Source organism: Nelumbo nucifera, chromosome 2, assembly GCF_055504915.1.
Source record: "Nelumbo nucifera cultivar China Antique chromosome 2, China Antique-T2T, whole genome shotgun sequence".
Taxonomy (NCBI): domain Eukaryota; kingdom Viridiplantae; phylum Streptophyta; class Magnoliopsida; order Proteales; family Nelumbonaceae; genus Nelumbo; species Nelumbo nucifera.
In genome coordinates this window covers 25,410,412-25,554,590 of record NC_142650.1, presented here as the reverse complement: position 1 = coordinate 25,554,590, position 144,179 = coordinate 25,410,412, and the positions used below count along the sequence as shown (strand labels likewise).

Below are 144,179 nucleotides of genomic sequence, written 5' to 3'. Positions count from 1 at the left end.
AATTTATGAGTAGGGGTGAGTATTTGGTTTATTCAATTCAAAATTGAATTAAAAAAACCAAAATTTTTATAACTGATCTATCATATGCTAAAATCAAATCGAATCAAAATCTGTTGAAACTGATTAAACCGAACCAAAATTTTATTCGGCTATTTCGGTTTTAACTGAAATAGAAATCCACCCCAATTAAAAGAAGAAGATATATAGACAACAGTGTGTGAATGGTAAGGTTACAATTTATAAGCTAACATAGAAGAAGAAGAAGAAGAATCCAAGTCTCATGAGATAAGACTTGAGAGTATGAGACGTTGATTTCTACCTCTCCCTCTTTTGTTCTTTGTCTACAGTCTGCACTCTAGGCCGATTGGGAGACTTGGATTCTTTGAAATTTGGAGGAACTTGACAAAGAGGGTTAGAGACTTAGAGGTGCTCACAAAGGAAAAGGAAGGACTGTAAAGGGCTTTTCTTACTTTTTTAGTCTTAGATGTGCTCACTAAGCAAAAGGAAGGACTGAAAAGTTTCCTCCTAATTCGGCTTGATAGTTTCCACTTTCTATTAAGTCCCCATGCATCGAGCGAGGTAAAAACTAGAAAGTATCAATAACATTAAAAATTTATATAGCTTTAAAAATAAATCGATTTTTTTGATTAACCGATTTGTGAATCATGACAACAAAAACCGAAAACCAGTTAAACCAAATCAATTGAACCAAAATTTCAGTTTTAACTAAATTATGCTCACCCCTAACTGGTAGGAAGATTGACTCGTAGGAGTGGAGACCTAACATCAAATCCCAATGCTAGTAGGGTTGGGGATTAAAGGGAGGGGGATGGGCTACCCCCTTTGTGTAGCTATGGGGTGCAATTCAGGCAAATAGGGTTGGGTTGAGTTCAACCAAAGCCCACTCTAAAGATACAAACCTTGAACTCAGGCTTAGCCCAACCTGAGATTAAACCCAAGCTTATCAACCCATGCCCAACCCAAACTTAACCTAAGACAATCCAGGTTCGACTCAAGGTTGGGCTAGGTTGGGTAAATAGAGCATGGATAGGTTGGTCAAGTGTAAAAGAATTTATGTATGTATTTTTACATAGCCATCTTTTATTGGGTTTTATGGCCTAATTTAAGAGTAGAATTGATTCAAAATATGTACAAATTTTATTTATATATATATGCATTTTCTTTTTTGGCAAGCTTGGATTGGGTTGGGCCGGGCTCAACTGAATCAAGGCCTCAACCCAAGCCCATCCCGTAGCCCAAAAAATCAATTTCAACCCATACAAAAACTCAGGTTGGGTCGGGTTAGACCCGCCCAAGTTGCACCCATATGTATAGCCCAGTAAGAAAAAATTGGGGTAAATTACAAAGACCCCCCTTACTATAGGGTCAGTGACAAAGACCTCCTGTACTTTGTTTTGCGACAAAAATCTCCTTGTATTGTGAGACAAAGACCAATTCCATTAGTTTCCATTAAAATTCACCGTTACAATAATTTTTAATCCCCATACTACCCTCATATTAATTATTCCAACAACCGGAACAAAAACACCGTTCATCTTCCTGACCTTGCAATACACGAACAGCACCCCTCAGATTCCTTCACATTTCTCTTTCTCTCACTCTCTATCTCCCCAGATTTCTCTTCTTCCCCGACCTCCAGGGCAGAAAACGAAGAAGCGCCGGACACCCTCGACGAATTCTTTCCGAAAAGAAGCTCAAATTCACCAGATGAATTGGAATTGTTGGTTATGTTCCCCGAAGATGGCTTTTTCGCACTTTCCATACGCTCAGGGACTGGGTTCCGGATTCGGCTGTTTTGACCGGAGATGATGTATTCGTACTAGTAGCTCTGGTACAAGGACCGAAGATGGCTTTCTTCTTTATGCTCTGTCTAGCTGCATCTGAGACAATCGACATGATCTGTTGGAGACGGTCAGCTTTGCCCACGAAGATTATTGGAATAACTTGGAGGACGGCCTTGTAGGTTCCAGTCGAACGGGCGATCTCAAATTCCGATCTGAAATCTACGTTGATCAGCAATCGTTCACCATCAACAATCACTTCTACGTATTCTTATTCTCCTGTGTCAAAATGGGGAAAATACCATAAGTTTCTCAGAAAATGTAATATCTCCTGTAAAAATACCATATTATAGATGTAACTTGGATCAAATGAATTGGATTAGAAAAATCTAGGGAGCAAGAGAAAAGTACCGCCCGGATAAGATTGGAGATTTCTCCCAACATGATTTACAGATTGAGGCATCGTAGCCGAGAGCCACAAGACCATCAGCTACGACCTTTCTGCAATCGTCTTTACGCTTGCAGCTCTTGTTCTTCTCTAAGACTTTTGTAGTGTCAGTTAAAAGATTTCTCTCGGAAACACTCGCACCAGGGACCAAACTCTGTACAAGAAAGGGACGACTCAGCAAAAACATTGGAGACGTCAAATTCATCATCTGAACTATCACTACAATGTCCGTTGAAACAATTGCATCGATTCCGTTCGCATTTGGCCGCCGACAAATGTTTCTCGTTGTTCTCTTCGATGAAGTTCCGATCCATTTTGTCCAAAGCACACAAAGCTTGTCTCCCAATCGTTGTTATTAGCATCTTTGCTTTTCTGCTGTTCACCGGCGCCGGGCTTCTCAGTTAACGAAATCCTCAAGACACTCGGGAACTGCCGCTCAAAGAACCTCTTGAGGCGTGATTTCACTATAGGTTTAACTGGATCGCTCCGAATCGATTCTTCAACTAAGTGAGAATCTATTGGCTAGATTTTGAAAGGAGGCATAATTAAGAAGACCAGAATCAAAGCAACACCCTCTAAGAGCTGCTCTCCATTTTCGGAAATTCCGAAATCAAGGTCAAATCAAGAGCTTCTCTATCCTACCACTCAATCCTAAAAGCTTAGAGCTTAGACTAATCTGAACTACAAAGTGGAGGAGCAAGAAAAAAGATCACAATTGACGAGTAGAACACAAAATCAGGTACTCTATTCCTAACATCTACCTCCTTGTTTGAGCTAAGAAGAGATTGGATTAAAGAAGGTCGCAAAAAGGTTTTGTCATTAACCAACACATCTGATACACCGCAACAACGACAAGACCTTCGTTAATGTCGCCTACAATCATCCCGTCTTTGGGCACCTTATCGGACCAAAAGTCATAACCGAGCAATGCGATCACCACCGAAAAGAAAACGATAAAATTTCGATATGCACGAAAGAAATTGTCAAATCTACCAGAATCCGAAGCTCCAAACTAAATCAATACCTTTCTCCGCCAATTATTATATAGGCTTTGTTCGAGTTTGCAAAACAAGCATGGAATAACTTGAAAGCTTTGCTAAAGATAGTCGTTTTTTTTCTTTTCTTGATTATTGTTTCCAGGAACGGTCCGAGCAGGGTTCGTGAAAGACGTGACGACGAGGAACGGAGAGACGGACATTCCGGTGAAGTATAGAAGGATCAACGGCCGGAGTTCTCATTTCTCCGGCAAAATGACGAACGTTCGTGTACGTGAGGTCGGGGAAAATGAACAGTATTTTTTCCTAATTGTTCGAAAAGGGGTAGTATAGGGATTAAAAAATATTGCAACGTAGATTTTAACGACAATTAACGGAAGGGGGTTTTGTCTCACAGTCATAATATAAGGGTCATTGTCGCAAAACAAAATACAGGGTCTTTGTCACTGACCCCATAATACGGGGGGGTCTTTCTGATTTACCGAAAAAATTATTTATACCATACATTAAATTATCATTTATTCCTTTTTAATTCACTTTTTTTTTTACGATTTAGGATGCATTTGATAATACTTTCCACCATGCGTTCCAAACCATTTATAATCTGGTAACGAGTATTTGAAGAAACTCCAAGGAAAACACCTGGTTGTTGGAGAGGGACCGATTAGTCCAACAAAATACATGGACATCAGGCAAAACTTCTCAAATACATCCATTAGATATAAAATAAGGAAGAAAGTTGAGCAACCTAGTGGGGGTTTGCCAATATGCATGGTTTTATTCTATAACACAAACAACTGTCATGTCAACAGAAAAAACAAATACATTGCTGAACACCCCCTACAAAGTCCTACCGTCCAATTAGTCTTTGCAATGTAGTTTATAAAGTCATTGCAAAGATATTGACAAGCAGAATGAAACAATTTTTAGATAGCCTTATCTCCCCCATGTTGAGTGTGTTTGTTCCTAATAGGCAGGTCAATGACAATATTCTCATTGCACATGAGGTCTTTCATGCTATGAGAAAAAAAGAAAGGCAAATCTGGAATCTTGGTTTGTAAAGTTGATATGGGAAAAGCTTATGATAGATTGGAGTGGAAGTTTGGGTTCCATACTAGATGGATCTCTTGGGTTATGGAATGTATTACTTCTGTCTCTTATCAGATTTTAATTAATGGAATCCCGACATAAGAATTCAAGCCTTCTAGAGGAATAAGATAAGGGGACCCTCTCTCCCCCTATATTTTTGTCCTATGTAACGAGGCTCTTACGAAGACATTAATTGGAGAGGCCAATGATCCAGGTACTTCGATTGGTTGCAAAATAAAAAAAAAATGGCCTTACAATATCCCAATTCTTCAATTTGCAGATGTTTGTCTCATCTCCTCAATAATTACCTAGTTGAGATCCTTCTTGCCTTCTCTCTTTTTCAGTTCACTTATTTGTTTACCAGCATTCCAGCTGGCAATGAGTTGGCTGATCATCTAGTGATTCAGATTATACGAAATTATTTTGTTGAAGGACATGAGGAGAATGCTTCTGTATCCATATGTGGATATCCATTACTTTGTTTCTTTCAGATTGTTCCTTGTAATTTTGGTTTATATTTACGAGCTTATGTCTATGTTTTAAATTTTCACCATATACTTGAGTGGTGCATCTATGGTGGGATATCTTTTCTCTATAACAAATGACAGACATTGGTTGTATTACTCCTCTGATATAAATTGTTGCTCTCCTTCAATCTAAATGAAGGATGTAAAACAAAATCTAGTCATTGATGTTCAGTTGGTGAAAAACTGAGTAGACCGACAATTTGCAAGTTTGAGATCTTATTGTATTATGAAGGTCTAAGAAAAGAGGCAACCCCGTGTCTTCTTTCACCTTCTTTCTCATACCATCTCATCTAATATCTCTCCCTCTCTTTATTCATTTTCTTTTCAGCTAAAGAACTTCTGATATTTTTTATTTTTAAATGATATTTTTTTGTAACTTTTTTGCATTTTATTATTTTGGATGGCTCAAATTGTCCAATCCAATGATCTGGATCATTGTTCAGAGATCCCATGGACTGTGACAGCCTTGGTTGTGTAAGGCAGTATCCTTTGATGTAATAATTGCTTCTCTGTCCAAAAATCTGGTGCCTCATGCATGAGAGAAATATTAGTTAAGGATTGTTATTAGATATGGTCTACAGATTAAGACACTAGGAGAAGTCTTGCTGTCAAAAGCAAACCATATAAAAAATAATTACAGCTTTTAAGTTACCTAAATCCTTCAGTATGGAGTATCTTTCTACCCCCAGTGATTGCACATTCCTTCCCATCTACTTCATATAGATCATCTCCACTTGATGGCAACTCAGCCCTCCATTTCTTTGTTGCTGCAACAACCACTTGGCAGAACCTAGAGTGAGGGTTTCCCCTTGGCTTGAATTGCCTATACCCCAGAGTCCCAACAAGAAACAAAACCAGAGCTACAAAGGCAAAGCCAGTTGAAACCCAAAACCCCAAGGCCCACATTCCTTCATCCTCAAGATACCACAGAATGGTATTTCAGAAAATGGAGCCAAGGTTCAAGGCCAAGTAAAAATAAATAAAGAATGTAACGTTACTCAGCAATTGATGAGTTCCACTAGTCAATTGGCCATTTCTGATGCCTTACAAAGGTGGCTCCCATCAAATGAACGAGTTTATCTTCATATTGAGACAGTCATCAGCAGCCAGACCTTGCCTCTTGTTCTGTCTATTTTATTTATTTTCTGAAGCTTTTTTTTTTCTTCATTGATATAGACATAACAATCCTTATTTTCGAGTAACACATTTTTCTATTTGATTCATTAGTACAGGAAGCCATCTCCCCTTAAGAATCTGAATTCTAGAGATTTGTAGTCAAATAGGAATAAGTGCTACTCCAAAATAAGGGCTGTTAACAGAGCTGAAAGAGCTTGATCACAACTTTCTGTTGCTGATCCAAAAGTAAAAATAAAAACCTTGATCACAACTATAACATTACTTGCTGGGCTGGAACCACATAACCAGAAGCTTGATCACTGTTTCCACTAGGGCTGCAACTTGGGCACACCTAAACTGAGCCTAGATTAACCTAATCTGAAATTTCACATTGGAATGTCTCGGATTTTCAGTCCTTGAGTTGGGCCTAGGCCCAAAATCCCAGTTTTATTTTTTATTTTTATTTTTCAGGCTAGGGATGGACTTAGCCCTTAGGTAGCCTGATCTCAGCTTGATCTTAGCCCAACCCTAGCATAGCTCAAACCCGACCTGGCTGTATATGCATATACAAAATGGAAAAATCTATGCTGCTGGAAAGACATGATACTGGAAAGGCTTTGACCAATCAAACCCCTCTAGTGAATTTTGATAGGTACCACCTGATTGGTTACCATTTTTATGATACTAGTTGATTGGTTATGAGTTTTTCTAGTACCATAGTCAAACCCATACAAAATTTGTTTAAGGGCAAATTTCTTAAAGTACCCCTATGGTTTAGGAAACTGAATAATTCTATCCTTACTATTTACATATTGTCTTAAAGTATCCATAAGTTTTCTGACAATTGTCTAAAACCTCCCTTGCCGTTAACTTTCTGTCACACTCCATTCACATCTGACATCACGTGATTGATATATTTTTCATAAATTCCTAAAATACCCTTTTGAAAACCATCACACTCCGTTCATAATGAAAACCCACTTCTACTCTGTGTTTGTCTCCAACTCCGATTCAAACTCCATCTCCATCTCTGTCTCCGATTTCGACTTCGACTCTATGTCCGTCTCGGACTCTGTGTTCTTCATGGCGGTCAGCGTATAATTTTTTTGATAAGTGAAGTGGAAAAACAAATTTGCAGAGATATATCTAGACACGCAGAAAACTTAAAAATTATACAGTCAGAAAACTGGCAAACGAAGACACATAGTAGACTTCATAGACGCTCCCCAATTTATTTATAGGCACACACTAGAACCAGAAAGGTGAGATGATGTAAAATATGCTAATTAGTTGCCAATCGACAACTGACGTTTGTGAAGAAATCTCATGTGCTAACAATGTTTAGTGCAAAAGCATCGGTGTCGCGCAAAAGCCTCGGCAGTACCCTCCGTGAAATCCCTCTGTTTGGCAAACAGCAACACAATTGCTCTTCCTTACGGATATCCCTTTCAAGCAATGGCTCTGTGACTCGCAAGTCCTTACCTCAGCCACATTTGGCCCCATCCCTACAGGTACAAAGTTTGAACACCAAATACTTGTCGGTGCTAGTTCATTAAATTCAAGACATAAAGCATAAGTAGCACACTAGGGAGCACTACTGATTTAGGCACATCTTCTTCTACAGACATCCTAATCGAGATGGAATGATCATTTTGCCCAAATAACTTTCCATCTGAAGTCTTCTCAGACATTTTCTAGCGCAGCTGGGCCATGATCAGGCTCAGAAACTCCTTAGAACCGGGCAAAATGAGTGCTCATCTCGGCTTATTTAGCCTACCCATTACTAGTCTGACATAAATCAGAAACTAATGGTTGATGGCTCTCGTGAAGAAGAGCAAGAAGATTTTAGAGAAAGGTAGGGAGATAAGAATCGATGGAAGTGAGTAATTACAGAATGACAAAGAGTGGAAGCGATATAAACAAAGGGAGAAGAATCATAAAACACATTGGTCGGTCCTCCTCTTAGTTATTGAAAATTTTCATCAATAAGGATTTATTTTGAAAATTTGAGGAATAGTGGGGGGCAAATTTGACATTTCATTTTTTCCATTAGTGCTTAATGGCAATGTCAATTGTCAAAAAACATGAGGGTACTTTAAGACAATATATAAACAATAAGGGTAGAGTTAGTCAATTTCCTCAACCATAGGAGTACTTTAAGAAATTTGCTTTAAACTATTGATGCTAAATAGGTTTAAGGCAACTTTTTGGTATATTGGGCTTAAATAAGCCCAATTAACCAACCTAAGCCCGGACTAGGCCCAAGCACAATCTGGTGTGTCAAATTTCAATTTGGGCTAGGTTTGGGTTTAGATCTTAGGCCCAAGTCTTAGGGTTGAGCTTGTGTTCACCTTAAACCTAGCCTAGGCTGCCCAAGTTGCACCCCGGGTTGGCACATAATGATTGGAATTTAGAATTTGCACATATATTAACTAAACACTAACATGAATAATAGAGATGCATTTGTCATTGTTGCAGCACAAAAACATTCACTTGAACCTACAAAACTAATCAAGTTTGGACGTTGCACTGCCTATGCACCATAGCCCTCTTGTGCCAAAGTTGCTAAGCCCAGGAGCAACTCCCTTGAAGAGGCATGCACATGGTGTGCCTTGTGCCTGAGCCAAGTTGTGCGACTTTTCAATCATAGTGGCTGGGCTAGGGGCTCCACCCTTGGATTTTTTACGAAGCCCCTTTGAGGCAATTTTGAACAAGTTCATGTGAGAGTCCTAAATTCTTGGCATGTATACAAAGTGATTTTAGTTGCAACTCATTATACAAACAAAAGCCCCATTTTGCTATTGTTGTTTTCTCATCCCTCTTAATGCATGACAATTTTCATTAAACCACATTTAATTCCTAATCCTAAAATGTAATGAACTGCAACTAAAATCCCACAACCTATCTCATTATCTATGGGCCAAAATTTAAGAACCTAGCATGAACTTGTTTAGGCTTGGTAGAGAGGCAGGGGTCTAATCTCGTAGAAATAGGAATGCAAGATGTTTAACATCACATTATCTATTTCAAGTAATGCAATTGGTAGAGAACATTTTTAAAATGTTTAGTTTCTTTTATAATTTAAGTTCGTATTTTTTAATTAATATTGTTTCCAATTTTGTTTTGATTTTTTTATTTTGCACCTTGCTTCAAAAAGGTGCATGCCTCGCCTTGCACCTTGCACTTTTAAAATAGTATGAAGCACTTCTCAGAGTCACCATCAAATCTAATTGTTGTGATGGACTTTTAAAGCACTATGATGCACTCTTCATAGCCTTCACATTTTCAACACAACCAAATATCATATCAGAAAGGAAGTCTTGTTGATCTTTATTCAAATCCCTATGCAAAGTGTAGTAGTCATCATGGACTCTCGTTCATAGATGGTGGAGTCTACGAAGAACCCGAGGGGATGGCCGTGGAGAGAGAAGAAGGGAGAGAAGGAAGGCTGTTGAGGATGGTGGGAGAAGAGCATAGGAGAAAGAGACAAAATGAGAGAAAGAAGGGGAGAGAGAGAGAGAGAGAGAGAGAGTCCCTCTGAGAAACCCTAGGTCAAGGTTATATGATCTTGTCCCCCCCCCCCCCCCCCCCCGTGGGGATATTCCCCTTTATATACCTCAAGGCTATAAAGAGGAGACCTTTCCTCTTAGGAAAGGAAATCTTTACGTCATCTATTAAGGGAGCACCATTGGGGTTTCGCCACGTGTCTAGCGAAATCCTCCAAAGATAAAGTTTCCTCTTGTCTGAGGATTCTCATAATACACGTTCTACTTTCTTTTGTGGGTCTCCTATGCTAACGTGGTGCGGATGATGTCAGTCTTAGTCTCTGAGCGTTCTGTCACCATTGACATCGGCTAATCGTTATATTTTTTTCATTCATCGCTGATTTGCGATGGCTCTGAGTTCATCGTAGGCTCGCGATGTCTTTGATCTCATCTCAGGTTCGTAGCGATCTCGAATTCATTGTCGGTATTATGTCTTTGAGTTCATCGCAGGTCTGTGGCGACCTTGGGCTCATCACGAGCTTGTGTAGGCTTTGAGCTCATCACAAGTCTGTGCAGGCTCTGAGATCATTGCAAATCTATGCCGAGTTGTGAACTCGTCGCGGGTGTCTCTGTAACATTGATTTAGCACCTTCTATGTTATTGCGATTGTGATGATCAACATATACCTACACAAAGGACTAACCAAACGGTGATCATCCTTATACCTCCTCTTATATACCCTTTTAATTTTTTTATGAGGACCTGCCCCACAAAGATAACTTTTCATTTTAGGAATTAAAAAACTTCAGTAATATGGATCAGGATCATCCAGCAATACTTAGAATCCCCAACTTTCTGAGTGACATTAAGACTCTATATGGCCAGTATTTTCTTTATTATGCTTCATGGGAAAGGAAGATGGCGGTGGAAGCTTAATAACCCTTTTCTCGGGGCCAAATGGAGCGGGAGATTCACTAAGAGCTGAGATGTTGGCACTCCTCCATGGACTAAGATTAGCCTAAAGATTGGGCATCCATCAAATTGAGGCAGAAGTGGATTCAAAACTATTAATCGGTTGGATGCAGGAAGGTAGTTTGGGGATCTGGAATTACAGACAGATTATGAGAGAAACCTGGGTGCAGTCAAGGGACTTCGATGTACAATTTAATTGGGATAGAAGGTCAACTAATGCCATGGCTTATGGACCTAGCTAAATAAGGGTCAACAAAGGCTGATTTCTTTTGGGAAACTTTGTAATTTTTTTCGGAGCTGTATTCTATTTTCTATTTGTTGGCATGTTTGGAATGAGAGGAATAGATGGACTTTTGAACAACCTCATAAAAACAACAAAAAACCGTGTTTGGAGATTGGAAACGTGATTATTGATTGGGTCAAAGTTCATCCAGATTTTTCTATTGCTCAAAGAAACGAATTTGGGAATTCCTTCTGAGCAACACTTAAGATGTCTTGTGTCAGTTGGATGTGGTGAAGAGCTTAATGCTGTCTATTGCTTCTTTTCCATGTTTTTAATGTGTCTTTGGGAGTCTAATTCCCTTTCCGATCCTTGTTTTTTTGGCATATGGGGTGTTACTTTGCCATCCTTGCAGTATCTTGTAATTATTATTTTCCTTTTTAATAGGATTTCTTTTATTTTATGTTAAAAGCATTAAGATTCTTATTCTTTAGTATAGAATCTTCATGCTCCAGCACAAAGGTTCCAGCCCTACAATCTTCTGTTGTAAAACCCTCCACCCCAGATCTCCCTATAAAAGCCTTAAAGTGACCTGCTATCCTAGACTTTACTTCAATGTCAACATCTTTTCCTGACAGTACTATATTGTACCTAGTAGAACACTTGAAGAAGAAACTAGTGTGGTGGAGGGTTGGCTCAAAGATGATGATCTAGCACCATGGCATTACAAATGGTAACAAGCTGAAGGAGATCTTTTTTTATTTGGTTTGATGGGGCTACACAACAGGGGGTAGCCCATCCCACATGACCACACCCATAACCCCCAACTTTGGTGGCAACAGGATTTGATCCCAAGTCCCCAATACTTCTAGCTAGAGGACTTACCAATTGAGCCACCACCATCAGTTGGTCAAACTGAGGGAGATCAAAAGCCTAAAAAGGGAGATTGTTGGAGATGTGCCATAAATGTAAATTAGATTTATAGATCTGTCAATGGGTTTGCAGAAGCAAGGCACACTATCTGATGTAAGCAAAAGAGAAGTTGTTGGAGAGGGTAGGGTGGGTGGCCATGGTCAGACCAAGCAACATAATTTGGTTTGGCTGTAAATTACATAAATAACCCTGATTAAGTAGAGGGTAGGAAGAGACATAATGAAAAGATAATAATGCCCTTAATAACATTCTAAAGCATCTTTCAACATACCTTTATCCCATCCCTCAGGTGTTTGATTTAATTAAAATTCTTCAAGGTGTTCCTGGATCCCTCTAATTCTGATAGCTAAATTTGGACCCTCTCCTCTTCTTGATTCTTCTCTTGTGCTTCTTTCTTCAAGGCCCTAGCTTATCCCTTGCTCCTAATGCAGCCTTTTCTAGTGAAAGAGTTCTGGGGGAGACCTATCCCTCCTAGAGTAGGTGCTTTTATTGGAGAGGTTTACCATGAGAAGATTAATACTTGTGACTTGCTACAAAAAAGGAGACCTTACTCCTATCTTTCTCCTCATTGGTATGTTCTTTGCAAAGTGAATGGGGGGTCTTGCTTTCACCTACTAATCTCCTGCACATTTGCTAAAGGCATTTGGAATTGGTTCCTTTCTTTATTTGGTTGCAGGTGGACTCCTCCATTTGACATGGCAAGCCTTTTTGCACCCACTTCATTTGTGTGGCTGAAGAAGAGAGGTAGAATCATCTGGAGGTCCCTAAAAGCTGCAGTTTCATGGACACTCTGGGAGGAGAGGAATGCAAGAATTTTTAAAGAGGAGAGAAGCAAGGAGGCTATATTTGAATGCATAACTTTTAGGGTGGATCATTGGCTAAAATCATTGGAGTTTTTCTTGGGACAGTGGATGATTTGATGAGGAAGTGTCACTTACCTCGATTTTGAAGTATATGATTGGCTGTGTGTGGGCACCACCAGCAGATGGGTACATTAAACCTAATTTTGATGGAAGTAGCAGAGAGAACCCAGGCCCTTCAGGTGTTGGAGGTACTTTAAGGAATGAATTAGGGCATGTGTTGGTAATTTATTCAGGACCAATAGGCACCAGTGATTCTTTGAGAACTGAAAATATGGAAGTTGTGGGAGGGGTAAGAAGAGCAAGGGAGCTGAATGTGAGAAAACTGAATGTTGAAGGAGATTTACAAGCGGTGATTATTGGTTGCTAAACAAGGGGAATGAGTTGTTGATATACAAAAATGAATTAAAAAGGTTTAAATGGATAACCCGAGGCATGGGCATAAATTCAATGGGTGCAAAGGAATGCTAGCATTATGGCTGATTCTTTGGCAAAACAGGGGTTGGGAGGAATCAAATGTTTTGGGCTCAGTTGTTATGCTTTTGGCTTGGAGATAAAATGTTTTATCTCCAGTTGCCTTATGCACACATTGTAATTCTCTCTTAATATTTTTATGGAATTTACGGTTATTAACACTCCCATATTCTCAATTTTTTTATGTACCTCCAAAGGCATGCTACCCTGATTCTAAAAAGAAACACAAGCAATTAATTCAATGCTTCCAGCAATATAGCAATCTGATTTTCTTTCACTCAGTCGTCATCAATGACTCCACAAATTCGACTAGTCTTTTGGTAAATCTGGTGAATTCCAGAAATTTTGTAGGAATCAAGCAACTTGTCAGCGTTCATGTGTCATGTTCTGTAAACCCCTTGTGGTTTAGCAATGAGAACAAGAGAAAGCCCAAGTATTTTGAATCCATAATAGGCTTGTTTGGAACTGAAGAGAAATAGCAAGATAGATTATGCAAGTGGTCCAATTTTGCTGTCAGAATTGACCTCAATATTAACAATATCAGCCATGACAAGGATGTTGGTGGGTGGGTAATTTCCTTTCCTGACCTATCTTGGACTCTTATCAACCCCAGTAATAAGATTGGGCATGCCACACACATGTTTGGGCAATCTGGTGATGTGTCTCATTTGTAGTTGGTTGCTTTCTTGCCTTCCAGAAGCAAGAAGGCAAAAGCTTTCTTGGAGCTGTATTCCTTTTGTTTGTGTTGGGGCATTTGGAAAGAAAGAACTAGAAGAATTTTCTATTGGAAGCAAAAGGATCTGGAAAGATTGTGTGCTGAGGTGGGCAATATGATCTTGGATTGGCTCTTTGTGCATCCGAGATTTCTGAATGTTCATATTCTTTAGTAATAAATAAAAAAGGAAATTTTATTAATAAAAGAGAAAAGAGTACGCCAAGCCCTGTGATGAGAGATCACCAAAGTACAAAATAGCTCCAACACAAGAAAGAAAAAAAAATACAAAATAGCTCCACACGAAAGAAAAAAAAAAAAAAAAAACAAATACATACAAAGAAAATAGACAGCAAATACATTCAAAAAATTTCTTAATGTTCATAGATCTTCATTCAGTTCAAGTTGTTGGTCTACTTTGAATTTGATCTCAGATGGTGAAGTCACAAGAGTTTGATTTGTATTTTCTGTTTTGTTCTTCTTAGTATATGTTGTTATCTGGAGTGTTACCTCATCACCCATTGCTTATAATGTATTACTATTATGTTTTAACGAGTGCCTTTAACAAAGGGATTGTTTTGGTCATGTGGCATGGGATTGTTTTGTTCTTCTCAGTATATGTTGTCATGTGGCATGTATTTCTATTATTTCTACTAGGTTTGCAACTTGGTCAGGCTCAGGTTTAGCACTTACCATATTTTGAATGGGCCCAAGCCCAACGCTCTGTAAATTTTTCAACTTGGGTACCCGATTTGCACCCCTAAGTGGAAAGTGATGAGACAAAATATGATTCCTAAGATGTATTAGGTAAAATTCTGAGAAGTGTTGATATTACTTGTACTACTTTTGGCCTGTGCACTTATTTTCCTATCTTCTTCCTACTATGCTTCTGTTGTATTTGTACTTTCTTTGACCTGTGCAGAGGAACTGTTGTAAGTTTGCCCACCTGCTTTGGTTCTGAGCAGTGTGGTTTCTTTTATTATTTAATGAAATTCAAAATTCACCCTGTTGCTTATCCAAGAAAAAATAAAACATTACTTGTACTAAATTAATATTCCTGCTTGTGTCTGGAAAGAAACAACAAAACAAATAACAGGCAATTGAACCTAGCAAGTTATTGTTTGCAGGGTAACATCTAGAATCTGCAGGAAAAAAATGCATCCTCCTTTAACATTACACAGGCATCCAATGTGCGCAGAAGTAAGTCCAGCCTTCTTCCATGATCTTTTGCATTTTAACAAATTTTCTTGTAGTACTCGTTATTTTGTATCTTTTCTTAACTAAAAAAAATAAAAATAAAATGCCCCATGCTCTACAAATACGTACGTGGGCCAATTTTATCTGCCTATTGCCAAATCAAGGGAAAAAAGAGGAAGAAAGATCTGAGCTCAGATGAATGCCATGTGTGTAGAGTTTTTGCTTGCAGAAGACCAGAGCTCAGATATTTACAAGTTACGACCCAGTTGCTCTGCCTTTGGTGTTTGCAGATCATTGAAGAATTTCGGAAGTGTCATGCGGACCACCCTGTCAAAAAATTCCTTGGCGAGTGCACAGATCTTAAGATAAAGCTTGATCACTGTTTCCGGCAAGAGGTGAGTTCCTCTTTTTATGGGATTTCCCCGTCTTCACAAAGGGTCTTCTAAAGTATGTTTCTTCTATTGGATCTTATGTTAATATATTCCATTCATTGCACAGAAAGCTTTAAAGAGGAAGGCAAACTTTGAACAGAGTAAAAAGTTGAGGGAGAGACTACAAGCTTACAGGAAGGAGAATGCTGAGAAAACCTCGTAACAGTAATCTGGACGAAAGCTTTCTGCATTGAAATAAGAATCACTGTAGATGATTGTAACAGAAATTATGGTCTGTAACCTTGTTCAATAAATAATCTGGGATTTTGACCATTTCATGCTGTATTTTAAAAATTTAATACACTTAGACAAGATAAAATTAGAGAAAACAATTTCTTTTGGCCATCACGAGCATGAGCACCTTGCGTTTGATTTATGGAAGTCGGCAGTGGAGCTAATATGTTTAAATTGCAACGCACATTTTACATGTACAGTTTTTTAATGAAAACAACTTTCAGTGGGTCTATTTTTTCCCATGTTTTTTAAATCATGGTTCAAGTTCAGGTCTTAATACGTTTCTTGACCTTTCGGGCTTGATAAAAATATTCTGCACATTGGATCTCTGGAATTGTTATTGCATAAAGATGAGTGGTATTTTAGGCAGCTTCTCTCTAGGCTACATTCACTTGGCAATTTGGCATCCACATGGAAAATCTTGTTGGCCCTTCTAACTTCTGAGGGATAAATATTTAAAAAAAAAACAAAAAAAAGAGTGGTTGGAGGAGAAATATCAACTTCTCAAAAACTCCATACTTGTTGCTTCGGTACTCATTAACTAACTTTCACTAGCAATTGTTGTGATTAAATTCGGAGGGTTTTCCCTTTTTCCATCAACAGAGTCGGTTCAGGTATAAACTCTTCTCATGGAGAAAGAGCAACCAACGGAGGATCTGCGTGAACGACCGAAGGGTAGGCAAATCTCATGGAGAAGCAGATTGCAAAACTAGGGCATGACCTAGCGCAACATGCAAAAATCATGGGTTCATATATTGAAATATCTACCGAACCAGTCGCTGGAGCAGAGGAACTCCTACAAAGAACTTTGAGAGGAAGGAGTTTCCCCCGCATTCAGGTGAGAAAAGAAAATGTCAAAACTTGTTAACAATGCGTGGGAAGTGGGAACCAAAGGAAGTTGTTCAGTGGTGGCTGGATCCAAATGCATAACATCCCCAGAAGGTAGAGGTGTACCATCCAGTCCAATGTGAGTCCACTTACAAATGGATTGGACCCAATCCAGTCCAAATCCAATTCAATCCATTAAAATATAAATGGACTGGATTGGATCCAATCCAAACCAAATGAAATATCAAATATTATATAAAAAACAGAACATATGAAAAATTACAAAAATATATTAAAATAAAGAAAATCTGAATATTATAAAAATATAAGTACTTTTGTATAAGTGATTTTGTAAAAGTACTTTCATAGAAGTGCTTTTATAAAAGTGTCTTCATAAAAGTGCTTTTGTAAAAATGTTTTTGTAAAAGTGCTTTTATAAAAGTGTTTTCATAAAAGTGCTTTCTTGTAAAAGTACTTCTATAAAAAAGTGCTTTCATAAAATTACTTTTATAAAAGTGATTTTATAAAAGTATTTTCATAAAAGTGCTTTCGTAAAAGTATTTTCGTAAAAGTACTTTCATAAAAGTTATTTTATGCTGGATTCAATTTTGATTGGTTTCGAATTGAACAAGGGCTTGGGCTCATGGATGATTGGAAATTTGGTTTAGGTCCAATTCAGATCAATAAGAACATGAACCAATTTATTTTGAATTGGCCCAATCCAATAATTATAATGGACCGTCTAAATCCAATCTGATAAGGTTTGGATTTGATTGGATCCAATCCAAAACCAATCAATTGACACCCCTACCAAAAGGCACATTTCGGATCAAAACTATAAGCTTTTTATTTATGCAGCAGATAGAGTTCTCTCAAAGAACGGTGAAATCAAAAATGGAACCCCTAACAAGGGTAAAGCGATTCAATTAAGAATAGAAGTGGCCTTACGAAAATCTCTTTTTTGGGGGTTTTGCTTTAAACAACAACAACAATCCCACCTAGATTTGCGTCACCTATGAAGGTTTGACCAAACTATGTATCTATTATGGGCTAGTTGGTCACTCCTAGAGAAAATGCAGGCAACTTCCCACTGAAGCCTCACTTGATGCAATTCAAAGGGAGCTAGACGATGGGAAAGTTGACTCGATGGGAGAATGGTCGAGGGTAGACTTTAAGTTGGACCAACTGTTAAAATGTCCAGATCTTAGAAAGGAAGCCTCTCCCTGCCGACAACTCCAGATAGTCAGGAGGGAATGGAGCTCAGATGAAGACTCTGGAGATGAAAATGGCATGAACAAATGATAAACAACAGCTAAAAATGCTCTTCAGTCACTCCAGTCACCATCCAACAACAAAGGAAAAACCTACATACAACTTGGAGGAGGTGAACAAGGTGAGTCTTCAACCAAGAGAGAGCAAAGCAAGAGTCAAGCTATAGTGCAACCATGAAGAGACAATGAAACCCAAGGAAGGGAACTGATCCTCAAAATATTAAATCATTGTCGGTGTCAGATAAAGAGAATGAAGAGAATATGCAAGTATGCTCCACTATTTTAGGAGGCATTGGCCTAATAAATCTAACAACTATGGAAAAGCGAAGAGGTAGGCCCTTCAAATTCTAGACTTCTCTAAAAGACCATCTCAAAGGGAAAATGAAAGCTACAAAATTAGTAGCACCCTTGGAAAACTATCTCCAACAGAAGCGAAAAAGTCCTAACAAAATTTGAAACTGGATTGCAAGCATCAGGGAGGATTGCATTCTCAACCCCATGATGGGGGTGGAGTCGGGAATAAACCATGACAATATATGCCTAATCTCCGAAGAAACTAATGCAAGCCTAAAGCAATTGGACCCTTACGTACACTTTGATGACTTTAATTGGTGGAAATAATGGGAAAACCTTCAAACTCTTGATTAGTAGTTGGCAACACTAGCCCCGTTCATTCTTTAGGTATTTGAGTGTCTTTACACAATGTATTTCACATTTGCGATATCAATATATTATTTATATTTCTTTTTTTACTTAGTTGTCTATTATACTTTATATTCGATGAGAATCCTTGCTTGGAACATTAAAGGGTTGGGAATAGAGAAACTCAAAGAACTATCAGGAAACTCTCCCACGCTTACAACCCAAATATCCTTTTCCTATCTAAAACAAAACTGAATAAAGAAGAAACCTCTAAACTTTGCAAAAGAGTGAAATATTACAAGTATGAAATTGTAGAAGCATCATGGTTTAGATGAGGCCTACTTTGTTGCTGGAATGATGAACTATAAATTGGAGTCACGGACTCAAACAATATACTACTTGAGCTCAAAATCTCCCAAGGACCTGAAAAACTAAATTGGTACATTCTATTCATCCATGGACATCCGAGTAGGGGAGATAGAGCTTCTTTCTAGGAGAATTTCTCCATCATGAAAAAACTTTATAATGTCCAAACCTTGGGTATTGATGGAATATCTCAATGATTTAATCTCCTAGCAAGATTATGAAGGGTCAAGCTCTACGATCCGAGCCTCTCGTCCCCTACAAGAAATCCTATATATTTTTTCTCTCTAAAGTTGAAAGTTCTTGTCCCTTCTTCACCTGGTCAAATAAATAGAAGGGTAGGAGACTTTTGAAGGAAAAAGGCTAGATAGGGCTCTAGCAAGTGGAGCTTAGTTGGAAACTTTTGTGGATGCAAAAATAGAGACTCTACCGGCTGTAAATTATGACCACATTCCTATTGTTCTTAACACTCTTCCTTCGACTCACTCAAGAAAGAAAGTATTCCACTTCCTCCCACTGTGGGCTTAGCATGAAGATTGTGAGAATATCATCTCAAAGAAAGAACTGGGATCAACCATTCTAAGGGTTAGAAGCCTACAAAATTACCCACAAACTCGAAGTCATTAAGAAAGAATTAAAACATTGGAATAAAGAAATCATTGGCATCATAAACAATAAATTAGAAGCCCTAGAAGAGGAGTTACTTGTGGAACAACAAAAAATCAATCAAGTCAATGGATCACAAGAGGTTGGAAAATCTGCAAGGCAATATAATCAATGGCTAACTTATGAGGAGAAACTGTGGCAACTCAAATCAAGAGAATTGTGGTTAAGGGAATGAGACAAAAACACTAGATTTTTCTACCTCCAAACCAAACAAAAAATGGGATGGAATTATATAGGGTGGCTACAAGACATAAATGGATATTGGGTCTCTAGTTGAGAGAAAATAGCCCAGCTTTTTAAAAACCATCTTCAAAATATAAGCAACCAAGAGGAAAATTTCAAACCCTCTTGGCTTGAAGACCTAATCTCACCAATTCTATCAGAAGATGACAGATCCACCATAGTTCTCTTACCTCAAGAAGATGAAATTAGAAGTTCTCTCTTTGAGATGAACGCTCACAAATCCCCAGGACCAAATGGTTTCACTCCATACTTCTTCCAAAAAATATTAGCATGTTTTGGGGATGAACATAAATAAAACGATCCAAAGCTTCTTAGGTAGTGGCAAATTACTAAGAGAACTAATCCACACCTACATTGTTATTATTCATAAAAAGAAAGGGGCAAATTATGTAGATCAATGCAAACCCAACAGCCTATGCAATGTCTTATATACACTTATAGCCAAAATTCTAGCAAACAGAATGAAGCCCCTTTTGCCAAAGATTATCAGGCAAAATCAAGTAGCCTACATTAAAGGAAGACATATCACAAACAATATAATTCTAGCAAAAGAGGTTATACACAATTTGAAAATCAAAAAGGAAAAAAAAAAAAAGATAGGCTACTCTGGAGATTGACATGGCCAACTGGGCATTTCAAACTAGTGATGCAAGTTAATTCAACAATGCATCACTACCACCCCCTCAATTAAATTGAATAGAAGCTTAGTTGAACACTTTTATACCAAAAAAGGCATGAGGCAAGGGGACCCTCTATCTCTATATCTCTTTGTAATCAAAATGCAAGTCTTATTTGCACTTTTGAATCAAGAGGAACAATCAAGGGGATTAAGAGGGTTAAAACTTTATGCAAGAGCAAACCCTATTTGTCGATGACTGCCTAATCATTTATGAAGCTTCACCAGATTCCTTCATAGCAATACAATATGTGCTGAAGAAATTTGAGAAAATAGCATGATAGAAAATAAACTACAACAAATCAGGTGTTATCTTTAGCAAAAACACTCATATAATTCACCAAAAATCCTATGTAGAGACATGGGAATGGAAATAATGAGCATGAAATCCAAATATTTGGGAGCATGAATAGAGGATGAAATAATTAAATCTCACATCTACAAGTAATTAACTTCCAAGGTGGAAAGTAAACTAGCTCACCGGAAAGCCAAAGTTCTCTCCTAAGTAAGAAGAACCACTATGTTGCAATTTGATGACTTGTGGAGGTGCTGATTGGCAAATGGCAGTGGCTAGTGGTTCATCTCATTAGCAGAGTGTTACTAACTTATTATAGAATGGGTTCATCTTCCTGATGGGACAACGGTAGCAATATTATATCTTTCTTCTTGAGTCCAGTGGGAAGTGGAGATTCTACCTGGGTAGAGTTGCTAGTAGCTTTACATGGAATTCAACTAGCAAATCAATTTGGTGCAGAAGATCTAATAATTGAAGGTGACCTAAGGTGGTTGTGACTTGGTTAATGGATCTGGACTCGACTATTTGGTGCTTCAAAGAACTCATAAAGAAAGTCAAGTGGTTAACAAGAAACCTAAATGTAAGATGCTTAGGTTCATAAGTTGGCAAACAAAGTGGCTAATTTTCTTGCAAAAAGAAGGGGTTAACAAGAATAACTTGTTTTGTAATTGTTGTATTAAAATATATTATGTGTTTTTTTTTCCTTTTTGGCTTAGTTTTAACATCTATCAAGAGTGAGGCCGCACCTCGCCCCTCCCTTAGGGATGCTTGGAATTGTTTTTATCTTCTACTTAATGAATTAATATTTCAATATAAAAAATGACATCTAGACAAATACAAAAATAAAAACAAAGTGAACTTACTATTTTCAATAAAAATTAATAAAAGAGGACAATAACATTGAAGGAGCTCACCTTTGAACCCTTAGAGTTTTGAAATGCCAACAAGTGTGTTAGAGCTTAGATGATTTTCAACTATCAATCAAAGCACTTGGGTAGAATGGCCTAACTAGATCAGATGGGCATTAGTTTTCAAAGAAGAATAAAGAAGGGAGAAATCTATTATAGATCAAAAAAAAATGCCTGGTACAACTTCCTCATAGTCAAAATTGTTCAAAATCGAGCAAAATGAAAAAAAAGGGAGAAATCTAAAAACATGGTAACATTTGATCAATAGGACGTAGCAACTTCTAATGGTTGACCAACAGTGACATTGGATTGAAGCAAGAAGAAGAAAAACTCAATTTAAAGCTTGTAAATCACAGCAAGGTGTATCAATTGGTTTTAGGCCACTTCTGATTTGAAAGATGAGTTCTTCCTCTTTCTTATGTGTTTCTCTCAAGGCAAATGACGATAAGAGGGGATTAAATAGGGGGGGGGGGACATAATCTAATGCGACAAAACCTATTGTAAGATGCTTGCACCAGATGCCATTGTAAGGTTGTACTTGAATCCAAAGCAAATATCACTTGAGAAGAGATACTTGTATTCAATCAAATGGATCACAAGACACTTGAACAACCTTGTTAGCACATGACTAAGGAAGTAAGAATGACCCAATTGGGTGAGTTGGGTTAGGTTGGGTAAGGGTTGAATACCAACTCACCCATATTGATTCACCAATCCACTATGATCCCTCATCAATCCTTGCTAAAAGGTCATAACCCACCCTAACCATGACCCATCCATATTGACCCTTAACCACCCTCACCCATACTTCCACTTACCCTCACCTACAAATACAAAAATGAGTCAAGACAACCCGTATATCTAAAATAATAAATTTTAAGATGAACATTTCTCTAAAGGTTGTCACATGGCAAAAATGGGTTGGGTTGACCTGTATACCGAAAATAACAAAATTTTGAGAGAATAATCTTGAAAATAACAATTTTGTAGAGAATAATCTCTCTTAAGGATGCTGCATGAAAGAATCAAGCCAGATTGACACGTATACCCAGGAAAAAAAACATTTTGAGAGAATCATCTCTCTTAAGAATGCCATGTGACAGAAACGGGTTGCTTGACTTATATATCCAAGAAAACATTTTTGAGAGAATCATTTATCTCAAGACTGTCGCGTGACAAAAAAAATGGGTCAGGTCAACCTGTATACCCGAAAATGCAAAAAATGTAGATAAAATGCATAAAATAACAAAGAATTCCAAAAAAAATGCAAAAAAGCAGAAGAATACTAGAAAATTGCAAGAAATGCATGAAGACACTAGAAAAATGCAGAAATTATGCACAAAAACACAAAAAATTGTAGAAAATGCAAAAAAAAACCAACAAATTTAAAAAAATGTAGGAAATTACCAAAAAATGCATAAAATAAAAAAAACAGGAAATGCAAAAATTGCACAACTTTTATAAAGTGCTTTTGTAAAAGTACTTCCGTAAAAGTGCTTTCATAAAAGTAATTTTATAAAAGTGTTTCATGTAAAAGTACTTTTATAAAAGTGCTTTTATGCTTTCATAAAAGTACTTTCATAAAGTGCTTTCGTGTAGAAGTGCTTTTTCTATAAAAGTGCTTTCGTGTAAAAGTACATTGCAAAAGTGTTTTCGTGTAAAATTGCATTTGAACATGAAAGTTAATAAAATCTATTTTATTTCATTTATAATCACAAAATGAAATGTGACATGGTGGTTTGGATTTGTAATGAGGTGTGTGCACTCTAAAAGACCTGAGTTTGAATCACTTCAACTGCTATATTTTTGAGATTTGGCAAGTATAGACCTAACCCATCTTGACCCGCGCAACACAACCCACCCTAACCCTTTTCCATTGGCCCTAATGGGTTACTCAACCCATCTTGACCCACCCATAGAATGGGTGGGTCAAATTGGCTGGGGTCAAGATTGCCAACCCTATTTATGATCAATTCACACATGAATTGAATCCAAAATGGGTCATTGTATTTATACTTTTTTGTGAACTATAACCAATGGGTTAGTTTTGGGTCCTGATATAGGGTCCCGATTACTATTGGTTTGGAACCTGTCCCATCTAGCCACGAACCGATTTAGACCCGACCCAATATATATAATGTATAATATATTAAATATATATAGAATATTTAATATATACCAAACAAAAATTTATTATAATCGGGTTAGTCGGGTCAAGCCTGATTGCCCCGAGACCGATCTATTCAGTTTTGAATCCAAAAATCATGGACCCAATTGGGTCTGTTCTGATTCTAATTCCAGTTTCAAATCATCAAAATTTCATGTTGGATCGGTTTCGATTCTAACTAATTCCGACTTAGACCTGACCCCGACTCGTTGATAGCCCTTTGCTTTAGCTCAACAATATAATCAATCTACTAGCGGGGACCCATGTGATGCACGAGATTTATTAAGCGAAAGTTAAATAATATAAATGGTCATTTACTAAAATACCTCTTATAGTTTCATGGATTTACTAAAATATACCCTATAGTTAGCATTTTACTAAAACACCACTTATAATTTGCAATGGATTTAATCAATCTTCCATTAGATGACAACGGAAAATGGTAGTGTTGACCCTAATGCTCATTTAAATAAATTTAATCAAAAGAAAAAAAATAAAAATACCATTTTTGCCTTTAATAAGACACGGGAAACCACTCTATTGGCTTTGAAGAAAAAATCATGGGTCTAATGGCAAAACAAACACTCCTTAGTGAAAGGTTGATTAAGTAAATAAGTTGTAAAATATATGGGATATTTTAGTAAAATGAAAACTAAAAGGTAGGTTTAAGTAAATATGTAAAGTTATAAGGTGTGTAGGAATGGCAATGGGGTATGTTTGGGGCAGAGATCATATTCCTCGTCCCCAACCCCGATTTTGAAATTAACCCCCATCCTCAATCCCCGGCGGGATGGGTTCCCTATAGGGACCCAAATCCCCAAAATGTTTTAGATAATAGTATTTTTTTAAATAAATTTATTTAAAATAAATAAAAATTTTAAATTATAAATAATGTTTTAAATATGTTTTGATATATATATATATAATAAATAATATAAATAACATTTAATGTATATATAATCAGGGTCGGGACCTCAATCCCCATCCCCGACCCTGACTGGGGATTCCTATTAATCCCTATCCCCGTCCTACTCCGCCAAAACAATCCCCACCCCAGCCCCCATTGGGTCGGGGAAATCGGGTCCCCGTCAGGGATGGGGAAAATTGCCATCCCTAAAGGTGTGTTCTAGTAAATGACCCTAATAGAAACACATAAGAGTATACAATTGTTTATATTTTAAACTTTTTAAATAATTAATAATTATCCATATTTTATATACTACTTTTAATAATTTTTTATAATACAAAATAACAATAATTAATTTCAGTTAGGTTTATTCATCAAACTGATGAAAACCAACCAACCCGATCAACTTGACTTGAGTTGCTCGGTTTTCTAGTATTTTAGGTCGGCTTTGGTTAAAAAATTTATAAATTCGACCAAATTGGATCAGTTTCACTTTGGCCATTTATAAATTGACCAAAATCAAATGACCTAACCATTGATATATATATTAACATTTTATATTTTAAATATAATTTTTAATATGGAAAAGTGGAAAATTTCCCATATTTTTTATTCCAAAATGTTTTATATCATAAATCTAATTTTTAAATTTATTTTAAAAAAATTGCACTATAATTTTTTAAATTAAATTAAATTTGTAAGTTTAAATCTTTTGAACCGACTGACCAAAGCAAAAATCGACCCAAATTGATACAACTTGAGTGGGTTGGATTTCACAAAAGGTCAATCGGTTTTAGCTGACCAACTCCCCAACCTAACCAAGTCAATTTAGTTGGCCAAATAGCCTACGACCGAATCAAACCAAGTCACGAACACTCAAAAATTCAGCTAAATTAATAGTCCCATCTCTGATAAATAATTAAGAATAGCTTAATCTCCAATAATTATTGAAAATTTATAGCGAAAATACATAATTATTGAAAATGTATTGATAATTAAAAATACAATAAGTACTAAAAATATATTAACTTAGTTAATAAATAGTATAATCTCAAATAATAATTTAATATCTAATAAAAATTAGTCAATAAGTTATAACAAAAATATAATAAATACAATAAGTATAATAAATTAAATTTAAGAAATTCAATAATAGTAGTTTAATCTCCAATAATTATTAAAAGTTTTCTGTTAAATAGCAAAACAAAATAAATTTATACATAATCATTGAAAATACATTTATCACAAAAACAATAAATAATTACTGAAATACAATAAATATTAATTTTAGTATATATAATTATATAATAAATACAGATTAAGAGCTTAGAATTATTATAAATAAATATTATTTTTTGAAAGTTATTTTCTTGAATTATTACTTGATATAATTGAAATTAGTTATTTATAATATTTTGTAAAAATATTAAATTATTATTAATTTCAATATTATGTTATAATTAATTTTCTAATTTTCAGGAATTTTTAAATTTATTACATAATTTCTTTATTTTAACTATTTAAAATCTAGTTTTTACATCTAGTTGTTACATATTTGTTATTTAAAATATTTATTTATTTAAATACTTAAATAATATGTAAATTATTTAAGTTTTAAAATATTAATTATTTATTGAATTTAGTTGTCCATAAAATCATAATTTATAATATTTTTACATAATTTCATTATTAATTTTGTAATGTATTAAATTATTATTAATTTCAATACTATGTTATAAATATTTTTATAGTTTGAAGAAATTTTTTAAATTTATTACATAATTTCGTTATTTTAACTATTTAAAATCTAGTTATAATAGATATTTAGTTACTTAAATATTTAAATAATCTATAAAATTTTTTGTTATTTGAATTTTATTTATTTAAATCTATTACATATTATTAAATATTTAGAAAAAATTTCAAATGATAGTCCAGAAAAACATAATTTAAATTGTTAGCACATAATTTCGTTATATATTTTGTAAAAATATATAATTAATTTTTATGTTTTTAATAAATATTTTAAAGTTATTATATAATTTTTTTATAATATTTAAATAATTTTTAATTTTTTTAATCTAAACTTTCTTTAGATAGATATAGATAAAAAGTAGGGGAGAGGATAAATAGGAATTAGAGATAATTTAGGAGAGAAACTCTCTACTAAATTAGAGATAACTTTGGAGATAAATAGGAATTAGAGATAATTTATAAGACAAATAAGAATTAGAGATAATTTTGGATAAAGTAGGGGATAGTGGGAGAGGTGGTTTAGGAGAAAATATTATTTAGGTTATTGGGAAAGTGCATAACATGGAGTAAAAAAAAAAATTTTAAAAAAGGAAAAATTTTTTTGACCGCTTTATTTTAATATATATATAAATTCCCTGAAGTTTTGGCCTTCTAAATTTCTTCCACTTGCTGGTTCGATGACATGTGTCCCACCCCACTTCGTGGGATATTAGATCTTGAAATTTTCAACCACCTACCCAGATCTTCATCCATATCAAGGTCATTCTTAATTGTCTTAGAGACTATCTATTTTAGCAATTAAAATTAAAATATATAGCACTAATACAAATAAAGAGATGTGCAAAGTCAATTTTATCCTTCGGTGTAGGTTGCTCCTTCGACCGTAGGATTTGGTCCCACACCCCGAGGTTTTTTCCATTGAGGGCCTCTAGTCACTCTTATCAACAACTAATTGAGTTGCACATAAAGTAGCCATGTTTGCTTTGTCTTATATTAGAACCTTCACCTGGTGCTGGTGCTGGTGCTTCACTCCCCAATTTATTTCTCCTGTGATTCTAAGGGAGATGCAAATGGGTTTTTTGTTGAATGAAATTGTCTTTTTACCTAAAGACAATTGAACTATTTGATTTGTCACCTAAAAGAGAAATTGGGTCCTTTTGTCTTCAAAATTGTCGACCTCAACAAACCACTTACCTAATCAGGAAATAATCAACCTCAATGGTCAGACCATTGGATCATTCAACTCGTTCATCACCACTAGTCCACCATTAAGTTGTTGCATGTTAGAACTCCTCTACTTTGTTATTTTGAAACCTCATTGATATTACAATAAATGAAAAACCTAAAAAAAAATGAAAATATGGTTTGGAGAGAGGGAGCCTATGAGGTCATGAAAAATGGATTTAGAGAGAGAGTCAAAGTAGAAGACTGATAAAGGTATTAGAGAAGGGAAAGAAGGTCAAGAAAGGTGGAAAGGAATAAAAAACAAGAGAGGGGGAGCCTAGGAGGGGATCAGGGAAAAGTTGCATAGAGGTGTACTTCATCAACCATTGGTGAAGCAGCACCACTGATTGTCCTCTATTTTTCTTATTCTTTTCCTTAAGGCTCCATTCACTTTTCGGTAAGTTACTTACTCGGCTATATGTAATTATCTGGGTAAGTTTTTTCTGTGAAATACTTATTTGGGTAAGTGCATTTACCCATATTCTTTTGTTTTCTAGGTAAATAAGGTAATGCCCGTTTTATCCATAAAAATATATTATTAAAATGGGTTTTTTTTGTCTCATTCAAGTGTGGGGAAGTTATTTACCCACCTAAGAGACCAGGTAAGTGATACCCAAGAAAATATACTTTCCCAGATCCTCATATAAATCTGAAAAATGAACATGTGATTCTTGGTCAATGGGAACCAAAATCCCATTGACCAACTTTCCCACCCTCTCAAAATCCAAAAAAAGAATACCCCTTAAAGTGAAACAAATAGACAGATACAACAATGTTACATAAAGACATAGAGAAAATACAGAGAGCAGTTTGGTTGCATTGTCATATTAAATGCCAATTACATTTTTAAAACCATCAAAATTTATTGTAAATTTCCCCCAAAAAAACTAATAACTAACTAACCAATATCGTAAAAGTGGTAACCAATCAGTTGACATTCATCAAAATTCATGAGATTTGATTGGTCAAAGCACTTTCAATATCTTACTTATCCATCATCATACATTTACTCTACAATGTAACAATGGGCGAAGCCATTTAAAAATTCAAATGGTTGTGCTGCTAAACCATCACCGGAAGGAAATGTATGATGCCAAAGGGGAGCGTTTCTTGCTTTTCAAAGGTAAGGGCATTTGAGATTATGTTTATTTTTAACATTTAAAAAGAGAAAAGACGTTTGAAATGATAAGACCTTGTCTCATGTCTTGCTTGAATCATACACATTTCAAACGTGATAAAATGGCGTTAACACCCTCATTAATATCATATATTTAATAATAATAAATATTAATATTTATTTAAATAATATTATCAAATATTACATCATAATATAAAAATGTTACTTGATAATAGAAACAATGGCAAATTATTGATTCCCTCACCTCAAAAAATTGTCATTATTTGCAATACTAATAGGTGGGGGAATCTCACACAATTCAAGGGGGTAGGTGGGGGGTTTTGCAAAATAGAATAAAAATAAATAAATAGAAAATTGTGAGGTGGGGTAGACCATAATTTTCACTAATAGTAAATATTATTATTAATTAAATAATAGTAACTATTTAAATAAATTATAAAACATTATTTCATAATATAAAAATATAATTTAATAATAATAACAAAAAAACATTGCTATGAAGTAAATCATATTATTAAATATAAAATATTATTTTATAATATTAAAAATATCGTTTAATAATGATGATGATCATAATAATAATAATTTTATTTATTATTACTTAATAATAACAATAAATATTATTATTAATTAAATAATAAATAATTATTTATTTCAACAAATCATAATGTTTGTTTATTAATAAAATACTATTTTTAATATTTATAAAAGTATTAAACATTCTATTTCTAAGGATAAAATATTAATCTTCACAGTTTTGGAGAATTGCTCGTAACTGAAATGATCTTATCTTTTGAGAGGCTCCAACTTAGATAACAATGCAAAATTTGTTTCCACTTTAATTGAATCACGTGTAAAGATGGAGTTACATACAAACTGAGCCACCCCTAACCTCTCACTCTGAGACGGGATCTGTTCCTCACAAATGGGCGCCTCACATGCATATCCACCGTGCATTATGAACATCTTTTGTGAATAATAATTAATAAATACGGGAGATATTACCAATGCATGATAGGATATGCGTGTGAGGAGCATATCCGGTCTCCCTCCCTCATTCCTTCTCAATTGGCTACTTTATGGGTTGTAGTTCTAGACTTCAAATTGATTTTCCCGCTTTACTGACCTGTTTGGTTGTATATCAATTCCAATCTGGAGCGGGAGCGCACTCATCCACAAATGGTTTATCGTTTAAGACATCACCCGCGAGGTCGTTGGGCACTTGGGCCCGCCTAATTAGTTAGAAACCTAGGATGATGCAAAACACGTGCTTTTCGTTCATTCTACGATATACGCCGTATACGTATATACTTCGTATATGACGGTCTAAACAAACTCCCGCCCGGATTTAAGAGTTGGCGCTTCTCTCTCTCTCTCTCTCTCCATTCTTCTTATCTATCTTGAGAACAAAAGGAAAAAAGACGCCCCTTTTCTCAGCGACTTCAGTCGGTTTCAGGCGAGAAGAGAGAGAAAGATGCAGATAGAGAGTCCCAAGGGTAAGGCTAGGGTTTCGAATTATGGATTCGCCTGAAAGCAATCGGATCGTCACTACTTCATCCTCTCCCGCCGTTCAAGTATTCCTTTATTTTCCCCCTCCGCACTTAAGTTCTTTTAGTTCTACATTTTAGTTTTTTTTTTTTTTTTTCTTCCTTCTTTTTGCCCATTGATGTTTTGGATTAGTCTGTAGTAATTATGTAGTCTGGGTGCATATGAAGTAGATCGGGTCCTGCATTTGATGGTGACTATTTTCATTTTTCTTCTTCTTATTTTATTTGACCTGGTTGTTGTTTAATGGGGAATGGGCGTAGTGTTGGTTGCTTGACCATGTTCTGAACTTCTCTAGTGCACTCAGTTTACGCTTTTGTTATGGACCTTTTTGTTGGGATATGGTGTCTAGGGTTCTGATCCTTGTGACTCGTGATTGTTGGATCTACTGCTCCCTTTTTTGGGGCTGGGGTTGGTGAGTGAAGTGGATATGGATGACGGTTTTACTGATTTTAAAGGTGAAGTTCATAGGTGGGTACTGGGTAGTGGTGAGATCGAGTTCATACTAAATGATTTTGGTTGCAAGTGATAGATTGCTGCTTTTGATTTTGCATGAAGATGTTTTCCAATTTCTACGTGTTTCCTTTCCATTTAATCATGTAGAGGTTTTAGTCTTGTTTCTATTTGCACATATGCTCATATACTTCAGGTGATTAAATGAGGGTTTACAGACTTAGAGTTGTTCAGGAAGTGGCACAAGCATAGTCCAGTTCCTCTGAATGGCTAGACATTCCAAATAGTATCTCTTTCTAAAGTTTTGAGATGAATGCTAGGCTCCTTCTTTGAAAAATCTTGAACATTGAATTAGCTAGGCATCTTTTTTACACTCTTGAAGTTGACTGCACATACTTGAATAAGCTGTTTTAGTCAAGAACATTCTGAATTATTTTTGATGCAATGACCTTTTCCTTATAGGACTCCCCCTTCTTCAATTACCTTAGCAATCTGTCGCCTATAAAGCCAGTCAAGACTGTTCATGTTGCACAAGGATTTTCAGAGCTTAATTTTCCTGCTCCAGCACCTGTGTTTACCTCACCTCGTATCAATACTCAGCGAGATGTTAGTTTTCTTAAGAGGTATTCAATGTTTTTTTTTTTTTTTTTTTTTTGGAGGCATCTCATCATTGGAAGCATATGTTTTGAAGTTGGTTTGGTCATATCTCATGTGAAAAAAATTGTTATATTTCAGGCCCCAATATCCTCACCCATCAAAGATAGAGTTTTCTCAGCATGATGATAGAACGAAGATGCTTGCAGCAGGTTCACATACTTCTGAACCACCTGTTACCCAATCAATGGTTGATACAATTGACTGTACTCAGAATAAATGTGATAGTACCTACTCCCTGGAAGTCCATCCATGCAGTCCTTCAGAGTGCATTGATGAATATTTGGCCGATCCTGTGGATGTGGATTCTGCAAATTCTGCTGATTCAGTAGATTCATGTTTGAAGCAATCTAATGATGTGCCTCGAGAAATACAGAGCCATTGTACCAGCTCAAAAGAAACTATCTTAAAGTCTAACATTGAGATTGATGCAGGGAAAGATACAGATTCTAAAGTTTTGGCATCACACACCTCATTAGAGCAAGCTGGAGAAAACTTGCTAAGGAAGTCATTATTACCTCTTAAACTGGTTGCAGCTGAAGGAAAGCAAAAGGATGGTGAAAAGCTGTTTCATGAATCTCTATGTGTGATACCTGAGAAAGTAAATGGTTTTCTTCAGTCTGATTTGCCTACAGAACCTGTTTCTGCTACACAGAATGGTGAAAACTCATCAGCAGAGCTTGTGACAGATTATTCCTTGCTAGAATCAAAGAAAAAAGAGCAAGAAGTTGTGGGCATTGATAGGGAAAGGTCTGCTTTGTCTGCAAGTCTTTGTCACAATAGACCACAAGATGTTAAGTTGCAGAATGCAGAGGTGGGGCAGCAAGATGAATGGAACTGTACTCCTCAGTTGCTACATGAATCATTGCAGATTGTGCAGGCATGTGAAGGTCATGATGAGAACTCAGGAGCAATATCAAATGGATCTGAGAATAGGATATCCCATGATTTTGAGGTACAAATAATGTCTCTAAATGATCTATTATTTGCTTCTTTATTTTTTAAGATGGAAACCCATCATCATTGTTAGTATATGGTTTGGTCTAAGCTTATGCAACTATTCATCCGAGTATATTGGTAAAGGTTACAGAAGTCATTGCCTAGCTCTTTTGTTAATTTATCTTTGGGCAATGTTCAATATCTCTAGTAACATTGGAAAATGCATGAAGGTTTATTTTCAGTTTGAGTGATGTACCTTTGCTTGGTTTGTCAACTTGACAAACAAAGTTCTCGTACTGTACCTCTTTTTCAGTTTAATGAAAATTTTCTATTGACATTTCAAAAAAAAAAAATTGGAAAATGCATGTAAAACTAATGCATGACAAAGAGGATGAAGTCCTAGAACGTAGATATGTAATCGAAGAGAAATAGGCTAGTGAATGGTTGAAAATTAATTTTGGATGGTTTGTTTTAGGGAGGAGATTGGTGGGTTTAAGATAGTGAAAAAGTTAAATTTGGAACATGTTTATGTAGGGGAGAAATTAATAATGGGTGCAACCTCTAGTAGCATAAGGAAATTTGAAATAGCCTTATAAGATATGAGGGAGGGAGGGAGGTGTAGCAAGGAGAAGCACAAGGTGCTTGTGATCATAGCTAGGGGTGAGCATAATTTGATTAAAATCGAAAAACTGAACCGAAATTTTGGTTTTTCGGTTGGGTTTGGTTTTCTTTTTCGGTTTTTTTGAATTTTGGTTTTCGGTTTCGGTTATCAAACTTCATAAATCGGTTAATTGAAAAAACCGGTTTAATATTATAATTTATAATTTAATTTTATATTGATATTTAATAAATTAAGAATCATGACAAAGTTAAGCTGCAAAACGTCTTACACAAGAAAGTGAAAAAAAGTGAAAAGTTGATGTGCGGGCGTCTAAGAGTCAGAGACTAAAGACTCTAAGCGTCTTGCTGTCTTGGGACTCTCGTCTTCCTCTTCCACTCTTCCAGTTCTAGACTAGAGTTGAGAGTTTCGTCTCTTCGACTACCGCGGCTGCCGGATGTCACCGGCTCACCCAACACCAACAGGGACACCGAACACGAAGTCACGAACGACGTTGAATCGTTGCCGAGTGTCGCGACTTCTGATTGCCGCCGCTGGGCTGCATCTTCCCTAGTTTGTCTCTTTGATTGCCGTGGCTGCCGGATGTCAATTTAGTTAGTCTCTTCGACTGTCGCGGCTACCGGACGTCACCGACTCACCTAGCACCAGCAAGAACACCGAACACGAAGTCATGAACGCCGTTGACTCATTGCCGAGTGCCGCGACTGCCGACTGTCATTGCTGCTGCATCTTCCTTAGTTTAGTTCCTCTAGGCTCCGATCATCTTCTTTCTGCGCTCTAGGCTCTGAACATGAACGACATTGACTCGTTGACTCGTTGCCGAGTGTCATTGGCCACCTGCATCTTCCTACGCTGTGTTGCATTTTCAAGTTAAATAATTTCGATTTTAACCGAAATATCCAAAATAACCGAAAAAAAATTGGTTCGGTTTATTTGGTTTTTACATATTTCAGTTTTGATTCGGTCTTTCATATAGTTAAATCGGTTTTTAAAATTTCGTTTTTTTTGGTTCAGTTTTAAACCAAAAAAACCAAATGCTTACCCCTTAATCATAGCTAGGAGAGAGGGAACAATGATTTAACAGCCATTGCCTAGCCCATGCGCAACCTCTTTGAAAAGTTGTGCACCTCAGTTCAATTTTGTGCTTTTGTAAGCATGATGGCTGGGCTAGGGAATATGCCCCTGTATCCTTAACTAAGCCCCTTGAGGCAAGCCCAAACAAGTCCATGTTTGTTTTTTTGATGAATGAATATAATTTATTAAACCAGAAATATGAGGCAATACAGGAGACCCAAGAGGAGGCACGAGTTGTTACCTCTTGTAGCAAGTATTACATCAATTTAAAAACAGAAATAACCAGAAATAGAATTACAGAGCAGCCCAAAATAAACTTTCCCTTAAAGCCCCTTGCTTAGCTAACGCATCCGCTAAGGTATTTGTTGATCTTCCCACCCAAAGAGAGGTAACAGTCATGTTTCTTGTGGTGTTATAACAACGAGAAGAAAAAATTCAAATGGCTAAGTAGGGATATTGTGTTGCATTACAGCTGGGTGAAGAGGACTGCTAACTCAGTTGTTGATGGGTTAGCCAAGCAAGGGGTGAATAGGGAATCTATATTTTGGTTTAACTTTTGACTTTCTTCCAATGTATTTTGTTGGTGGGGAGTTAAGACATTTTACCTCCCCCCTTTGTACCTAAAGTTTTACATAGTTTCATATCATTAATAAAGTTTCTTGTTACTGATAAAAAAAATAGTCATGTCTTGTGAGCCAGTTGACTTTCCTTAACAGGTCTCTATGTTGCCACATAGCTGAAGCTGGGTCCATCAGCCATCCCACAACAATCTTAGAGTCCCCTTCAATGACCAAGTGCTGAACTTCTAATTGTTTTGCAATCTGAATACCTTCTATCGTCGCTAACATCTCAGCTCTATTAGAGTTTCCTATTCCCATGGGGCCTGAAAATAGTGCTAATATTTTGCTCTCCTTATCTGTCAGCACCCCTCCTATCCCCGATGGGCCTGGGTTTTCTTGGCTGCTTCCATCAAAGTTCAGCCTTGCCCATCCTTCAAGCGGAGGCATCCATGATTCCCTGTCCTTCCTTGTATGGCTGTTAGCCACCGCTATCCAGTTTCTCCAAAAATCATCAAAGGAGAACGTATGATTATGCTATCATCAGCAAACTGTAGGTGGGTTACCTGGATATTGTTCCTTCCTATCCTCCAGCCACTCACTTCCTCTTCCCTATCTGCCTTAGTGATTAATCTACTAAAGACATATGCAACTAAGGTGAAAAGAAATGGGGAGAGTGGGTCACCTTGTCTAAGGCCTCTACAAGCTGGAAAAAAAAAATCTTTGACCATCCCATTCACCAAGACTGAGTAATGACAGGAGCTAATATGTTATGGGCCCGGGAATAGGATCTCGTCACGGGTCGGTCCACGGGGAAAACCCTCTGTTTTCCCTTGTTCCTCCCTGCTCTTGATGGACCTATCTAGGCGCCCTAATGGTGATTTGTTCAAGAGATCACCTAACTCTCCTTTACTCTCTTTCTTGACTGAATATTCGATATCCTCATTCAATAATGGTGTCTCCTTAAATAGGAGATTACAAGAGTCCTAATCTTAGGAGGAATGTTATGGACGCATTCCTCGGAAAGACGTACCATCGCCGCCGGCAGCAATAGGAACCTGACCCACCGCCAGATTAGATTAGATCATCTTGCTTGTTCTTATCTTATTCTATTGCTCTTATCTTATCTTGTTAGTAAGTTATCAGATTAGGATTAGTTTATCTTATTATCAGATTAGGATTAGTTTATCTTATTATCATATTAGGATTAGTTTATCTTGTTATCAGATTAGGATTAGTTTATCTTATTATCAGATTAGGATTAGTTTATCTTATTATCATATTAGGATTAGTTTATCTTGTTATCAGATTATGATTAGTTTATCTTGTTATCAGATTAGGATTAGCTTATCTTATCCTTAGCAAGATAGAATTGGAAGTCTCCCTATTCAGCAAGGAGACTCCCTAAGATTAAGACTCTTGTAATCTCCTATTTAAGGAGACACCATTATTGAATGAGGATATCGAATATTCAGTCAAGAAAGAGAGTAAAGGAGAGTTAGGTGATCTCTTGAACAAATCACCATTAGGGCACCTAGATAGGTCCATCAAGAGCAGGGAGGAACAAGGGAAAACAGAGGGTTTTCCCCTTGGACCGACCCGTGACGAGATCCTATTCCCGGGCCCATAACATAATACAACCCTTTACCAAGTTGCACCATCTATCTCCAAAACCACAACATCCAAGGACCTCTAGTAAAAAACTCCAATCCATAAGATCAGAAGCCTTCTCTAAGTCTAACTTACATACAAAACCTTGATTCCTCGACTTTCTCATGTCCTCTACACACCCATTCGCTATTAGGATCTGATCTGTTATTTGCCTTCCTTGCACGAAAGCACCTTGTGATTGACTAATGATGGAGGGTAGTACTACTTGAATTCTTAAAGACAACACTTTGGCCGGGATTTTATAGATGCTTGTTACTAGACTAATCAGCTTGTACTCCTTAGGGTCCTTTGCAACCATCTTCTTTGGGATTAGGGCTAAGAAAGTGGCATCAACTCCAGGGCTTACCTTTTTCTTATCTTCAACTCCTGAAACACCCCAATAAGATCTTCTTTAACCACATCCCAATAGTCTTGTTAAAAAGCCATTGTGAATCCATTTGGATCGGATGCTTTGGATCTATCCATTGAAAATATCGCTTGTCTGATCTCTTCACTGAAATCCCTCTCTAACCAGTTTACTTGTTCTTCAGATAACCTAGTCCACTCCAAATCTTCCAATGTTGGCCTATTATTCAATGTTTTCCTATAGATTGATCTGAAATGATCCACAAACATTCTTGCTATCTCATCTTGTTTTGTGACTTCCTTCCCATTCACCTCTAACCTAGCCATGAAATTTTTTCTTTTCCTCCCATTAGCCAACGCATGGAAAATTTTTGTATTTCCATCCCCTTCTTTAATCCATTTATGTCTTGACTTTTGCCTCTAGGAAATTTCCTCTCTCAGAAGAACCTCTTCCAAATCCTTCTTTAAATTTCTTCTCAAAGTCCTTTCTTGTTCACTCATCATCCTTTGGGCTTCTTTGGAATCTAATTCCTTAATCCTAGACACCAAATTAATTTTTTGCTCCTCTATCCTTCCAAAATGTTCCCTGTTCCACTCCTTGATTTTGGATCTCAACTTTTTCATCTTTTTGTGGAATCTCACTCCCTTCCACTTCACCCCTCTTACATCTTCTCTCCACCAATCCCCAATCAGGTGGACAAAGTCTAGGTGAGTCAACCACATGTTCTCAAATCTAAATGGCCGTGGACCAGAGGCTATTGTTTCAGGGCTTAATTGGATAGGGCAGTGACTCTGGGTAAGGCTTTAGCCATCAGGTTCCTCCAATGGTTCTCCCACTCTTCATTGAAGAGGAACCTATCTAATTTCGAATGAAGGGGGTTTTCTTGGAAATTAGACCAAGTAAAATTGGCTTGAAAGTGGGGTAGCTCCTTTAGACCACAAGTATTAATGAATTCATTAAACTTTCTCATGTTGGTTGTAATTGTTTCTTTGGGGATTGTTAGATTCATTACAAAACCTAATTACATTGAAATCCCCCCCAGACACCAAGGGCCCTCCCAAACAAGTCCATGTTAGAGTATTAAATCATTAACCCATACATAAGAGATCACATAAACAATCTTTTATCTATGGGTTAAGAATTAAAGACCCTAGCATCTATAAAATTTTGGTCTCAAAGAAGAAAGAAGCCAAACACCCTAAAGATTTTAGATCAATCAGCTTGGTAACAAACATCTATAAAATTTTGGCTAAGGTCTTATCTTTGAGGATTAAAAAGGCACTCCCCCACCCATTAGTCAAGCTCAGGGTGCCTTCGTTCATGGTAGACAAATAGTTGATCAGATTCTAATAGCAAATGAAAGTGTGGAAGAGATGATAAGATTAGGTAAGCAAGGATTTGTTTGCAAATTAGATCTCGAAAAGACCTATGATTTAGTGGACTAGAATTTTTTTGCTAGAGGTTCTTAGGAAGTGTGGATTTGGGGAAAGATCGTGTAAGTGGAAAGGCAGTTGTCTTAAATCTTGCCACTACTCAATTCTAGTAAATGGGGTTGTAAAGGACTTCTTCATAGCTTCTGGGGGTTTGAGACAAGGTGACCTATTGTCCCATTTCCTTTTCACATTGGTTGCTGATGTGTTTAGTAGACTTTTGTCAAAAGCAGACATGGCTAGATTAATAAGAGGTTGGAGATTAGGAAGAAATCAAGTCCCGATAACCCACCTTCAGTTTGTAGATGATATCATAATTTTTTGTGAGGGATGTGATTTGTGGAGGGTAAGAAATATGAGGAATCTTATAGTTCTCTTTGAGAATGCCTCAAACTTGAAACTTAATTTCGAGAAGAGTTGTATGGTGGGGCTAAATGTGGAGGGAAGGGAGTTAGAGTCTATTGCTACTTGTTTAGAGTGTCATGTTTTTGCTTGACCCTCGACCTATTTAGGACTTCCCCTAGGTGCAAATCCAAAGGAAACTAGGTTTTGGAATCCAGTGGTGGAAAAGTTTGAAAAAAGGCTAGCGGCATGGAAAAATAACTATATCTCTCTAGGGGGTAGAATAACCTTGATTAGGGCCACACTTTCCAACCTACCCATTTACTTTGTCTGTTTTTAGGATACCTGCTAGGGAAGCCAAGAAGATAGAAAAGATGATGAGGGACTTCTTGTGGGAACCAGGTGAAGTAAAAAAGGATCATTTGATTAGATAGGAGGTGGTGAGTCGAAGTAAGGAACAAGGGGGCTTAGTGTTAGGGAACCTAGTTAATAGGAATGAAGCTCTTTTGGGCAAGTGGCTATGGAGGTGGCCTTTGGAAAGAGAGAACTGTGGCACAAGGTGGTGGCTAGTATCCATGGCTATTTTGAATTTGGGTGGGATGTTGGGATATCTCGACGGGCCTCACTCACAGCACCCTCGAAGGCAATTTTCGGCATCCTCCCAAAATTCCTCAAGTTTGTAAGGTATGATGTTTACCATGGTAATTTCGTGCTTTTTTGGGAAGACGTCTGGGTGGGTAACCAACCCCTAAAAGATCTCTACCACTCCCTCTTTTCTATTTCCCTCTATAAAAAGGAGCTTGTTCTAGGTTTCTTTCTTCCCCCATTCTCCTGTTGTCTCTTAATTGGGATTTTGGGTTTCACAGAGGTTTGAGGGATGAGGAATTGTCTCTGTCTTTGATCTCCTACTTCTACTCGATTTTGTTTGTCTAGACCCTCTTAAACCAGATAAGAGAATTTGGTCTTTGTCTTTGAGTGGTTCATTCTCTTGTTCTTCCTTCTTTAAGTCCCTTTGTTCTACTCCTTCCCCTTTGGTGTTCTAGTTAAAGAAGTCTGGTCAAGGCCTATTCCACCTAAAATTGTTGGGTTTTGTTGGGAAGTTTATTATGGTATAATTAATTACTGTGGATAACATGCAAAAGAAGAGACCTTATTTTTGCTTGTTCCCCAACTGGTGCATCTTATGTGAAGTGCAGAATGATGACTGTTTTCACCTATTGATCTCTTGCTCCTTTATTGAAGAGATATGGAATTGGGTTTTTATGCTATTTGGGTGCAGGTGGAACTTGCCATCTGAAGTAAATCTTCTCTTTGACTTGCCTACTTTTGGATGGCCAACCAAGAGAGGAAAGTTAATGTGGAAATGTATTAGGGAAGCTCTCTTATGGACCATTTGGGAGGAAAGAAATGTTAGAATTTTCTAGGAGGTGATAAGTATTGCTGAAATAAAGGAGTGTATACTGACAAGGGCAATCCTTTGGTTAAAAACTATTGATCTCTTTGTGGATTACTCTAGTGATGATCTTCGAAGGAGTTGGCCAGCAGTGGCCTTTACTTTATCCAAGGAAAATAAACCTCAAGTAAGGTAGATTCCACATTCGGAAGGGGTTGTAAAGTTGAACTTTGATGGGAGTAGTCAAAGCAATCCAGGACTAGTGTTTTAAAAGCACAAGGCGCAAAAAAAGCGCAAGGACCAATTTGCGCCTGAGGTGCAAGGCGAGGCGCACACCTTTTTAAGCAAGGCGCAAAATTACAAAAAAAAAAGCTAAAAAAATAAAAAAGTCAATTAAAAAAATGCAAAAAATATTAAATATAATGTTAATAAAAAATATAAACTTAAATTTTAAAATAAGTGTTTTAAAAAACTATTATCTAAAATTAAAATACATAAACATAACGTGTAAAGCGTATTCAAATGAAAATTTAAAAATAAAAGCAAACGTATAAAGCATTTTCAAGCATGCAAAACCCACAATCTCTTTTTTTTTTTCCCTTAATTGCATTGCTTCAAGTAGCTAATGTGATGTAAAACATATTGCATTCTTGATTCTATGAGTTGCCTTTGTACCATACCCCTCGAGGCAAGCTTGAACAAGTCTATGTTAGGGTCTGAAATTCTTATTTCTCACATAAAAAATAATGATTTTAACTTTCATTGCCTTTTATGAAGATATTTTATTGCAATGAATGAATGAACAACATTAGCAAATAGGGGGTTCTCGGAGCTTCGGTGAGCAAGCAAAGCGAGCGAAATGGAATGGAGCCCCTGACCCAGCTGTTAGAGTTAAAAAAAGCAAAAAGCACAAAATTTTAAAAAGGCACACGCCTGGGCTGAGGCGCACACCTAGGCGCACCAGGCGTGTGCCTTTTGAAAGGGGTGCGCCTAGGACCTGGGCAAGGTGCGTACCCCAAAATGTGCCTTGGCGCACCTTTTAAATCACTATCCAGGACCTTCAGGTCTAGGAGGGATGTAATATTTTCTCCTTATTCTCAGGACCAGTGGACTTTGGAGATTCAACAAGGGCTGAACTACTAGCTGAGGTACTAACTTGGAGTGACTAACTTGATAGTTGAGGGAGACTCTAAAGTGATAGTGGGATGGTTGTTGGACCCGAATATTGTTGCTTGGGGCTATAGGGACATCATCAAAAAAATCAAATGGCTCACAAGAACCATGGTGATTAGTTTTTAGTGGGTTAGCAAATCAGCCAATACTATGGCAGGCTCTAGCTAAATGAGGGGCTTCAAGGGATTTTTTGTTTTGGGCTACTTTGTAACTGTAATATGGAAAAAGAGTTGGGATTGATCCATCCTTCAGGGGAGGCAACACCTCGTGCCTCCTCTTAGGGTGTTTGTACCTTTTCTGTTTCTATTTAATAAAATTTACAGCCATTCATCAAAAATAAATAAAGACCCTAGCTTGGACTTGTTTGGGATTGCCTTAAGGGATAGAAAGTAGGGCTACAACTTGGGTAGGCCCAATCCGAGTTAAAACTGACCCAACCTAAGTTTTTACACTGCTTGGGTCTGAGTTTTTAAGCTGCGAGCTTGGCCTGGGGTAGAAAACTTGGGCCTAACCTAAACTTGGGTTGGGCTTGGGTTGAAGCCTTAGGTAGCCCAAGCCTGGCCTGAACAAATACATACTACATACATATATGCATGCATTTTATTTATATAAAAATATCCTTTTATATATGCATGTATATGTGTATAAAATATGTATATGTATATTTATAAATGAAATTTGTACATATGTTTTTTTATCAGCAAAAAAATTGTTTTTAATTAATAAAAGAGAAAAAGTTACAATCAGTTACAATAGTTATAGGTTGCAGAAATGCATTAACCTAATCTGCAACCACATACAATCAGCTACAGTTCTGCCCAGTACAAGGTAGATCTATTTGCCCCCTGTTTTGCTAGGGTATCCGCCATCCCATTTGCATTCTGTTTGACCCAACCAAACTGAGAGTTGAGCCTCCTTGCAAATATGCCAATTTCTCTGAAGATAAATTTTAGCTTCCAAGGTACTGATGTGATGTTTTTAGCCCAAGAAATGACCAGTAGTGAGTTTTCTTCTATTTCTAAATCTATTGTTCTTATCTGCTCAGCCATCTTTAGACCTTGAAGTAGGGCTAGAGATTCAGCCTGTATTGAGTCACCAATACCTATTGGTCTTGAGAAGAGTGCCACCACCACACCTAGATGATTTCTAATCACACCCCTTATGCCTGCCCTTCCTAGGTTACCAAAGGAACTCCCATCAAAGTTTAGTTTTAGTTTGTTCAGTGCAGGTGGCTTCCATTCCACTCTCACAACTACTTTGGGTGCATCTGTTTGTTCTACTTCAGTCCAACTTCTTAGAATCTCATTCATGGAGAAATTTTTGAATAGCTCCATGGTCATCACCCAATGTGCAGTTCTGATTTTTTATGGCTTCAATGGCTTCCTCCTTTGATTTACTTTTTTCAGAGAAAAGTCTTAGGTTTCTTTCCTCCCATATAGTCCCTATTGTAGCAGCTCTTGCTGCCTTCCATAAGCACTTTCCTCTTTTCTTTTGTTGTCTCAGGAAGGAGGGGCTGAATAGACTTACCACATCTTGTGGGAGAGCCCATCTGCATCCAAAGAGAGAACAAACAACATTCCAAATACCAGAAACAAAAGAGCAGGACAAAAGTAAGTGGGGTAGGGTTTCACCACAATCGATACAAAGGACACACACATGAGGAGAAAGGCATTTGTTTGGCCTCCTTTTCTATAGCACATCACAAGTGTTTACCTTCCCTAGGAACTCTTCCCAACAGAGAGCTTGTACTTTTGGAGGGATCGGTTTACACCGGATTTCTCTCACTGGGAAGTTCACCCCCAAAGGATCAAAGTGAGTGAGCAAACCAAAGAAAGATGCACAAGAAAATAAACCATCAGGAGTTGGGGACCATGCTCTACTAACAGTTATAGATTGGTCTAAGTAGACCTTCTCAAGTGTTGAGATCAAAAGCACTAAGGACTCACATTCATTTTCCCTCAACTCTCTTCTGAAGCCAAAGTCCCAAGAGATACCCAAATCTGAAAGCATACCAATCCTAGCAACAGGTTTGTTTTTAAGGTTTGATAAGGAGTAGAGGTCTGGGAATTTAACCATAAGAGGCAAATCCCCAACCCAAAGGTCTTCCCAGAATAAAACTTTATTGCCACATCCGACATCAAACCGGATAAATTGAAGAAAGTTTGGTAGTACCTCAAAGATTGCCTTCAAAGGGGAATTTGGAGCTGCATTGGAAGCTAGTTTTGCATCCCAACCGTTATTTGCTTCACCATGAATGCTTTTAATGACCTTGTACCATAACCTATCTTCTTCACAAGGGAATCTCCATAGCCATTTCCCTAAAAAAGCCTTATTTTTCTTTAATATGTTCCCTATACCTAGGCCACTCTGCTCCTTAGTGTGTAACAAACTTGCTCCATCTTCACTAAATGATCCTTCTTTTCATCGCCAGGTTCCCACAAAAGATCCCTCATAATCTTCTCCAACTTCCTAGCTATTTTCACCGAGATCTTAAAGGTGGAGAGGAAATAAGTGGGTAGGTTTGCTAGGGTAGATTTTATCAAGGTCATTCTTCCCCCCAAGGAAATATAATTTCTCTTCCACATTGCCAATTTCTTTGTCAACCTCTTTAACAGTGGCTTCCAAAAGCTTTCAGCTTTCGGATTCCCCCCCAAGGGCATACCTAAGTATTTTAGAGGCCAACTTTTCATTACACAGCCTAGCAAATTTGCCATGGCTTGGATGTCCCCCTCCCCAATGTTTATTCCAGCTACACAACTTTTTCCCCAATTCACTTTCAGTTTGGGGGCCTGTTGAAACTTGTCCACCAAACTTTTCAAATTCCTTAAACTGGATTCATCACAACTTTCACAGAAAATGATTATATCATCAGCAAATTGCAAGTGAGAAACCACCACTTCTGATCTACCAATCCTCCAAAATTTAAACTAGTTATCTTGGTCAGCCTTGATGATTTGTCTACTCAAGACCTCAGCCACAAAAGTGAATAAGAATGGGGATAAGGGATCACCTTGTCTGAGTCCTCTTTTAGCCTGGAAGAAATCCTTTGCTACCCCATTCATCATAATAGAAAAATGTGCCGAGCTAATACATCCTTTAATCCACAGACTCCATCTTTCACCTAAACCCATCTTTTCCATGAGATTCAACAGGAAGGACTAATCCACCATATCATAAGCTTTTTCTAGGTCCAATTTACAAATCAAACCTTTGCCACATTGTTTTTTCTTAGCTGCCACACATTCATAAGATTTGATCCACAATTTGTCTCCCTTCTGCAAAAGTTCCTTGGTTTCGACAGATAACAAAGGGCAAGACAGTTTTCAACCTGCCAGGTAGGACTTTAGCATTGATCTTATACAGGCTACCCACAAGACTTATCGTTCTGTAATCCTTAGGGGTTTTGACTTCTTTCTTTTTTGGCACTAAAGCAATAAAAGTTGCATTTGCTCCAGGCGGTAACAACTTCCCTTTTTGATAGAACTCCACAAATACATCCATTAATTCATCTTTCAAGATTTCCCAACAATCCTAATAGAACGCCATTGAAAATCCATTCGGCCCCGAAGCTTTAGATCCATCTGGCACTCTGTCCCACTGTAATTCTCCCAATTCTGAATTGCTTTCATCAGAGGAGGCAAGGATTGATTTGAAATAATCCACAAAGCGCCTTTCAATTTCCTCCTTTGAGTTTACTACTCTTCCCTCCACCTTTATATGGAGATTTGGTTTTTCCGTCTTCTCCCGTTTGCTAGGGAGTGGAAAAATCTAGTATTTCCATCCCCCTCCAGAAGTCATTTACACCTAGATTTTTGTCTCCAAGAAAAGTTTTCCTTCCTCAGGATCTCCATTAGTTACACTTCTAAGTTCCATCTTTCAGTTCTATCCTCTAGCCCGACTCTTTCCGGGCCTCCTTTTGGTCCGCTTCCTCTATTTTTCTGGCTAATTCTTCCTTTATGACCTCAAGTTTTCCAAATTCCTCTTTATTCCACTCCTTGACCTTTTGCTTCAATCTTTTCAACTTCTTGGAGAATCTCACCACTTTCTCTCTAGTCCTTATTCCACCTTCTGACCATCAATCTTTTACCATTTGCAAAAAGTTTGGAACTTCTAGCCACATATTCTCAAATCTAAAAGGTGTGGGGCCTCCAATAAGGTTTTTTTGGTAGAGACTTAGGGGGTAGTGTGGTCAGAGGTTACTCTAGGTAGGGCTTTCAGTGTTAAGTTTCCCCACAACTCTTCCAAATCAATGGAGAAAAGGAACCTATCCAGTTTTGAGCACACTTCATTTGCTTGAAAATTTGACTAGGTGAAAGAGGCTTGTAACAAAGTAAGTTCTCTTAGTTCTAGGGACTCAAACAAGGAGTTGAAGTGTCTCATACTTGTTGTTATGGACTGATTGGGGTTGTTTGTCTTATTTGTATACCTTATTACATTGAAATCCCCTCCCAAACACCACGAACCTTCCCAAAGGCCCTTGACTGCTGCTAACTCTTTCCAGAATGTATCCCTTTCTCTATATGAGTTCGGGCCATACACATTAGTCAACACCCAATCCCTTCCATCACTCACCCTCTTGGCTTTTATTGATACTGAGTGTTGTTCTATCAATTCCTCCTGACAATCAACTTCCTCATTCTTCCAAATTGTAAGGATCCCACCCGAGGCACCCCATGATGGGGCAAAAGACCAACTTAGACCCCTGCTACTCCAGATACTTCTTATCCATCTTCCATCCAAATCTGTAGCACGACAATTACCGGTCTCTCTGTTCTTATCACATTCCTGATAATTCTATTCTTTGCACTCCCTAGCCCTCTTACATTCCAACAAAGAATCTTCATTCCACTTGTTTTCTAGATCTGTTCTTATTCCCAATTCCTATTCTCCTCTTTTCTTCTCCCTCTTCCTATTTATAGACTTCTCATAGGATTACACCATAGGCTAGCCTTTTCACCTCATTCATTCTCCTCTTTCTTTTTTTTGTCATCTTCTGCCTCCTTTCTAAGATAGACCTTCCCTTTGGAAAATTTCCCTTTGGCTTCTTTTTGTTCCTTTCCTTTTAGTTTGGGTGGCTCTCTGCAAACATCTCTCTCATCTAACCCATAGAATTCCTTTTCCTTTTCTTTTGTGCCTACAATAGTTTCATTTACCCTAGCTTCCATCTCAGAATCCATCACTTGAATCAACTTCGGGATTTTTTCATCTTCCTTGTCTTTATCTCCTCCCCCACCTTCTTTTACTGCCGCACATGGGTCATTATCCATCACCGGTGAAGTTTCAACAGGTGGAGCTACTAAATCCAAAGGCTGATGATTACTACAAGGGTCAATATCAGTTGAATTTTGACAGTAAAGTGGGGAGGAAGAAAGAATTGGAATGAGAGGAAGGGGGAAGAAACTCCTTGATCCTGATTTTGGTTTTCATTGATTACTCCAAATACAAACCCTGATGGTTCGAGTTCAGGTTTAGTAGCCACCTGCGTAGCTGGGGGGAGCTGTTCCTCAAGTGGTTCCATGGTCGGTTTGCAGTGGATACCCATCTCCTCAAACCTGCTACCCTGCCTTTGTTCTTGATTTGTTTCTACTTTCTCCTCTCTCTAAGAATCACCTGTAGGCCTTCCACTTTTCGCAGTAGAGTCACCATCCCCGATTCCTGTACCTCTAGAATTTCCGTACTAGCTTCTTCATTAAAGAGTAGTTCAGTTCCAAGAGCTTTGAAATCTGTGAAGTTACAGGCCTTTGTTGAGTTGATGGCTTGATGCTGCCTATACTCGATGGCAAATCTCCTTCATCTTCTTCCACATCTCTCAAAACCTCCCAGTTTGAATCATCTTCAGAGTCTCCTTGCGAGGTCCTATTGTAACGAGGGTTCGACTTTTCAGGTGTCGTGGAGTTCTCTTCAGCGGTCGACCTCCACCGAATCTTCTTTCCTTACGCAGATGAGGCGCCAGCTACCTGAGAAAGAGATGGGGGGGGGGACTTTGTTTGCCGTCTTTGTTTGGGGGAGAGACGAACGAACAAAGGCCGATGGGGACGATGATAGACCACAAGAATCGTCCCCCATAGGCGCATAGGAACCATGCACATGATTTTTTAAAGGGTCATGTGACCCAACTTGAAACTCAAGACCCGACTCAACCTTTCCGTCTTCCTTTGTACATTGGGTGCGAGATGGCTCGCTATTAGATCTCAGCACCTCCACGTAAGTTCTCCTCTGGGCCGTTGGATCCCATTCAATTTTTTTCAAAAAATCTCCTTTAAATGGCAATAAATTATGCTTAAGGCTATCACATGACTTTTCAGCTCCCCCAAAATTTTGGTCAACTTGGCCTTTCGGGCGGTCCACCCAACTGTTGCCACATGTTCTCCAGCAGTCCATGTCAGCACCTTCTTCTACCTCCGAACTATTCCAGAGAGTTGCTTCGACTTCCGATGCCAGCCACACCATTCTCCAGCAGTCATTGGCTAAGATGTCCAAGCTTCTTGGGATTTTTTCCAACCTTGCTCCTGCCACTTTGAGTTTTGCCACATGAAGATTTTGCACGCAAAGCCCTTCCAAAACACCTCCACAAACCACTGCAATCTTGTGGAAGATGTTTTCCTGCCAGAGATTAAAAGGTAAACCTAGGATCTTGATCACAAGGTTTTTTGTGAGATGTTCACTTCATTACAGGAGGGCAACCAATTTTCCACTGCAATCTGGCCAAGTGTAGTTTCTAGGATTATGCTTTCACTCTGGAGTTCGGCCATGTCAAGTATTGCCTCACTTATCAAACAGGATTAGGGTAATTTTCTCCTTTGGCTGAAGCAACTCCAACAATATGTGCAACACTTCTTGCCAATCTTCAACCTCTTTTTTAACTTTCACAACTTTCCTCTTACCCCAGTCCACATTCCTATTCCTTCTGTTTTCTCCCTTTGTCAAAAAAACTCTGTCAATAATATAAATCCTCCATTTCTATTCCTTCTGTTTACTACCGTGAATCTCTTCCCATTGTAAATCGTTTCATTTCCCCATCCCTGTATTCTTTCTGCAAAAAGTAGACCATCTATGAACCCTTTATACCAGTCCACCACTTTCTTCCCTTATTTTCAGATGTTTCTTCCCTCTGTTGGTTATTTCCTCCATTAGAATCTTCTTCTCCAGTTGAAATACTCGTCCCCATTTTTCCACCTGAACGAAACTCTCCATTTTCTGTTCAATGGATTTCTTGCTCCCACCTGAGGTTTGTCGCCGAGTGTTAACAGTCTCTGGTGTTAACCGTTAACAGCCGCCGGTGTTGCAACATGTTCCAAGAGTGACCTTTCTGCGTCAATGCTTAGTCATTCTAGGTAACCACATCATAAATGCGTACATATGTTCAATCAATTCTACTCCTAAATTGGGCCATAAAGTCCAATACAAGATGGTTGTACAAAAAATATTTCATAAATTCTTTCAAGCCTGGCCAACCCAACCCAAGCTTGAGCTTGGCCTATGTTGTGTTCAGTTAAGCTTGGATTGGGCTTGTGTTGATAAATTTATGCTTAACCTTAGGTTGGCTAGGCCTGAGCTTAAGGTTTGTACCTTAAAGGTTGGGCTTGGGTTGGCCTTCAACCTGACCCAACCTGCCTAAGTTACCCCCTAGTACAAAGGCTGTTTGTAGAACTAGGAACACTAAATGTTTAACACTGCATTAGTTATTTGAAGTAATGCGATTGGGAAAGAAATAAAATGATTGAAAGTTTCACATGCTTGAATGAGTGTTTAAATATGTTTTATATGTTATGTTTATGCATTTTAATTTGCGCTAATGGGCTTTTTAAAATATCTAGTTTGATTTTGCATTTTTAATTAATACTACTTTTAATATTTTGATTGATTTATTTATTTTTTAAATTATAACTTTGCTTATTGTTTCAGAATTCACAAAGGCATGCCTCACCTTGCACTTTGGGTGCAAAAATCCCCTTGTGCTTTTAAAACACTGGGAGGGAGGGGCTTTTGCTTTTCTCCAAAGATGGTCACTCTTAGACTCAAATTGCATTATCACACTTGTCAGCTTGAGATTTTATCATTACAAAATGGACATATATATATACATGGTGATGTGGTTAAACAAGCAAGTTATATGCAATATTTCAAGTTAACAACAATAAGCACATCAATATAAAGTTGGAAACACAAAAGCAAATTGGACTTTTATAGATTTCAGAACCGAACTTGATGTAGAACTCCTCGTGGAACTGTTCTACAGTATTTATCAAAAAAACTGTTCTTCTACAGTAGTAGTGGGATTATGCCCAATGGGTTGACTCCTTGAAATCCGAGCTCCCAATACTTGAAAACAGGTGAGCTATAGCTCAAATAAAAGTGAATGAACCTATTGATCAAAAAAAAAAAAAGAGAGAATGAGCTAAAAGACCCATAGAAAACAGCCCCAACTCTTTTATAAGACTTAATGACTTGTTGGAGAAGCCAACTAAGATATTTACTTGGTAGGTTCTTTATAAGACCCCTAGAAGGTCCCCCCCAATAACTCCTTAAGATACCTTCAAACTCCCAAAAGATAACTTTATTTACAAAAAAACTCCCAAGGGACTAAAACGCAACAGTGGTGCACCTGATTGCCCTTGGACCCAAATTGACTACAAAGCCACCCAAGACAACTATTTGGAGTCCCACTACAAAACAAACAAATTTACAACATTTTTATATCATTTTTTTTTATTCTATTTTTTGGGATCATCATTCCCAATGGATTAAAAAGAGCTCAGTTCCATGTGAGCAGTAGTTTTAGCTGCCTTGGACATGCCTTCAGCCCCAACTTAGAAAGTAGAATCCGTAGCTACAACAACTCTGCTACACCATGGGCCATAACCCTATACTCAGCATTTGCACTTGATCTAGCAACTATATTTTTCTTCTCACTTCCCCATGTAATTAGTTTTCCCCAACAAAGGTACAATAGTTTGATGTAGGCTTCCTATCTCCTATAGAGCCTGCCCAATCAGCATCAGGAAATGCTTCAACCTCAAGCTTATCATGTTTTTTGAACAATATACCTTTCCCTGGAGATGTCTTCAAGTATCTGAGAATCCACTCAGCAGACTTTATATGAAGAGTTTTGGGGGTGTGCATGAACTGACTTACAACATGAACTGCACAAGCAGTATCGTGCCTAGTGAATAAGCAAATCAGCTTGTGCACCAACCTCTAATATCTTTCCTTCTCTAGATAATCCTCTCCCTCTTAACTCTTGCAAACCATGATTCTGTTTTATGGGATTACCAGTTGGTCTACTCCCCATCATACCAGTCTCCTTTGACAAATCCAAAACATACTTTGTTTGGTACATGCTAGTGCCTTCACTTGACCTTGCTACCTTAATTCCAAGAAGGTATTTCAAATGCCCCAAATCCTTGATTTCAATTTCTGGTTCTAAGAGCTAGGTGTCGCCTTGACAACTATGCTCTCTTGAGCCATTGCTAGTTATCACCATATCATCCACATGTACTATAAGCATTGTGACCTTTATTGCCCTGCCTCCTTATAAACAAGGTATGATCAACACTGCTTTGATTTTATCCATCATTAAAACCAATATATGATGTCTATTTAGAAAACCAGAAAAAAAATCTTACAATTTACAATATGATTCACAATGTTATTATATTCAAACCCCTTGGCACTTTACAATGTGATTACAATTTTGGGAACATTGCTTGACAGAGCATAATGGAAAGACAAGATTTGTGTGGCCAACAAGTCAACAACCCTAAATGGTTGGGGTTAAAGCTGAGTTTTGTTGAGTGTCGTCATTGTTATTGATTAAATCATTTATCTGCGATTAAAATTATTTTTATTTGTATCAATGTTCTTACTGAACATTTCATAGGCTTCTAACCGTAGAAAGCAATGTTTTGTAAACTGAACCAGGTTTTGATACTCGGTATTTGGGTTCAAGCGTTGGACCAATCTGATTTTCAAAAACATTGATAGACAAGCTTTAGCTTCTTTGGCACGGGCTAGAGAACCTCTGTTTGTTTTGAGGTGCCCACAGTCCTGCATCTTTTTTGTGCATGAAAATCGTGGATCAACCATTAAACTAAGTTCTAGTTGAGAGTGTGTCCTCAAAGGATGGCACAACAATATGAGACAGCCATTTGATCATCATTGCTCTGGAGATTTAATAGAAAACATTTGCTGTTCGGATGATGCGGTAAAGAGCAGATTTCCAATTATTCCATCATGGTTGCATTTCATTTTCCCCATATTAGCGCGGCATATCCATTGGTAGTCCCTTAAAAGTGGAAGGGACTAGAAGAGATAGGGGCAGACAAAAAAGGACTTGAGTGGAAGTGGTAATATACTTGAGCACCCGTAATTTGATGATGGATAATGCACTGAACAAAACAGAATGGCGAAACAGGATTCTTTTAGCTGATCCCATATAGTTGGGACAAGGCTTAGATGATGATGTTGATGATCTATTGGTGGTTCTTGATCAATTTTTGCATGGTAAGATGCATGGATGTATACGCACCATATATGTTATGAGTCCTATAAGTTCTGCTCAGGAATTTCCCTTGGATCAAGATGAACTGAGAAAGAGAGGTGATGTATTATTTATTTAGACCTTGAGATGTATACATTTGAACAAGCAAATGTCTAGTTTGAAGAAACCAACTTATAGACCATAGTATAAGAGAGAATTAAGAAGAGAAATAGTAGTAGTCTTGAGAGTTTTTAATTACATATATTGCTTCATATTTTTTTTTCTACCAGAACATCTATTGCTTCATATCAATAAGATGATTTTGTGACTCTTTCAAGAAGTAATAGTAGTCTTGCATGATAGAATACTGTCATATTAAGATTTTATTAGAAAATATTTTGGTATTATAGGGCTTTATATGATGCTTTTGTCCTATTATTTGGGTTCTGGTATTTATTCTCTATTAGTCAATCGTATGGAATTGATGAGAAAAGCCTTATTGATTTTAGCCTTTTTTTTATAAGTTGATTTTAGCTTTTTTTATGATATTTACTCAATTATTTGTTTATTTTAACTTTCTGGCAACGGACTGGGTGAGATATTAATTTGCTTGCACTAGACTAGCTAGTTAGAGGAAAGGGAATATGGGATTACAGATTACTCCTGTATCATACCCCAAGTGGCATCACTAGTTATAGGTGAGACCAAGAGAATGTGAATATTTTGCTCTTAAGAAACTTGATATTACTTTAGAAACCACAATTCCTTCTCTTATCTGCTTCTTAGAATCTCATTGTTCCTTCTTTTTTCCTACATGGCTATCATACTTGATGGCAATGCTGTTTGGAAAATGACAAGTTAATTGGCAAAGGGCAAGAGACCATTCTTTCACCACCTTTTTATTTTCCCTCCTTTTTCCTGAAACATCAAGACAAACAGTACCAGCAGGCCTTCGATTTTTATTAGCAATATTTTTAAGAGCCCTTTGCAGTGGAATGATTTTAACAGTTAATGTAGGCAGCCAGTCAACACCAACGTGGCACCCTTAGGCGATGTCTTCAATTTGAGATAGCTGAGGCTCAGAGGAACATTCTTGGGACCAGCTGCTGTCAGAACACACAGAATGTTATTACGAATCCAGGATTACCTGCTAATTCTAAAGACTCAGAGATTTTGGTTTCATCTCATCATGAACCAAGTACAACTTCTAGCATCGGGAGACCAGTCAATTTATCCCAGCTTATATCTCCTAACTTGTCTATTTGTGCAACTAAAAATACAGAAGCTCACATGGAGAAGGTTGATAAACATGTTCAAAATAGTGAAAATGCTCTCATGATTGCTCCTAAGCCATCTGGTATTGGCTTGCACCTAAATAGCATTGTTAATTCTGTTGCAATGGGCTCTGGTGCGACTGCGAGTGTGAATTCCACTGAGAAAGATCGTCCAAGTTTATTAGGGATGAAGTCACAGTCTGTTATTAACTACCATTTTCCTGAAGATCCAAATACCAGTTCTCATTCCACAAGTACAGCTGAGAACTTTTCATATAATAATGATGATCGGCAAGAAAGCCAGGCAATAGTGCTGGCAAGTACTGTCCATACACAGTCTCCACGCATTGTGAAGCCCATGGGCAATTTGAAGTCCAAGCTTATTGAGCATCATACGACTCCATGTGATGCAAAAAGATCTGCACCGGAAAATGCTAATAAACTTGAGGAGTTAAACCAACTTAGTCCCAAAAAGAAGAGGCAAGTGGAAATTATTATCACATGCATACATGCATATTCCTTGCTAGGCTCACTATAATGAGAGCATTTGTCTTTTCCAGGAAGAGGGTATCATACACTACCGAAAATGTTGGCTGCAAACGTTGCAATTGTAAGAGGTCAAAATGCTTGAAACTGTAAGTATACAGGATTTTGTCAAGAGTGTAACTTAAACATTCTTTTCATTAGAATTGATGTTTAATCTTCATCCTTTTGGCAGTTATTGTGAGTGCTTTGCAGCTGGAGTATACTGTGCTGAACCTTGTGCATGCCTAGAGTGCTTCAACAAGCCTGAATATGAAGATACAGTTCTTAGTACCCGGCAACAAATTGAATCCCGTAACCCACTTGCTTTTGCTCCAAAGATTGTATGCCGTGTTACTGAGTTTCCAGCAAACAGTGGGGTAACATTCATTCTCTAAACCAATTGCAGTGTTCTTTTATCTTATTGATGCAGCCACTCATTGGCCATGTTTCTACAGGAAGATAGTAATAGGATGACACCATCCTCGGCCAGGCACAAAAGAGGATGCAACTGTAAAAAGTCTCTGTGTCTGAAAAAGTATTGTGAATGTTTTCAGGTTTGGGCTCTTTTACTTTTCTCTTAAGTCATGTGCCATTATGCCTTCCTTGAATCTATTCTCATTGGACATGTCTATCTGCTTGGACATAAAGGCTGGTGTTGGATGCTCTGAAGGATGTCGATGTGAGGGGTGCAAAAATGTTTATGGCATGAAGGAAGGTAAGGATTTTAAATGGGTAGCTCTATTCGTTTTTTTTATTCCCTTTTTAATGAACTCTATTTGTTCAATTTTATATGGATTTTAAATGGGTAGCTCTATTTTATTAATGAACTCTATTTGTTCAATTTTTTTTGTTGGTACTCGGTGCCATGCACCATTAGTAACTTCCCCCTTGACCCCTTTTTCCCCAAAGTGCTGGTTGTGGGATTCAATTCCGCATTAACACTGGAACAAACCAGCTAACACACCAACAAGCTAGCCCTCGGTTGGTAACTCTATTTGTTGAATTTATCCTTGTATTTACTAACATATCAAAATATAATCAGTACTCAGTACTCTTCAGATAAAATTGAAATTTATAATTAAATTTTGTGAATCATTTGAAATTTGTGTCATTGCTGGATTCTTTCCATATGCCTGTGCGAAGAAACTTACTTAAGGATATGGTGACATTACAGAAATTGTGTACAAAAGGGCTGATGAAAGACGGGAGGATGTATCTGGTAAGAAGATGGGTATGGTGGAAACAAGAAGTGAGATTTTACATTCAGAGCAGTGTCATCCACAGCACCTCTCACCCCTCACACCATCATTCCAGTGCTCCAAGTATGTATGGTTCCACTGTCTGCATTTAAACTTGATTGAACAAAAATTGGGATCCAATTCTGTGCATGAACACAAATTATCAATATATAATTTATTTCCTCATTGTTTTCATTTATTTCTATACTCAGCCATGGAAAGGACATTTTGAGATCCCGACTTCCTGTTAGAAGATATCTCCCATCACCAGAATCTGATACGACTGTTTTATCATCTTATGGAAAGTCACCATTATCTCCAGTAGATTCGAACAATAATGAGAGACAACAAAAAATGAGTGTAGAAATTGTAGATATGATTTCTTATGATCAGGATGTAGATTGCTTGACATCTGGGGAGATGGATCAATTCTCTCCTAGATGGGATGGACTTGTAGACATGTGCGATCTCACTCCAAAGCCACATCCTCCCTCAAGGGCTATGGTATCTTCAGCTTCATCCAATTCTAAAGACTGCAAAAAGGTTTTGAGAGCCCAATTATGTCATAGAAATGGCCGCTTATCAGCAATTAGTTCACTTCGGCAGAGTTCACCCATCACTCCAGTTACACAGTTGGGTGGCTCGAAGTTTCCCCAAGAATCTGATTCTGATAGTGCACTATATGGCATCCTTGAAGATGACACACCTGATATATTAAAGGATACTCCTACCCCCATCAAGACAGTGAAAGCCAGCTCCCCAAATCAGAAGCGAGTTTCTCCTCCTCACAGTCGCTTGCACGAGCTGAGATCAAGCTCTTCGCCCGGCTTGAGAAGTGGGCGCAAGTTCATATTGCAGGCAGTGCCTTCCTTCCCTCCTCTCACCCCATACAGTGATCCTAAAAGTTGTAGCAGTGAGAAGTGATTTCTGCATATAGAAATGAGGTGAGCCCTAATCATGCATGCTTATACCTGGCTGTTATTCACTCCTATGTCACAATTTAACACGGGTGCTGATGTTTGATGTATACATGCTTTTTTAGTGCCCTGTAGGTTTATATGGTGGTGGCATGGAGATGGTTGAACTCAGGAGAGCATCATTTGCAATGAGGAACTGCAGTTTCAATTTTCAAAGAAAGGTGGCAGGGTTGGGTGCCAACAGCGCTCAAACCTTGCCATATTTATCTCCAATGCTCCTGTGGTTGTTTCAATGGGTACTGGGAACTCATGGGCATTTGTCCAGAAGTTTCTTGTGCAATATGGCTTTTAAGTGATAAATAGGTTGGTAATGCAACTGCATCATGGGGTTGACCTTTTTTTTAATTGTTTTTCCCTTCGGCGTTTATATCTTGATTGGCTTTTGCCTTGCCGACCAGAGATAGATTCATTCTTAATTCTTATGAAGTTGCTCCTGATGCGTTGGGAGGCTAAAATAAAATTTCATCTAAGCTCGAATATCAAACAGTTCACAAGAATTTTTCTTAAGTAGCTGTTCTTTGATCATATGGACTACTGTTGCCACCTCTCTACTTTTGACACAGGACTGGAAGGAAAAAAATTGTTAGCAGAAAGCCCTAAATGGTTGGACGGTCCAGATATTGAATTGGACCAGTCCAAAATGGTAAAAAATAAGGAGAATGACAGTTCAGCCCAGGGTTAGAATTCTTAGGCCTAAAGTACAGTTGGGGGTAGGTGCTAGCTTCGAATTGATGCCAATTCACCGGTGGCCATTGGTGTATAAGGTGGGTGTACTTGACATTTTGAATGTTTATAGGTATGCAGTGGAATTCAGATATCTGCAATGGGCTGTCCATGCTTTTTTGTAAAAAATATTCATTGGATTGGATTGGACCAAATCCAATCCAATTGACACCCCTAGCTATCGGTACTGTTACCACTTGCATTCTTAATTCTATACAAGGTTCAAAGTATCGGAAACTCAAGGTGTATCGGAAAGGTAATTTTAAGAGGTGTATCGTCAAGATATGCATAGATACATTAGAAAAAAAAATCTTAAAAATATGAACAATAATAAAAATGAGTTTTATGTGAGTATAATTAATTTATTTAAACATAAAAACCATTCTTTAATGATTTATATAAAGTATTGGGGTATAATTAATAACCATTGAAAAATAATAGAACTAAAATGTGTGTATATATATACTAATATTTATTAGTTAATATTTTTTGTTGAAATCATTTATTAGTTAATATTTATTATATATAGATTTAGATAATATTTATTATGTATACAAGTTAACACATACCTTAATTTTTAATAAATAAATATAACTTATATTTATCTTATTATTATATAAATATTAATAATCAAATTTATAGCATTTAGTGGGAAACATCCACCCAGGCAAGAAATATTACTTTCAGTATAAAAAAACACGTCATTCTAATAAGTAATTAAGATTGGCACAACAGTTAATTAATTATTGTTATAAGCAACTGACTTGGGTCCGAAACTTGTTACCTTTGGTTTGTGATTTTTAACAAGTTATTTCACTTAAATAACATTTAATAACATTAAATGCTGTAATCAAAGATAACTTAAATGAGCATTTAATTAAATTATATTAGCACTTAGTGATTTTTCAAACTTTAAGACTTAATTAAATATGATATTAATGAGAGAAAGAAGAGATAAATTAAACTTAAATTTAAAAAGAATAGGAAAATTAAATTTGGCTGATACATAATGCGTATCGGTGCGTTTCGGGTTGTATCAGTCGATACATACCCAAAACGGTTTGATATAAACAAAAAAAAATATGAAATCATGTAATTATATATATTGTGTATCGGAACTCTTCCGAAATGATATGTATTGGCCTATAACGGCTGATACATTGCGAAATTTAAAACCTTGATTTTATATTGACAGAGAAAGTCTCGTGCTTCTAAAAGTTAAACCATGGACGCAATCGCAATTCTGCTGCACTTCCGAGTGTCAGCTTTTATCAATGCATTTTATTGCATTACAAGGTTATTGTTCAAGAAATAGTCCATAACCTCCATGAAAAGAAAGGGGTTCATAGCATATCGGTCTTTTTTTATAGAAAGTATCCATGCAACAAGATAATCAGATAAGTGGTGCTTTCTTAAATAGTAGTGCATGTGCATCTCAATCTTTCACCTGTTGCCAATTTGTTGGATTCTGGCTATTAGATCTATGCTTGTCAATTTGCGGTTTATTTTCTGTTAGTGTTTAGGATTCTTGAGGGAGTTAACAAAATAAATTAAAAAAATAATGAGAAACTCTCTTTGGGAGTCAAGTGAAAAGGATCATAGAGTAAGATGGGAAGTGGATGGCATAAACAAAAGGTTTGGTGGATTTGGATTAGGGAACACCCAGGAGAGCAATGTTGCATAGGGAAATGGGTGTAGAGTTATTTATGGATAGAGACAGGCTGTGGACAAGTTATCAATATTCATGGACTTGCATAGGGAAACGGCTTCTAAAGCTTCTCCCCGAAAGTCTTTCCATGTAATTTTACCATCCTTCTTGCCATTTGTTAAGTATAAACATTGTCAAATTCTAGGATCATATGTGGTGGGATAATTCTCTTTTGAAGGAGCAATTTCCCTCTTTATGTCATTTCCAATCATAGGGATGAGCCTATTTCTTCTTTCATTGTGCCCTCTAATTCATCACTTGGTTTTGATTGAAACTTGGGTTTCAATGGAGGCCTTTGTGAGTTGGAAATGAATATTGTTTTGTCTCTCTCTAAAGGTTGGAAGGTTTTTTTTTTTTGGATCCCATTAAAAGGGGTAGTTGACTTTGGACTCTTCTCTTTGATTCATTTTCTTGTGCCTCTTTCTTCTCAGTCTTCATTCAGCCAAGGAATAGTTTGAGGATGCATTTTCCTATTGGGGAGGTTTGGAGCAAGCCTATCCCACCTCATGTAGGTGCTTTTTGCTGGAAAGCCTTTCTTTGAGAGAATTAACACTTATGATTTACTTCCAAAAAAAGACCAAATTTATGCTTATCCTGCAACTAGTGCTCCTAAGGTTAATGGTAAGTCTTGCTACCACTTATTAATCTTATCCTTTTATTTCTTTAATTTTGGAATTGTTTCTCTTTTTGTTTGAATATAGATGGAATTCCCTACAAAACATACAAAATTTGTTTGCCTCGACCTTCGTTACCTGACCAATAAAGAGGGGAAGATGTACAAGAGCAGCTATGTGTTGGACAACATAGGAAAGAAATCAAAGGATTTGTCTTGATAAGAAGGGTAGGGATGCCCTATTGAAGTCATTATAATTAAGGTGATCATTTGGTGAGGAATTAGAAGGTAGTTTGATGACTCAACTTCTAGCAAGGCTGTGGTTAGACCAACTTGGTCCCCCGTAGCTTTATTAAACTAAATTTTGATAGGAGTAATGAAAAAATTCCGGGTCTTTCAAGCATTGAGGGCATTTTAGAAATGAGAAAGGAAGAATTAGTATTGTCTACTCAATAATCGATTGGTGTTGGTGATTCTGAGGACTGAAATTATGGATGTAGTAGGCCTTCAAAGGGCTAGAGAGCTAAATATGTAAAAACTAGTTATTGAGGGGGACTCGAAATTAGTTACCGAGTGATTGCAAAATAGAAAGTTGGATGGTGGTACTATACATAATGAGAAAAGGGGCAAATGGCTGTCCCAAGAATGAAAATCAATGTACAATGGATGAAATTATAAAAGTGACGGGGTGGGAAGGGATCATTTATTTTGGGGTGTATTGTAATTATGATTGCATTTGGGAGAGTTACGAGAGTTTATCTCTCTTTGTCCCCTTAGTACTCTTTTTTAATCTAATAAATCAATCTGTTATTCACTTTAAAAAAACCTTTCACTCACTTGATGACTAATGCTGGAAGAGTAGCAAAATCGTCTAAATGGTTTGAAAGGACAAGGTTTTTATAAGGATCTACCTATATGAGATTTGTCATCAAGGACAGTGCAATTATTAGATGAAAGAACAACTGAGGGGTATTTGCTAATTAAAGGAGGCTATTTTCAGTGAAATTTATCATAAACACACAAAATCATCTAATTATTTAATGCTGAAGAATAAAAGATAATAAACTATAGGGGTTTGTCAGTGTCATCCCTGGAATAAATATTGCTACCAGAGTTCTGCATCAATTATCTTCCTGTTTATACTTCATATCTCTGGAATAACCACTTGTTGGACAGTTTTCCCTTCTATGCAAGATTCTAAATTTCAAATTCCACAATTGTTTTTGTTCGGACTTCGGAGATCAGATACACAACCAATAAGTTACTCCCACCCAAATTAATATATAAAAGAAAAAAAAAATTCAAATGTCAAATGAACATCCCACTTCATGCTTATTTCTTTCACCATTACTAATCCTATCTAGGTGCCAACAAGCCAAATGAGAGGAGCAAAAGGGAAGAGACCAACTAATGCCACAATATATATACTCTAGACCCACATCTACTTCTTACTGCCCGCTTCCTACTCCGTACAGACAATAAAGTGATTTTCCCGCATCTAAAACACTTATTTTCTCATTGGAAAGCTATTATTTAAAAATGATAAATGGTTACAATTTATGAGCGTTTTCCCTCAAGCCCCAACCTTGCTGTAAGCCAATTGCAGACCTCATCCATCTCTTCAGGGACTGTGTAGTGGCCAAGTCTGCATGGTGAAACCAGTGACTAAGGAAGGCTTCTCACTTTATAGCAAGCAAATATAAAACAGGAAGATTGAGCAAGAAGGGTACCCATTATAGGTTTTAAAAGTAAGGCTGCGGAATCCAGCTGAACTTAAGACTTCTGCAGATTTCTCTCCATATTTATAAAGGACTACATCATCAGCTGCCAGAAGAAAATAACGAGTTAGACAATTACAACCCCATATAAGGATCGCATTTTTTCAATCTCTTTTTTTACATGTAAAAGAAAATATTTCAGCATTCATTTATGGCCACATCAAAATATTCAACAAAAGCTGACAGCAAACTTATGATAATGGTAATTCTAAAATCATGGGGACCTATACGAAAGTCAAGACCTGGATATTATGAGGCAGAAGAAAAGGGGTGTGAGTTGGGCACAACAATGAGAGAGAGTAGATTAAGATGGTTTGGGCATGTGCATAGAAGACCACCAACTATGCCAGTTAGAAGAAGTGATTTGTTACACATGAAGGGGCTAGAAGAGCTCGGGGCAGACCAAAAAGGACATGGGTAGAAGTAGTAAGAAAAGATTTAAGCACTAATAATTTAACAGTGGATATGGCTTTAAATAGAATGGATTGGCCTAACAGGATTCATGTTGGGATAAGGCATGGATGATGATGATGGCATGTTTAAAAAGAAAAGCACCACCATGCATTGATTTTTACTTTGATAAACAGGATATCTATTGTCATTTCACCTAGCATGTGTCAGTTTGTAAATGAAGAGATATCCCTGGCTTAAAATCTTGAAATGTCAATTCCAACTCCATGTCCTGAATGAAAGTTCTGGCAGTGCTTGAGCATTAGATGGACTTTTCAAATAGGTGGCAAGCCTGATTAGGGTGGTTAGCATGGACACACGCTTCCAAACTGCTGTGGCCAACAGATAATAACATATGAAAGAAGAAATTTCTAAGTGGATAAAAAGTTAGCAATGATTTATGAAGCTGATTGTTTGCAAGCAAGCTTTTTTTTTTTTTTTGGGCTAAATAGCAATAAAGAGATTAAATATAATGGTTTTCCCAAAGATAAACATCAGAAATAGATGATTTGAAAGACTAGAAATAACAAAAACAAGAAGTTCAACATGTTAAATGGAACCTGTAAACTGATTGAGGTGGTTTTATCCTGTGCAGCAAAAACCATTCACAGCACCAGTTAGGAGGATTATGGTGCACATTTAGAGACTTCAAATACATCAAGCTCAAGAAGAAAGTTTGATATTCATGTTCCAACATAAACATGTAATCGTGATGGTCATGATGTCTCTAGAATGAGTAACCTCCCCTTCCCCCTAATTTCCACATTTCAATGCCTGTTTAAGAATTCAGCAGACTTTGAAACAAGTCTGCTGATTCTCAAGTGCTGCTGAACTAATTTTTTCTTTAATAAAAAAATGAATAAAATAGAAAACCAGGAAATATAAAACAAATAAATAAACATGCATAAAGAAACAAGCAGCACAAAATTTGAAAAAGCTTGTTGGGAACAAAAAAAAAAAAAATCTGCTTTTGTTCTTACATGATCAGTTAAGATTACAGAACCTGAGTTTCAGTAAGTGGAAACAGTAAGATATTTTTTATTACTCTGGGCGGATAAGATTAGCTTTTTGGAGTGTATTAATAATGAATTTTCGAAAAGCAACCCGAATGAAACTAAAGAAAATTCTCAGGCTCCAGGTCCATCAGTTGTATAAATCCAAATAATATAGTATGTTATAATTATATCATGATGGTACAAAAAACAAGACTCAGCCTCGACATTGTGATTGAAACACCTTTTTTTATGAGCCGGTGGTTGGAACATATCATGTGTTATTTTGCATGATTTACTCCATAATACTGGACACAAATGATACAACCAATAAAATTAAATAAACCAAAAAATCAAAATGAAGTAACCTATCACATGACATATCAGTATATAATAGAGAGAAATATAAATTACCTCTACCATGACATAGAAGAAGAGGCAAAGATGCAGCACGCCTGACAGTTTCATTTGATCCTCCCATATTGTTTTTCAAGCTCCTGGAAACCAACAGCTACCAACTTAACATATGGAATCAAACTGCATATATCATCAGTGAGTGTGTGGATCAAAGAAATGGTGTGTGGGTCGATGGGGGTGGGGAAACAATTATGCTGAAAGAATCCAGACCTTGAACACGGAAGCCAGCCACTTAGACCAACAACTGCACTTATGTTAACTGTGTATGGACTGCCATTCCCATACCTCCCTTGAGTACAGCAAGTTGCAGAATAGAGGGCAGTTGCAGCACCCATACTGAATCCCCCAATACCAAGTTTGACTGTTAAGAAAGGAGTGAGGTATGATAAGAGCCAAGACAATCAAAATGTGAGATTAAAAATACATCCCTAAGCCTAGTACAAAACCTATTTGCTTCTACTTTCCTAAGCTGATAAAAGAAGAGGGGAAGAATGCTATGGAAATGCACAAGGGCAGCGGTGTGTTGGACAATTTAGGAGGAGAGGAACCAAAGAATATTTCTTGGAAAAGAAGAAGCAGGGAAGCTGTCATCAAAATTATTACCACTAAGGTAGTTCACTGGGTTAAGTCACTGGATCTTTTTAAGGATGTTCCTGGCATTGAGGCGATGAAGAAGTGGGAAATGGTAGCTGATTCTGCTCTAAGTGAGGAGGTGGTCAGGTCTCTTTGGTCCCCACCCACGTCCTACTAGAGGTTTTATTAAGCTAAACTTTGATGGTAGCAGTGAAGGCAATCCAGGTCCGTCTAGCATAGGTGGGGTTTTCAGGAATAAGGGGGGAAATATTATTGCACTATATTCAGGTCCAATTGGAGTTGGGGACTCGTTAAGGGCTGAAATCATGGATGTTAAGGAAGGGATTCAAAAGGCTAAAGAGCTGAATATCAGAAAGTTGTTAATTGAAGGTGATTCGAAGCTTGTAATTAGCTGGCTCCAAAAAGAGGATGGTTGGTGGTGTTACATATATGAGAAGAGGGAAGGTGTTAAATTGCTACAGGGAGTAAAGGTAATTTGTAATTGGGCCGGAAGAGATGTTAATGCCTTTGCTGATATACTTGCTAAACAAGGGGTGGGAAGGAATAGCTTATTTTGGGCTGTGTTGTAAGTTTACTTTCTGTTGGGGAGGGCTACGAGGGTTTATCCCTTCCCTTTCTTTGTACTAAAGTTATTCCTTTTTACTGAAATTGATCCTGTTATTGATAAAAAACATGCCTAAGCTTGTTCTTGATGTTATGTTTTTATGTGGAGTCTGTCGGCAAGAAAGGATTGAACCTGAAGACTTTATGGTTTATATGTAGAACATTAAGTCACTCAACTATGATGCACAACTAGCAAGGTGTAAGATATCATCAACCCTAGTATATCAAGATAGTGTAATAGATATTCAAAGATATCTTATTATGTAATTAGTTACTAAGGGAAGATATGGTAAGGATATGCCCAGCAGAAGAGAAAACTAATGAAGGTTCCATTTGCCCCTTCTTTTTCTGGTACATGGCTTATAATGAATAACGATTGATGTTATTATATTAGCTTTAAAACATAAATGAATCAAAGGGAAGAACCATAGAAATTTATCAGGGAAAGCAGCAAACCTTACATGTTTTTTTTGGCCAAAAAAATTGATAGCTAAAAAAGGCTTTAACAACTTTATAACCAAGCAAAGAATTAAACTTTTCAAATCAATGAAGCATTATTATGTCTAGACAAAATCATCTATCCTTGCAACTTTACAAGTATAGACAGATATATGAACTTTTCTTATCACAACGGATTAATAGAGTCCTGGAAGCTACTAGGTGAAAACATACTATCAGCGGGTTCTGTTGATAGCAGGTTTGCAACATGTGCAGCAGAAGCATCTAGACCCTCCACATCATCAGGACCATCTTCTGAAAGGTCTCCTACATCAAACCCTGATGTAAATTGCACAAGCACCATTAGAATATGTTTGTGGTGCTCCAATTGCATATTTTAATTTTGAAGTATTTCAAAAAGAAATGCATGAATCATCAGATGACAACAAAGCTTGCAGAAAATCAAAACAAGATAATGATTTCAAACCTATCCAACGTTAATCTATCTTACATGCAGTGCAAGGAAAGCCGCCAAAGATTGCTACAGGTCGAGTAGGAGCTGTTGGGCATATCCATTTAATCTGTATCATAAAAATTCAATAAACATAAATGATAAATACATCAAATAAAACAGGAAGCAATTCTTCAATCATTGGAGATGATGATAACCATTGATATACAATGTGATCTATACAAACAGAGGAAAAAATGTTTATAATCCTTACATTTGGAAGAGGAAGGGTTTCCAGGAGCTGGGACCAGCTGCACAAAAACAATGGAAAAATGAGAAAATCTCTTATATCTCTGTTAAAGAAAAAAATCTGCTCAAAAGGAAAAAAATAACATATTGTATGATTATGAAATAAGAGAAACAGATTTGAAATAGTTGCTATTACTCTTTACGAAGTCTGAAGACTGTTATTACATAACTTCAAGACACCTTCCTTTGTTTCATTTGTTTTGTGGGGGGTTTATTTTGGTTTTTTTAAGAGGGTGGGGCTGGTTTTGAGTTGAAGTTTGCTTCTTTCTTCTCTCAGGTGACTTTATTTTTTTTAATTTTAATAAAAAATTCTTTTTATTATCAAAAAATAAAATAGATAACTTCAAGACACCAGCTACAGTTGTGTCAATCTATTTAATCTTGGGAACACACTCAAAATGGAGTATCTTCCTAATGGCAGAAAACCACAAAGTTTATAATATGAGTGCTTAAGTGTTGAAATAAAAATAGCTTCCATTTAAACTTGAGTCAAGATTTATTGTTAGCCATCATAATTTGGGATAGGGAAAAGAGTACTGTAAGCTAGCATAAATATATCTTTGGAAGCAAGTTACATTTACATGTGAGGCCAAATTAGTCTGTTTGTTCAGTTGGCTGGGTGACTCTTGTGGTGAGCTAGTGGTCCCCTATTCAAGTGTTTCAGCATATTCACTTTCCACATACAAAGCTTTCCCAGCAAAGCTTAGAGAAAAAGAGAGAAAGATAAGGACAAAGAATTATGTTTTGTTTTAGTTCATGGCACCGGTTTTCTCTCCCATTGAATCACTCAGAATGAGAATCTTAATGAAAAGGATGTATGACTGAAGAAAGCTAAGTTTAAAATTAAGTTACTCTTGCAAGAGAACAGGGCAAGAGATTTGACATTCTCTGACTCATCTTCTCCTGTTTTTGCAACAAAAAGTTTACCAACTCCTCAAACATAAGGTATATACTCAAGATAAAGGGAGAAAGAATAATATCTTGCCAATGTTACTAATAGAGGAGAGAGTAAACACAAACAAGTAATTATCCCAGTCCCTGTCTCACACGTTGTTGAAGCATGTAGTTGTCATTGATCATATAAAAGAAACAGCTACACGCACAATCTCCATCAACAAATTAATAAATAAAGTTAAGCATGTACATCATTTCAACCAGCCATGGCATGTAATTCACACTAAAATGGTCAATACATATCTAAATAATGCTACCTGAAAACAATTGGGAAAAAAAAGACACTATGGACCTGAAATTTCAAGTAGCGGCTTTTCTAGTGAAACATAGTAATAATACCTTGAGCCATTATCACCAAGGCCATGTAGCCAAACTATAGTAGCCTGGTGCTTCCCTTTGGGTCTAACCACATGGGTCCTCCCAAACTCGAATGTCTTTTTAGTAGCTGTAGCTCTACTACCTGATATTTTGCATCATCAAAGTTAACCACAAACAACAAAACAACAACCGTAGAGGAAATATAGAGCAAAAATATTATCATTTACCCATTATTGTTATAAAAAGCAATACAAAACCTAGATTAAGAAAAGACCCAAAGCCAAGGGACAAATATCCATTACTTAGGGGATGGAACTCCATTATTAAGAGTAAACTACACTTTATGCAAAGCCAGATAAGACTTAAAGACAATAACGAATGAGGGAAGAAGAGACTAACCAGAACATATTGAAGGGCTAGTAAAGCTCATCTTAACAGCTCGGAGAACTGCACTAACAAACCCGCCTATTTCAGAAACAACTGAAAAGAGCTCCTGCAATGAAGAAACACCCAAATTGATAGTCTCTATTTATACGCAACTGGGTGGGTGAAAATGTAATAAAACTGATGAATCTGCATCAGCCACTCTTGCTTACACCAGCTATAAGCTGTTCCTGAAACCACCTAGAAGCCCATAAAGAGGACGGCACCCACAAAAAGGAGAGATAAAGAAAGGGGAAAAAGCAGGAAATCTTTATGACCAGAGAATCCACAACAGATCAAAGCACAACATGCATGAATGAGACCCCTCCAACTAAGAGACTCTCGATTTCTAATACCGATAGAATTTATGCTTGTAGGCAGTGGACAAAAAAAAGCACATCAACTAGAACAACCCAAGAATATTTCTCAAAAACAACAAAAGAATAATCCCATTGTGAATGGGTGATCATTAACCACGGATTAAAAGCTCAAATGATCTATGGGAGTAAAAAAACGATTTTTTTTCTGTTTTTTTTCAAAAAGATGTATAAAAAAGAAGCATAATCTTGCAGGTATAGAAACATCTATAAAAAATGGAATTAATCAGGCGTAGTAAGAGGAGGAAAACAGAAATGGGATTTCATTTCATACCCATTGTACCAACCTGAACTTACTGGGCGGAGGTGACGCAAAAAGCATATAAGCTTTTCCCTCTTCCCTCGCTTTCCCTCCCTCCTTTTCGTTTATATGTACGCGTATACAGTTACGTTCAATCTGAACGGGAGCTTTTCACTTTCCAGTATGGCCTTCCAAACACTGTCTGTATTAATGATTTTCCTTTTTAAGGCTGCGTTTGGTTGCAACTAACCGGAATTGAATAGGAAAGTAAATTGCTTTTCTATTTTTTGATAATTTATTTAACTTGGATAACAAATCCACACGGTTGAGAAATATATGGATGTCACAAACTTACACTATCTGATTTAAGAGGACCTAACCCTTTATTCAGAAAATGACGTTGAAAATAAAGGGAAGTCATTTTCCTACAACTAATTTCTTTTGTAGAAATTTATAACAAAATCACTTTTGTGGAAAATATTTATTCTTCATGACCATTTTCGTTTTGTGTTCCATTTGGTTCATGAAGGCAATCAAGGTTCAAAATTTCAATACGTATCATTTCGGTAATTTTCTAATACATTTCTACAGGAGGTGTTTCGGGGTCTAACCTAGTTCAGGGGTAGAAGGGCCTTAAACCAACCCCTTTTAGCCAATTGGAGAAGAAAAGCTAAAAAAAGGTATGCCACGATACGATATATCGACCAGTATCGATATTTTGAACCTTGAAGGCAATACAATAGAAATAAGTGTTTCATATACTATTGTCATAATTAGTATATACATAGTTCCAAAACCAGCAAAATGAAACGCATCTTTTCTATCACATTGCATGAAAAGTTTTTTTTTTCTTGATATTTGGTGATATTCACCACTAATAATCCCCTTCCTCAAGGGGGTGATTTGCGAAAATCCAATCCACATTAATACTGAAGCGAACCAACCAACTGAGCCACCCCTCAATCGGTATATTGCATGAAAAGCTTAATAAAAGAAAAGTAAATAATGAAAAAGTATATAACCATGAATGACAGAATCAATACTGTAGCCTGTAGGGATGATCACCCAGCTCGGCTGGAAATTCTAGACTTGTCCAAGGTTTTGTGTTCAAACATAATGTATAAAATTAATTTTATAGGCATATTATAAAATATTATATATTTTATATTTTATACACATAATTCATAGGTCTGGGGCCCGACCTATAGCCCTTATCCTAGGTTCTAAGCCCAACCTGGGCCTTGATAGTTCTTACAATACTTGCATTTCATGGATATAAATTGAATTATGAATAAAACAGCCTCAGTCTCTTTTGCATTGTCCGATTCAAAAAAATAAAATAAAATAAAAATATTGTCGTTTTCAGAAAAAAAAGGGGTGTGATTCCAAAACCATACCACTCTTTTTCAAAACTACAAACCCAACTTCACCTTAGTGCAAACAAATTCTTTGGAGATAGATCAATGTTCATTTTATATGCAACCAAATGAAGCCTAAGGTTCTGTTTGGAAAGAGTGTAAATACAAATATGTATGATGTAAATACATACAAAATAATATAAAATACAAAATTTTACACTCTACATATTTGTATTTGTATATTATACTCCTTCCAAACTGAGCCTAAGTGAAAATTTTCTATGAAATTCTCTTAAAATAACACAACTTATATATAACAACTTTATTTCAAATTAGGATCAATACTATGTAGCAACTTTATAAGCCCCCCTCCTTTGTTAGGGCTTGTAAATCAGGATAACATTAGGGAGATTGCTGAATTGACGCTGCATCTATATATAGTTTCTTTTATCTTTTGTGCTTTTCATGCATAGCAATGAACAATAGTAGTTTTATAAGAGATTGCTTTTTGTTATACTAGTTATAGTTTGAAACAGGTTAATACTTAGTTCTATTGCTTTGAAAAATAATTAAAGCAACTTTTTTCGAGCAACTCATTATCACTCTCTCTCTCTCTCTCTTTTAGGTATGGGTATAAGAAAAAGAAATGGGTACCATAGAAATTGCCATATATATATTCCAAGTGATAAAAAAAAAAAAGTATGCCTAGAAAAAGGTTATGCCATATGGAATTGACACTTCAAAAATATTACTCTCTTTCTATTACTAACAGCCCATTTGACAATACCAAGCACTTGGTTTCATTTCTTCTGTCCCTCATGATGCAGCTGCTGCTGTTGGTTATGTAATATTCTTGCCAAACAATTCTTTGATTGCAGCAGTAGGGGCATCAATTCTTTGATTGCTTGGAATGGTTTTCTATTTCAGCTGAGTTTCTTGCATTTAGTGTACATCATGATTAACTTTTCAGATTTTTCCAAACTCAAGTGTAGGGGATTTCATCTCAAAGTCTTCACTACAACCAACAGAAAACCTTACCAACCCACTGATTAGCGAGCCCAGATTTCCTACTCATTTTTATTATCCACTCTCTACCCGTCGTGAATTGCTGTCACACATCTCTCAATTCAAAATAGAGATGTATGACTCCAATTTACGGCGGATAAAGAATGGATAGGAAAAGCGAGTAAAAAATCTCGAGTGCTGATTAACACCTTGCTTTTTTGTTTCTTACCATGTTATTTATAACTTCATATTCCCAAGATCGAAACATTATAACTCGTACTATTGACTGCTAGCGCTAGAGCTAGAATACCAAACCATACTATTGAGTTTAATGATCAAGTTCCGAAGTGGTTGTGAAATCTCTTCTGCACTCATCCAATCACAGAACTAGTGTATCCATATTTTGTTCCTTCGTTTGAATGAATGAAAGTTTATTGTTGATAAAAAGGAAAAAAACAAAAAACTCATGTAGCTAAGGGAGGTGGTAGGATTTTTTATCGGTGGGGGCCAAAGCGTAATAAACATGGAAAGGAAGGGCCAAAAGATAGGAAACATGGGTAGGAGGGGTAAAATATATGTAAAATTTAAATGGCTACTATAGGGAATTTCAAGGCATTGGGTGGGGTGGTTCCCTTCTACCACCCCCTGCGTGCCATCAACAATTAGGTAGGTGTTTAGCATCAGTGCTGGACATGTGAAATTGTAAGTACCGTTTTTTGTTTGGAACCGGTGCTACCACATTGCCTTTTTTTTTAGAAAACTTCACTGCTTTTATTTGATATTAGTGTTGGCAGCAGTATTTTCAACACTGATCTATATTATCCAACGTCCAAGATTAAGTTACATTGATGCCACGTTATTGCATCGTTGATAGTAATGCATCATTTTCCCCAAAAACATTAAATTTGGTGTTGCTCCAGACTACACTTTCCCTATTTCCAAGGCGTGGTCTGAAGCAACATTTTATGTGGTGCCATTTTCTCAGAAAATGGCATTAATGCCAAACATCACCTAGGTTGTTTGGCACTGAGGCGTTGCACAACAACCCATTTCTTGAAAAATTGGGAACACTTCGGGAAACACGAACAATGGATTCCACTAAAAAAAATCGGGATGTACACTGATGGGGTGTTTAAAGTGATCTTACTTATTATTATAATATATTTATAATGACAATTGTATGACATCTCAAAAAGAAAATAACTTTTTCAAATTTCAATATGTCACATCACCTTGGTGATTCAATAAACTTCAATTTAATGTTTCAAGAAACCCCTTCTTTCCCAAATCCCCAAGATAATCATTGCAAAAACGGTTTTTTTTTTGAGAAACAAGTTAACAAAATGCAATTTTTTATTGATTCTGCTTTTTTCTGATGTGGCACTGAATCCACGTCAGGGGAATCAAATGTCTCGTGACACACCTCGGTCCCAAGCACCCTCAATGTTTATTGATATGTGGAATCCATGTCATTAGATTTCACATGCGGCATGCTAAGCCCCCTAAGGGTCAGGCGCTATAGGCGTTTGTGGGGTGAATGAAAGAATGCACCACAAGGCCCACTTTCACACAATCCATGGCTTTTTAGAGACGGGATCTATTCCTCACACAGGATGCCTCACACCGATCTCATACACACATATCCTATCATGCATTCGGAATATCTCCCGTACTTATAAATTATTATTCACGGGAGATGTTCCCAGTGTACCTATAAGACGCCCATGTGTGAGGAGCATATCCCATTCCGGCTTTTTGCTGTTTGGTTCAATATGAGGAATACCTTACGACCAACTCGACATTGAGTGGATTCGCATGTCATTTCTTCTATTTGTTTCTGTATGAAGATGCCTTTAGCTTTAGTCATTAACAATACCATTCGGGGTTGCATCAGACAATATGTTCACACTTAACGGAATGAAACATTATTCGCTACTAGGAAGGAGAAAAGGAGAAATGAGGGATCATTCATCAGTAAGAAGGAGAAAAAAAAAAACTACTTTTGTACTACAGCATATGCTTCCAAAAGCTGAAAAGCAAGCATAAGGCATAAAATGAAAAATCAATTTTGTATTTCCAAATAACAAACTCATGAAAAGGAGGAAGCTTATTTGCAGAGGAAAAGGTGGATGGCTTTTACACATTCACCTTTTTGTACTACTTTCAGGAGAGTGGCTGCCTGCTGGTCTCATTGTCTCTCCCTACTAAGGCAAATATAATAAAGAAACCTATTTGTACTACAACACGCATCTTCATATCATCCATACATCCAACCCATCATGGTGCTTAAAAGAAAAAGGAAATTGTAACAAGTGCTTAGGACATAATTAAGGATATAACATTCTATCAAAATATTGGGTCCAAAAGAAATCAAGGGTTATCCGATGGATGGTAAGGATTGGTTGAAAGATCACTTCATCTAATGATATTCATCAAATTGTGTAGGTACATGAATGTTATTCACGTGTGCAAGTAAAGATATAAATATAAAAGCATAATTAGTGTTCTAAAATCTAACTATAATTTGAACCATTTTTTCTTTCTACATCAATGGATCAGCAGTTCAATAAAGAAAATAAAAATCCACTGACCCATTGAACAGATCAGATAGGTCAACGGTTCAACCGATTGAATCATTGACCAAGTCAATGTATTTTTAGATAATTAGTTAGAGGTTGATCCCAACTGGAATTGATCGGATCAATGTTTTAAAAACTAACATGGAGGCCGAACCATTTTTTGCCTCCGGGTCATGAGTCATCAGTTTGATCGTTTGGGGCAAATGGATCAGGCCGTGCCACATCAGCGTCTATACATTTTAAGTATATATATTTATATACACACACATACAAGGACAGAGCTAGGAATTTTTTATGAGGGGTGCCAAAATCTAAGTGGATTTGGGGGGGGGAGAATAAATATGGATGGCCATCGGGGGGCAACCATTGGGGTGGAGAGTGTGGTGGGGGAAAATATACATGAAGAATGGGGATTTTCTGGGCCAATGGGGGGCCATGGCTCCCTTGGGTCCCCCTTTCTTTGCCCCTATACAAATACGTATTCTATCAATAAATATGTATAACTATGGTTTAGATATGATATATATTATTTTATATTTAATTTATGCTTTTTAATTTTTTTATTTATAAAAATATAAAAAATTGCAATTTGAAGCCAAAAGGAGTTTTTTTTTCAAAAAATAGTGGGGCAAGGTGCCATATATGTATAGATTTCAAAAAATTATCCAAAATAAAAAAAAATCACCTTAATCGGACATTAAAATACAAAGTTATGACCTCCCAAATTTTGCATACATAGTTAGTATGTAACCCGCAACTAACCACTCAGATCGAACGTTTTTGACCAAGTCAACAGATTTTTATTTTTCTCTAGATTTTACTCAAAGTGAACCAAGAATCTTAACCATGTAACGGTTCGAATGATTCATTCATCCAGGTCAACAACGGATTAAAACACTAAATCGGATTACCGGTTAGACCGTATGAGTCAATACCAAGTTGAAAACAGTCGATCCAACTTTAGGGCATAATTAAATTCATTTTGTCAACTCTTCCCCTGCCCTACAACAAATTAGGAGAGAATCATTGGTCAGAGCAAAAATTAAAATTAAAAAAAAAAAGTCCTACCTATGCATTTGAGAGATGATTAGTAGTCTTAAGATTCGAAAAAACATGAAATGAGTTGTGAAACAATATGTTTGTGCTTTTGGCTTTGTTTTAATGGTAAGACAAAGATATGCTGCTGCCACTACTTTACTTTGGTCCCAAAGTTCAGAAACTTTAGGGCTATTTTCCAATTGCTCAAGAATTGTTCAAATCTAGAGACTACCAGACAACTTCAATTAATTAATGTGGTATGTCGGGCATTGATGAATTAATAACAGTTTATTTGTTGACCTACATGATTTAGCGTTATTTAAAAAGAGAAAAAAAAAGTAGATGGCTTATTTATTATATGAAAGTTCTAATTATCTATACAAATGGATACGTTGGTATTGATGCTTTTTTTTATATTTTTTTTTTAAATCGATTCAGAAGTATTGGTTTAAGTCCCGGCTATCTTTTGAATCATGGTTTGACCCGATATATTCCCTGTAAGGGTGTATCGGGAAGGCCCCAATATCATTAACGTAACGATATTTTAAACCTTTTTATATATCTTGGGGGTCATAATCATAGACGCTCTCGTTTATTATTGGTTGCCAGATGTGACGTTTACTGAGGCGACGTATGATCCAAGTGGCAATGAAGGGACTGAGTCACTGAGAATCACTGATTTTTTAAATCAAAAGAAGTTATTCCATAACCAGGAAAAAGAAGACTTAGCTAGGGTTTTGATGAGATGCCACTTTGTTGGATTGGAATTTGGAAACTATATGTAAATTGCAGATTACTACCCTCCTTGTATTTTAGGGGTAGTATTAATTACCCCCTAAACTTTCGTTTTTCACAAAGACCCTTTGAACTTTAAAGACCTTCCTTCTCCATTAAGTTGAGTGATAGAAGAAGTTAATTTATCAAAATATCCACTAGAGAAAATTTCTATAAAATGGAAATTGCAACAAAAAAAAAAAACTTATATGAAAACCTAGAACTGCAACATGTACAACATGCAATTAATATCAACTAAATCGGTAACACAATGAAAATGAAAAAAAAAAACTATGGGAAAAAAGGGATACTTTGGAAATTTAGAAAAAATTTAAATAGTCACATGATTTTTTTTTTACAAAATTAACTAACGAAATGGTAACAACTGAGGAGGGTCTTTGTCAGAAGTTGAAGGTTCAGAGGGTATTGCCGAATTGAGATCTGCTCCTCATAGAGCATGCCTCATACCAACCTAACAGCCACATCCCACCCTGTATTGGGAACATCTCCCTATCAATAATAAATATAAGTATGGAAAATGTTCTCGATGTGTAGCTAGGGCATGCTGTGAGATCAATGTGAGGCATGCTGTGTGAAGAGTAAATTTGGACTCATAATTACCACTACCCCCAAAGTACATAATAATAATTTGTAATTTACCCTTTAAATTTCTTAAGAATTTGTGTTTGACTATGATGCTGGAAAGACATGATATAGGAAAACTTGCAACCAATCAACCAGCACCATAAAAGTGGTAACCAATCAGGTGGATTTTCACAAAAAATCACATCTTTCATGGGGAGATGAAAGTTTTATTGGTCAAAGAATTTCCAATAAACTATGGTTTTCACCAAAACCAAACAACAAGCACCATAAAATTTTTATGGGTCAAAGAATTCCTAATATCATGTCTTTCCGAGATCATAGATTTTTCATTTTTCACTTTATCATCATCATCTAAACCTTCTTTCAACAATACATAGGGGTTGGATACATGAATCTTGTGTAGTCGATCCATTTTGTGCCATATCCATCCTTAAACTATGGGTGCTTAAATAATTTCTTATTACATGGCGCATCTAACACCACTTCCTTCCTTGGATCTAATCATTAAAGGGCTAGGATCTCCTACCCACAAGACACTACAGCTGTACATTGGGAATATCTTCTGTGTTTACATGTTACGATTCATGGAGAGATATTCTTATTTTACAGAGATAGTGTCCTGTGGGTAGGATCATTGTATGTAGGAGATCCGGATTCCTCATTAAAAATTTAACATTACCAACTTCAACGAGGTTATTTGGTGGGTTATTATTCCAATTCCACATAGACAATTCAACTTGTATTTAGTATATCAATTCAACTTGAAACAGAAATACAACCCTTTGCATGGGTTTGAACGGAGGGAGCAGAAAGAAATGTTAAAACAGAAATATTCAATATCATGCATACAACCTCTCTAGTTAAGAGAGGCAACATCTGTCTCCACATTGGATCTGAGGGAAAAACTAATATGATTCCCATATTTGCTTAATTAATGTTTAAATGACTGATACAAGTGCTCCTAAGCACCATATTGGTAGGTTTATACAATAAATAGAAGCTTGACGGCCCGATAATTGTTCTTCTAGATCAAGAAAGGAAAATAGAAAAAAACTATTTCATGTCTTTTTGTTTGATCTCCATCTTGTACTCCATTTTTTGTAACCACTCATAGAAAAGGATGATGGAAGAGTATGGATGATGTTTCTTATCTCACTCAAGCCATCTTCCAATTCCATGGGCCCATGCCAATATTATTGACCCACATTGTAGTATCAGCCTAGTCACAATAGACTATCAATAGTAGAAGTTGTAACCTTTCAGTTATCCTAACCCATGAGGAGGGCTACCTCAGTTTTACTAGTGTACAATATCTAATAAGACTGCTGAAAGCACAAATGGCATTTGAGTAAATCAGAGAATGGTACTCTTATTTGCAGCCAGACTTGGGTTAGCATGTTTTCTGCCAATGATGTCTGCCCATTAATCTATGGGGCTGGGCCACTAATCAAATAATAGTGATGGAAGGGGCACTGTAGGATATCTACAAGGTTTCTACCAATAACAATGAGAGAAAGGTTCTTTTAATTTTTTTTTTTTTGGGTATCAAAACCACTGAATTAATGAGAAAGAGGATGTCCTTAATAATGGATTCAAATTACACTGCTCTTGCTTCAAAGACATGACCATTCTCTCCTAGCACACTCGTCTCCAACTAGTGAATGAGTTTCAGTATTGAATAAGTTCAAGCATATTCAGCAACACGAAAGTTCAGGATTGAATTCTATTAACAAGGTGGTTAATTTCAGTAAACAACAACAGTGCTAATAATAAATTTTTACGGAATGTGACAATTAAGCAAAGGAGTTTACAAGGCATCTTAAGAAGAAAGATAAAAGAGAAATTGAACAAGAAGCTCTTGCATTTAAGAAATAAGGTGAGGATGTTTGAGTTATAGTGGAAACTAAATTTTTATATTTATTATTGGATCAAAACAGTCGACATTTGTTGGGGGTGATGATAAGGGGGCATGAGGCAGAAGAGAAGGCAAGGAGCAGGATAACTGTTTAAACCTCTGTTCATGAGTTGCCTAGTTGGTTTTTTATTCGGTGAAAGGGAGTCTTGTTTTTGTTGGGTCGTTATCAGCCATGGATTCCAAATTAGAAAACAACGGTTTCGTATAACTCCACTTTTTTTTTTTTATAGATAGTTTCGTATAACTCCACTTCCACAAGCAGAGCAGTAGTTTCTATGTATTCATGTAAACTAAAACAGGAACGTCATACACCCATGTCTAAACCCAAGGTGGTTTTCGAAGCAAAAATGGTTTTCTGATTGAGACTTACCATTACCGGCCAAGATTCTGACACCCAAGAACAACCAATTTACTGGAAGTCTGATAGAAATAATGGGTCGCTCATGCTTTCTAGTGGTTCTTCTTATTTCAGATGTTCTGTCTTTCTCATTTTCTCAAGGTTTTACCTTGTTTTTCTACTAAACTAATTCTTCTTTTGTTCTTGTTGTATAAACGGTTTTTTTATTTCTATTCTTCTTTTCTCTAGTTGTGTCATAACTTTCGTTCTCAATTTCTAGGGTTTCGAAAATCATAAGTTCTTATTTTCGTTACAAATTCTGTATTTTGTTTGAAACATCTAATTTTTCTATTATCATGTTAAACCCAAGCAAAAATATAAAAGTTTAAGAAGCTCTTACTGTTCGTATGTGGGATAGCAACAATGGTGGCTAGCAAAGCAACGATAGTGACGGGAAAGATCACCGGTGGCAATTGATTAGAAAATGACAATGAGCTTGAAGGAGAGAAATAGCAACACCAGTAACGGGAGGATCGAAGCGGCCACAAAACTGCAAGTAGAGCAGAAACCTTGAGCCTTTAACCATGAGTATTTTTGACAAATTTATTTTGAGCATTCACTCTCCACTCGGGAAAGTTAACTTTTTCCCAAGCGAGAGAAGGTAACACTTCATCAGGTAAGTGATACTCGGGATAAACAAATTTATCTATCATGGGTCTCATTTAAATCTTGAAAGGGAACGCAGGAGAGTTGGTTAATGGGAATCACAATCCCTTTTGACCAACTTTCCCCCCGACCACAATCTGGGAAACGAACAAACCTAAGTCTTTTTAAAAAATTCAGGGTACATTAAAATTAATTTTCGAAAACTAAGGGAATGTTTAAGTCCTTTACCTTAAAACTAATGATGGAGAAAAACAGACAAGCCTCATCTAGCCATCTTTAATTTGTTTATCATGTCTAAACTGATAGACATGGATTAGTTTCATTTTTTTTCATAGTAATTATCAAGAGCCCCAGCAAGTTTTCCATCGGAAACACTTGATGCAATGATATCAAGAACCATGTTTATTCATCAAATATATAGTTTTACAAAGAGTCTGTTTGGTTCACAGTGGAATTGGAATTGGAATTGGAATCGAAATAAAAAATTCATTAGAATTGGAATTAGAGTGGTCTAGTCCTCCTACCTGTTTGGTTCAGACGGGAATTGGAATCAATTGGAATGGATTCTCATTCTTAAGGAGGAGGGAATTGCCATTCCCTCAAATGGGGAAATGCCATTCCTCCATAAATGAAAATGGAATTCCGATTCAGCCCAACCAAACAGTCAAATCGAAATGAACCTTTCGATTAGACCTTATGCCAATTTACCAAAAGGACCCTGAAACTTAGACCTTAATACAAGCCACCATGCATTTCCAAGAATTACTTTTTACTGATAAAATTAGTATTTCATTTATGGCAAAATCTATGGTGTATGATATACGGCAACTGATATTTTTAATGTTGTTAAAGAATTACTTTTTATGATAAAATTAATATTTCATTTATGGCAAAATCTATGGTGTATGATATACCAACTGTTGTTAAAGTCTTGATGGCGAATATATACCCTGTCAAACACAAATCAATCAGAAGTAAATAAACTATATAACATCATTAATGTGGTTAATCGTGCATCAAATCAAATGGTAGTAAATGTATCATAGTGTGAACTCTTTCATTTACGAGTTTTATGACCCATTTATAGTATATATTTCAACGTCCAATCGAACCAGTCCAATAGAATATTATGTCAGAGGTTGGTTAATTTCTGAAGTGCAATAAAAGTCAGATTTTATGAGAATAAAAAATCTCAAGGGGTCGGATGGGGTTTCTAGAATAATATTTTATATATTTTCTCTTTTCCCAGAAAAAAAAAAAGAAAAAAAGAAAGTCTATAACACAAGATTGGTGGGATTAAATTTTTTAAAAATGCTAGAACCGGAGAGAATCCCCATTCTTGATGATGAAAGGGCATTCATTCTTTTAAGCTACTATTAGCAAAACTGCACAGAGATCTAAATTATACATTGGATCGATGGAGTAATATAGTAGCTGGACGAATATTAATGCTTAAACTAAATTTCTTACCAATATTTATTTGAAGGCTTGAAAAGAGTATGTAAAATGGTCAGACTGGTTTGTTTTGTTTACATCAAACGAAGCTATTTCATGGAGGAAAATGATCTCTGGAGCCTTGATCACCGTCTCTCTTTTTCCATTCTAAATGAATCAAAACCAATACTATTCCTTTCTTTCCAGTTGGATTATTGATGGGTATGTGAGACTGACGCCATCAAGGGGAAAAAGGTTCTCTTTGAAGATTGCATAGAAAGAGACTGATGGGGAATTGCAAGTAGCGATTGATCGAGTCTACAGAAAACGTCCACCGAAGTGAATTAATATCAGAATTGAGATTGAGTGGAATTTTTTTTCAAAGACTGACGGATAAGACATCATGTAGAGGAATCCAGCTTGCTGGATCAACATATCCAGAAACCCATCTCCATGCATGACTCCATTTCTTTGTCACTCCTTATCATCCTAATGGAACCAATTCCATTATTCTTCTCTCTCTCATTATTGTTAAGATTGTGATGCACGCTTCTGAATGAACCAATACTACTCTTGATGGTGCGTGATCCGACTATTCCTAGCCGGAGAAAGATCCAGACTCCAGGTGGACAGCGAGTTGGATCGGTCTGTAAAACAATCTATCAAATAATTTATGATGGTTAGCTCGGCGAGGTTGCTCCGATGCTTAAGTCAATATGTTGTAAATGCGAGTTGAATGCTTGAGAGCTTGAGTACTAGAGAGTAGAGTAATCATGCGTACCTTTGCCTTGAGGGTTCTGCCTTTATATACTGGAGTAGTCGTGGGTCTCATGAAAAGCTCTGGGATCTCTGGGGTATGGAGATAAGGTTCGTTCCACTTCCGAAGGAACAGTACGTAGATAAGGCTTATCGTTTCACCTCTGACATTGGCAAAGTCGGGACGAGTCCTCATCGTGATCTCGGAAAAGTCGGTATCTGTTAGCTCATCATGATCTCGAGTATCTTGGGATCTGTTGGAGAGACCTCTGGAGTCGGTTACGTGGCGATTCGGTCATTTAACTCCGAGTTAGTACTTCCATTCTTCAGTCTCGAACTGGATTGGATGCCGAGATGCCTCTACATCGAGGTAGGTTTTGGGCTGAGGCAACTGAATACCCGAGCTCCAAATGTTGCGAACTAGGCTTGTCAGGTTGATCTGTCATCCCTTGATCAGATCGCGTCCACGTGTCCCCTTCTTGGTAGGTCGAGCCAAATCACCCTTCATCAATACTGATTCTCATGAAATTTCTATCATTGTTCTAGTTCAACAGCTGATCTTCACGATTTACAGTCACTAAAGATTGCAATGATTCCTTTTAATATATACATATACGTTGTATGTCTAGTATGGATTGATGATAACTGCTTAGATTCCTCTAGAAACGAGAGAAATTTCAAAAGCAAGTTCTCTCTCCAAAATGGCTTTCTTTTTTATCATATCCTCAGATAAAACATTTTCAGAAAGAACAAATACAAATTTATGTCCCTATATTGATCCTACAGAAGAAAATGGAGTTGGGGAGCGCCTTTCGATTTCTGAACCGCAGACAGAGCAGCTTCAGCCAACAGCCACTGTTAGGAGCTACCGACCTGATAAAACTGAGACATCAAGCGAGTAGGTTGATGTGGGAGGAAGCTGGGTCTCTCTTTGGGGTGTTGATGTTGTGGAATTGCTAGCTTCTTCATCATCGCCGGCTGGTTCTTCCTTGACTGACAGGAGGTCAACGACGATCATTTCAGTCTCCGGCGGTTTGTCGATAACCACCCGCCCTTTCAGCATCTCAACAACACGGGCCATGGTGGGTCTAAGCCTGTCCCTCTCTTGTATGCACCAGAGAGCTACATACACTAAGACTCTCACTTCTCTCTCGTCAATGCCTCCATCCCGGACTAGTCTCTCATCAACCACCTCCATGAAGTTCCCTTCTCTCACCTTCTGGTTCGCAATTCTGGGAAAGTATGACCACTTCCTCTGAGTTCTGTCAACGCCTTGAATCAAGACATTTCTCCGTCCGCCAACGATCTCCAGAAGCACCATGCCGTAACTATAGATATCGGATTTCTCGGAGATTCCATTCTCCAGGAGCCACTCGGGAGCCAAGTACCCCCTAGTGCCTCTGATAGTCGTAATGACTCTACTCTCATCTTTACTCATCAGTTTCGACAACCCGAAGTCCGACACAACAGCCCGGAAATTTTCATCCAGAAGTATGTTTTCCGGTTTAAGATCAAGGTGCAGGATCTTGGACCTTCAATCATGGTGAAGGTAGGCAAGAGCCTTAGCGATATCAATGGCGATTCTGTACCTCAAGTTCCATGGCAAGCACCCTCTCTGGGCTCTGCGGCTTCCGCTCGGCGGGAAGATCCAGGCGTCCAACAACCCATTATGGATGAACTCATAAACAAGATACGGAGGCCCTCCCGGGACACAACAGTATCCGAGGAGGCGCACCAGGTTGACATGTTGCACGCTGGCGATCGCCGTGACCTCTGACCGGAACTCCCTCTCCCCACGCTCCATGCCTTCGATTCGTTTCACGGCAACCGGCGTGCCATCATCAAGGATGCCCCTGAAGACAGAAGCGGAGCCACCTTTTCCGAGGATCGCCCGGAAATTGTCTGTTGCATCCTCAATCTCCTTATAACTGAACTTCGTAGGAACTCCTGCTACCTTCCTAAGAAAACTGTACTCAACCCGAAGTTCTATTGCCTCTGAAGAGAATCCCCTCTCTAATGAATTTCCACGATGATCAACACGGTTTTGTAGGTATACCCAGATGAAGATGGCAAGAATTCCAGCTATACCAGCTCCGAAAATGAGGAAAAAAGCTTTGGATAGTTTCAAACTGACACGAGCAGCTACAAGCACGACGATGAGGAAGACGATCACTGAGACAGCAATGATCCTAACCTTCTTCACCTCCATTAGAAGTAAAAACTAATAAAATGGGAGGAAAAGAAAAGGTTGTCCATGATTGCAGTAATTGTAATATTTGTTCTTGCCATTTGCCAACCACCATCCCCGCGACGACTTGGTTTTCTTGTATCTGTCTCAAGGCAAATCAATTAAATTTAAATTTTACGTGGGACCCAGCTGTAGGCAGCCAACGGTCGGATAGTGGATATTGTGATTGCAATGGGGCCCCATTGCTTGATAACTGAATCCCTTGTTTCGAGCATTTGGACCCACTACTGGATGGGTCTGAGTCGTCTGACTAGTAGATCAGATGGTCCAAATCAAAGCATACTTTGAACATTTTTAGCCACCTGATCACTGGTTTTTAATTTCACACAAGGTTAACTGTTTAAGAAGAAGCTCCAAAAAAAATCCCCAATCCCCATATTTGGTTGGGAGACGGCCTATGGCTCATTTGGGAATTGGGACCCATCTCCTTATCAAAAACAATAAAAATATATAGGACCCATTATGCGGTGTTGGGTCCACATTATTGCAATGTTTGGACAGGTGACAACTTATGGAGGGGGCCCAAATCCATCTTTGGGCCTTGTATTCCCAGACCCAAGAAGTTCATCTAACTTGGATTTCTTTTAACTACTTTTAATTGACTTGTTCTGTTAGCTGCTGCACTAGCAAGTACAATAGTGCAATCTTTTCTTTCCTGAGAAACAGTATTGATGTGTGTGTGTGTTTCTCTCTTCTTTCCTCTGAGTGTCTATTTCATTACCATTTTGGCTGATCAGATAGCTACTGATAATGTGCTTAATTCCTGGTGGATTAACAATTTGGATCAATGACTCGGTTAAGCTTATTTTAGCATTCTTATTTCTTCTGATCCACATGACTTTGAGTAAGGAACTCTAGAGAAGTCATAAATAAATCTACTTGCTGATCACCACCAATTCAAAGAAGGATTAAACAGGACTGGTATTTGTATAGAACCTTGAATTATTCAAACTATTTCTAGTTGTGTTTCTGAACTTTAAAATGTGAAACAAATTGAGAATGGTCCAAGCGAGAACGTTCACACCCTAATACTTCGGAGATATAGCTTTCTTCTTGAATTACTATCTGGTGTACACCTAACAATACACAATATTCAACCCCCCCTGGATCGAGCTAACGCCTAAATGTAAAATCTTAGACTGCATCTCAAGGTCAATAAGAAAAATAAGCCGTGGACATGACCGAAGAAAGGATCCACAGGAGTTGGGTAAGAAAAAAAAAATAAAAAAGATAAAGAATTTCTTGATGGCGTGGCTTCACATCGATTTATTCAATGAGTACTTAAAAAAAAAAAAATTTACACCTGCCCCTTAAAATACCCTCAGCAGTCAGCCTACCCTTGAACGTGCTTACTATATTGTGCTTTAGTCTGAATCTGCTCCTCATAGAGCATTCTCACTTCTCACACCAACCTCACAACATTCCAACCGTGCATCAGGTACATTCCGTTTTATTCATGAAGAGATGTCCGCGATGTACTGTAAAGTCAGTGTGAGGAGTAAATTCCAATTCGGTTTATTAATCTCTGGATGGTCTACTGCCTGAAGGTTGAAATAACATTTTTTTTCTAATGAGATTGGTGTAATAGATTGCAAATTACAAAGGAAACTGGATTTGCTGGTTGAGTGGAGCAGTAATTCATTAACCTTTTAATGAAACTCCCCATTCAATTGATCAATTCCATAGCTTGGTTTCAGCCTTTCAGGTAGCTGAAGGGGTGTTTGAGAAATTAAGTTTCAGGCAGCCACCTTTGACCTTGCAATGTCCCTATAAAAGTCTAGCACTCAGGGCAATGTTTTATTTGAGGGGAAAAGGACGAGCCAAACCGGAACATGAGAACAGAGGGACATGGCGAGGTCCTAATCCTACTCCCATGTCCCATGTATTGCAGCCTTAGAGCATCTCCGACACAATCCTCACTTGTTTCAAATGGACGGAGAGGAGGATTTCCAGAGTTCAAATCAGCCTCCCACGAGATTGCCCCCCATAATGTCCCACTTTACATCTCCACCGTGTATTGAGAGCATCTCCAGATGATGATATCATCATTTTTAGAATTATCATCGAGAAATATTTCCAATACATGGCGGGGATGTACTATGGGATGTTGTGGGGGACAATCTGGTGGGGGGCTGATTTGGTCTCGGATTTCCAAGGCCCTAGCTCAACATAGACCTTCTATACATTCAGGGCCTCCATCAAATTTACCCCTTCTTCAAACCTTGCAAGAAGTGCAAGAATAGCTAGGGGTGCAATATATTATTTATATTATATTTTTATAAATTTGTTATATTATTTATTTTTTATAAAAAACATGTATATATGATGAAATTAAATAAAATATTTATATTTTTTGTTTTTTCTTTATTTAAATTGGTATATTTTATTTATTTTTTAATAATTTATTAATTTTTAAAGAAAACAAGTCAGATCAAATCAAATCCGAAGATCCGATAGGATTCGAATCCAGATCGAGTCCTATTAGGTCTGATCGAATCTTCAGATCGGATCGGGTCCAACATGAACAGTGTCAGATCGGATTCGAATCCGATCCGATCTGTTTGCATCCCTAAGAATAGCAAGAAAGGTCCCAGTATTAGAGCTCTCTATTAATCGAACCAGTAGTGGCACAGCTCTTGCCAAAACTATCCACACGAGCTCAGCCAAAGAACTGAGGAGGTGATGGGCTTCGGCGCAAGGACAACCTAAAAGGGTCTTAACCAAGTCTGCGTTCTATGAACCCGTGGGTTCGCGGGATGCGTGAACCTGCTAATAAGAAGCGAACACTTTGGTTGGGTGACATTGAGGCCCCGTTCGCTTTTTGGTAAGTAACTTACTTGGGTAAGTTTTTCCTGGGAAACAATTACCTGGGTAAGTGCATTTACCCCCCATGTTCTTTTATTTCCCATGTAAATAAGGCAATGACCATTTTAGCCATATAAATCCATTATTAAAAGGGGCATTTTTGTCCCATTCAAGTGTTGGCAAATTTCCCCCTATGTGGGAAAGTTATTTATCCACCTAGGAGATGGGTATTACTTTCCTGGGTAAGTAATACCCAAGGAAATAAACTTTCCTTTGTCCCCACATAAAGCTGAAAAACAAAAAAGAACATGGGATTCTTGGTCTATGGGAACTAAAATCCCATTGACCAACTTTCCCCTCTCTCAAAATCCAAAAAAAAAGAATGCCCCCTAAATGTAACTTAATAGGCCTTTGGTCGTTAATTGAAGTAGTCGGTTGAACTGGACACAAAATGACAAAAAAACGCACCTATCCTCCTCAGTTTGAACTCCCACTTGGCCACTCCTCCCTCCCATTTTGTTTCTCCTCCACCAAACCCTACCCCACAAGCATTGGCGAGCTCATCCACACCGGCATCCGTCAATGCGGAAACCACCGGCGGTGAGAGGAAAATCGTTTTGGTTTCATCTACTCTTTTCGTAACATTCACAAAGCAAAAAACTGGCTGTATAGAGAGCTCAGTGAAAGATGATCTTACAAGTACTAACAAGAGAAACCTAGCGGAGAGAGAAGATGTGGCAAACTAACCACCCCAAGAAGTCGACGATGATGCACATGAGAGAGAAACCCAAGATTGGCAGAAAAGGTAAGCTTGATGACAATGGCATCAGGTCACAGGATTTTCTGTCAGAGAGCGAAAGCATGGATCATTCGTTTGGTAGTGATCGGTGGAATGCTAAGGGAATTCGCCATCTCTTAGAAAAATGGGACGGATTCCAAGATGCTCCAACGATCCAATTTCAGATGATGATAGCCTCATTGAGATTGAGCTCCCCGATGGGCATTACGTCAACCCCAAAGAAAGCACAAGTCGAGGCAAACACCTAATCTGCTAGAAATGTTGACAGGGTCAATTTCTCGACAACAAGCATGAATGAAGAAGAAAACTTGATAGAGATCGACATTTCCAAGGGCTCCATCAAGTGTTCAAGGTTAGAGATTGAAGCGTGACTGCCTACAAGTGCTTAATGAGTTGGTTTGGTCCTTCATTTGATGCTACATTTTGGATTAGTGTTATATCCATTTTAGTTTTTTTTTTGTTGCTTTTCCAAGTTTTAAAGAAGAAAAACTCTTTACATGGATGGAGTTACTGTGGTGAATCCCTGTTTGTTGGTGTTTCAGTAGCCATAGAGTGTATGCATTGAAGAAGAAGACTGACTATCGGTGTGAGTTGCGGTTCTTCGATCTGTTGAAAATAGAAAGCCAAAAAGAACGGCCAGAGAACACACTACTGGATGGTTACCCTCTCGCCACTGGTGGCTTCCTCATTGACAGACGCCAGTGTGGATTGAGCTCGTCGGTGCTTGTGGGATAGGGTTCGATGGAGGAGAAACAAAAATAGGAGGGAGTGGCCGAGTGGGAGTTCGAACTGAGGATAGATGCGTTTTTTGTCATTTTGTTTCCAGTTCAACCAGCCACTTCAGTTAACAGCCAAAGGCCTTGGCAGGTTCATGCATCCCATGAACCCATGGATTCACAGAACGTGTACTCGTCTTAACCAGAGCTTAAATATGGTAGCCGCTACCCCAAATCTACCCTAGTTCTCATCCAGCATTGCCAAACCGCAGATGAAAGAAGTGGCCAGCATGCCAAACTCCGGGAAGTTCAAACCAAGGATGGTAGAGTTGGGGCAATGGATTTGTCTAGGAAGTGGGAAGCAACAGGCCAACAGCAGATTGGATGTCTTTTATTGTTTTACGTTGAAACAAAGATTACCTTCGATATCTTTTCTCCTCTCTACCCTCTTCTCTACCTTGTAAAAGTTTCCCTACATTTCCCTTCCCTTCCCTACCTTTTCCTTCAAACCAAACACAGCCTTAATAAACAGATTTTCCCCTCCCTCCCTCCCTCTCTTTCTTGGTGTTTTGATGTTTTTGCAAACAAAGGAAGCCTAAATGACTTTCATCCAGGGTAGTCGAAAAAACCTTTTAACTAGAAAGAGCCAAGACCAAGTGTTAATGAGGCCTCTTACCACTGAACAGTGTTTCAAATTCTTCCATATTGCATTGACCTATTTGACTTTCAGATGATATCATTGATTCCCTGTTTCGACAATTTCTTACAAAACCATGGCTAAATTGATTACTCAAATGAAGGGCAATAAGATACATCAAAAAGGACTAAAGGTAAAAAAGTGTAACAATCCCCCTTGATTTGAAGAGAGGTGAAAAGTCTAAATTGTTGTCATCAATTATTTGATGATGCACTCAATAAGGCTAAAAGAATTCAATGGTTCAATGGGTGACCAGGCCTAAAAACAAAAATCAAGGACTAAAAAACAGGGTAGACACGGGGGTTATGACAACTGAAGTTCCAGCAAAAACAAACTGCAGTAGCTCTTTGAACTTTGAAGCTACAAAGTATAACAGTAGCCACCTTGTCACCTCATCAGATTTTATTCCAGCAGGAAAAGCTGAATCAATGGTGGTCGTCGTCACCATGGCCATCAGGTGGTCCCCCTGGTCCAACAACTTCCAGCTGAAAAACATCAAAAGAAGAAATGAGAGTAGCTCTACCAAATAATGAAAGCAATTCATCATCATCCATGTGACCATGCCTTATCCCAACTATATGGAGTTGGCTATATGAATCCTGTTTTGCCATTCTGGTCCATTTAATGATATCCACCGTTAAATTTGATGAAGGCAAACTATGGGGAAAAACCATCTGGGTCAATTACTCCTATATTTCATGTGAAATTCTACCAAAAATAATTGTGCATGTGATGAACAACAAAACAAAAACTGCCTTCTGCAACAAGGGGGTCAGGCTGGGTTTTACTTGTATTAATTTACACAGTTCAAAGCACTTCAAAAAATTATTCATAGACACTGAACGGCAAAATATGGCTCTTCAATTCTTCAATAGCAACTCCACCAGTCCACCCACATGAAAAAAGAATGTCTATTGGAGAGTTGCTTCTAATTCTACTATTAATACAAGACAAATATTTGCTTCTAGAAGTGAGGTAGTAGTCCAAGTAAGGCCTACTCACCACGAAGTATTGAGAACAAACAGGGCACTCATGTGGCTTGCCTTTCTCCAACCAAAACCAAACGACATCATGCTCATCCTCTGGAAACATATGTAAATCACATTAAATAGTAATCAAAATAAAAGGCATGATAATAACTTTCATGGTAAAAGAAAGAAGCAAGTCATAGGAAAAAAATAAAGAGGACCAGGACTTACCCCCTTCACCACCAGGACATCCAACTATTCTTTTATCATACACAGACTTAATAACAGCAGGTGCTTCCTACAAGCAGATAGCATGGCAAACATCTAAATAAATGAGATTACAAGTCAGGAATCACAGAATGCAAGTATGACCTTGTCAATGAATAGATCACCAACAATTATTAAGCATAATGGAAAACTACAAACACAACAATGAAAGTTTCAAGTGAGATAGAACATTGGCCACAAAAGAAACTTCAAGTAGTAAAACAGATATCAACAAGAGTAATCATACAGTGTAAAACAACATCAAGATTAAGATTCCGTTTTGTTCTGTTTTCTACTTTCTCTTACTAATGATGTTACAGTGAGTATTTTGTCATTGGTATTGATAAAACAATAACATCCATGCTTAGTAAAATGTATACATCCCACCATATTCATCATTCATTAGCTGAAAAATTGAGGCACTTAAAAATTGGCTTTTTCTAATTTTTGGGCCAATAGCAATGAACACTGTAAGGATCAAAGTTTACTCTGAATATTCCCACTGAATTATCATCCTTTGGCATTTGGCCCCATTACAAAAGAGCACAAAGAATTGTACCAATAACTTAGAGTTGTTTTGCCCCGTGGTTGTTTAATAGCTCTAAAGATGATAATCTAACCCAACGTTATGTCTCCCCCCCCCCTTTCTGGTCACCAGCTCTAAAGATCATTTCTCAAACCAGCATCTCTCTAGAGTCTAGACAAACTCAATGCTCCTTAGTAGGGGTGTCAACAGATCAGTTTTGGGTTGGATCCTGTCCAAATCAAAATCAATTTGGAAGGATTGGTCAGACCAATAAGAGACATTGAATTGGACAAGTCCAAACTTAATGGTCCAAAGTAATTATTGGATTGGATTGGGCCTGGTTCATCCATAACGGATTTATATTGGATTGGGTCAGATTGAACCGATATCCAGTCCATTGATAGAAGCTAAGAATACAGGTGTCAATAAACCAGGTTAGGATATCTAAATTAAAACCAAATTGAACAGATTGGACAGCCCAGACATTGAATTGGATTGGTTCAAAATGGTCCAAAGTATTCAACGAATTGGATTGGACCTGGTCCATTTGTAATGGACTCATATTGGACCAAAACCAGTCCAATTGACACCCCTACTTCTTAGGCCTCATTCGTTTTCCAGGAAGTTGTTTTCTGGGTAAATGCATTTACTTGGGTAAGTGTTACCTGGTTAACATTTTTATGGGTAAATGCATTTATTTGTATTCTTTTGCTGGGAAAATGTTACCTAGGTAAAGTATTCTTTTGCTGATAGGAGCATTTTAGTCCCACAATAGTTTGGCCAATTTTTTCCCTCCATGGATAAGTGATTTACCACCTGGGAGAAGGGCAACACTTAACTGAGAAAGTGCCCCTAAAATTTACTGGAGGGAAAGTTCAGTTTCTGTGGGCCTTACACTTCCCTCCAAAAGAACATGGGGATGTTGGTCAACTTACACATTGGCTACGCCCCCCCCCCCCAACTTACCGGAAAACAAACAGCCCTTAATGGTATAAGGGAACTGAACTCTACCTGACCTAAAAGATTCTTCCACTACAAGTAGGACAGTTTCGGTACTTGGTTACAAACTTACAATTTATGGAGCCTAGAAGCAAAGAAATAGGTCACACCAATTCCAACCACTTACCCACAATCCCATAATTTAATGAAATTTTTGCTGTATGATCTCTAAAGCATCAAAATGATAAATCATCCGAATCCAACTTCTTCTACGCATTTATTCACTGAAATCAATCTCCCTAAATAACAAAGAACTTAAGTACTATTTGCCAATGTGGTCCTTTTAAGGTGGTTTTCTCAATAAAATGGGTCCACATAATTAATGTGTTTTCACTATTTTCACAATACATAAACAGCAAAAAATTGTGCCTCAACTTAATTGGTTTTTGTTTTTCAGGTGTGGGCCCTAGCTGCATCAGTAAAATGTAAGGAAAATGGGTAAAACTGGGAACAACTTACAACTGTTTTTAGTTTCTGGAATCTTTTTCACTTTTGAAAAATAGGATTATCCCCTCTTCAATTTTCATAATATGAAACTAAAACCTCAACTACTGAACTTGCTTCTGCATTTTGTAGTGGAATTTCATTGCCATAACAATGACTAGGAAAACAGAAATCCATTATATTAGTGAATGCCCCTTTAAAGATTTTAGCCCCTAAGCATATAGATTTTGCCAGATAATCACTCTGTTCTCAACAAATAAATAGAACTATAGATATGAAAAGGACCTTTTCCATAAAAAAAAGGACCTTGTCTTCCTATTCTGTGATTACAGCTACATGCAAGGCTCTAGAGGACATATATATATATATAAAGACCAGAAGATATAGAAGATATCTAATAGCAATCACCTGTTTTAAATTTTTCTCATCAATAAACAATATTTAGGTAACAGGATGAACTTGTAAAAAGGAGAAGTCTATATCTCTTTTCTTTTGGTTGATAGTAAAACTAAAATTTATTAAAATAAAAAAGAAGAGAATACGATGGGTTTGTAGAGAGATGGTGCAATTGGGTGTTTGGTTGTGTCCAGTCTTGTCACTTTTCTATCATTGTCAATGGAGGGGTGAAAGACTTCTTCCCAGCTTGTAGACGATTAAGGCAAGGTGATCCTCTCTCACCCTTCCTTTTTTACTTTAGTGGCCGATGAGTTTCGTAGACTCCTCTCTGAGGCTGATAGAGAAGATGATTTTAGGTGTTGGAAAGTGGGCAGAAACAATGTTCCAATTACTCACCTCCAATTTGCAAATGACATCATAATATTTTGTGAAGGGGGAGATACTAGAAGGGTGAGGAGGTTAAAAGAACTAATCAACAAGTTTGAAAGGATCTCAAATTTGAAAATTGAAATCAATTTAGACAAGAGTTGCGTAGCAGGGATTAACATAGAGGACAATGCCTTAAATTTGGTAACAGGTTGCTTAGAGTGTCCTATCATCCATTGGCCTTTGACCTACTTGGGTCTTCCCCTAGGTGTCAACCCTAAGGAAAGCATATTCTAGAACCCAGTTGTAGAAAGATGTGAAAGGAGATTGGCTGCTTGGAAGAGGAATTATAATATTATATATCGTTGAGAGATAGGATTATCCTAATAAGATCAACTTTGGTTAACCTACCAATCTACTTCCTCTTTGTGTTTAGGATTTCCACCAAGGAAAGAGAAGAAATTAGAAAAAAAAAAAAAAATCATGAGGGATTTCTTTTGGGAGTGGGGAGAAGCTAAAAAGGACCACTTAATCAAATGAGAGATTGTGTGTAAAAGTAAGAAAGAAGGTGGCTTAGGACTTGGGAAGGTGAGAAAGAAGAATATGGCTATAATTATCCATAAAACAAAAGAAGAATATGGCTACCAAACCAATCCCCAAAAAAAGAAGAGAATACAAGAGATGGTAATAGAAATAGCCAAAGGAGAAAAAGAAAAGAATCCCCAATAAATACAACCTACCAAATCAATCCCCAACAAATATTATGTACCAAACCACTTAATGGAATAGATCCTACAAGGCAACAAGAAAGACAAACCTACCCAAAACTCTGAACTTTTATGCCCCCTGGGTTGTTTGTATTTTTACAATTTCCAATTCTTTGCAATTATTTGCTAATACGTTTGCACCAGTGCAAACGTCTGAGTGCACTGTACATAGAGGACTAAAAAAGCACTTTTCTAGTTTTTACTTTTTACTATATGAGGACTAAAGTCTGGCAATATCAACTGAAGAATCATCTATCAATAAATGTCTGAGTGCACTGTAGATAGAGAGAATGCACTGTTGAGACAAAGAAAGCATTCAACTCATTTGCACTCCCATACATTTACACCAGTACAAATGAAATTGCATTGGGAAAAAAAATTAGCATAAGAGACAAATAAAGCACTTTGATATCAGCAAATGCCTGAATGCACTACTGATAAAAAGAACGCACTGTTGAGACCAAGCACTCATGCTGTGGTGGCAGTAGTGCAAATATTGAGACAAAAGCTCTTGTTTCTATCTAACTTCCAAATCTGAAAAGTTACTTCTATGTATATTTTGAAAAAGGTAAGGCATATTTTATTAACTGAAAACAAAGATATACAAGTATGGTCCCTGTACAATGAGTTGCTGTACAATTATCCAACCCTTAAGGACGCCCCAAAAATCCATATTCAGAAAAGGGTGTGATAGAATGTTTCCACTAAAGCAAGTAAGAGTTTCTATACTTCTAAATAATTTTCTAATCTATTAAAACTTCTATTCCTAATGGTATTGTCATTTGTTCCAAAGTAATGTCGCAATATATCAGAATAGGTTGAATGAATCAAATACCAATGGCATTTAATGGTAAATTAAAAGGGCAGGATAAAAGGACGTGAGTTGAAGTATTATAAATGGTTTGAGGGCCCATAGCTTAACAATAAACATTGCACTGAATAGGGTGGCTGAAGCATAGCAATACAGGCCTCTAGGGTCATGGTTATTCAGGCAGAACTTGAGGTAGATAAGACAGATGCCGAGGATAATGAACACAGCATTCATATAGACTCGGAAATCACCAAAGGTTATACTGAGACTCCAGTCAGACAAGGAATAAACAGGGAGCAATTGTATAGGGATACAACTTAAAAGGGTGATTTGTCCCTAATGCTACTGACGTCGCTTGGGCTTTGATCTTTATCTGTACATTTTTTTTTCAAATCAATGAAGTATTTTAAATATCCATAAAAAAACAACAAATGAACATTGCCTGAATAGAGTGGACTGGTGGAAGTGGAACAGGACTCAGGTAGCTGATCCCATATCTTGAGATGAGGCTTGTTGCATCAAGTTGAATTGAAGATGACTAAGTTGCATTAGTAAGATAATTTGTAGGCATACAAAAGGGTGTGTGTGTGTACATGTTTGGTTACCAAAACAACTAGATGAGAAACCTCCAAGTCATAATATTTACTTTTGGAAGTAAATTTTATTAAAAAGAAAAAAAAACTCCAAATCACAATATTTTTCTTTGTTAATATATTAGTCATATGAAAACCTTAGCAGATAAGAAAACTTTAGTCTCTTTATTTTTGGAATGATAGCCTACTGTATCACTTAACATCAAATAAATCAAGTATGATTAGACATGATTTGATTGATTAATCTTGAATTTGATGTTGAATAGGTAATTTACTGTACTGTATATTGTATAATGATGCTTACAGTTTAACCAGATTAACCTATGTAGGACTTGAAAATACAAGGCGACAACCTTCAGGTTAATAACATTGTGCTATAGCAAAATAAGCTAATTATTTTTCACTGATAAAAGAGGGTACATTAGCTTTTTGAAATATTTTGTTTCTTTCAGAATTTGGATTTGCATGCTCTTGTGTATTGAGTTTTTTCCCCAAAATTGGCATCTAACTTCATTCAGAGGTATGCCTCACCTTGCACCCGAGTCTCTAAGAACCCCTTGGAGTTTAGTTGCACTTTTCGCTTCCAGAGCACTTGGTTGGACTCCCCAGATACCAAGCTTCTTGTGTGATTGAACATACAATATATAATGCTCCAGATGACTGATATTTTTTTCCTAGATAGGGCATCACCTTTCATTTTCTTGTATTTAAACTTCTTGCAGGACATATACTAGCACAAAAGCAGAGCTTGGTTTGTGGTTCAAAGTGATTTTATATACTTTTCTCTGATCAAAAAGCAAGAAAACTTTAAAGCAAAAAACAAAAAAAAAAAGCCATAAAAGCCCCACCATCGATTGTGATATTCTAGAAAAAAAAAATGAATCCAGAACTAAAGCCAGTGGACTAGGTAACCCAGGAGTCCATTAGCATGTGTGTCATTCGGTAACTGATTAAAAGCTAAGTTATGCATAGGCATCTTGAGATCAACTTCAACAAACATTAAGAACAATATTTAATGAACTAAGGTACATTCTTCCTAAATCCCACCACGTGATACAATACGCATACACAAAGGAAACCCAAATTCATGAAAAGACAAGAAGATTTTGCGCTAACCTTGGTACCAAAAGGACCAACGGGATAATCCATTTCAAGAAGATTCCTTCCCTAAAAGAAACAAGAGCAGATAAGATCATAACTGACACGGTGGCATTAATCAAATCCAAAGGATCAGTAAAACTAACGCATTGAAAAAGGTAGAATACAGAGAAAATCACCTCGAGCTCTGCCTCCAGCTCTTCCCGTTCGTGTCCGGTGGCGATGGGCATAATATCTTCCACCATCTTCTTCCCATTCGACAGAGTAGTATCTATCACCAATTCAACAATAAATCACATTTCGATCAAAGAAAAAAAAAAACTCATTTCCACACAACAAATCAAATAAATCGTAACCAAAACCCCATCCAAAGGCTAAGATCTGACACAAAAATAAGCTTAAGGCTTCGATGAAACGTTACCGGCATCAGAACTGGCCTGATGAGAAAACAAAGGGGCGGTTCTCTGGAACGGAGATGGTGCCGGTGAGGAAGACGCCGAAGTAAGCGCTCGGTTTCTTAAGATCTTCTCTCCGCCGATGACGGATCGTTCAAGTTTCATGGCGGATCTCCATGCCACCAGGGTTTGCAGCTGAGAAGAAACCCTTCTCCACATCGTGATATTCCGATTAGATTATCTCCCACTCTCAGGTCACCCTCACAAATCGCGCCTCTTTCCACTCTTCTACTCTCTGTAAGTCTGTATCAACTTGAGCTTTCTTTTCCCCTCAGGGCTCAAGGGAATAGCCGTCATCAATCAGCTCACGCCTGAGGTATTTCTTAAATTCTTTCCGTAACCAATTGATTCGCTAGGGTGATCCGTCGACACGTGTAAATTCTCCTGATCGCAGATAGCACGTGCCAATTGTTCTTCGGGTCAACGCTCCTGTTAATTGGGCCTTGGACTCTCCAAAAACAAGTACCACGTCAGCGGTAAAATAATAATATGATTTTGCTGGTGTGGCAATTGTCTTGTTTTTTGGAAACATCTCCCAAAAAAGTCTTCCAAACTTTTTGTCATAATTACCAATAAACCCTTCTAATAGAATCTTCTAAAAAGAGTATTGAAAATGTCCAAAATAGCTATGCAATTATTTTTGATAAAAATGTTTATTTTTCATATTTTTTCTTGACATAAATCACTATCCCAAATCCTTTAAATTTCTTTTTTGAAATTGATTTATTTTTCAAAATTGCTTCATTTTTTTTTCTTTGAAAGGCTACACAACAAAGGGTAGTCCATCCCCCAACCTAGGTGCAAGCGAGATTCAATCCCAAGTCTCCGTTACAACTAGCAAGATACTTTACCAACCAACTAACTGTCACCTTGCGACCTCCGTATCAATCACTCAAAGGTAAAGCTACAACTTTAAATTCTAATTTGTATTGTTTTTTCTATAGAAACTAGCCTTAGTAGTAACTACATAGGTATTTTAGATATTTTTGTAATTCTTATTAAAGGATTCTATGATAAGGAGGGTGCACTTACAATTGCATCAAAAAGTTTAAGGTTATTACAATTTTAGGGGATGTTTAAGCAACGGTAAAAAATTTTAAGGGCGATTTCAGAAATTTACCCAAATTTTTTAATGAAATAAACCAACTTTAGCTAAAAATGTCAGGGCAAAGTTACCTTTTTGGTTGATTCCAAAAGCAATGAAACAGTGGAACAAATCTACATTCTGTCTACCCACCTCAAAAGCAATTATTTGAAGAGTTGTAACCTTTGATAGGAATTGCATATTTGCCTTCAATTAAATTGATTCTTTTATGGTTGCGCCCTCTTTGTCAAATTTCCTTTTTATTCTTCTAGTAGTTGGTAGATTTTTTACAATGTGACATGACATGCACATGGACCCATTAGGACAACATGAAAGCCACTGTCTTGAGATCAAATCAGTCCCCCACAAGATTGCCCCCACAACGTCCCACAATACATCCCCATCGTATATTGGGAATATCTCATGATGATGACATCATCATTTGCCCATCAATACATGGAGTGAACCAATCTTTTTTATATATAAAGTCTAAATAAACCATTTTTCATTTTCCATGAATTATTAGGTTTTTCTCTATGGTTTTATTAATTTATTGTAGATTTGTTTCATGGATTTTCTTTGTTCAACAATAAAAACCACTTAACATGAGCCTTTGGCCATCTTCATCAATTCAATTTTGAAGTTCTTTTTTAAAATGGTTATTAATCTCATGTTTAAGTACATTTTTGGATATATAAAAAAAATAAATAAGTTTGCAATAACTAAACATGAAAAAGAAAATTATTTTTCAACTATTTTATATGTAAAGAACTATAAATATATAAAAATTTTGGTGAACGTGCATGCATCGCATGGGTCACCTCTAGTTAGATGATAATTGAATAGCCAAATTAACCCTAATAGTCAGAGATAGAGATAGGTATCCTCTATCTATTTGGTCATTTCTACTTGGTGCATACATGACAAAAATGAAAAGGCCAGGTCCACACCGGTTACAAAAACAATTAATCACAACTATCTAGCAACAATTTAATCTAAAATATATTAAAAACAAAGCTAATTTTGCTTAAACCAATAAGCATCAAAATAGTCTATTAGTGTAGAAACTAACTTTGCTTAAACCAACAACATCCAATCCCATGGAATACGAAGATTTCCTCCTCTCACATTTAGTTCCAAGCCTTGTAGAAACTGGAGCACTACAACTCGCAATGCTCGTGCGATGCACAGGTTGTTTTTTAAAATATATTTTTGAGATAACAAATGAAGTAACATTGATTCACAATAGTTTTTGTATATTTTTAGTTCTTTACATATAAACCAGTAGAAAATAATTTTATTTTCCTTGTTAATTATTGAGCTTTAAATTTGTTTCTTTTTATATAGCCAAAAAGTGTACTTAACATTCGATCAATAACCAATTTCAAAATTGAACTAACAAAGATAACCAAAGGCTCATGTTAAGTGAGCAAATTTGGGTATTGATATTAGTTTCGGTCAAAGGTAGGGCTTATATATAGGTTGGCCCTTAACCTAACCCAATCCATCTAATTAACACCCCTACCTTATTAGATAGAGCCAAAGAGATTTAAGAGGAAAAGAGGGATTTAATATGGAGGAGAGATGTTACAAACATTGACTATTAAGGTGATAGAGAGAGAGAGAGAATAATGGTGTTGTTAGAGAGTAATGTGGAATTTATGAGAGATAGTGAAGATCCATCAAGGTTTTTAATTTTGCATTGTTATATATTCTTAATGATTTAATTTAAAAATAAATATGCATATGTAAGAAAAAGGAAAGTAGGATGAGGGACATGTGAGCTTTGTGATGAGATGACTCCTCAATCCCCTCTCAAGCAACCAAAGAACCCTAATAGTCAAAGATATGGCTCCTTTGTCTAGGAATGGCAATGGGTAGCATATTTGTGCAAATTGTCCTATCCTTTCCCAAACCTGCCTATGTACCATTCATCCCAAAACCGTATAACTTTTCCTCTCAATTTCTCAAATCCATCCCACCCAATTATCATATGATCAAGTTCAATATTAAGTATATAAAAATGTTCTTCAAAGTTCATTATCAACCAACAACATTCAACAAGAACCAACATTGCATATAATTCTCCCAACACAAAAGAACAAAACAAAATAGTATAAATCAAAGGAATGAAATAAAACTAAGTTTGTAATTTCAAATAACAAAAAATTAAAAAAAACAAACAAAAGTTACCCACCAATAAGTCTTGGACTCTTGGTCTTAATTGTTAAACCTTAAAGGTAAATATGTAAACAAATAAACATGAAGGTTTTAGGGTTGAAATTGACTTAAAAAAAAAGAGAGAAATTCAGTCCTAATTTCTAAAACCGTTTGGTATTTAAAGAGTATGTTGGTGATTTGGTCTATCTATATGGTATAACGTATTAAAAGTTATGTAATATATATATTGTAATACACAATAACAATATAGCATAATACCATATATTATAATATGTAATATATATGAGACTTATGTCTTACAAGAAAACTCTATCAAATCATTCGAAATTCTCTAAATGTTCACATAAAAAATCAAAAACCAAACCAAAGAAACCAAGCTGAAAGATCCTCTTGGTTTTGATTAACCTATAAAAAAAATTGATTGTTAATTGAACCAACTAGTACATATATATTTTTAATATATAAAGTATATTTATATATTCACCTATAATATATATTATAAATATAAATAAACAAATAAATCAGAAGCTGAACCAATCAATTAGTTAACCGATTAGTCTGGTTTGGTTTTGGTTCTCAATATTGTAAAAACCAAAGGACCGGTTGAGTTTCAACAATTTGCCCATGGTTTGGTCAACCAAACTATGAACACCCTACCAAATTCTAAAGCACTTTCTTTCTTTCTTTCTTTCTTATTTTAACATCATAAGGTGTTTGGGGAGTGGGGAGTGGGGATGAGGGTAACTTATGCTCGTCCCCCCATACCCATAAGGTCATAACTCATAATCCCTAAACTTGTCCCTCACAAGAGTTGAACTTGATCAAAAGCTCTTAAAAGTTAAGATTATCATTTCAATTTGAGTTTGATTTTGAATTTTGACAAATAGATACCATTTGCAATCTTAATTACAACAATAAAATTTAAAAAATAACTATAAATATTTAAAAATCATTAACAAGTATATCACCTAAAAATAATGCTTTGATTGTACTTGAATTTACCTAGACCAATTGAGTCTCAATCTAAATTTAGACAAATAGTTACAAAATTGCAAACCCAAATCAGCTAATAACAATAATTTAAAGTCCATTTGAATTTAGAAATAACAACATCAATAAAATTTTAAAATTAATTGATAAAAAAATTAAAATTTATAGACAAAAAAAGTTCACCTAGAAATATTGCTTGGATTAGACTTAAACTTGCCCAAACCAATTAATTTTTTAATTTAAATTTAGACAAATAGATACCGTTTGTATTTTGCAATCTTAAATCCTAATTATATTAATGTAAAATCTATTTAAATTTAATAATAATTGTGTCAACAAAATTTTAAATTAACTAAAAAAATTTAAATTTCATAAACAAGCAACTCACCTAAAAATATTGCTTGAATTGCACTTTAACCGAACTAGGTGCCTCAAACTTGCAAATTAACCAATTAGGAATGTCATAGGCCATCATGTATTTGGAACGAGTAACCACATTAAATAAAATTGAGTATCGGATACCCTAAAGTAAGGGTAGATTCAAGACGAGCTGAGATGAATACTTGGCTACTCGATTTCGACTCATAGAAATAGTGTTAGGCTCGAGTTCGAGCTAGACTGCTAGAGACTTGAGCTCGAGCTTGGCTCGGTTCAAAAGCTCACAAAGTTCGATCTTGGCTCAAGCTCGATTGCAAGCCAAGCTTTTTCTAAAAAATAAAAATTATACATATATAATTTTTTTTTATTTTACATATACAAAAAAATAAGAAGTATAAAATTATCAAAAACACAAAAACAACTTAAAAACAAAACGCTTACAAAACCATTTATCTAATAAACTAAACGCTCACAAAACCAAACACACACTATAATAGATTTAATAATATTCGATAATAAGAATGTAAAAGATAAGTAACTTAAAAAATTAAATATTATTGAAATAATGAAAATAGATTAAATAATTTAGAGGTATTGAAGCTTCCAAATAACAAATTTAATAAATTTCAAAAAATAATATTAAAGGATATAATAATTGCAATTATGAATGTATTAATAATAAAAACATTATTTCACTTATATGAGTTAATAATTATAGAAAATAACTTCCAAAAAAATAGTATCTATTAATAATAATTTTAAAATATTTATCTATATTTATTAGATATTGACATATACTAAAATTAATATGTATTGTATTTTGATGATAAATATTTTCAATAATCATGTATAAATATATTTTTGTTTTGTTATTTAATAGAAAACTTTCAATAATTATTGGAAATTAAACCATTGTTATTTAACTTTTTAAATTTAATTTATTATACTTATTGGATTTATTGTATTTTTGTTACAAATTTATTTTTAGTAATTATGTATTTTTTGTTATAATTGATTGATTAGTATTTATTATATATTAAACTATTATATACTATTTATTGTCTAATTTAACACATTTCATTATTTATTGTATTTTCGCTATTAGTTCAATAATTATTGGAGATTAAACTATTAGTTTAGCTGAAATTAGGAGTGTTCACGGGTTGGTTTGGTTCGGTTGCAAATTATTTGGCTAACCAAACTAGCATAGTAAGGTTGAGGAGTTGGTTACTCGAAACTGGTTGACCATTAGTGACAATTAGCCAACTCGAGTTGTATCAGTTTGGGTCAATTTTTGGTTTGGTCGATCGGTTCAAAAGATTTAAACTTAAAAAACTAAATTTAAAAAAATTACAACAGTCATAAAAAAGAAGTTAAAATTTTAAGTTTATAATATAAAATATTTATACTAAGAAATATGAGAATTTTCTTACTTTTCTATATTAAAAAATATAAATGGCCAAACCAAAACTGACCTGACTTGGTCGGGCTGGAAATTGCATAATTGAAGCCAACTAGAAATGAAATACTATAAAACTGACCAACTTGGATCAAATTGGGTTGGGTTGGTCGGTTTGGTCAGTTTCATCGGTTTGATAAACAACTCTAGCTGAAATCAATTATTGTTATTCTTGTATTGCAAAAAAAAAAGAAATATAAATAATTATTAATTATTTAAAAAAAGTAAAATATAAAACAATTGTCTACTCTTATGTGTTCAAAAGAGAGAGAAATCAAATGACAAGAAAAATAAAGGGTAAAGGACTTAAACCTCCCTTGAGTTTTCTTATAAATACTAAAACATCCCATCTTTAAAAAAAAATGGACTAAGATCTCCCTTTTGAGGGTTATATTCAATGGAATCATTAAAAAGTCTTTTTTATCCTTACTACTTCATATTTTCAAAACAAGAAATCTCTATTGCCATTTTTTTTGGGTTGTCTTGTCTCGCCCCACCCAAGAACTTTTCAACCAATATTTTAAAGAGCTTGGAATAAAAAAAGAATATTAAAATAGAGGATTCATATAAAGTAAAAAAGAAGGTTTATTAAACTTTAAAACCAATAAATGCGATCAAATATGGGATTTTTCTTGGGGAGGTTTGAAGCAAGATTTTTAGGGGTGTTGTTTAGTGTTGATCCAAAAGAAGCCATTTGAGACTGAAAATAGATGAGTTAAAAAAGCACAAATTTAAATTATAAAGGTAGAAGGGATTTGATTTATTAACATAGGAATTAATATATACATCTTTGCAATGTTAGGAGGAGCTCTTTTTTCTAGTGTTTAATCCTTGCTCAAATACCACAAATAATTATTTAAATCAAAACAAAAAGCTGAACCGATTCAAACCCATCGTCTCATTGAACCTAAGCACATCGTCCCTTTTATCACACCTGATATCATTGAGACCTCCAAAAAAAACGTCAATTCCTACATATTCTTCTCACCTAATACAACCAACTTTCCACTGGATACCCCTTTGCATGCTTTTAACCTCAAAAAACCATCAGTGATTTGTCAAACTGAACCCCAATCCAAACGACTTTTAAAGCCCTGACCCCAGATTGCTTCTCCAGGCTAGAACTTTGAATTCAATGTTGCAGAGAATGGCTTTGAGCACGGTGCCCTTGTTATTTATGATGAAAGCAATAAACAACATCATAGAAAATGACGATATAAACAGCATCATATTGGGCAAATTTGGGTTTTCCAAAAATTTAATTTACGTATGACGTCACATTATAACAGATGTATGGGAGGTTTTTATTCCATTACATCACTTAATATGGGAAGTCGGTCCAAATTGAAAAAAATAGGGTATGTTTCAGTATTTAAGAAAATATTCAGGGGAGATTTAAGTGTTTTACCCTAATAAAGGACATACCCGACTTCAAGTGAAAATACAATAATACCCCTCATTGGATTTTTGGAGGGAATGGACTAATATGATCCATTTGGGAATATAAAACTTTAGCCGTTGGAACGTTCATGCGCATGACGCGTCAGGACAGGAATCTGGTTTGCCATGTCAGCAGATCCACTCGCTTGATATTATAGTTTGCCACGTCGTCATTGAGCATCGCATAAATCCGAGCTTCTCAAGACGAATTCTCTGAAGATTGTAGCGTATGTTTGGCATCGTTGCCGTTGCTCCACAAAATGGTGCTACATCAGCGCTGTGTCGGAAAAATAGTGCTCTAGGAAATGAATATTTATTTGGAACGGTGCTCTAAGTTACGACTTGAAAATCGAAAAGGCATGGTTAGGAGTATCGCTAAATTTAATATTTCTTGGAACTGCAACTCGTTGCTACCAACAGGGATGTGAGGTGATAGTGATGTGGCATTGGATAATGGGTACCAGTGCTGAAAACGTTTCTTAGAGCATTGGTACCAAACAAAAAAAAGTTTTTGTTCAAAGAAACATCCTACCTACAGCAACAATTCTAAAAAAAAATAAAGACATCATCAGAAAATGATGCTTCCAATCCACACATCAGCAGCATCGATGCCAAACATATACGTAGTATAGGGTGGGAATATGCTAGTAAGTAGGGTGCAAATGGATCAGATCCTATATTGTCGGATTGGATAATTTGATTCGGATCACCCCTATCCGATCCAAAATATATGTTATGTATAATATATAGGTATATATGTTATTTATCTATTCATAAATAAATTATTGTATTTTTTGTTAATTTTTTATATTATTTATTTTATAAAAATATGTATATATTTTGACAAAAATAATTGAAAAATATTTGTATTTTTTATTTTTCTGTTAATAATTTATTATTATTTTTTAAATTAATTCGGATCGATTCAGAAATCCAACATCTTCATCGGATTCAAATTTAAATCGGTATTTCTGAAATCCAACATCTTGATTCGTTTGCATCCTATACTAAGCTTCGAATGGATGACGTGTTTACTTTTGATTGGGTTACGTAGCCTGTTATACATATATTGTTTGTAGTAGATCCGAAGGCGCCAGGCATTAAAGTCAACAGTTCCTCCCCTCCTTTGACCTCTTCTCTCTGGGCTCCACACCCATATTTATGTGTAAACTACTACAAGAGTAAAGGCGGAGCCCTAAATATCAGAGGCCTCTCCCTCCCTCTCCTTCTCTCTGTCAAACGTGAAGAAAGAGTGACATGGGCAGCTCGAGTAATGGCGCCGCCGGCAACCTTACGGCCAAAGGCAATGAAGTCGTCGTCGACAAAGGCGTCGATTTCGCCAACTATTTCTGCACCTATGCTTTTCTGTATCACCAGAAAGAGATGCTCTGCGATAGAGTTCGCATGGATGCTTACTTTAATGCCATTTTCGAGAACAAGGAGCACTTTCGCGGTAAGGTAGGTCTCGGTTCTCCATATTTCCTCTATTCTGAGTTAATCCGTTTTGTTGAGGCAGTGTTGAATTGAATATCCTGTTCGTTGCATTTGTTTCTTCACCAAGAACGCGAAGAGTAGGACCAAGATATTGTCTGCTTTGCTCACTCTTTCTAGTTGCTGTTTCGTTAGTAGGATTGTAGACTATGACCTGGGTTTTATTTTTATTTTAGGAAGTTTAGAAGAGTACACTGGAAATCTGGAAGAGAAAATTAGTTGGTCACTTGGTCTATGGGTACTTATTTACCTTTTCAATATATGAAATATGATATGGTTACACTATTCCTTATCAAGTTCCGTTCTTTCTTTGAATTTGTACATTCAGAAATACGCACTAGATACAAGTGCAATAGTTTATATGAATATGATTTATGACTAATTATGGTGAATCCATGGGGCAGACGGTGTTGGATGTAGGAACTGGGAGCGGCATTCTTGCAATATGGTCTGCACAAGCTGGAGCGCGTAAGGTCTATGCTGTTGAAGCAACTAAGATGTCTGAACATGCCCGTGAACTTGTTAAGGCTAATAACCTTCAAGATGTGGTTGAAGTGATTGAAGGTTCTATTGAGGATATAACTCTTCCAGAGAAAGGCTCGTAAACTTTTGACTCGCATTTGTCCTCAAAGTGCAAAGACTGAAGAATTTTTGTCACCCCAAGGATGTTGGTTTTTTGTGTTTTATTTGATCTGTATTTTCCCCTATCCTAACCTGAGAGGTTGATTTATATGCAGTTGATGTAATTATCTCAGAATGGATGGGATATTTTCTTCTTCGTGAATCTATGTTTGACTCTGTAATATGTGCAAGAGATCGCTGGCTGAAGCCAACAGGGGTAATGTAAGTCTCCATTATGTTGTTTTATGTAGGACTAAAGTTTCAGTTTGTTCTTCTGAGCAAGATTTTATTTTATTTTTTAATTTATAATAAATGTTACTTCTGAACTGCAGATATCTCTAAATGGTTTTCTTCCAAACTAACATGTTAGTGGATACTGGATAGTACTAAATTGCTGCTACTTTTTATTTGTTACTTTAACTTACCATCATCATCATCATCATCAAACATAAATGCATAGGCTTATTATCAAAGAACCTTCTTATTATAGTGTTTGGTGATTATTTGAAATAGGTATATACACTTGCACTAGGGGAGTTGGGAATTGTAGTCCTTAAGTTATCTGTTAAACCATGTTGGAAAATAAGCTTCTGGTAATTGCATATTTGCATGGCAAAGGTATTCAGGGAGGGGGAGTTGGGATTATTTTGTCTTTTTTCTTTTTGTTTTTGGTTGAGGCTTTAATGGCCTTGTCTTGGCGGGGGTGGATTTTCCTTGACTCTTCTCTTTTTGCCTTGGTGATATCTTATCGTATGAGAATATGATGAGATTGTATCTCTTTCTATTTCTGTTTATGAAATTTTTTTTTTCTATTAAAAAGTGCATGCCAAAGTAAGCATCATGTTACTTCTTCATTTTGTTCTTGTTTTTGTGGCAATGGGATTTGATCTCGAGTCTCTGCTAGTCTGCTATGACTAGCTGGATAACTTACAGATCCACAATCAGTTGGTATTGAGATTGGAACCTCAAACCTTGTTATCAATATTCTTGCTTAAGGTTCACTTTAATCTAAAATGCTAAGGCAAGGGTTGTCTGGGTTGAATCCTGCCAATGAACAAGATATTATCATATTATCTGGGTTCAAGCTACCCAAGGCAAACATGATTTGGAAGACTCGTGCTATTTGAAAGCATAGTTTTCATGGACCAACATCCTGGCTCTACATGATTGGACAAAAGCCTTCTTGTGAAGCAATTTGATCTTTGGATCTTAGAGATTTGAAGGGAAATAGGGAAAAGGAAGGATCAGAAAGTTGAAATGGCAATTGTTCATTATAGTTTTTTTTTTGATAAATAATTTTTTATTATAGTTTAACAGGTGATAGATAATCTTTGTAATATTTTGATTGGTAAATAACTAACTAATCTTTGTAAAATTCGATTTATGAAAAATTATATTTAAATACTTTTTAATTGATTAGGTTTACTTCTTTCAAGCGGTTGACTATTATATTGTCAGATTGGCTGGTCTAGTTTTTGGAATTGGGCAAGAAAGATCTAAATGTAATGTTGTAACCTATGTGCCCATCAAATGGCTTAAGGGTGAATTCACTCCTTCATTGTGGTTATCTTAGGGCTGTCAATGGGTCGGGTCTTAGTTCGGGACAGGGTAGAACCATCCTAAACCAATGGGAAAACCCTTATCTCGGTCCCAAATCATACCCCATAAGTTCTATAATTTCAGATCCAGAACTGAACCAACTGTTAATTGGAATAATTGGGTCTAACCCGATAAGACCCAATTATAAAGAAGAAAAAAAGATTAGGCACTGTGAGCGGTAGAAGCTGGGTAGGGTACTAGGGTTAAGTGAAAATTGAGAAGGCAAGAAGAGTGAAGAGAGAAGAGGAAAATAGACAAAGACAAACTAGGTAACCAAGGTATTTTTTTTTTGAAGAAAAGTTATTTGGTTTCTCTCTACCCCATGTTTTGCTAAGAGTCAGCAAAGGCATTAGTAGTTCTTTTAACCCACATAAGTCTCACATCCATCTTGTGTTTAGAGAGCTAATAATAGTTCTATATTATCAATTTATCATACAAAGACAAGAAATTTCCCCATCTTACCATTTGACCAAATCTAAACCCCACCAAAGCATTGGTTTTCTTCACTGGAATAGGAAGCGTAAAAGTTGCAATAATGGTCAAGCAATGGGGATTCCCTTGGTGACTAGGAAGTGCCAACTGGCCTTTAGGCAGAGTAGAACACCTTCTTCAAGGTGAAGCTCGAGTAGGGTATGGTGGAACTTCAAGAAGTCTCCAGAGTTGAGCATCGATTAATCGACCTCGTTGGGAAGTTCAAAGTGGCTAATAGATTGAGCAGCATTGACGAGAGCATTCCTTTCGATATTGGGGAATAATATGTTCCTAAGCAACTGATGGTATGTGATCTGCTGCTCCCTACTGGAGGACAACTCGGACGTCGGGCTGACAAGGTCGGCTGGCCAAGTTGTAAGAAAATGATCAAAGTTCCTGGGGTGGGCACTCCGATGCTTAAGTCAGCGAAGAGTGTTAATGCAAGAAAGCGAGAGAGCTAGAGAATTATGAGAGCTAAATCGTGTGTACCTTCTCTGGTTGAAGGGATGCTTTTATATAGGCGCATGTAGTCGTGAGCTTTATGTAGCGCGTCTGAGATCTCGGAGAGGACGTGGCTTATCGGCTAACCATCAGTTAGGTGACGTGATCCTGGAGGACTCGAAGACGATAAGTTGAACGTAGTGGAGGTTGGTCGTCACATCACGCAGGTCGCCAATTAGACCCCAATCAGGTTGGTGGGACCTCAACGGGAGGTCGCCCCTCATGCCGAGGTCTTTGGCTCGGTCCTGACGAGATTGCCAGCCTGATCCTATCAAGGTGCATACAGGTTGGCCCTGCCGAGGTGGTGCTGGAGCACTCTCAAGGTCGAGGTGTGTCCGAGGTGGCTCTAAGGTGAACTCTATCATCTTGGCAAAGGCAAGTCACTGCCTACATGGCGTTGAGGCAATGGTTCGAATTTTGGAAGTGCCACATGGTGTGATGTCACTGGAGGGCGAAATTACCCCTCATCAGAAACTTTGTATTAAAATTGACATTTTTCTCCACAAGAGGGAGAAAGATACATCTAAAGTAGCACCTAAGGGAGGTTCAAAAGCCTTATTTCTCTCTCTCTCTCTTACTCTCTCACACACACTCTCTCTCGCTCTCTCTTTGAAGATTGGAGACTATTATATTCAAAAGAGGGTGCGAAAATACAAGAGAGGATATACAAAAGATGAAAAGAAGGGACTGTTATTGAGAGCACAACCCTCTTAGGAAAGTGACTTTGGAGATTCCCATTTGAGAGTGATAGACTGTGGCACAAAGTTATTGAGAGCATTCATGGGTTGGATGGTAATGGCTAGGATGCTAAAGTTGCCCCTCATGCTACTTCGGCTTCTCCTTGGAAAGCAATTCATGAAATATATCCTACCCTCCTCAGCTTCATTCATTTTGATGTGGGACAAGGTAATAAAGTTCATTTTTGGTAAGATCTTTGGGTAGGAGAAGTCCCACTTAAAGATCATTTTCTGATTATACTCTTTTAAACCTTAAGGGGGAAATTGTGTCTAATCTAGGAGCAATTGGTCCAAATGGGTTGATTGGAACTTGGGATTTAGAAGAGGCCTTAGGGAAAATGAATGTGAGTCCATAGTTCAATTGCTGGATCTACTAGGACAAGTTTACTTGGACTTGTCCTTGGTAGATTCCAGAATTTGGGTAGGCTCTTGAGATGGTCTCTTTACCTGCTCTTCTTTTTTCGGTGTTCTTGGTTTGCCTAGCATCCCAGCTGGAAACTTCCCTGTGAAAGAAGTGTGGAGTAAGCCTATCCCCCCAAAAATTCAAGCTTTCTGTTGGGAGATTGTCCTTGGCAAGGTAAATACTTGTGATATGCTGCAGAGAAGAAGGCCTCTTGCTTGCCTTTCTCCTCACATGTGCTCCCTTTGTAAGGAAAGTGGTGAGACCCTCTCACATTTGTTAATATCTTTGTTCTTTTGTGCTTCACATATGGGTGTTCTTTTGTGTTCTCTTTGGTTGCAGGTGGGTTCCCCCTCAAGATGTGGCAGGCCTTTTCAACCGTGATTTCTTGAGCCAACCAAAGTAAAGAGGAATGGTAATGTGGAGAGCTACGAAGGCAGCAATTTGCTTGGGTAGTATGGGTAGAAAGAAATAACAGAATATTTTTGGAGAAAAGTAGGATGGTGGAGGAAGTAATAAACACTATAAAGGTTAAAGTAGCTCATTGGGTAAAATCCTTTCATAGCTTTCAAGAGTTCTCAGTCACAGACATCCTAAGAACATGGACAGAAGTAGCACAGTCTTCAAGAGTGAAAGAGAAAGTACGGATGGAGTGGAAACCCCCAGAAGGAAACAGGATTAAATTGAATTTTGATGGGAGCTCCTTTGGAAATCCGGTACTGTCAGGTATAGGAGTAATCAGAAATTCTGAGAAGAGGGTATTAGCTTTGTTTTCAGGTCAGATTGGCACTGGTAACTCACTAAAAGCTGAGGTGTTAGCTCTGTTACAAGGGCTGAAGCTATCTAAGCAGCTAGGACTTAGGCATATTGAGGTGGAGGGGGATTCAAGAGTGATCATTTCATGGGCTACAAACAATAGACTTACTCCGTGGACTTTCAAACACGTGATTAGGGAAGTGGAAAAGTTTGCAAAGGAGGTAGAAGCCGATTTCAAATGGGTCAGAAGTGCTAATGGGCTAGCTGATGCTCTTGCAAAACAAGGAGCACTTAGGCAACAATTATTTTGGGCTGAGCTCTAGAGGAACAGAAGTATGTACTCAATGGGAAACAGCATTCCCATCTACATGTTGTAAATCTTTGTCTTAAATCTATTTTAAATAAAATTTTCTTTTACTGATAAAAAAAAGAAGGGACTTTGTTACAAAAAAGCCAATAGCCCACTCAGGACAAATTTAAGCTGTTAGTACCATACAAAAAGTTACTCTCCCAACCAGAATTAGTTAAGAAGTTAGCTACTTGATTCAGAGATCTTGGAATCCATCTAAAGCAGCACCTAAGGGAAGAAGAGAGATTGTGAATCTTGTGAAGGAAATGAAAAATCCTCCAAAGACCTGTCTCCAACTTGGTTGCCCACACATCACTATTCTAGAATCCCTTTCCACAACCAATGAACTGGAGATCAAACATTTAACAAATCTGAGACCCTCAAAAAGGGCCTGTACTTCAGCTTCAGAGGCGGCATCCCTAGCAGTGACTGGACCACTAAAATGCCCTGATCAGAAAAGCTTTGTTCCTCTCTCAGCTGTTGACAGAAGCTAGGGTAGGGTTTCGTTCAAGTTGTTTTTACTTTTTAGCCTGTACAAAATTACTATTTTAGACATTTTATATTATTAATATTACACATAAACATTTGGCATTTAATATATAATGTGAGTGTAATTGGTTTGGTTCAATCAGTTGGGTAGAACTGACCCATTGACAGCCCTAGGTTACCTTCTAAGCATTTGGATTTAGCAAATGCTCTTTTCAAATGCTCAATTATAAAAAAAAATGCTCTTTTCAAATGCTTGACCTTTGCTTTCTATGTACACTGGAACAAGCACATGACTGTTGAGTACTTGGGAAAGGTATTGGGTTCTTTGTGCTTCATAAGTAATACATTAGATTGCATGCATAATCTGTAAACCTAAGTGTCTTTGCTTTTTAAGTAATTCTACTAAAGAGAAACTTGAAAAAAAGAAGCACAAAGAAGCATAATCTGGGAAACATATTGATGGCCTCCCCCCTCCATTATTCATCTAACATTTTCATATGCTTGTAAATTTGTTGAGTATGCACCTAATTAATGTCTGTTGTTTAACAGATTGGTAGAACACAGAATAAGCTGTAATTGGTCATTCTCCCGTAAATTTGGTGAGTATGCACCTAATTAGTGTCTGCTATGGTTTCTGTTAATGCATCTCTTTCTCTCTCAAAGTAGATTGTATAATTAGAGTGTTTTGGCATCATTAATGGGTTGGTTGTCTGGGCGGGCTTGACTGTAGGATGTGGAAATGGCAGAAGTTGAGGTTATTCTCGGTTCAGTCCTGTGCAGTTTCTTTTGTCTGGATATGTTAATAATTCCCCCACAGTATTCTCTTGGTGCCTTCCAAAGTAGCCTTTCTTGTTTGGACTACAATGCTGGGGAAGTAGCCTACTAAAGTGAATTTGTGTAGAGAGGACTTAGCATTAAGGAGGTGGGATTCACTTTTTGCAATGGTCTTGAAGAATCTGTTAACCACTTGTTTCTCACTGCCAGATCTCGTGGAAGATTTGGGTTTTATTTTTTCTTGAAGATTCTAAATTTCGTCTAGGTATGCCTACAGTCCATGCCTGATCTGTTGCAAACTTGGATGGTGAAGGGGCTGAGTAGAAGAGGGAAGATCAAAACCATTCGCTGCAGTATATGGGGTCGAGAAGGCAAAAGAGTTGGGTATTGATAGACTGATCATTGAGGGAGACTTGAAAACTGTTGTGAAATGGTTGAAGGGGAAGGGGGTGACATGGCATTTGAGGAATGAATTCAGGTGATTTAAATGGCTATCAAAGGACATGGGTGAGGAGAGCTGCCAGCAGCTTGGCAGATGGTCTTGCTAAGCAAAGGGTACAAAGAACTCATCTGTATTGGCTCAATTGTAATTCTTGGGTTGGGTCAGCTTTTCTAAAGCTGTGTTCATTTTTTTTTCACAACCTCTTGTTGTAACCGTGCTTTCTTCTTATTAGTAAAATCATTTCTGTGTTGCTGATAAAAAAAAAGAGGTAAGATTGTATAGAATCTAATCATACCTGCTACTATCTGTATCTTCTGGAGGGTTTGGAAGGAAAGAATGGTAGTTTTTTTTTTTTTTTTTATAGAGTAAAAGGAAATTTATATTAAAGAAAAAACTGAATACAACCTAATGGAAGGTGTTAAGGTAACCCCCCACGATCTCAACAAAGAAATAGTAGGGTGTTTGATGATAAAATGTCTCAAGAAGATGAATTATTGCATAGCATCACTGCAGTTTTTTAGCTGCAAGAGTGCTCTCATTCACATCAGCATTTCTCTTTCGAGTTCATGTTTTCTGTTGATTTCCTCTGTAATTAGCCGCTGCACTGCTCCTACATGTTTTTAGTTTGTTGTTTGCTACCTGATTGCATAGGTGTTTCTTCCTGTACAGGCTCTTCTGAGTTTATCTCTTTGTAAACTCTTGGATAGCTTTTTGCAATATAATGCATACTTTTCCTTGTTTCAAAATGTAGAGAACACTGATGTGGGCCCCACTGATGTGGGCCCCACTGATGTGGGCCCCACTGATGTGGGCCCCACTGATGTGGTCCCCACTGTGTTCGTAGGACAGCATGTGTAGTTATTTGTTTCAGTTATAGTAGTGTCAGTTTGAGTCAGTTTGTTAATTCAATTGTTATTTATTTCAGCTTTATTTACTTTATTTATTATGTAAGTACTAAGGGCAGATGTGTCCTTTCCATTGTGTACTAAACATCACCTATAAATAATAAGAAAGTGGCGGCGGCAGATCTGTTAGAATCTGTTTCTCCTTTCAACCACTTGTGTTCTCCTGTTCCTCTTCTATTCTCTCTTCTTTCTCTCACTTTTCTTCTATTTTGTAAACCTAAAACCTATTAGGATTCAAGACTGATTACTGTCTTGATCTTCTACTTGGTATCAGAGCCTATCTAGGGCTTCTCATGTGTGTCTAGTCCAACCGACCACATGAGAACTAGCTAGGGCTGGAAGCTTTGAAGAAGTATTCGGTGGCTGAATCTTGGAGATTACTAGAAGAGGTTCGCAGCAGTTGAAGACTTGCCGCGGCTTGCAGAGAGTTGGTAATCAGGAAGAAGCAGCGAAGGTTAGGGTTCAGGTAACCCTAGAAGACAGTAAACCGAAAGTACATAAGTAAGCTTTTTTTTATTGAGTTTCAGAGACTGCAATCAGTCGAGATAGGTTAAACCTGTCTAGAAGGAGGGGCGAACTGTTCCAGTTTGTTTCTAGGGTTTGACTTGCCGAACTGTGTTTAAGTTCGTTTCTAGGGTTTGACTGTTGGGCCGAACCCCCCCATCTCAGAGGTTATTAGTTTTTTGGGTTTCATATTGCCCTACGATAAGTCCCACTTGTGCGGACTGTTTGGAGAGTGCAGCTGCGCACTTATTTCAGACCTACAGTTGAAACCCTAATTTTGCTCTCGCAGCAGTGGGCCCCACAGTAGTGATTTCAGAAAATAGCATCTCAGATTGACAGGCTGCTTGGTACTGTGCATGCCGATTGATTTCAGATCAGATTTGAGTTGATTTCTTGCATATACTGTGATAGGCGATTGTTTTCAGATCAGATTTCGGATCAGATCAGATCAGATCAGTTTTGTGTTGGTTTCAGATCAGATTTCAGACCTGCTTGTTTTACTCTGTTTCCTGGTACAACAGTAGTGGCTCTAACAGTTTGTAGCCACTGATTCTTGACCAAAGATGGAGTTTAAGGGTCAGGGAGAAAGTAGTTTTGGAAACAACAGTTTTGGTGGTGTATCTGAAATCGGGTTTCAGATTACAACTATGAGATTTGATGGGTCAAATTACTTGGAGTGGGCTCAATTAGCCATGATGGCTATTGGAGGAAGGGAAAAACTGGGTTACCTCTTGAGAGATGTGAAAGAACCTTCCAAGGAGGACCCAACATACACCAAGTGGGTTCAAGAGAACTATTTGGTTATGGCATGGCTGTGTAATTCTATGCAGCCACATATCAGTCGAAATTTCTTGTGGGCAAAGACAGCCAAAGAGATATGGGATGTTGTGAAAGAAACCTATTCCCAACCCCTTAATGTTGCCAGAGCCTATGAACTAAAGTGTGAGGTGAACAGCCTTAAACAAGGAGAGAAGCTAGTTTCTGTCTACTTCTCTACCTTGAAATCCTTGTGGCATGAGATTGACCATCTAGAGACCCTTGAGTGGGAGAGTCCCAAAGATGCACAGACTCACAGAAAGCAAGTCGAGACGAATAGGGTATTTGAGTTTCTGGCTGGTTTGAATTCAGATTATGACATTGTGCGACAACAGATATTGACAAGAGATAGTGTGACCCTTTCTCAAGCATACTCCCTGGTGCATAGTGAAGAGACCAGGAGGAAAGTCATGATGCAGCCTCAGCCCTCTTTTCCAGCCTTGACAGCTATTAAACCTAAGCCAGGGGGTGACTCAGAAAGGGACTGAAAGAAGGAAGATAAACGGGATCTGGTATGTGAACATTGCAAGAAACCCAAGCACACAAAAGATACTTGTTGGAAGCTACATCCTCACTTGGTCCCAGCAAAACTAAGAAATAAGAAGGGTAATGCTCATGTGGCCGTGAACACTGATTCAGCATCCTCATCAGGCACATCCCTAGAGACTTTAGCTGCTGTTCGGGCTGCCCTCATCCAGTTGGAAAAGGAAGTTGGGAGTTCAGCTCAGCCATCTCAGTCACCATCAGCTCCTGCCACATCTGCATTTGCACATTCAGGTACTCGAGCCTCAGCTTACCATGCTTCAGCTCCAGGTAATACTGACCACTGCTGGGTAATAGATTCAGGTGCATCTGATCATATGACTAGCTTGCCATCTTTGTTCACTTCTTATCACTTGTCCTCTGGCCGAGATAGAGTGTCCATTGCTGATGGCTCTCTTGTTCTCATTTCGGGCAAGGGGGACATCAAGCTGTCGGATACTATCTCTTTATCTTCTGTCTTGCATGTTCCTAAACTTGATACTAACCTGCTTTCAGTTAGTAGTATTACCAAACACATGAACTGTTCAGTAACCTTTTTCCCCGACCGATGTGTTTTTCAGGATTTGGAGACGATGAAGGTGATTGGGACTGGCCGTGAGACAAACGGGATCTATCTGCTTGGAGCGATTTCTCGTCGGGAGGAGTTAGTGGATAAGAAGTCTTTTGTTTCCCAGTCTGTGAGTTCGGTTATGCTTTGGCATAACCGATTAGGTCATTTGTCTTTTAAGTCTTTGAAAAGTCTGTTTCCTGCTTTATTTGAGTCTGTTGAGTTATCAAAGTTGAGGTGTGAGAGTTTTGAGTTTGCCAAACATTGTAGAACCTCTTATTCTTTAAGTAATAAAAGGAGTAATTCCTCTTTTGATATTGTGCATACTGATGTTTGGGGGCCATATCATATCTCTTCGATGGGTGGGTACAGATATTTTCTACTGTTTGTTGATGATCATACCCGGTTTTCTTGGGTCTATCTTATGCGCTCTCGGGATGAGGTTCCTGCTCTGACCCAAAACTTCCATCAGATGGTTCTCACTCAGTTTGGGACCAAAATCAAAGTCCTTAGATATGATAATGCAAAGGAATACTTTGCTCAGCCATTGACCTCCTACCTTCTTAGCCATGGAGTTATTCACTAGAGTATTTGCCCTTATACACCACAGCAGAACGGTGTTGCTGAAAGGAAGAATAGGCATATCTTGGAGGTGGCTAGAAGCATTATGTTTACCTCCAATGTACCTATTCGCTTCTAGGGTGATGCTATCCTCACGGCAGTTTATCTCATTAATCGAGTTCCTTCCCGGGTTCTTGATATGAGAACTCCCTTTTCCCTCTTATACCCAAACGAGGAGTTGTTCACTGTTCCCCTTAAAACCTTTGGTTGTACCTGTTTCGTTCAGCTTCTCGGGCCTCATCATTCCAAGTTTGAACCTAAGGCCTCCAAATGCATTTTCCTTGGTTATGCACAAACTCAAAAGGGTTATTGCTGCTATGATCCGGTTTCAGGGAAACAGTTTGTCTCCATGGACGTCACCTTCTTTGAGGAGACACCCTATTATCCTAGGGTTTCTTCTGAGGGGGAGAGCAGTGAGAGTGGAAGTGGGGCCGTATTGAGTTTCTTTCCTTAGAGGGAGAGCAGTGAGAGTGGAAGTGGGGCTGGTAGAGGTGGGGCTGTTTAGAGTGGGGCTGTTCCTTTACCTATTCCACTGGATGATGAAGGTTGTAGTGGTGAGGGTGGTCAGAGGGAGCCGGAGTTGAGAGTCTAGTCTATCACAGGCGATGTAGGCAGGTTGATCCCAGTCATCGGCAGTCCCGGCCAGTTCCAGTTCCTTCTGTGGCTCCAGATCCAGAGCCTACTAAGATACCCCTCACTGTTGCCACTTCCTCTCTTGTGGATGACCTTGATCTCCCTATTGCCAGTCGCAAAGGGAAACTACATTGCACCACTTCTACAGCTCACAACATCTCACAGTTCTTATCCTATGATCGTCTGTCTCCATCTTACCGGTCCTATCTTACTTCCATTGCCGATGTCCCTATTCCAAGAACAGTGCAAGAAGCCTTATCAGTTTCAGAATGGAAAGATGCAATGCAAGTTGAAATGGATGCCCTGTTGAAGAATAATACTTGGGCACTGGTTGACCCACCAAAAGGAAAGAAACCGGTGGGATGCAGATGGGTGTTCACTGTGAAGCATAATGCTGATGGCTCTATTGAAAGGTACAAAGCCCAGCTGGTTGCAAAGGGGTTCACTCAAACTTATGGTATAGACTACTTGGAGACCCTTGCCCCAGTAGCCAAGATGACCACCATCCGAGTTCTGTTATCCCTTGCAGCAAATCATTCTTGGCCCTTGTTTCAGATGGATGTTAAAAATGCCTTTATGAATGGAGATTTACAGGAAGAGGTTTACATGCAGTTGCCTCCTGGATTCTATGATACTGAGACAGGTAAGAAGGTTTGCCGACTAAACAAGGCATTGTATGGTTTGAAGCAGTCACCTAGAGTCTGGTTTGATAGGTTCAGATTAGCCCTTGGAAAGTTTGGTTATGTACAGGCTCAGTCAGATCATACACTATTCATCAAGAGGGTGGAGTCCTCTCTGACACTACTTGCAGTATATGTTGATGATATTGTGGTGACAGGAAATGACAATCATGAGATTGAGTCCCTCAAACAGCTTCTTCATCAAGAGTTTGAGGTGAAAGATCTTAGTGCACTACGATACTTTTTGGGTATTGAGGTTGCTAGATCCAAGCAGGGGTTTTTTATCTCTCAGAGAAAATATGTTCTAGATCTGTTGGCAGAAACTGGAAAGTTGGGGGTTAAGCCAGCTGGTACACCCATCGAACAAAATCACAAGATTAGTGCAGAGGGCCGGGAGCCTCTTGGAGACAAAGTTATGTTCCAACGGTTGGTTGGAAAGCTCCTATATCTCTACCTCACTCGGCCGGATATCAGCTATGCAGTTAGTGTTGTTAGCCAGTACATGCACTCCCCTAGAACTTCTCATCTTCTTGCGGCAGAGAGAATATTAGCATACTTGAAGAGATGCCCGGGTAGAGGTATACTGCTCATGAACAATAATCACATGAGGGTGGAAGTCTATACAGATGCCGATTGGGCTGGGAGTGTTGATGACAGAAGGTCTACCTCTGGATATTGTGCCCTTGTGGGAGGTAACCTTGTCTTTTGGAGGAGTAAGAAGCAGAGTGTTGTTTCCCGCTCCAGTGCTGAAGCAGAATACAGGTCAATGGCTAATAGAGTGGCTGAAATTTTATGGCTGAGGTCACTACTTGAAGAGTTGGGTATTGACTATGAAAAGCCCTTAATGTTGTATTGTGATAATCAGGCAGCTATTAATATAGCCCACAACCCAGTGCAGCATGATAGAACTAAACACATCGAAGTTGATCGACATTTTGTGCGAGAAAGGGCCACATCACAAGAAGTGTGTCTTCCATACATCACATCTAATATGCAGCTCGCGGATATCCTCACCAAGGCTGTACCAAGGAAGAAGTTAGAGACAGACCTATCCAAGTTGGGAATGATAGATATCTACTCCCAACTTGAGGGGGAGTGTAGAGAACACTTATTTGGGCCCCACTGCAGTGGTCCCCACTGTGTTCGTAGGACGGCATGTGTAGTTATTTGTTTCAGTTATAGTAGTGTCAGTTTGAGTCAGTTTGTTAATTCAGTTATTTATTTCAGCTTTATTTACTTTATTTATTATGTAAGTACCAAGGGCAGATGTGTCCTTTCCATTGTGTACTAAACATAACCTATAAATAATAAGAAAGTGGCGGCGGCAGATCTGTTAAAATCTGTTCCTCCTTTCAACCACTTGTGTTCTCCTGTTCCTCTTCTATTCTCTCTTCTTTCTCTCACTTTTCTTCTATTTTGTAAACCTAAAACCTATTAGGATTCAAGACTGATTACAGTCTTGATCTTCTACTCAAAATAAAGTACACTATCATTTTAATGACTGAGTATGCTCAATTGGTATTGATGGTATCAATTCCTTGCATAATCATCTCAAAGAGATTTGGTTTTGTCAGGTATCCCAGTCATGCCCGCATGTGGTTAGGACCTATCAGATCTGGACAGGGGGACCAAAAGATGAATGATTATGAGTCAGCTATGAATGACTGGCATAGCTTTTTGGAGGAGACTAAAACCTACTATGGTGTTGATATGAGTGTTCTAACAAAGCCTTTCCATGAAGAGCAGAGGAAATACTACTTGCAGGTGATGGATCTTATTGGTTTTTTGAGTTCAGTAGTATCTACAACATGATATAATTATCAACTTTTGAAATTCATAACTTACAAAATTATGGTTTCCCCTCTATCTACTGAGTGTGGCTTGTAATGTAATGATTGTTCCATTCCTAACTTCATACTTTATTCTAGATGTCATTACATACACTGCAAAGGTTATATCTGATAATCATGATATGTGCTTTTATTGATCTCCCTCCTAGTCGTGGAAGGATAAAATTACAATTTGTTGCTGTGGATTTTCTCCTTAGGACTAATGCCAAATTTAATTGACTTAATGCCAAACTTGAGTTTACCACACATTGGTACAGGGGGCATTGAAAGAAAAATTTTAACGGGCCCATAATATTAAATAAACTTAAAATAGTTTATAACCCAAATAGATGGGTTGACTAGTAGGCTAACTAAATGAGGTATCCACCTAGGGGAAGAGGTAGTTGCATAACTACCTCACCCCCTTTTTAAGCTCCTTAGAGGGAGGCTCCAGGGCTCCTTAAGAGAAATTGTGTCTTAGGGAATAACACTCCCAGAGAGTCCTAAGAAAATCCAGAGTACAGAGAGAAGAAAAAGAGAAGTTTTCTTGAAGAAAAAGGAAGACAGAAGAAAATAAGGAAACACCACTAACATAGGTAGGTGAAGGGAAGTCCCCTCTGCAAATACCTCCTATATGTCTTCTTTTTTAACATTATGTACTCTTCTCCTTCTCTCTTTCATTTACTTGTAAGAAAGGAAGTAAAGGAAAAGAAACTATCTATAATCATGTGCTTCTACTTGGTTGATTATGACCATGTGCTTCCACCTGGGAGATTTGGTTTTAATGAGTTGATAATCACAACAATTTCTTCCAACCATCCGATAAAATATAAACATGCTGCATCAATCAAATGAAAAACCAAATAACCCAGTGAAGGTATGTAGTATCTCCACTCTTGTTGACTGGCATTGTATCATTTTTTTCTGGGACATTACACATTATATTGTAATCCAAATAGTTAGATGATCTTAACATCAAATTAGTTGCATTTTTTTTTTCTGGGACAGTCAATAGCAATACTAACAATTTCTCTGGGCAACACAATTGACTGGATGGTCAATATCATCATATCAATGTGCCTTTTGCCTTAGGTTCAGGTAGCAAAGTTCAAACATGGGTTTATGTGAGTCGATATGGAAGGTTTTTTTTGAGTGCTGGATTAAGGGTTCCCTATTTTCTTTTCTTTTTTATTTAAATAGTAATGCTGCATGTTCCTATGCAATTATATGGATGCTAACAAGCCTGGTATTAAATTTTTGCAGACTGCATTGTGGAATAACCTCCACCCTGAACAAGTTATAGGGCTGCCTGCTGTCATCAAAGAAATCGATTGTTTAACAGCCACTGTAAATGACATTCTTACTGTTAGAGCAAACTTTTTATCATCCATAACTGTAGAGAAGACAAGACTCTGTGGGTTTGCAGGATGGTTTGATGTTCATTTTCGAGTATGTCAGTCTCCATTATTCCTGCATAAAGTTGATCATAGAATCAATTAGGGGATTTGCCTACAGAAGAGTATTAACTATAATCAGCATTTCTTTTTGTGGTGCCCAGGGAAGCAGTGTTAGTCCAGCTAGCCATGAGATTGAGTTGACAACTGCTCCTAGCATAGATAATGGGACACATTGGGGCCAGCAGGTTGGGGCTGTTCTTTTCCTAACACCATTTGTGCCATTTTAGTTTCACAAACAAAGAAATTTTTCAATTTGTGCATCATTACTTGATTTGGTGAAATTTTGCCTTTTTTGCATTTAAACAATTGTAGCCTTAGAAGAATCAATTTGACTATCAGATGTACAAGAAGTCTGATGTTTCTGCCATTTTAGTTTCACAAACAAAGAAATTTTTCAATTTGTGCATCATTACTTGATTTGGTGAAATTCTGCCTTTTTTTCATTTAAACAATTGTAGCCTTAGAAGAATCAATTTGACTATCAGATGTAAAGAAGTCTGATGTACTTACCCAACAGGTATATGATTGATGATGGCATGGAAGTGTACATTGCAATTTAATGGTTTTGCAATTGAAGGGGATTCTAAATTGCTAATTGGGTGGATGCAGTCAGGTTGTTTGGGAGCCTGGACTGGACACAGACAATTGATAAATGGAAATCTTTAGTATAACAAGAGAGGTTGGTATTTTGCTTCAATTGGATAATAAGATCAGCTAATGGGTTAGCTGATACCTTAGCAAAACAAGGGACTGTTGGGGAGAATATGTTTTGAACAGTGCTATAATTATAATTTTTTTTTGGTTTCAACCCCCTATACCAAGGGTTGCAAAATCTTTAATTAAGTAGTTAACACTTCCAATAAAAAAAGCAATCTATGCCTAATGACATGGTTAGATGATTGTTCCCATTGAGCCATTTCATATTTCTGGATGGATAGAAATATTGCAAGTATCCTAAAGCATGCCAATGAAAGGATTGTTATGAACTTACAAGTTACAACCATCCAATCCAGCAGGTATAAAGGTGTCTAGAGTTGTGGAAACCATCAAATGGGAGCCCTGGTGGTTTGGCACATGCACCGATATGCTGATATGAGACTTTTCGCATGGTTGACCCATTGAATACTTCACTAGTTTCCCTTGCCACTGTTAAGGAACTGTATTACTGTAGTCAAAAGGGCAATGTGACCTGGCCACATTTAGTTGGAAGATGTCAAAATAAATTCTATTATTTATTTATTATATCATTGTTACTCATCTTCATTATTTCTATTGTGATTTCTTACAGGTATTCCTCTTGCACCCTCCTCTTCGAGTTGGTGAAGGGGATGATATGATGGTCACTTTTTCAATGAATCGCTCTAAAGAGAACCACCGATTGATGGAGGTTGAGCTTGGTTGTGAGATGAGATTGTCATCCGGGAAGCAGCTCCAACCCCTCGCTAAAAAGTTCTATATAGAATGAACCAGGAAAATTTTCAGATATTCCTGGTCCTGAACAAGACAGGTACATTTATCACTTCCTTGGTGTTATGACAATATGTGTTTCTACATAAGATGTGTTTCCTTTTTTCCTCGTTCCATTACTTTTTACTAGTTATGCACCAACCAATCCTCAATCTTTCTGTATGCTAATGTTTCTATGCACATATTTATATTCTTTGTTTATGTATCTTCTCATATTTACTGGATAGTGGATGTCGAAATATTCTGGACATACAATTGTCAGTATTAGTTTCTTTGATGCCTACAAATAGTTGGTATACTTTACATGCATGCATACAGTTCGGATCTGGCATTTTCTGGTGCACAGGCTTGTGGCTGTGCGTCTATTCCTTGATGGTTTAAGCCTTTAAGGTTTTCCCCATGTATCATAAGTTTTGGCTGTTGTTTCTAATTTGTGTATATTTCTGACTTCTCTAACAGAGAATTTTGTTATTTGCAGAGAGGAAAAAGGCACGACATAGAACTCATAAGCCTGATATGGGTCATCTTGGAATTGTAACTACATATGAGCATCTCTTTGTGGATGTCTACAGTCGCTTTTTTGCCACCTTGGAAGGTTCAAATACTAACAAGGGAATTTGTTTTTTGTTGCCTTAGCATTCAAATGCTTTCCTCTTTGTTAGCTTAACAAGAATTTTGTTTTGAAATCCGATGTTGTATTAAAGGTGACAAAAAATATAAGTATAGTATAAGTTCTTTCCGTGCGTGTTTTAGATATCTAAGAGTTCCATTTGGGAGATCTCTAGGTCAAAAATCAATTCAATCAAAAGATTTTCATTTGATTAGATGTTTATACTGAATCAATCTTGTGGATACGAGTATGACTAGTACAAGAGAAACTACATGTTCTTACTCTCTTTGAGGCTTTCTTTTTTCACGTTATCTCAACCTGTCCACCTTGACCAGAAGCAGACCTAATCCTAGTTGGAGACAAATCAATATCATTCTGCATTGAACACCCATTCTTTGAACTTTCAAACTCTCTCCTTGTCCCCAGGTGGCATAGGCTCCTTCCCCATGAGAGAGATGGGTTGATCTAGATCAGATGCATGCCTAAATGGTGGTTGATTATCAACTTGTAAGTGCAAGGCGTATCGGTTGATTCTCACAAGCTATTAAGGTGTAGTACCGTAATAGTATGCTATTATCCTTTCCGTCGTAGCTACAAGTCAAGTCTTTATATCACATTTTCAAGATCCTTCGCTGTCTGCAATCTCTCGTTTCTAATAGTCTAGTGAGTACGGTGTTCAGGAATCAGGATGTCCGCCCTCTGGCCGCTATTTGTAGGCGGGGTTGGTCAGCCAGTATGGTTATAGGTACCCTGAACTTTCAATTGCAACAGTTGGGTCCATTTTAAACATTAGATAATGTACCTTTCTATATTTTTGAGATCATTCTACAGAGGAAGTTCATCCCGAGAATGCTGTGGATGGAGAATTTGAATCTATTATTTGTTGTCCATTTTTTTGGTAATTTGTTGTCCATGTGAGAATGAAAGTTTTGGGCATTATCTAATGTTTAACTGACAGAATACCAACTGACGGACCCCAAGTGTCTATTTTTCAAAGTTCAGGGTAATCAAGTGTTACAATTGAAAGTTGATACCTATCTGTAATTTATCCATTATTCTATTCTTACTCCAACTTTGTCTGTTTTTGAAGTTTTAGCGGCTATATTCAAACCAGGGATTAGTCGCACTAGGGCTAATGAACTAGAATCATCTCAATTAATAATCTGGTCCTGTTGGGTCTTACCTGATAGACCCAATTATTTTTAATTAATATCGTCACATATTTTATACTAATTTTTTATATTGTTAATTACCTGATAGACCCGATTATTTTTACTTAACATCGTCACAATTTAAATAAAAATGATAGTAAAATACTAAATTTTTTATATTGTTAATAAACTGCTTATTTTTAATTAATATCGTCACATATATTATCTATCAAATTTATCATTTCAAAAATTAAATATAATAAAATTAAGAAAATATTATACATTTAATAAAATAATTGGTTTGGGTCTTAATCAGTTTGGGACAAATAAGAACCAGAACCAAGGTTCTAAATATCGACACGGGCCTATGTTGGTACATTTTTTTTTACATTTTACTTATTTTTTTTTCGAAACTGGTTCAGAAAGGTCAGTTTAAGGCCTGGCTACCTTCTGAACCGGTGGCTGCTCCGATACAGTCCTTGGAGGGGCATATCAGTAAACCATCAGTACGATATGTATCGATACTTTGAACTTTGACCAGAACCAACTCAATTATTAATTGGGACAAAATCTTGGAACCAAACCAACATAATCGGTTCAATTCAGTTTGGGCAGTTGGGCAGAACTGGCCCATTGACCTACACAGAACAATAATTCATCAGACAGCTAAGATCCCTGCAAGCAAAAACTCTGCACATAGCATTGAATTACACATTTGCAATATCTGTGTAAAATTTATAAGGAGATGTGCAGCTGGATTCCATGCTTTCACAGTTAATGTAAGTTTTTGCTTGCAGAGAATCCCATTACTCACACTGCAAAATCAAGGTTTAAAGTGCTGGTAGCTGATGAGTTCGACTTCTATCAGGGCAAATCAGTGCTCGCACCCTTCGAGCAGCCCCTTGCAACCTTGCATTGAGAATATCTCCATAAAAAAAATCACATAACTGGAGAGATATTCCCAACACAAGACTGTAAAAGCTGTTGGAACGGGCTTTGCCCTGACTGAAGCCAGACTCGTAGCGCTGATACGTATTGGTTTTTGCATGCCACATGGACAAAATGACTTAATTCCACATGTATCTCAAGTATCAATTAGTACTAGACCATATCTAACAAGTACCGATTGATGCTCTATTATTATTTTTTTTTTTGAATTCAAATAAATGCTATAATTTTTTAAGGTATTAAAATCCAACAAGATTAACACCCACATTTGTAGGTTGGAAGACAACAAACCCATCACTACACCATGCTTTACCTCTTCAAAATTGTACGAGTTCGTTTCTTTTTTCTTTTTTTTATACAAAATTCTAGAGTTGGAATTTTACCTCTGAACATAATCTCTTCTTGAAAGCTAGAGCCATTCAGCCAACTGGCTATTCAAATTTATATATTTATGAATATTAACAAGAATCATACCGTTTTCAGCCAACACATTTAATTACATCAATTTTCAATATTTCCTTAACTATGTTTCAATGTGTTTTTTATGTATATACATACTTCATTTATGGTACTAATGTACATCTTAATTTTTCCACTATCCATGCGCATCCAAATGCATCTCTTAAAAATTGAATATTTCGGATGTGTGTGTTTTATTTGAATAGAATTATGCTTTTATAAAAATTTACATGTTTCTATCAAACCAGTGTCATGTAACAAACGAGATGAAAAAGGGTATTCTATGGCTTGCTCCTACATTTAAGTCATAAGAAACAAGGTTCAAAGTATCGACATGTATCAGCCAATACATATCATTCCAGGACCCCTCCAATATGCCCCTATAGTGGGTGTATCGGGGTCTGACCGGTTCAGGGGGTGGAGGAGCCCTAAACTGGCCCCCTGAACCGGTTTCAGAAAAAAATAAAAAAATAAGTATAAAAAAAGAGTACCGATACTTTGAACCTTGATAAGAAAATCGGTTTAGTAGATGATAATATATAAATCTCATGTGAGCAGCATAAATGAGCAGAAGTTGTAAGTTATAGTAGATAAAAAAAGTCCATGCATGCAGATCGACAAGTGAGTTTTATAGTCGAGCCTCAGTCCTCGGGGTACAGCACCAAAGAGCAGCAATATAGAGTTCACAAGTATGATCTTTCTCGCCCTGAAAGAGCTAAGGCAAGACTGCTGTAATCTTCTTCCTCTAATTACCTTCATCCATGATTATGATGGATCAGAAAAAAGATAACGAAATAAGGGCGCAACTACTGCTACACTTAAGCTGTTCCCCAACAAAGCATATCTGCAGACAAGAAACAGGATACTGTTAAATATAAAAAAATGGATATGATCATTACCAAGTCCAAATTGGGTCCATATATTTAGAATCTGCTAGGAATTGGACCTAATTGGTGGGTATTATAGGTGTACAGGTATATGTAACTCTGCCAACATATTATCCATCTTGCCTAAAATTTCCATCCTAATGGCAAATCAGATTGATAAAATGCAAAGCAACCTTTTATGGGATGGGGAGAAGGGGAAAAAGTTGAATCTTGTTAAATGGGAAAGTGTTTTAAACGCATAAAAAATTTGGAGGGTTGGGTTTTAGGACTAAATCATGAACAAAGCCTTTTTGCAAAAGTGGCTCCGGGATTTGGGGAGGAAGGGGAAGTCTATGTAGGAGAATAGTGGTGAATAAATATGGGATTGTGAGATTTGGGTGGGATTCAAGATCAGAGGTATCATCATTATATTGGGTATGCTTGTGGAAGGTATCATGAAGTTCAATTCTCTTTTCTGTTGGATTTCAAAATTTTTAGTGGGGGATGGGTCTAAAGTGAGATTTTCAGAAGATGAATAGTGTTTGCTTGGCAGGTTATGTAACATCTGTCCAAGATTATAGAGATTAAACTTTAAGGGTCTCAGCAAATTAGAAGCAGTATAGATCCAGCCTGATTCAAAGATGATGCTGGGTGGTGGAAGGAGGATAGAAGATTTACAGTGAACCCTATGATTCTTTGATCAGAAATCAGGTTGAACAATTTCCATTTAGAGGCTTTTGGAGTAATTCTATCCCTCATAAAGTAGAAGCCTTGCATGGTTGTTGTCCTTGGAATCTTGACAGTAAACCATCTAAAATCTAGAGGTTACCATTTATGACATGTTGGGGAGGTCATTTCTCAACCAATTAACACCATTATACTTGAGATGGAATTACATATTCACAGCTAGGTTGGGAGAAAAGCATGGTCATGAAACTAATACGGTAATACCAGGTACAGTTGTGTAGAGTTTTTTGGAAAATGAAAGTAAACTTAAATTGTCTACATTTTTTTTTAATTTCTTTTGCTGGAAGGATATGGAAGCAAAATATAAATGGGAAAAGCATATTGGTGTCATCTATTGAGTCCAGAGTAAAGAAATAAAAAAGAAAATAAAAAGGAGAAAAGTATGACCCACAGGTGTTTCTCCTAAAGATAGCATACTGTTTAAGCTCAAGGTCTATAACAAGAACATGGCATACCGTTGTCTAAGGCTTATGTGCTGTGGAAATTGGAAGTCATCCGGGAAAGAATGCAGGTTGGCCACCTGGAGATTATAGGATGTAAGCTTCCATTTCTGGATCTATATCAGTGAAACTAATAAGACAATGACTACAGAAACCAAATACATAATGTGAAAAACAATTACCTCCCTAGGAGTGAAGTATCTGAGGCACTGCTCCTTCAAGGAAGACAATTTCCCCCTCTTTTCTGGCTGTGGGTTATCGTTAACATTAACTACCATAACTGATGGAAGCAACTAAGAAGACATTGTTCATAACTTAAGAAGAAACTCGTAATCGTTTTGATAAAACAAGTGTACTGACATGTACATGAAGTACTCGTATGGTAAATTGTAAAAGACTAGAACTGTATACCAAAATTTATCTTGTCTTAATGCCATTGCCTAGTGCAATGGTAAAATCTTGGTCTGACAAGTGTGAGAACATAGGTTGAAGTCTGAGAAGCCACTTTATGCAAAAAATGCCTAAGGATAGGTCCTTATCCAATATCCAGTCCACCCCTCTCAAGACCCTGGATAACTGGGACTAATATTGGGTGAACCCATCTTCAGCATAACCAACAACCTGTTGGCCTACCAATGTTAAAGTGTAGACAAGAAAATATCCAATCTACCACATTCTTTAGGAAGTAAAAAAGGCCATCAGATTTTAGAAAACTTAGAAAAAAAGTCAATGATTAGACAGTATCATCAATTGGTCAGTGCCACTTCCAGACAACTCTGACACATTTACAGAAATGCTATTGTGAAATCTTTACAATCTTCCAATGCTCCTGTCTCTTTATAGGAAAACTCTTTCAGATATACAGCATACCACAGTCTAGGCTCTCTATATTTAACCATTATGGCCTGCCAAATGAGAACCTATAGTTCCAATTGGCATTGGAAAATATGGGAGAAGATCAACTGATCAACTAATTGGATTATTCAGTGAAGGAGTCTAAACAATTCATGAAAAAATTTGACCTAAAAGACCTTAATACTAGTTCAAAATGGGCCTTCTTTATGGACAACTTTTCTGTTAATTAAAAAAATTGAAAGCATGGTCTGTTAATATTGATTGGGTGAAACTCTGATAAAGGTGGTATAAGGCTGCTATAGATGGGGTAGAACATGTGGTTAATCTAGTGGGTCCCTCATTTGATATCTGGATCAGCCACAAGACCCCTCCAAGTGGCAGAAGTTAGGTTAAGCAGGAAAGCTCTCTACTTCACCAAATTAGGAAACCTTTTTCCTGTATATATGGCAAAATCATAATATGCATAAATATAAAACAAACAGTGGGAATGTCAAAACAATAATCCTACTTGGACTGTTGCCAAAAGGGATCCAGTACCCTTCACATATCTATGGTAGCTCTTTGTAAAACAACAACAACGCCTGGAATCAGGGTAAACAATATCTGTATCACTGTCAAGGATTCCATAGGAGTTGATAAAATAACTCAACAATAGGGGGGGGGGGGGGAGGGAGAGAAAGGACATGATAAAATGAAAAATGATTTAGTAGCATACTTTGTAATGGCAGAAGGAAAAAGAAACCAAGTTAAATGTTAAAAAAGAAAAAATAAGGATACCCATAGCACTGCCCCACCTCTCAATTAAGCTCAATGGCACAATATATTGGTTTAAGGAGCTAGTGCCTAAACAATTTTGTCCATCTACCTTTGCAGCAAAATTGGAATTGTTGAAGACATCTGCTTCTGATCCCTCTGACTGAAATATAGAATTCTTGGGTTCAAGGAAGTTCTGTATTGGTTCACAAGATTGGAGCAACTTATCCAGTCTTTCATCTGATTGATCATGTTCATCCATACAAATATGACTATTATGATCATGCCCTAGTATTGGGCCAGGAGTCCAAAGAAGTTGGTTATTGAAGTGTGGGTTTTGAAAAGACGAAGGCTTTCTTTTTGCCTGTTTCCACAAAAAAAAATTTCAAATTCATATTCATGAAGGAAAAGTTAGAACCAATGTGTCTATTTATCAATGAAAATAAAGGAGAAACAAAATGTTCAATAATATCACAAAACGCTTTCACCTTTAGATCCTTCTTCTTTGTTTATTTCCTTTTTTTTATTTTTAATAACCAGAAATTGAATTCTATAAAACAAATAAAAGAACACAAAAACCAGTTCACCCAGTCCCACCCAAGTCCCTACTAACTTGTACTGATCCAACTATTCTAATACCCAATGTCCAGAGAACCGGACCAGAGATAGAACTGTTTTCTCCTCTGGGTTATGATTCACTGGTTCAACCAGCCGGTCAATCCGGTCAACCATGGCATCGTTATATGACAACATATAGATTTGAGGCCAAAAAAGGCATCTTTTTTTGGCAAAAACAGTGGGGCAAGGTGCCTTGGAACACGTTGTTGTAGATCGCGAAAAAATTACCCAAAATAAAAAATAAAAAAGATCACCCGAATCGAACAACTGAGTGCAAAGTTATGGCCTCCGAAAGTTTGCATATCAGGTAAAATAAAAAGGAAAAAAACAGCCAGTTTAATGAAAGCAGGACTGGCTGACTGATTCTTCGGTTGGATCAACTAATCCAATGGTCTTGACCAGTTTTTTGGGCATGACTGAACTGGCAGGTGGACCAGGCCACAGCTTTCCGGTCTGACTGACCAGACCAGTCTGGTTCTCTAATACTGCTAATACCAAAGAAAACAATCATATTGGTATTTACTTGTGTTCTCAAGCGAATCATGGACAACCATATTACTTGTACTGCCCCAACTTGGTTACCTCATGCTATACATTCTAGCCCTGATGGTTCTTGATACTTTTTAAACCAACTCTCTCTCTCTCTCTCTCTCTCTCTCTCTCTCTAGTTAACAGGGTATCATTTCATTAATATAAACAAAGATTTAGAAAGAGGACCCAAAGGGGTAAAATTACCCCTAAGATACAGTCATTACAAATGAGCCCAATACAATTGTTCCCTATTTACCCCTTGCCTTGCTAATGAATCTGCCAACCCATAACATCACTAGGAACCCACTGAAAAATTACTGTCATTCCCCTTAATAACCAATTGGTCTTCTTCAACACTTCTCAATATAAGTCCAGGCTACCTTCTTTTCATTCTTTATCCAACTTACCACCACTTGAGAATCCCTTTCAACAATCAGCCTTCTCACATTTAACTCTTTTTCTATTTGAACCACAAAGTACAGAAAACATTTCAGCTCTAGTGGAACCTCCTAGACCAATAGGACCCGAGAATAAAATGCAATATTTGGATATACAATGTCTAACATAATTTTTACTAAAATGTAATATAATCCAAGAGTTCACAGTTGAACCATAGTTGTCAAGGCGAGGCCTAGGCACCCACCTAGGTGATAAGGCTTTTTTTTTTTTCGGGGGGGGGGGGGGGGGGGGTTGCCTTATCTTATGCCTCACCCAGGTGTCTACAGCTGAACCATATTGTATTGTATGGAAAAGGTAAAGGGTGTAAAAGGCCATCACAATAAATCACTTTTCAATTTAGAGAATCATAAAACTGGTTAGGGGTAAACCACAACAGAAAAAGAAAGTAATGAATTAATTGTGGTAATAGGGCTTTAACTAGTAACTGTCATCATGGTATTTGTCATAAGAAGCCTTTTTTTCTATTTCTCTCTCAATTTATGTAAACAAAATAAAGCATCATCTCTCTCTCTGTCAAATCGGGGACTCTATCCTTTCATTTGTTTTATCCCTTTTCACTCTGGCCACTCCTCTCCATCTTTCCAACTATGACAACCTCCATTTATGTTTCTCGGCAATTCAATAAAGCAGGGTCTTCACACTTCATGTTTTTGTTTGTTTTCTACATTCATTGATTTTTTTTGTTCTTTTTGGATAATTGACAGAACTTTTATTAAAGACAAAAAACAAAATGCATGAAGTACAATAGAAAGGAGGGAGGGGTAAAATCTCTTAACTCTCCCTGAGATTAATATTCATATTACAACAATGCCAAAAAAAGACTAGCTCTTCCCACCCCTTGTTTGGCAAGTGAGTCAACAAAAGAATTTGCACTTCTCTTAAGCCACTGAAACTTAATTTCCATGTCCTGGGTCAACTGTCTAAATTTCTTTTTCTCATTTAAGAACTTCCAAAATCCCATCTCTTCCTTCTGCAGACAGCCGATAACCAACATCAAATCACCTTCCACCATCAGATTGATTTATTACAAACATAAACACATAGATGTTCTATTTATATCCCCTTTCACTAATAGAATAAAGTCTCATCCTCTACTTTTTTATAGGTTATGCATTTTTTTGATAATTATAGGTTATGTTGTGTCTACTCTACCTTTAATTTTTATGTTTGTTCAAGATCACCTTCAACGTTTGCTTGTTGCTAACTTGCTACTTCAACTAGGAAAACAAGTTGCCCATAAAAAAAACTAGAAAAAAGATAAATTAAGAAGGTTTTTATATAAAAACCAATTGCTTAGGTGGGCACCTAGTGGCCTGGGCAACAAGGCACTCCCCTGCTGCCTAGCCTCGCCTTAGCGGTTTCGCAACCATGAGTTGAACATCTGTCCCTGTTGAAAGATTTAACAATGAGCTCAATTTACATATTTCACTATCCAGGGTATGTACTTCATGTATACAATATTGAAAAGGAAAAAACTGTAACAAGTAATTAGGTAAAGCAACAATAAGAGAGGGAGTCTACCAGGCAAAAATATCGAGGTCTAGAATATGGCACACCAAACTGCAATGGACTCAAAATAAACTCCTGTGTAATGAAACCTGTTTCTGCCAACATCTCAATCATGCGCTTGTGTGTATCAGATTTCTGGAGATGAAGGATATGAAAATCAGAATCTTCACCAGAGACACAATTTCCTATGATATTAAAAAAAAAATCCATACAAAACCAAGTCTAGAATGCAAAATTATGTGCAGTGGACCTCGAACCCAACCACATTCTCTACAAACAGCATGATGGGAAGTTGTGATGTCTGTGGCATAAGTTCAAGAATCTTAAGAAAGGAGGATGCTCGGGCATCATCAGAATCCTTCTGGAGACCTAAAAAGAAAATTTTAACCATTTCAATATGGCGAAGAAAGGGGAAATTTAAAATAAATTTTTCATGGTGAAATAAAGCTAATTGATCCCGTGAAAATAAAAAATAACACACAGATTTTAGGGGTGAACCTTGCCGTGTGTATGGTTGGCATGGAGGAGAGAGCAGCCACACATCTGCCTCATATTTGTCCAGCTCAGCAGCAGTCATGCTTTGAATATTGCCCTACACTCAACTACACAAGTTATATCTGCTACCTTCCTACATATTAAGTATTAAATAGAAGTTAACCTTGACAATTCATCCATTTACTTTCTAGAAGTCCAAAATCCCAAGCAAAAGTGAATCCTTGGATAGAGAACAAGCAATTTGTACTGCTATCAAAGTAGCAACTCAAAATTACGAAGAAAACTTTACACCATGAAACTACATAAAATGAATCCAATACAGTAAAATAAACTAAAATATGGGATGGAGAATTTTCACAAAAAAAAGGGATGGGGAATATTCTTTTGGTAAAGGAATAAAACACTGGTGGAAAATTGTGTTGGAAAGAATTTTTTTCACATGATTCATTAATTCATTTATGCATTCTTCTTCTATATGAACCTCATTCTATGTACTCCAATATGAACCCTACTTTCTTACATAATTCATTCTTTCTTCTTCTAAAAGAGAGAAGGGATAGAGACCTTTTTTTTCTCCTTTCAGTATAGTGAACAGTAAGAATAGTAGCATTTTCATATCATGGGCATGGTTTAAAATGTCCCTAAATTCCCTAATATTTCCATGACATATTTCCATTTCCATGGGTAGCAACATGAAATTTACCGGAATCGACATATTCCCCAATGAACACTACCAGTACTATGAGGAGTACAAGAGATAGTTCCCATTTTCACTACCATGGGCATGAAATTTTATTGGAATCAACATATCTCCCAGTGAACACTACCAGCACTATAAGGAGTACAAGAGATAGTATTACAACATAAATTGGTGACAGTACACCAACTTATGTTGTAAGGTCACTAATTTACTTCAAATCCTAAAGCCTGTCATTGTTGATCCCCTCATCTCCTCTAATGAGAGAGTTTGGACCACCGACACTAGAGGGTCCTTCTCTTCTGCTTCCTTTTTCCAGTCTTTGGTTTAACATGGTTCTGGTGGGTCCTCCTTCCCTGTGCATGAGGTTTGGTGTAAAACATTAAAAATAGAGGCTTTCTGTTGGGGGATATATCATATATCATGAAAGAATCAATACTCTGGATATTTCACAAAAAGGAAGAAAAAATGTATGTTCGTCCCCAAAATGCTGCATACTCTGCAAGGCAAATGGTGAAACTGCTGAACACCTCTCTACCTCTTGTCCCTTTGTTACCTCTATTTGAAATTGGTGCTTCTCTCTTTCTGGTTGCAGGTGGACTTTACCTACAAGTTTGGAGACTTTGTTTGCAGGTGCAACTTTCAGATGGCCAAGGAAGTAAAGAAAAGTTTTATGGAAGTGCACTAGGGCTGCTGTGCTTTGGACCGTTTGGGAAGAAAGAAATGCAAAAATCTTTAAGGAAGAGAAAAGACATTTGGAAGCTCTTATGGACTGCATCCAAATAAGGATGATACATTGGGTCAAATCTTTGGATCTGTCTTCACCCTGTACTATCGAGTGTCGATGATATAAAAAGAAATTGGAGGGAAGTGGCCACTTCATCTACCAGAAAAGAGAAAATCATCAAACCTTGGACACTGCCCTTGGAAAGCTTTATCAAACTTAATTTTCATGGAAGCAGTCTCAGCAATCCTGACCCTCGAAGCATTGAGGGAGTCTTTAGAGAGAGAGAAAGGAATATATCAGCCATTTTTCAGGCCCTATTGAGTTAGGGGACTCCATTAGAGCCAAACTGCTTGCTGTCCTGTGTGGGGGTCAAAAAGCAAAAGAGCTAAACATGGAAAGGCTGATTGTAGGAGATTCTCAAGTGGTGATTAGTTGGATAAAGGATGTAAAGAAAGCAGCATGGTTGTACCGAGAAGGGGTTAAGAAGATCTTATGGTTTCTGAGAGGAATAACAGTGATGTATCAATGGGTCCCAAGGGAGGCAAATGGACTAGCAGATTCTCTAGCTAGACAAAGGGTTAATAGGGAACATTTTTATTGGGCTTATCTGTGAATTTGTATTCTTTGTGGTAACCTTACCCCTTTCTTAATCTTTGTACATTACTGTTTATACTAATGAAAAGTTTCAACTGTTAACAATTTAAAAAAAAAACATGAGTTGGTGACAGGATTGGAGATATGTGGAGTAACAATGTTATTGCCTGCCTAACTTACATGATTACCACTTTGAGCTAGCTCAATATTCATTTCAAACATGAAGTTAAATAGTAGTTTTTTTTTGGTGTGTGTGTGTGTATTGTGTAATAGATTATTTGGTTGATCTATTTTTTATTTCTTTTGAAGGGCTACACAACGGGGTAGCACATTCCCCAACCCAGGTGCAAGCGGGACTTGATCCCAAGTCTCCGCTACGACCAGCAGGAGACTTTACCAACCAGCTGCTTGGCACCTTGCATTATTTGGTTGATCTCAATGTTTTAAAAGCACATGGCACAAAAAAGGAGCAAGGGCCAATTTGTGCCTGAGGCACAAGGTGAGGTGCGTGCCTTTTTGAAGCAATGCGCAAAAATACAAAAAATAAAAACAAAAAAGTTAGAAAATTCAAAACAATGCCAAAAAAAGTCAAAAAAAAAACTGATAAATAAAAAATCAAAAAATATTAAACATAATATTAATAAAAAAACATAAACTTAAATTTTAAAATAAATGTTTTAAAAAAACTATTATCTAAAATTAAAATACATAAGCATAACATGTAATGAGTATTCAAATGAAAATTTAAAAATACAAATCAAACATATAAAGCATAGTCAAGCATGTAAAACCCACAATCTCTTTTTTTCCTCAAATGCATTACTTCAAGTAGCTAATGTGATGTAAAACATATTGCATTCTTGATTCTACAGGTCACCTTTGTACCACAACCTTCGAGCAAGCCTGAACAAGTCCATGTTAGGGTCTTAAATTCTTAATTCTCACATAAAAAATAATGATTTTGTAATTTTAATTGCCTTTTAAGAAGATATTTTATTAGGATGAATGAATGAACAGCATTAGAAAATAGGGGGTATACCCTAAAATGCACCTCGCCTGTGCGCACCTTTTAATCATTGATTGATCTATTACAACCATTTCCATTTCCATTTTCTGAGTTTAAATTTTGCTTTAACTCATTCCATCATTAAGTTTTGAATCTTAAGATTTACAGGACAACTTTAAAACATATTCTTTTGTCTATAACATTAGTTTCTTAGCTTTGTTTAATGATTTGGAACAAGATAATAATTTACCAATAAAAATATATCATTCTCTATTCTTTGCATATTTTACAATATTTCCAACATGTTTCCTATATTTGGGCAACCTACATTTCCACCGACACTGACATTTAAAATTGGTGAGTTTCATTAACTTTCAGCAGTATATTTGTTCCGTCTTTATGTCCTTGTGTTTTAGTAATATTCCTAAGACGGAGATAGAGAAAAGGAAATAAAACTTTTTTTTATTGGTAGTAAAGAAGACAAAAACTATAGGTCCCTTCATTAGTATTAATCCTAAATCCATTAAGAGAGAACAGCAGGTCTCTTAGATATAAAAGCTAGTCTCCTAATTGAAGGTTAGTGTGGTTTCTTAGGTCAAGTGAAATTGTGAAAAGTGTTTTTTTTTTTTTTTTTTTTGGGGGGGGGACTAGGATGAAGGGTAACTAGTGTTTTGGGTATGTAGTAAGGATTAAATGAAAGTGGTGTTTTAAAAGCAAGAAGCACAGCTAAAAGTGCAAGTGGTTCTTGGAGACTGAGGCATGAGGCACAAGGCAAGGTGTGCTTGTTGTGAATGAAGTGAGGCGCCAATTTTGAAAATGAAAACAATATAAAAAAATTAATGTACAAGAGTATGCAAATCTTAATTCTGAAAGAAATAAAATATTTCAAATAATATATTCGCTTAATAGGTTAGAGTCTCATATTATTAAAAGAAAGGTTGTAGCCTTGTACTTTTAAATCTGACATAGGCTAGAAAGGCCATTACACAATGTTGGTCCTAGCTATTTGGAGTCTTGGGATGCATAGACCGGCTATGGAGTGGCCTCTCTCAGACTCTAACCAATATTCTCATGCCTTTCAGCCAGAGATTTTACTGTTCTACCAGGCAATAGCTCCCCTTCAAGTCCTAGATAGGTTAAACTGTTTAAACTCTAAGCATCATGGTTACAACCTACAATATAGTAAATTACATATCCAACAACAAATTAAATGTTTTAGTTCACTAAAGAATAGCAACTGAGTGAAACATACCTGGGTTCAGGCAAGGCGCACCACACAAAATGAGCCTTGCTTGTGACTAGACATGCCTTTTAAAACACTGAATGAAAGTTCTCTTTTCTTCTTTGTTTTTTTATTTTTATTTTTTTGAGAACAAGATACTTTTTTTTTCTGTATCCCAGTAGTCACTAGTGAGATTATTTGGTCAGTTGAAGGACTCCAGGGTGGGGACAATGCAAGGTGCATGTGAGGGTAACCAAAAAGCATTGGGGTTCCATATTTAGGAGTATGGAATTGAATAAAGTACTGATTGCAAAATTGAGTTGGAAATTTTGACGGTGGAGAATATTCCTTCAGTAAGGGTTCCCAGCAGTAAATACTTGCTTTCATGTTGCTCTCTTGAGGGTAAGAAATATAATTAATAACTCTTCCACAGTAAAGGCAGGCCTGCCCAATTGTGATGTGCCATATGATAAGGCATATTGGTGGTAGACATATGGAAATAGAATTTCAATGTTTGCAAATTCAAATATCCTGGCCGCTGAAAGAAATGGTATAGTTTATCATCCATTGGGAAAGAGAAGGCACATGGAGGTGCCTGATCTATTTTCAATAGACACATGCAACTGGAACAGTATCCTGTCATTGCCATGATTAAACAAATACATGGTGAAGACTACCTCTCATATTATTCCTAGTCTTTTGGGAGCTTATGCTGGAAAAAAAAAAAAAAAACAGAACTGGGAGTTGGAGGTACTCTGTTTGTTCATCATGCACTTTTTTAAGTGATTTGTCTTCAAGTTTCAATCAAGAAATTAGATGGAGGAAAATACTCAAACTAAGCTGGCCATCTTTCTACCTTTTTTTGAAGAAAGATAACAAGATGTTGTATAGTATAAGTAAAAGGGCTATACAGAAATAACAGTGCCTACCAAATCAAGACATCATATTACTGCTGTACATAAAAATCTCTGTTTACACCTAATTTTGTTAACATATCTGACAAAATATTCAGTTCTCTGGGAATCCAGGTTGTGACAGCCAACAAACTAGAAGCCAGGTCTCTAGCCTCATTTAGGTAGTGATCCAACTGCCACAGGCCTTCCCCCTTTGACAGCATCCAATTAGCCGTATTGGCTGAGTCTCCCTCAATCCTAAAGGATCTTAAACCAAGTTGCTTTGCTATACAGAGACCTGTGAGAATGGCCAACACCTCTGCAGTAGTTGAACTTGCTGTCCACTGAAGACCCAAAGAATATCACTTATGTTGGATATGAACACACCCCCCACTCCAGCTGGCCCCGGGTTTCCCAATGAGCACCAAAGTTGTTGTACTGACTAGGGAGTGTCTTGCCTGTACAGGAGGGGAGGAGTACAGGGTGGGAATCAAATTCCGGCTTAAGAGGTCCACACTGAAGCCCTTGAAATCCTCACAGCTTGAAGCCCACAAAATACACAGACTGAGAATGTGATTCTTTAACTCCTCTACAGAATAGAGATCTGCTCTTATTGTCAAAAAAAAAAAAAAAAAACGCATATTTTGCTCTTTGCATAAACCACATAAAACCGCATGAAGAATAAGATTCCAAAAACTCCTACCTCTTTTTCCTAAACCTCCATATCTCCATTGTTGAATATGATCACAAACATGGCAATTCTTAGTGACAAGATCTTTCAGCACTTTAATCCCACTCCCATGGATAATATTCAGAGGATATTGCTTTCCCTTCCTGATGCTGGTTATCTAAACCAACTGAATACCATCTCTAACTCTTTATCCAATGTTCTGTCATCTGTGCATGTACATAATTATGATGGTTGGTCTGTCTCCCTCCAGTTTTTATAAATAAAAATATATGGTGCAATTTGAGAGAGAACCGAAGTTGGAATGTGCAGGAACAGGATGCATGCTGTCCGTTCTGATCAGATGTTCCTGTGCAGCTGAAGGATGTGGCATGCAGATTCAGGGGAGCAAAGAACAGGAATTCTGGGTTGTGTTCTTTTTATGTTTTATTGGTGACTTCTCTAGTCTCCGGGAATTTCCAAGCTTCAAAATCTAGTAGAGACTCATGACCACAGAGTTATTTTGGAGATTTTGGACAAGGCTATGGAATATTGGAATGATAGTCAAATCTTTTGGGGACCACGTTTAGAATTATCAGACACGATATCTTTTCAATATATTGATAACCCCTTGAGATGACTTCGTCTTTGCTTCTGAAAGACCATCCTATTTGTGGCTGGTTTGTAATATTTTGTTTGATTGCCACTCGCTCAGAGACACGCAGAGTCCATTGATTTACTAAAATTTCAAGTATCAATATGCATACTAAACATTGTAAAATCTTCAATTCTGATGGCTCATAGAAGTTAGTTTGTTCGAATCTGAAAATCCTAAGTCCTGTTTACTTAAACTACAGTGTCAAATCATCCACCAACAAAGTAAGAGATGGCAAAAACCTGATATGGGCGATGACCGAAATTGTATTCGTAGACATCGTTTGCTTTGTCGTTTATGTCGAATGCTTCCACCATGATAGCTGAAACTCCAGCTTTCATGATCGAATATCTCTGTACAAAACAAAACGGAACAGTAAAAACCCTAAAGAGAGCGGTTTTTTAACGTTTGTTTTTCTGAAGGAGCTATAGTTTTGCATCGAACCATGCCTCCAATGCCACTGTAGAATTCAAGAACTCTGTACGGCCCATCTCTGGATTTGCAGAAGCTTTCTTCCATTGATTCAGATTTTAGACCCGAGAGAAGAAAGAGTCATCTTGATTTATTCGGGCTTAGAGCGGGAAGGTGGAGCGCAGTACGCACCTCAAGGTTACAGCGTTGGCAATACAGGCTTACGACATGGTCCCGATTGATCAAAACCAATATTCCGTTTATGAGATATCATGAGATTCCAATCTGACGGTTAAAAAAATTCCAATATAATTTCTGATTTATGTTTTATGATACACCCGCAGTACTTTACACTTTCCGGTAAACCTTAAACCCTGAAAAAAGGGGGGTTTAAGCGTTTGGGTTCTTCGAGAAGCAATGAGGCATCGCTTCTTCGCCCCCTTGCTGAAATCCTCTAACCGCTCAAGGTTTTCTGCTCAGCTCCGGCCAGGCTCCGCCAAAATCCAATTCTGACCGAGAGCACTTTCTTAGAAACAAAAGTTTCAGCGAAGACCTCTTCTGGTTCGGCGTCTGTAGAGAGGTCGGATTCAGAAATTGGCTTTTCGGGTGAACCCCATTCAAAAACTGGATTTTGGGGGGAACTCAATTGGAATTTTGGAGCAACCCATTTCAGGAATTTGGAGAAACCGAATTCAGAAGCTCGAAGATTCCACCACACGCTACATCTGGGCCAACATCCACAATCCTAGAACTTAAAAGGTTAACAACTAAGAGATTATCAGAAGAGACTAAAATTTTTTTAAGATGCCTGTCCAACGCAGAAGAAACAGCAGCCTCGATCGCACAAAGTTCCGTCTGCAGAACCGACCCAGCAACCTGAGCTTTCCTTCCTACTGTTGCCACAAAGGAACCAGAGATGGAAAGACACAAACGCATAAGCCCCTTGGCCATTCAGAAGAACACTTCCATCATAAAAGAAAAAGAAATCTGCCCCCTGGGAAATGTGTCCTCACTGTTTGTCTCTGTTTGTTCATCTGGCCATTCAAAGAACACATGTGTGTGTAGACTAGGTCGGCCAACACTCTTCTTATAAAGTGCTCTCAGATCCGAATGGACACAAATGTGTCCTCACTGTTCTCAAGAGGCATAAGGAGGAAGAAGAGACATGAAAAAAGAAAACAATTTATTTGAAAATTAAATTCGGATTTGAAGAGACATGTTTTAAAAATTGGAAAGGTGTAATTCGAATAAAACAAAATGATTCAGTGCATCACAAGTACAAGTACAAGTACACATACCCCCGCGCTCGCGCCCGGTTCAGCGCTCACGTGTGAAAAGCACCCCCAACCCCCCTCACATGCATGGAATATCTATAGTCCTCTCCTCCGACATAAGGAGGAAGAAGAGACACGAAAAAAGAAAACAATTTATTTGAAAATTAAATTCGAATTTGAAGAAACACATTTTAAAAATTGGAAAGGTGTAATTCAAATAAAACAAAATGATTCAGTGTCTTTTCCCTCTTTTCTATCCCGCGAGTTTTCGCCTTTTCTTTTCCCTCCTCTACTTCTGTGTCTTTTCCCTCCTCTGCTTGGTTTCTCTAAATTGACCGAGCGGTCTTTTATAGCTTTCTCCAATTTGGACATTGCATTTACGCCGTTGAATTAAGTAGCGATCCGTGTAGTTGAAGAGAGAGCTGTGGTCCGTCAGATCAGAAAGAGCGGGGATCGTGGCTTTGTTTTTTCTCCCGCTCTCTTTATGATTTTGCACTTTCGCCGAGTGGTAGCTCACGTGTGAAAAGCACCCCCAACACCCCTCACATGCATGGAATATCTATAATCCTCTCCTCCTATTATAGCTTTCTCCAACTTGGACATCGCGTTTACGCCGTTGGATTAAGTAGTGATCCGTGTAATTGTTGAAGAGAGAGCTGTGGTCCATCAGATCAGAAAGAGCGGGGATCATGGCTTTGTTTTTTCTCCCGCTCTCTTTATGATTTCGCACTTTCGCCGAGTGGTAGCTCACGTGTGAAGCACCCCCAACCCCCCTCACATGCATGGAATATCTATAGTCATCTCCTCCTATTGGGTCCCTACCCATAAAGGGAGCAAAACTACAAATATACTCCACTCCCACTCCTTTCCCAAGCAATGTGGAACAATGAGTCATTCAATGGAGGAATGGGCAAAAAACAAGAGAGAGAGGAGAAAGATTCTTGTAAATTTGAATCTCCCTCCAACAATCCCCCACAAGATTCAAATTCAAGAAGATCGAACAATCTGAGCATTGTTGTAAGAAAAGTATTCATGGTGATGTCTTTTGGACTTCAATCAACACTTAGGTATGACAGGCTATGTTACAGAGTATGGGTGGAGTCAGACTCCTTCAATCTTTCCTCCTTATCGTAACTAGATAACCGGTTAACCAACTCAACTCACCAATTATTTAGTGGTTCTTTTGTTTTGGAACATTTCGACCTTGTTCCTTTATTACAATCATGAGTGTTTTCGAGAGTCAGCCCTAAATCTCTCTTAGAAGCAGTCACACTTCACACTCACTTAGGTCAGTTGTTAGTGTGCACTGCTCACACTATTTCTAACTGATTAAGAGCCACATGCTCAACCTCCTCAATCTACAGTGAGCACTATCTTATCTCGGCATCTGAAATGTGACACAAATGATAGTGCTTTACTAAGTCATCTAGCGACTCATTTTTACCCATTTAACCTAATTCCAAGGATCTCATTTTCACATAGGTTGGGTGCCCATCACTAATGACTTCACAATGGGCTTCAGCCCCATTCCTATCGATGCCTCATAAACCACCTTAGAAGTTTGTGGTTTGGTTAACCAATCTGCAAGGTTCTTTTCAAACCTTACAAAATCCGGAGCGATCGTACTTTCGCTGAGGTACTGTCTTACCAGGTTATGCTTTAAGCGGATGTGCCTTCTTTTACCATTGTACGTCTGGTTCTTGTCTCTGGCTATTGCTACTTGGCTATCACAATGGAGAGATATGGACGGAACCGGCTGCGACCAAAGTGGTATATCTACCAGCAAATTCCTTAGCCACTCTGCCTCGGACCCTGCCAACTCTACTGCAATGAACTCGACCTCCATTTATTGAACTTGTATTGCACGACTAATTTACTGATTTCCATGATATTGTCCCTCCACATAGAGTAAACACATATCCATTGGTGGAAGTACTATCATTTGAATCTGAAATCCAATTCGCATCAGTAAAGCCTTCTAAAATAAGAGGAAAACCTGAGTAATGTAAACCAAAGTTTATGGTTCCTTTTAAATATTTTAATAATCTTACTAAAGCTTCCCAATGTTCATTTCCGGGATTATGAGTATGTTGACTTAATTTTCCCACAACTATAGCTATGTCTGGTCTTGTACAATTCATTAAGTAGGATACAAACCCAATTATACTTGCATACTCCTTTTGTGAAACAGGTTCTCCTACATGTTTCTTTAAGTGAATACTACAATCAATAGGTGCTTTAACCAGTTTACAATTATAGTGTCCAAATTTCCTAAGAATACTCTCTACATAATGTGATTGGGAGAGAATAAAATTTCATTGTTCTTTATGGATTTTAATCCTCAATATTACATCAGCCTCACCCAAGTCCTTGGTATCAAATTTGGACATTATAAACTGTTTTGTTTCTTTTACTACCTCTAGACTAGTTCCCATTATTAACATATCATCAACATAGAGGTAGATCATGACTCCTGTATTATTTTCAAATTTGCTATAGACACGTCTATCATAATCATTTATGCTATATCCATTAGTTACTAACACATTATCAAATTTTCTATGCCATTGTTTGGGAGCTTGTTTTAACCCATACAGAGACTTAATTAATTTAAATACTTTATTTTCTTGTACTGGCATTATAAAGCCTTCAGGTTGCTTAATGTAAATTTCTTCCTCTAATTCCCCATTTAAGAAAGTTGTTTTCACATCCATTTGGTGAACTACCAGTTTGTAAATGGATGCTATAGCAAACAAAACCCTAATTGTTGTTAATCTTGCAACCGGGGAGTAGGTGTCAAATAAGTCTACATCTTTCTTTTGTCTGAATCCCTTTGCAACTAACTTGGCCTTGAATTTATCTATTGTGCCATCTTGTTTTAGTTTTTTCTTAAAAATCCACTTACAATCTAGTGCCCTAGTTCTAGGTGGGAGATCTACAAGTTCCCAAGTGTGATTAGTGATTAAAGAGTCTATTTCACTTTTTATGCATTCTTTCCAAAATACTGAATCAAGTGAAGTTATAACTTCCTGATAGGTTATTGGGTCATTGTCTACCAGAAATGTGAACATTCCATCACCCAAGTTTGTTTCTCTTCTTTGTCTTTTACTTCTCCTTAAGTTTAGGTCTTGCTTAAGTGTACTAGTTTTTTGAGCATCCATTAGTTCTTGGTTTCTGACTTGGTTTTGGGAAGGTTCCCTATTTAATGTTTCTTTTCTCCAAGGGAAGATGTGCTCAAAGAACTCTACATCTCGGAATTATATTATTGTGTTATTTTCGACAACATTTTCAATTGTTTTAATTACAATGAACCGATAAGCCACACTATTTTGTGCATAGCCAATGAACACACAGCCACAGGTTTTCAGCCCTAATTTCTTTCTCTTAGGTTTAGGTATTCCAACATTTGCTAGGCAGCCCCAAACTTTTAGATAGTTCAAACTACGTTTTATGTTATGCCAAAGTTCAAAGGGAATCTGTTCTTTCTTCTTAGGTGGTATTCTATTATATAAGTGACAAGTCATTAGGATTGCTTCCCCCCACAAATTCAGAGGTGCACCTGAACTAATTAGCATTGCATTCATCATTTTTTTCAGTGTTATGTTAAGTCTTTCTCAACTCTATTAGATTCAGGTTGATAGGGAGCTGTGGTTTCATGTATGATTCTATTTTCTTCAAAGAATTTTCTAATGGTTTGTCCATCATACTGAGTTCCTCTATCTGTTCAAAGAATTTTCTAATCGTAGTGCTCCTTATTTTCTTTCCTAACTGATTTTCTACTTCAGTTTTGTAGTTTATGAAATCTTGATCAGCCTCATCTTTTGATCTAAGTAGAACTACTTTTGCATATCTAGAGAATTCATCTGTAAATGCTATATAGTATATTTTTCCTCGTCTAGCTTCATGACATTTAAGGTCTCCTAGATCACTGTGTATAAGTTGTAACAATTCAATTTCTCTTTGTACATTTTTATGAGGTTTCTTAGTAAATTTTGCTTCTACACATACTTGGCATTTTTCATTTGTAAAATTAATAGGAACATCCAAAACTCCTAATTTGCATAATCATTTTAAATAAGGAGCACTACGATGTCCTAGTCTAGTATGCCAAATATCAAAAGATTCAACAATATAAGCAGAAGAAGCAACAGTTTTATTCATAATAATATCAGAGATGTTCAGTACAAATAATCTACCAGCATTGTACCCTTTTCCAATAAATACATTTTTTTAGTCAACATGGCCTTGTCTACTTCAAATGTGAGTTTTAGTCTTACTTTGTTGAGGAGTGTTCCCGATACCAAGTTCCGTCGGATTTCCGACACATGCAGTACATCATTCAGCATTAGGATTTTTTCTGAAATCAGTTTCAGGAGCACATTTCCTTTGTCGATGACCTTCGAAGTTTGTGAGTTTCCCATGAAGACTTGCTCTCCTTCGGATAGAGTTGTATACTCATAGAAGGAATTGCGGTCCCCGCATATGTGTTTGGTAGCACTAGTGTCTAGTACCCACTCCTTCGGCTCATCAACTAAGTTTACCTCAGTTACCACTGCTGCGATAACATCCTCAGTCAAATTGACCTTTTGTTTCGCAAAGTCCTTCTTTCGGTACCGACAATCCTTCTTGTAATGTTCAGGTTTGCCACATATATAGCAGTTTCTTTTCTTTTGTTGTTTCTTGAATTTCTTGTCATTTTTCACATTCAAGTTCTTTTTGAATTTTGTAGTCTTTTTCTCGACCAGATTGGTTTTGAAAAACTGGTCCTCATCTTTCTTTCTATTGTTTTCTTCAATCTTAATTCAGACCACTACTTGATCCAAAGTAGTGTCCTTCCTCTTGTGCTTCATACTTGTCTTGAAATCATTCCATGTATGTAACAGTTTCTCTATGAAAGAACCAACAATGAATTCATCTGGCAGTACCATGCCTTCCTTTGCTAGTTCCCCCACAAAAACCTATAACTCATTTATTTGAACAAACACATCAATGTCTTCTTTCATGGTGAAGTGCAGGAAGTTGGCAATTACATATTTCTTATTTCCCGCATTTTCTAGAGCATACTTAGTGTCCAATGCATTCCAAATTTCATATGCATAATTATAGGATGAATAAACATTGTACAGTTCATTAGACAAACAGTTTAGGATATAGTTGGTGCAGAGGTGGTCAGCTGTAGTCCAATGTTCTGCAATAACATAACGGGTTGGTTCCTCCATGTTTAATGGGTTCGGTTCAGGTCAAAGCGAAACCTACCCCTAACTGTTCTAAGGCAAATAACAGGCATTGTCTCCAACACTTGTAGTTGGTTCCATTGAAGGGTTCAATTTTAGAGAAATCGGGAACTG

At 37.2% G+C, this 144,179-nt stretch overlaps 6 protein-coding genes, 1 long non-coding RNA gene and 3 pseudogenes across 18 annotated transcripts; 3 read left to right on the top strand and 7 right to left on the bottom strand.

Moving 5' to 3' along the window:
* Positions 1–1,435: 1,435 nt before the first annotated feature.
* LOC148802015 (uncharacterized) lies at positions 1,436–5,767 on the bottom strand (annotated as a pseudogene). Its single transcript, XR_016082437.1, has 4 exons — positions 5,514–5,767; positions 3,092–3,239; positions 2,214–2,772; positions 1,436–2,081 (listed from the first exon to the last, which is right to left on the bottom strand). The product of XR_016082437.1 is annotated as an uncharacterized LOC148802015 (transcript).
* Positions 5,768–14,468: 8,701 nt separating this feature from the next.
* LOC104595335 (uncharacterized) lies at positions 14,469–15,725 on the top strand. Its single transcript, XM_010256033.3, has 3 exons — positions 14,469–14,833; positions 15,121–15,225; positions 15,329–15,725. The coding sequence occupies exons 1-3, from the start codon at positions 14,789–14,791 to the stop codon at positions 15,422–15,424; spliced, it is 246 nt and encodes an 81-aa protein (XP_010254335.1). The 5' UTR covers positions 14,469–14,788; the 3' UTR covers positions 15,425–15,725.
* A 14,219-nt stretch (positions 15,726–29,944) lies between these two features.
* LOC104595334 (uncharacterized) lies at positions 29,945–55,613 on the top strand. 2 transcript variants are annotated; one of them, XM_010256032.3, is made up of 11 exons: positions 29,945–30,152; positions 31,039–31,199; positions 31,312–32,185; positions 52,272–53,008; positions 53,089–53,163; positions 53,247–53,430; positions 53,509–53,607; positions 53,702–53,768; positions 54,228–54,375; positions 54,504–55,235; positions 55,334–55,613. In XM_010256032.3, the coding sequence occupies exons 1-10, from the start codon at positions 30,096–30,098 to the stop codon at positions 55,213–55,215; spliced, it is 3,114 nt and encodes a 1,037-aa protein (XP_010254334.1). In that variant the 5' UTR covers positions 29,945–30,095; the 3' UTR covers positions 55,216–55,235; positions 55,334–55,613. The 2 variants fall into 2 exon arrangements, with proteins under 2 accessions (XP_010254334.1, XP_088755066.1); XM_088898940.1 differs by lacking the exon at positions 31,039–31,199 and having other exon boundaries at positions 30,010–30,152.
* On the bottom strand, positions 32,984–47,394 carry LOC148802014 (uncharacterized). The gene is made up of 2 exons (XR_016082872.1): positions 42,947–47,394; positions 32,984–33,640 (listed from the first exon to the last, which is right to left on the bottom strand). It is a non-coding gene; the product is annotated as an uncharacterized LOC148802014 (long non-coding RNA).
* Positions 55,614–59,495: 3,882 nt separating the features above from the next.
* On the bottom strand, positions 59,496–66,900 carry LOC104595333 (uncharacterized). Of its 2 annotated transcripts, none has more exons than XM_010256029.3 (10): positions 66,704–66,900; positions 66,016–66,109; positions 65,638–65,758; positions 64,310–64,346; positions 64,096–64,165; positions 63,819–63,923; positions 62,160–62,310; positions 61,947–62,029; positions 60,043–60,136; positions 59,496–59,957 (listed from the first exon to the last, which is right to left on the bottom strand). In XM_010256029.3, exons 2-10 carry the CDS (start codon positions 66,044–66,046, stop codon positions 59,870–59,872), a joined length of 780 nt encoding a protein of 259 aa, XP_010254331.1. In that variant the 5' UTR covers positions 66,047–66,109; positions 66,704–66,900; the 3' UTR covers positions 59,496–59,869. The 2 variants fall into 2 exon arrangements, with proteins under 2 accessions (XP_010254331.1, XP_010254332.1); XM_010256030.3 differs by lacking the exon at positions 66,704–66,900 and adding an exon at positions 66,213–66,286.
* Positions 66,901–79,900: 13,000 nt separating this feature from the next.
* On the bottom strand, positions 79,901–81,437 carry LOC104595453 (putative receptor-like protein kinase At5g20050 pseudogene; annotated as a pseudogene).
* LOC148802013 (putative receptor-like protein kinase At5g20050 pseudogene) lies at positions 79,991–80,563 on the bottom strand (annotated as a pseudogene).
* A 4,915-nt stretch (positions 81,438–86,352) lies between the features above and the next one.
* Positions 86,353–94,380, bottom strand: LOC104595332 (cytochrome c oxidase subunit 5b-1, mitochondrial-like). Its single transcript, XM_010256028.3, has 6 exons — positions 94,047–94,380; positions 93,805–93,896; positions 93,644–93,694; positions 87,590–87,656; positions 87,393–87,472; positions 86,353–86,875 (listed from the first exon to the last, which is right to left on the bottom strand). The coding sequence occupies exons 1-6, from the start codon at positions 94,237–94,239 to the stop codon at positions 86,816–86,818; spliced, it is 543 nt and encodes a 180-aa protein (XP_010254330.1). The 5' UTR covers positions 94,240–94,380; the 3' UTR covers positions 86,353–86,815.
* Positions 94,381–102,785: 8,405 nt separating this feature from the next.
* On the top strand, positions 102,786–120,983 carry PRMT10 (protein arginine methyltransferase 10). Its single transcript, XM_010256027.3, has 8 exons — positions 102,786–103,070; positions 103,508–103,700; positions 103,841–103,946; positions 117,066–117,255; positions 118,584–118,769; positions 118,879–118,962; positions 120,066–120,284; positions 120,723–120,983. Exons 1-7 carry the CDS (start codon positions 102,870–102,872, stop codon positions 120,240–120,242), a joined length of 1,137 nt encoding a protein of 378 aa, XP_010254329.1. The 5' UTR covers positions 102,786–102,869; the 3' UTR covers positions 120,243–120,284; positions 120,723–120,983.
* Positions 120,984–123,917: 2,934 nt separating this feature from the next.
* On the bottom strand, positions 123,918–138,192 carry DNMT2 (DNA methyltransferase-2). Of its 9 annotated transcripts, none has more exons than XM_088899268.1 (10): positions 137,591–138,192; positions 137,389–137,499; positions 130,689–130,782; positions 130,441–130,559; positions 130,203–130,325; positions 127,098–127,437; positions 126,829–126,923; positions 125,648–125,758; positions 125,481–125,545; positions 123,918–124,256 (listed from the first exon to the last, which is right to left on the bottom strand). In XM_088899268.1, exons 1-10 carry the CDS (start codon positions 137,663–137,665, stop codon positions 124,178–124,180), a joined length of 1,212 nt encoding a protein of 403 aa, XP_088755394.1. In that variant the 5' UTR covers positions 137,666–138,192; the 3' UTR covers positions 123,918–124,177. The 9 variants fall into 9 exon arrangements, with proteins under 9 accessions (XP_088755394.1, XP_010254325.1, XP_088755395.1 ...); XM_010256023.3 differs by having other exon boundaries at positions 125,648–125,713; XM_088899269.1 differs by having other exon boundaries at positions 130,453–130,559.
* Between the last annotated feature and the right edge of the window lie 5,987 nt (positions 138,193–144,179).

Excerpts from the sequence above, each read along its gene's own strand:
- LOC104595335 (XM_010256033.3), top strand. The coding sequence starts at position 14,789 with ATGCATCCTCCTTTAACATTACACAGGCATCCAATGTGCGCAGAA. Across the intron at positions 14,834-15,120 it reads GGCATCCAATGTGCGCAGAA|ATCATTGAAGAATTTCGGAA; the intron begins GTAAGTCCAGCC and ends TGGTGTTTGCAG. Across the intron at positions 15,226-15,328 it reads ATCACTGTTTCCGGCAAGAG|AAAGCTTTAAAGAGGAAGGC; the intron begins GTGAGTTCCTCT and ends TTCATTGCACAG.
- LOC104595334 (XM_010256032.3), top strand. The coding sequence starts at position 30,096 with ATGGATTCGCCTGAAAGCAATCGGATCGTCACTACTTCATCCTCTCCC. Across the intron at positions 30,153-31,038 it reads CATCCTCTCCCGCCGTTCAA|GACTCCCCCTTCTTCAATTA; the intron begins GTATTCCTTTAT and ends TTTTCCTTATAG. Across the intron at positions 53,164-53,246 it reads AGGTCAAAATGCTTGAAACT|TTATTGTGAGTGCTTTGCAG; the intron begins GTAAGTATACAG and ends TCCTTTTGGCAG.
- LOC104595333 (XM_010256029.3), bottom strand. The coding sequence starts at position 66,046 with ATGAGCTTTACTAGCCCTTCAATATGTTCTG. Across the intron at positions 64,347-65,637 it reads CTTGGTGATAATGGCTCAAG|CTGGTCCCAGCTCCTGGAAA; the intron begins GTATTATTACTA and ends GTTTTTGTGCAG. Across the intron at positions 62,311-63,818 it reads ATCAACAGAACCCGCTGATA|TCAAACTTGGTATTGGGGGA; the intron begins GTATGTTTTCAC and ends CTTTCTTAACAG.
- LOC104595332 (XM_010256028.3), bottom strand. The coding sequence starts at position 94,239 with ATGTGGAGAAGGGTTTCTTCTCAGCTGCAAACCCTGGTGGCATGGAGA. Across the intron at positions 93,897-94,046 it reads TCAGGCCAGTTCTGATGCCG|ATACTACTCTGTCGAATGGG; the intron begins GTAACGTTTCAT and ends AATTGGTGATAG. Across the intron at positions 87,473-87,589 it reads ATGTCCTGGTGGTGAAGGGG|AGGATGAGCATGATGTCGTT; the intron begins GTAAGTCCTGGT and ends ATATGTTTCCAG.
- PRMT10 (XM_010256027.3), top strand. The coding sequence starts at position 102,870 with ATGGGCAGCTCGAGTAATGGCGCCGCCGGCAACCTTACGGCCAAAGGC. Across the intron at positions 103,071-103,507 it reads AGGAGCACTTTCGCGGTAAG|ACGGTGTTGGATGTAGGAAC; the intron begins GTAGGTCTCGGT and ends TCCATGGGGCAG. Across the intron at positions 103,701-103,840 it reads TATAACTCTTCCAGAGAAAG|TTGATGTAATTATCTCAGAA; the intron begins GCTCGTAAACTT and ends ATTTATATGCAG.
- DNMT2 (XM_088899268.1), bottom strand. The coding sequence starts at position 137,665 with ATGGAAGAAAGCTTCTGCAAATCCAGAGATGGGCCGTACAGAGTTCTT. Across the intron at positions 130,783-137,388 it reads TCGGTCATCGCCCATATCAG|GGCAATATTCAAAGCATGAC; the intron begins GTTTTTGCCATC and ends AGTTGAGTGTAG. Across the intron at positions 124,257-125,480 it reads CACATAAGCCTTAGACAACG|ATATGCTTTGTTGGGGAACA; the intron begins GTATGCCATGTT and ends TCTTGTCTGCAG.